The 121,896-nt window shown below is 38.9% G+C and overlaps 9 protein-coding genes and 1 long non-coding RNA gene across 19 annotated transcripts; 4 read left to right on the forward strand and 6 right to left on the reverse strand.

The window, feature by feature from the left end:
* Positions 1-16,638: 16,638 nt before the first annotated feature.
* Positions 16,639-18,586, reverse strand: LOC118809339. Its single transcript, XR_005007358.1, has 2 exons — positions 18,175-18,586; positions 16,639-17,267 (listed from the first exon to the last, which is right to left on the reverse strand). It is a non-coding gene; the product is annotated as an uncharacterized LOC118809339 (long non-coding RNA).
* armc7 (armadillo repeat containing 7) lies at positions 17,877-21,632 on the forward strand. Of its 3 annotated transcripts, none has more exons than XM_036572532.1 (4): positions 17,877-17,929; positions 20,591-20,671; positions 20,820-20,963; positions 21,127-21,632. In XM_036572532.1, exons 2-4 carry the CDS (start codon positions 20,593-20,595, stop codon positions 21,471-21,473), a joined length of 570 nt encoding a protein of 189 aa, XP_036428425.1. In that variant the 5' UTR covers positions 17,877-17,929; positions 20,591-20,592; the 3' UTR covers positions 21,474-21,632. The 3 variants fall into 3 exon arrangements, with proteins under 3 accessions (XP_036428425.1, XP_036428426.1, XP_036428424.1); XM_036572533.1 differs by lacking the exon at positions 17,877-17,929 and adding an exon at positions 18,737-18,992; XM_036572531.1 differs by lacking the exon at positions 17,877-17,929 and adding an exon at positions 18,738-18,979.
* Positions 21,633-23,769: 2,137 nt separating this feature from the next.
* Positions 23,770-44,677, reverse strand: acsf2 (acyl-CoA synthetase family member 2). 2 transcript variants are annotated; one of them, XM_036572538.1, is made up of 16 exons: positions 44,230-44,677; positions 42,005-42,118; positions 40,152-40,280; positions 40,006-40,059; positions 39,517-39,635; positions 38,679-38,841; positions 38,500-38,595; positions 37,981-38,132; positions 37,527-37,618; positions 37,235-37,311; positions 26,814-26,921; positions 26,568-26,719; positions 25,365-25,506; positions 25,060-25,170; positions 24,874-24,942; positions 23,770-24,416 (listed from the first exon to the last, which is right to left on the reverse strand). In XM_036572538.1, exons 1-16 carry the CDS (start codon positions 44,260-44,262, stop codon positions 24,366-24,368), a joined length of 1,662 nt encoding a protein of 553 aa, XP_036428431.1. In that variant the 5' UTR covers positions 44,263-44,677; the 3' UTR covers positions 23,770-24,365. The 2 variants fall into 2 exon arrangements, with proteins under 2 accessions (XP_036428431.1, XP_036428430.1); XM_036572537.1 differs by having other exon boundaries at positions 42,005-42,200.
* Positions 29,757-34,685, forward strand: chad (chondroadherin). Its single transcript, XM_036572540.1, has 4 exons — positions 29,757-30,554; positions 32,600-32,763; positions 33,197-33,342; positions 34,529-34,685. Exons 1-3 carry the CDS (start codon positions 29,772-29,774, stop codon positions 33,336-33,338), a joined length of 1,089 nt encoding a protein of 362 aa, XP_036428433.1. The 5' UTR covers positions 29,757-29,771; the 3' UTR covers positions 33,339-33,342; positions 34,529-34,685.
* Positions 44,678-46,378: 1,701 nt separating the features above from the next.
* On the forward strand, positions 46,379-55,562 carry faap100 (FA core complex associated protein 100). Its single transcript, XM_036572535.1, has 9 exons — positions 46,379-48,782; positions 48,860-48,975; positions 49,197-49,819; positions 50,370-50,630; positions 52,404-52,560; positions 53,365-54,247; positions 54,405-54,521; positions 54,619-54,705; positions 55,164-55,562. Exons 1-9 carry the CDS (start codon positions 48,636-48,638, stop codon positions 55,290-55,292), a joined length of 2,520 nt encoding a protein of 839 aa, XP_036428428.1. The 5' UTR covers positions 46,379-48,635; the 3' UTR covers positions 55,293-55,562.
* tap2t (transporter associated with antigen processing, subunit type t, teleost specific) lies at positions 55,176-66,137 on the reverse strand. The gene is made up of 12 exons (XM_036572536.1): positions 65,873-66,137; positions 64,265-64,822; positions 63,176-63,290; positions 62,960-63,090; positions 62,551-62,756; positions 60,092-60,289; positions 59,759-59,887; positions 58,710-58,895; positions 58,382-58,555; positions 57,502-57,661; positions 57,229-57,365; positions 55,176-56,312 (listed from the first exon to the last, which is right to left on the reverse strand). Exons 2-12 carry the CDS (start codon positions 64,788-64,790, stop codon positions 56,103-56,105), a joined length of 2,172 nt encoding a protein of 723 aa, XP_036428429.1. The 5' UTR covers positions 64,791-64,822; positions 65,873-66,137; the 3' UTR covers positions 55,176-56,102.
* A 140-nt stretch (positions 66,138-66,277) lies between these two features.
* On the reverse strand, positions 66,278-79,846 carry slc16a5a (solute carrier family 16 member 5a). The gene is made up of 5 exons (XM_036572539.1): positions 79,730-79,846; positions 77,063-77,481; positions 74,432-74,575; positions 72,857-73,687; positions 66,278-67,656 (listed from the first exon to the last, which is right to left on the reverse strand). Exons 2-5 carry the CDS (start codon positions 77,361-77,363, stop codon positions 67,412-67,414), a joined length of 1,521 nt encoding a protein of 506 aa, XP_036428432.1. The 5' UTR covers positions 77,364-77,481; positions 79,730-79,846; the 3' UTR covers positions 66,278-67,411.
* A 980-nt stretch (positions 79,847-80,826) lies between these two features.
* Positions 80,827-89,891, reverse strand: kctd2 (potassium channel tetramerization domain containing 2). Its single transcript, XM_036572549.1, has 6 exons — positions 88,850-89,891; positions 87,894-88,002; positions 87,154-87,245; positions 85,813-85,908; positions 85,166-85,291; positions 80,827-84,777 (listed from the first exon to the last, which is right to left on the reverse strand). Exons 1-6 carry the CDS (start codon positions 89,186-89,188, stop codon positions 84,748-84,750), a joined length of 792 nt encoding a protein of 263 aa, XP_036428442.1. The 5' UTR covers positions 89,189-89,891; the 3' UTR covers positions 80,827-84,747.
* hexdc (hexosaminidase (glycosyl hydrolase family 20, catalytic domain) containing) lies at positions 87,895-98,437 on the reverse strand. 4 transcript variants are annotated; one of them, XR_005007359.1, is made up of 14 exons: positions 98,321-98,437; positions 97,914-98,053; positions 97,710-97,825; positions 97,509-97,596; positions 97,208-97,372; positions 95,574-95,757; positions 94,835-94,906; positions 93,503-93,701; positions 93,318-93,400; positions 93,074-93,152; positions 91,068-91,178; positions 90,849-90,938; positions 90,296-90,553; positions 87,895-88,002 (listed from the first exon to the last, which is right to left on the reverse strand). XR_005007359.1 is itself a non-coding variant. In XM_036572546.1 (13 exons), the coding sequence occupies exons 2-13, from the start codon at positions 98,013-98,015 to the stop codon at positions 90,349-90,351; spliced, it is 1,494 nt and encodes a 497-aa protein (XP_036428439.1). In that variant the 5' UTR covers positions 98,016-98,053; positions 98,321-98,437; the 3' UTR covers positions 90,020-90,348. The 4 variants fall into 4 exon arrangements, 3 of the variants coding, with proteins under 3 accessions (XP_036428439.1, XP_036428441.1, XP_036428440.1); XM_036572546.1 differs by lacking the exon at positions 87,895-88,002 and having other exon boundaries at positions 90,020-90,553; XM_036572548.1 differs by lacking the exon at positions 87,895-88,002 and having other exon boundaries at positions 90,020-90,553; positions 98,317-98,402.
* Positions 98,438-98,571: 134 nt separating this feature from the next.
* On the forward strand, positions 98,572-119,020 carry sec24c (SEC24 homolog C, COPII coat complex component). 4 transcript variants are annotated; one of them, XM_036572541.1, is made up of 25 exons: positions 98,572-98,822; positions 101,366-101,556; positions 102,612-102,698; positions 103,460-103,577; positions 105,403-105,572; positions 105,695-106,405; positions 107,623-107,765; positions 108,304-108,372; positions 109,982-110,093; positions 110,355-110,482; positions 111,759-111,897; positions 112,130-112,245; positions 112,374-112,498; positions 112,646-112,837; positions 112,923-113,016; positions 113,172-113,288; positions 113,456-113,626; positions 113,803-113,899; positions 114,038-114,183; positions 114,276-114,414; positions 114,554-114,672; positions 114,819-114,998; positions 115,973-116,164; positions 116,961-117,050; positions 117,250-119,020. In XM_036572541.1, exons 2-25 carry the CDS (start codon positions 101,385-101,387, stop codon positions 117,388-117,390), a joined length of 3,768 nt encoding a protein of 1,255 aa, XP_036428434.1. In that variant the 5' UTR covers positions 98,572-98,822; positions 101,366-101,384; the 3' UTR covers positions 117,391-119,020. The 4 variants fall into 4 exon arrangements, with proteins under 4 accessions (XP_036428434.1, XP_036428436.1, XP_036428437.1 ...); XM_036572543.1 differs by lacking the exon at positions 108,304-108,372; XM_036572544.1 differs by lacking the exon at positions 102,612-102,698.
* The last annotated feature ends 2,876 nt before the right edge of the window (positions 119,021-121,896 follow it).

Here is a 121,896-nt window from a genome sequence, read left to right on the forward strand (position 1 = left end):
GTCAAATTGATATGACACTAACAGGACTGTTTATTGCAGACAGTGAAAGTTTATGCATGGTGCAGAAACACATGCTGCTTCTGCTGAAGCTCTGCATGGACAGCAACAATGGCCAACTTGGTTAGCTGATTAGGTTGGTTCTGATGGAGGTACAGCTGTCGGCCCAGAGAGGCAGACGCACTCTGACCATAATCTAGTAACGTGGCCAAGAACCACCTACTCTGACAGGAAAAGGTAATTTGACTGACATAAAACATAACCAGCCACAGACCGCTGTTTTAGCATGATGTGTATGGGCAGGTAACTGTCACAACAGGGCTATCAAAATAAACCTGTACACATCAAAACTTCAGAATTTTTTCAGAATACAATTTCTATCTGATTAAACAAGGTGGGTAATCCTGTAAATAATCTGTTTAATAGAATAATAGCCACACAAACACCTGTATCTGATTATATTCCCGATCAGAAAGTTTAAGTATGTTCTGCGCATGTGCGTTCATGTCATAATGAAAGCTTATAACGTTCAAGAAACTGGTCTGCAGAGGCGATGAAGTTTATGCTTTGAACTTTAAAAGACGGTGGTGAGACGGGGCGTCTAGCTTGTGTGTCTCAGAACATGATGTGTAACTCTTGCCCTTCTTTAATACGTTTGTATGAAGTAAATTTTCCTGAGTCTGCCATACTTTTGAAGTAATTAAAAACAAGCGCAGCAGCTGAAAACTCAGGTAACACACTGCTGCTCATCTCACTCTGACTGGACTCACGCAATGCTCATCGTCATGGTAACGTCTACACTAAGTTACTAAGTACCCAGTAGCATTTCACAAAAGTGTGCAAGCAGTCATTAAGTTTGCAAGACTGCAGATATATCATATCTTTGTGGGACAGGAGTTGCCGATGTTCTTGCAGCGTTAACATTCTTCCCTGATATTTCTGTGTTAAAGCGTCACCAACACACTGAACTGTGGGATACAAAGCATAGTCCAACACTGCTTCAATTAGGTGTTTGGGAAAAGGGTAAGTTTAGTGTGCATTCAGTGTGATTTTAGAACATTCAAGAAATTGTACACACTTAGAAACTTAATAGATAGCACATTAATGCATACACAAGTGCAGAAAACTGCAAGTATGAACACTGAGCAAGTGTAGGTGAATCTTTTAGGTGTCGAACTCCAGGACTTCTACCTTTCTGAAGGGTTTAGTTCTGGCCCTACCTTAAAATATCTGATACAGTTTGTCAAGGCCTTCAGGAATATGTAAAGATGTGTTAGAACTAAACTCCCAATGATGGCAGATATCTAGAACTGGAGATGGTCTGTACAAGTTTATTCAAACAATCTAACGTAAGAGGGATCAGAATTTACACTACTCCTCTCAGGCTTCGCTTAGAGCCCAAACAGCTCATCACTCATTAGCCAGATCCCTCTCGACCCACGTGGCAGGAGACCAGTACTTCCATCCTCAACCTATAAGAAGGCATACTGAAAGAATACTAGAAATAGGGAGATGACCTTATCCAGTCACAACTTTCAGAGATGAGTTTAAAAGGTTTAGTGAAGAAGACTGATATGTTTAATAAAAGAACATAAATTTGTTGAAAAAGTGTGAAGTGTAAAGTCTAGAAAGTGTAAAAGTCTAAAAGTGTAGCCAAAACAGTGAATCTTGGTTTTCATTTAAGGTCACATTTTTTGTGACTTCCAACATATATCAAGGCCACTATGTTTGCAACTTTAATTCTTTATTACTAGGGTTACTTCCTTGACAATGACTTCAAATCAGTCTTTTGTTAAAAGTGTGTTTGTTTTTCCTAATAAGACCTCAAATCTATTTTGGAAAATATTGGACTGTAGCAATATTTTCTTAGATATTATATGAACCAAGGTAAATTGCTAATCAACATAAAAGTCAAGTGTTCTTTTCATATTGCCCTCTTCCACTGAACCTTCCACACAAACATGCAATCTATTAATAGAAAAAGGAAACAAGAGCTCTTATTATATGTCTAAAAAGAGAAAAATGAAACTGACCTTTTATATGTCAAACTAGTCATGAAAAATAAATAAGGACTTGGCTGGTCCCTGTGTGTTTCACTCTATGAAGAAAGATTACATAATTATAGTCATAGTGAATATCAGTTCAGTCGAGAAAAATAATGTAAATGTGTTCAGATACAAAGATAAAAAAAAATCTCACATCTATCAACTGCAGAGGACAGGTCAAGGATTGAGTCATTAATGTGTCAAAGACAAAATAGAGTCAAAAACATATACTCATATAGGTATAATCTCATAAACTCCACAGAAAGTCAACACAGAGTGTGAGCTCAGGATTAGACAGGTGCTCTGCTGCAGTGGTAATTGCCCCCCAGATTACACAGAACTTTCCGTTGGCATCATTAATCAACAGAATACATTACAATCAAACCAGCGTAATTAAGAAACTAAATTAATTACAGGATAAATGGATATGTAAGTACACCATATTGGCTTTCCACTTTTCCCTCTGTCCCTGACTTTAAGCCTGTATCACCATTTGTGATGAAATTAAATTTGCCTCTCAGATATTAACAGAAAATTTACTGGGAGCTTATAGAACTAGGAAAGTCCTATGAGGTATACGCTATATGTCCAGAAGTCTGACACCTGCTCATCAAAGGTTTCTTCTGAAATGAAACGTATTAACAGGGAGGTCCCCCTTTTCTGCAGTAACAGGATTAATTCTTCAAAAAAGGCTTTACACAAAATGCTGCAACACTGCTGCAAGGATTTGATTGCATGCTTTTAATGCAAGAGTATCAGTGAGGTCAGGTACTGATGTTGGATGATTAGTTCTGGACCACAAATGCCACTCCAGCTCATCCCAAAGGTATCTGATGGTGCTCTATCACTCCAGAGAGCACAGTTCCACTGCTCAATGCTGGGGGACTATCTAACCCTCTAGTCGATGGTTGGGCCTGTTGACCTGCTCTTGAGCATCTCATTCTATTACCAATGCTTTTCTAAGGAGCTTACAGAAGCTATGTGTTCACAATTGAACACCTGTGTCAGCTGAAATCACCAATGAGATGTGTCTGGATCCTTTGACATACACTGTATCAATGTACTTTCGGAAGAACCCGATTTATTCATTTATGGCACAAAGTTTTTCAATTTTTGCATCCAAAAAGTCAATATACCATTCCGGTAAATAGATAAATTTCCTTGCTATAATAAACTGAAATGTCAAAACTGAGCCATTAACCTGACAGCCTATTGGAAAAGGCAGAAGGGAATGGAGACTGGTGATGTCAGAATGTGCAAGCCTTATCCTAAGCCTTTAAAAAGGTCCCATTATCTTCCATCTACAGTTCTTATCGCTTTCATTGATATCCACTGGATGGTGCTCAGGAGAAAAAGGTTGCACCTATCATTGAGGAACTGGTACTTGTCAGATCAAGTCAGTGTAATTGCTGGCAAAGGGGACAAAGACATGCCAGTGCTGTCATTATGCCTTGTCTTCAAGGTGCAGACAGACCTTCAGCCAAAGACCACTCAGCATCTCAGCCTGTGCTGGTGTCACATTTCCACCTTTCATATTTCTTTTGGTATTTTATCGCTTGTGGGGAAACAAAGTTCCAGTGAGTAGTTGTAAACACTGATGGTGTACACTGAGTAGAAAGAGCTACAGCAAAGTAACTTAATTTCCCAGCTCAAATTTTGCACTCTAAACACACCGATCTGGGAATATGTTTTATTTTTTTCTTGTTTCTTTTTCTTCTTTTGCTTTTCACATGTAAGTTTTGGGGGGGGTTTTTGCCCCATTTAGTTGCATTTCACACAAACCTTTTGCACTAAAGGAGGATCCCAAAACCAAGGCAGGACTCTCTTCTTTGGTGTGGCACCTGGCCAAACTGCAGCCTTATGAAGACTGGACAATTCATCCCAGGTGAAATCAATTTATTGGCTCCACCCTCCAGGCCAAAGAGAGCACCACTCATGACATTAGGCAGATTTCTACGACAAACCAACAGAAGAAAACAACCTCCTCCACTACACTCCACCAAAACTTCCTAGAACCTTCTTACAGTGTTCTTTCCACTGTCAAAAGTGGAACAGGTAAGATGTTTTGCATCTATGGCACATATTGTTTTTGTTCATCTGAAGTATTATTATGTTACTTTGCTTTGTTTGAATCAGTGTATTTATTCGGGTTCAATAAAACCAGTTAAACCATATGAAATATATATTTTTAGGCTGACCAAACATTTTTACAGTGCATAAAATTTGCATTGCATTAAAGGACAGTTTCTTGCAAGTGTTTCATTTCTGAACCCTTGTTTTTGGAGTATGTTGTCAATTGTGAACTCTGTCACTTAGCTGAGATGTATGAATTATATCAAACTGCCCAAAATTAATTAATTATCTATGAGTTGTATGTATACAATATATAACATTCTTGATATAAATGTGTGGAACACAAGCTTCTTAATTGCTTAAGCAAAATTAATGCAACAGCAGTTTTTGGAGAACCTTTCATTATTACATAAATGACATTTTATGAACAAACAAATGGCATAAACGCTACAAGTCAAGCTGCCGGATGCCAATGTGCATTTCAATGTGCATTCATTCTATGTGCTTTGAATATCTTATCTTGGTGTCAGAGGACATGCATAGAAACATTGAGTGTTTCTGCTCAGTGGTGGAGGTGGTGGGATTGTAGGGAATTGCGGGTGTATGTGAATTTTAAAAAGGTATCAAATCCAAAGTGTCTGCCTTCATGTAAAGAGTATTTTTGAAGTACATTGAGGGATTTTTATATTTTTCAGTTGTAGAATCAAACAATGTTACCTTCTAAAGTAGAATGCTGAACTGTGTTCAAAGATACAGTGTTTCTGTGAAGTGTTAACATACAGGTCTTTCAGCAAATGTCCAAAGCCAGTGTCCAGTTCAACTTCATCAGTCAATTTCAAGTGCCCAAGTCCTCTGCCTCAGAGAAACACACTTGATTTTATTTTTTTTTTCTTTTTGCATAAATATTTTAACAGCAATAACGATAACAAAAGTTGAACTTGGAGTTGTTAGAACTGCAGTTCGTAAATGAGGAAATCACAATTCTGTATTTGTTCATTTAATAAGCTTCGCCTCTGAATGTTCTTTTGTCCTTTTGCCTCGGGGCTCCTTCGTTTCCTGCTGCAATTTTATCTTTAATTACTTTGAGAAACTGGCATCTCAGAGGTCATAATCATAATTATCATTGATGTATCTCATTAAAGAGGTCTCATTTCCATAGAGTTTGGCTTTAGATAGGGACTAGACCTGTGTAGACTGTTGTAGGTGGTGAACTGTACATAACTTTCTAAGAAAAGGTTCAAAGAAATAAACGGGTTTAGTGATTTCCGGTTCATTGTTTCAGTGTCATCAAGAGTTATGTTTGGTCTGAGCTGAATGTATAAACAGAACATAATAATACGGCTGCAGCAGCTTCAAGAACTTGTGAATGTAAACTCGCTGACAGTTTCTGCCTCAAGTGACAGAGACAAGTTCTTCACATGAAATGCAATATTGTTCTCAGCATGAAGCCATTTCCATCAGCAGCTTTCTCCTCAACGTGCGAATCTACATTACTGCTAATTAGCTATGCATCTAGCGTGTCCTCCAAAAGACAATTTAGACGTCCTAAAGACAAACTCACTCTATCAATATTGGTATATAAGTCATGTATGCAGCAGCGTGATCTCAATGACCCCTCTGCTAAACATCCATCTGTCCTTTCCCTCCATGGTCACCCAAACACAGTCACCCAGTAAGCATGAGCTGTAAAATCAATGACTCGTCCTTGTGCTGTCAGCATAAGGTGAAGTCTTTGTATAACAAACAATGTATAGACTTTAAGGCTTTAAGCATTTAGAGTAAGGTCAAGTTGAAATGTGTGCACGTTTTTATAGATAAACTGTTTGCTTGCGTCTTGAAACTACTATAATGTACTGTACTGTCAGAACATGCACTAAGGCTTGTCTTAAAGGAACGGATTGGCGAAAAATCTAATTTCCACAATTTTCCACTTACCCCAGATGTAGTTGATCAGCCTAGACATATTTGGTGTCCAAATTTGCTGCTTAAATTTAACACTGGAGCTATGAGGCTAATGTTGCTAACAAACCCTAGAAGTCAATAGTCACCCAAATCTTTTCCATTAATACATCCCCAAAGCTTCTCTCGACCCACATCCAGGTTGTGCACACTTGTCACTGTCATTTAGGACACAGTATGACTTACTGTGAACTATAAAAATGAACAAAACTTTACAGTGTACAGGAATACAGTCATTTTAGACAACAGGTGTTGTGCCAATCGACTTCCCTTCAAGTTCATGTTATGGGTTACACAACTTCAGATTTTTTAAAATCAAAAATTATGTGATGAAAGTCGAGTTGACTTCGACTAATCACTGATGACATCATGAATACAACCACAGGAGAAGGGAATGCTTTGCAACAAGTGACTTTGAAAATCCAACTTCAAAAATCCATAATGATTTAGTACAGCATGATGTGCCCTTTCCAACAAAGAAATTGCATTGCTAGCCCTCAGGGTATCCAACTTAGGGACAGCCTTGACAAAATGCTCATCCAAGGTGGAGGTCTGGGGGGGGGGCCTGAAAAATTTAAGGCGCTGTAACTGAAAATAAGCTTACTTCAAACTTTACAGAATTATTCATTTATTATTAATAATTATTAATTTTCATTTTAGTCTTCAGGAAACTGGATATAACAACATTCAATATCTGATCTTTGAAGCACTGTAGATTAGCTGAGAAATTATAGAAAGAAGCCACAGGTCATCAAAGCATGACGTGTTCTTTTCAGTGAGCCCAGGAAACTGGTGATATGGACCCTGAATTCACCAGGCTCCTCACTTCTTGCCTTGTCTGAGATGTCCATGTTGTTAGTATCATAATCACATGGTCAGCAGCTAGTGAACATCAAGCTTAAAGCGTCATCATGGAGCAATAAAGTGGACAAGTTGACTAGTCCATGCAACCCCTAGTTTACGTGCGTCATGTGTACATATGGTCGGTAGATTACGTTTGCAATTTCTGTTGTTTCTAATTAGAAATATCTTCATTTTGAAAAACCTAAGATTAACAGTTATTTATAAATAGCAACAATAGAAATTGCAAATAGCACATTTACATTTACATTTTAATACACTGAGGAGAAACAAGTATTCAGACACTTTTTTGCTAATTAATATACTTGCAGTGCACAGATGCTTTTGAAATTTAAACAACTTTTGACTTTTTACCTATAAATATGAACAAAACATTCTGTATTCATAAGCATAAACAGATGTGTTTAAAAAGCAAAATGAATATGAACAAAGGCACCACAAATTAGTAATATTATACTAATGTAAGTCATTGTTGATTACAGCTTCAAGATGTTTACTATCAGAAGTAATTACATTTTGGCAATTTTGGCCAATTCCTCTTGGCAAACCATCTTCAGCTCCACAATATTATGAGGGTACATCTGTTAGATGATTCGCAATTTCAAATTTTCAATGGGATTCAAGTCAGGAAATTAGCTAGGCCATGCAAGCAACTTCGCCTTCTTTTTTAAAAAACAGCCTTGAGTTATTTTGGCTGTGTGTTTGGGGTCATTGTCTTGGCGAAAATACATCTTTTCAGTTTCTCTGCTAATGAGATTACATTTTCCTGTAAGATATTGTGGTACATTGCTCCATTCATGTTTCCTTCTATGATATGTAATGCCCCAGTACCATTTACAGAGAAGCAGCACCATATCATGATGCTCCCATCTCTGTACTTCACTGTGGGCAAGTTTTCTTGAGATCTTACATTCACAACCCTTCTTTGTCCAAACATGACTTGCTAAATTATTGTTTTCTATTTTTGTTTCATCTGACCAGCGTACCTTGTCCCAAAAGTGTTCTGATTTGTCTAAATGCTTGTGTGCAAATTTTGGATGTACATCTCTGCACTTAGAGTTTTGCATGGCATGTAGAAATGGAGATGATTGCAGTGCAGTTTGTTCCTGCTGCTTTCAGGTTGTCCTACACCTCTTTTTAGGGTGACTTCCTTTTTTATGATTAATCTGAAATCGTGTTGCGAAACCTTGCGTGGTGCACCTGTTCCAGGACAATTAGTTGTGGCTCCATGAACTTGCCTATGCATTCACTTGCATATTATCAAACCAATTATACTGACATATTTAAGGTCTTTGCTACGGTTCTAGCTTTTTCCATTATAGTGCTGTTTTTTTATAATAATGTCTCTGAGAACTTTCGGAAGTTCCTTGACCTTCACACCTTCACCATGATTGCAACTGCAAATCTTCACAACCAATGGCACTGTCTTTTAGTGACCCAAAGTGCATTTTGCATAGGAACACATTTTTCTTTGCAGTATTTATATCTAGAACTTGATTTATTTATGTAAACTTTATTATATTAAATAACCACAAGTGTCTGAAAATTGATTTCCCCGCAGTTCACAGTAAGTCATACAGTGAACTAACTGACACAGTTGACCATACTGACAAGCCTAAACAGTATTACTGTAGACCTAGATGTTGTTTGAGGGGGTTGAGATAAGTTTTGGTGCTGTATTTAGGGAAAAGATTTGGGTGACTATTGACTTTTAGTTAGGGGTCCAAGCACTGAAGGTGCTTGAACCCTATTGTAATCGTTAGGATTTTTCTTTTTCTTCTTCAATTTCTTCTTCATCTTTTTCTTTATTAAAATGAATTGTGCAGATCAGACCATAAATTATACAGACCAGAAACTTAGTCTGTTGGTTTTAATCCCCGCCCCTACTCAGTGTCCAGACACCTTCAAAAAACAGGAAAAACAGGGGTGGAGCTCTAACTTTGAAATGCTCCATTAACTAAAACAGCTGACCAACACTTGCAGTAAAACATGAGCAACAGATTTTAATTTTAATGAATAGCAACCATTTTGTTCTAAAACAACAACGTAAGAAGAAACGTAGTAAAAAAGGCACCTGTACCTGTTCAACTAGGAGTCAGCTAATGGCTGCTATGCTTCAGGGTGGAGGTTGAGTTGTGAAAAGATGAGATGTCGGCAGGATTTGGAAAGCATATTAGGCAGCTGACAATAACACAGTTTCTTTACTTTATTTAAAAATGAACAAATAAAGATGGTCCTGGTGTGCTGTTAACATCTTCTTCGCTCTTTCTCCTTCAAACCTGAGTCTTTAAACTCAACAAGGCTGAAGTATTTTTGGGAGCTGCTCTGTTTTGATTGGCTTTCAGGACTTAATCTTTAACATTTTTACCACTTCCACCTAACATACCACTTTTACATACCACTTAAAATAGGTCCATGAGCTGAAATTTTTTTTTTTTTACTTTATTAGAACTTAAGTAAATGTACTATGAATTAATTCTACTAAAAAGTGCTCAAGTACTGCAATAAGAGTAAATGTAATTCGTTACCAACTGACAAACACAACTACAGTAAGGAAAGTAAACTGTCCAAAAACAGACAATGACATTAATTGGTCAATACAAAACAAGGTGAAATAGAAAGTAACCCCACCCATAACATCCAAATTATAACTTACTTTCAGATGAGAAAGCACACCCCACCCCTGCTATATTTTGCTCATAAATATATAAAAAGGTTTGCCTTTTTCATAGCAGAATGAGAAAATGATATCAGTCAATGGCGTCCACAGACACTGTGCTTGTGAATGACGAGTCACTTGGACACAATCCTATGTGATTAGTGTGTGTGTGTGTGTGTGTGTGTGTGTGTGTGTGTGTGTGTGTGTGTGTTTGTGTGTGTGTTGCACCTGGCTGTGAGAGTGTCACTGTCCCTCTCTAATTCAATCTCTCCAGCTGAGATTAACTCTAATAAACCATCTGCCCTGTCATCTTTCAGCATGCCTGCCACACCACCACAATGGCTCAATACCTCAAAAACAATTTTAGCCAGGCTGATTCAAGTGCCTCATCAAAGACAGCTTAAATAAAAGGAGAAATAAAGTGAAAGGAGCTCAAAGAATGCATGTAATGGCCAGTCTTGTGCTTAGACAGACTCAAAAAGAGATCAGAGCAGTATGTGTCAGAAGTGCAGACCTATACTACCATATTGTTTCAGTCTAGTACTGCTTTTCTCTGCAGCATTACCTCAAGGTCAAATCTCTTAGCTGTTTTGGCCTGGCTGCTGAAATCAGCTACATCACAGATGGCACATTTGTAATATGAAGTTGTGTTCGTTTCTTGTATTCGTGTGGGAGGGGGTAACACTTTAATGAAGAATGTGATGTTTAATGAATTACTTACATTACAGCTTCAAGCAGCTTCTCTGTAATTACCTCGATCAGATTTAGTCTGTGATGATTTGCCTTAGCCAGTGTTGGAAGGCCACAGGAACTTGGTGTACCTTGTTTAAATCAGTGAGTTGTTTAATGATAATTATGCTGGACCCTAAGCTCTAAGAACGACACCTATTAGAACAATACACTTCTGTATCCGTTGTGTTTTTTTATGCAGTAATGGCAAATTTTCATGCCTCCACAATTATGTTAATAACTGCATCAGACATGCAATAATAAAACAGAAGTTTAATTATGTTCTGTTGTTCCCTGAATGCTGAGAACAGTTAGACGATTAAACTTTAATGGATTCATTTACATTTTTGTTAACAGAACCAAAAACTATAAGTGTTTCATTTGGCTTTTAAATGAATGTTTTAGTATTATGCCTTTTCTGACCCAACATAATAAGGATACGCTCTCTCAGTGTACTTCATAACAGAAGGGCAAGGTCACTTACTGAGGATCATACTGTGACAACAGAAATGTAGCTTTGATATTGAACAATTATGTTCTATCAAACACATGAACACAAGCATTCATTTTAGTTTCGGGAAAGAAACAACTCAGAACAACATTTGTTGTTGTGATTAAAAGGTTTCTATGGAGTCCCACTTGTGACATCCCATATTAATAAACCATAACGCGTCTCATTTCTCTGTCTAATTATCATGTTTCCTCACCTTACTAAGCTGTGGCCACACCTTAATGATTTCATTTATTCACCTCAGTCATGGTCACAATTCAGTTATCATTACTAATTGTCTCATTCCTATGCCCCACTAAGTGGTAGTCATGACAATTATCATTACTTACTTACATTACTTTGTGGCCATGACTTAATTATCTCCTACATATGCCTTACTAAGTTGTGGTCACAATTTATTTATTATTATTTAATTATCTAAATCCCATGTTTCAGTCTTGGCCATGAATTATTTACCTAATTATCTTGTTCCCTTGCCCTATTGTGTCCTGGCCATGACTTAATTATCATTACTTAAATTATCTCGTTCATTATCTCGTTGCATTATAAAGTCGTGGCCAACACTTTATTGTCTCGTTCCCTTGCCTTACTAAGTCATTGTCATGATAATTATCATCATTATCATGTCTTACTAAGTTGTGGTCATGACTTATCATTTCTAATTATCTCGTTCTCTTGATTTGTTATATCTTGGCTATGACTTATCATTATTTAATTATCTCCTCCCTCGTCTTGCTAAGTTGTGGCCATAAGTTAATTATCTTGTTTCTTTACCTTCCTAAGTTGCCATGACTTTATCATTATTTAATTATCTTGTTCCCTTGCCTTCCAATGTTGTGGCCATGACTTAATTGGCATTACTTAATTATCACATTCCCTCACCTTACCAAGTTGTGGCCACAACTTAATTATCATTAGCTAATCATTTTATTCCCCTGCCTTACTAAGTGGCCACAAATTGATTATCTCGTTACTAAGTCATGGCAAGAACCTAATTATCTAGTTCCTCGCCTTACTAAGTCATGGCAATTGCTTCATTATCAAAACACAATTTTCTTGTTTTTGTGGCCACACATTTCTTGTCAAGAGGGGATGTCACCAGATCTACAAAGGTTTATATGGAACAAAACACACAAAAGATTTTGAGGGTTACAGTTCAAGGGCATCTTGTTCAGTCTGTGCTAACCTGACATTGTCAATATTACAAAGGAAACTGGGGTTGGTTGGTATCCACATTTAAATGATTAAACCTTTTTCTTTATTTGGTTAATAAATTATGTTCCTTTCAAGACGATTATATGTTCCTCTTCCGAGAATGGGCTGGTGCCCTCTGCAGGACCGAAAGTGATAATGAATCTTATATACTATCCAGAAACTTCTACAGACACAACACACTCTCATTTGTTTTTTTTGTTTTTTTGGGTTTTTTTTTTTAGGACAGTGTTGTGTGTGCTTTGAATTTGTTCACTAGAGTGTAAAAATAATTGAAGATCTGCTCTTCATGTTTTGTACTCTTGCTCCTCTTGTGTTTAGACAGAGCTTATAAGGTCACAAATATTATGAAGCAATAAAGAGCTAATTAAACATTGGCAGATGAAAGGTTTACTGTAGCATATCACTAAAACTTGCTATACTGAATAGAAGAAATTATTTCTGTTTAAATTTGATTATGGGAGATAATCTACATTCCTCTATAACATTGTAGGATATATACAGCCTGTAACATGAAACATATACTTTAAATAAAAAAACATAAAAAATTACTACATAAAAAGTTCTTCCAGTGTTTTTTTAATGTCCTGAGCATTTCCTATTATAAATCCAATATTAAATATCACAAAGCATATCAGAGAGGATCTTTCTATTATGCTGAAGAATAACAGCTCTAACTGAAAAGAAATTAACCACCTTATGCTAGACTTATTATGTGAGCCTATGAAACTAATCTTTTTCTCATCTTCCCCACCCTAACTCCCCTGACTGCTGACTTGTTTTGCTCTGTGTGCTTGTGTCTATTGGCTCATCAAACGGATGGAAAGCTGTGAGGAGAAGACAGATCATGCTGTCCACTCAAGTGTCTGTCATACAGGGGGTTCTCAGAGGATCCTCCACACTTAAGTCTCCTCCCTGTCACTCAATCCATTACCACAGAGTGAGACAGGCCTGGGGGACTCCATTAGACTTGCATAAAAAGGAAGAATGTTAGGCTTTTGCTGAGTAACTGGACTGATAGAGTTTCTATCTTTACAGAATAAATGGTGGCTGGTCAGTCTGACTGCTGGGCTTGGTCAGTAACAAACTGCACTGGCTCACAGAAAGGCAGTACATCAGAATAGTGAACAGGTCTGAACAGTCTCCATGTTATATTTTTTTGTCAGAAGTATGCAATGCACAACAAAGTAAGGCTCTTTGAAATATGTTTTTTTTTTTTTTCATTAAATAAAAGCAAGTATTTTTGTATTGTTTGTTTTTCACAGAAACTTAGGTTTCTTCCACCTAAAGTTTGATGATTGTTAAATTCCAGTGATTTTTCAAAAATTCTGTATAATTACACTGTTGAGATGTTAAAGTCATTCAGAGAGGTTTGATGTGTAATGTTCAATTATAGAGAAACTTACCGTCTGGCTTTTCTTTTCAGCGATGGTGATACGAATCAGGGGTCATAATGTCTACAGCACAACTACAGCCATTTTACTTTACTTTTACATTTACTCTCCAAATGAGCCAAAAACCCTACACATGTTCTATGAGTTCCTATATGTAATGTTGATAAGGTAGCTTTTAGAGACAATAAATACTTCAGACGCCTGGTTTTTATCACCACCGATATGAGCAATTCGGTCGGTAAGTTTCTCTAGAATGGACTATTTCACATAAACCCACATCTTAGCAATGTAATTATACAGGATTTTGAAAAATTGGTAGAATTCCCTTTCAAACTGTGTTTAAATTCCAGCAGGTAAAGCCTAGCATGTCTTTAAAGCTATTCATGTAGTAATTCATTGTTCATTAGCAGCCTTGAAAAATAACTGGTTAAAATCGATGACTTATACTTATATTAGACAATATGGTCATCATATTGTCCTTTTTTGTGCATTTATACACTATTTATACATTCCATAGTGCTCTTAAAGTTATTGCTAAATAACAGATTTGAGAAATATGCAAAGCACAATAAAATAATCTTTGTGTATTCTATATTTTTGTTTACAAAACACATTATAAAGACTACTAAATTTGAAAATAGCTCCTATACAAAACTAAGTATACAATTTGTCATTCTTTAAATACGAAAAATATTTTAAATAAGGAACAATTCTATTTCATGTCACTTACACTGAGACCATGTTACCATCATGCAGTATAGGTAAGTAAGTAATAAATAATGTTTTGCTTTCTTGCACACCAATAAATCATTTAAATCACAAATGACAGTTAACACAAAGCTAAAATATGACAATACATTAAAGCTAATCTGACTTGTTCTTTTTTCTGTACTGTATACTGACCGCTACATGACAGAAAAGCTGAGCTTTTAGAAGTATTTTTTCTCTGCAGAAGTGCAGAGACCAGAGCTGTGAAACAGTCTATGTTTATGATGCTTGTACTCTACTCTGTCTTGTAGAAAAAGTAATATCAATCCCTGCTGCATTGGCTCAGATATGTGAATTACAGGAATTAACTGTAAGGGTGAAACTGTTAAGGACATTTTTCTTGCACCACCCCAGTAAAGCCCTGCAAACCCAATTTATGTGTGGATTTGTCACCATGATCGAGAAACTGTAATGCTGTCTCTGTGTTATCAACATTGATTATGGCGGCCTCAGACTACGGCACAAACATTTATTTCATTTCACATGAGGAGTGTGTTTGCTTTGTCTTGTCTTGGCTTTTGTAGAGCTCTGCTATTAATACCATATTTGTATCCTACAAAAAGTGTTTCGCTAGCTTTCAGCAGAGGGCACTGTAGACACTGTAGACAAGAAGTGTCACATCTGCATCTGCAGTTTTGTTCATAAGTAAATACTTCAACTTTTTCCAGTAACACATTTTATAATAACTGTAAAACACCTAGAATTCTGCCTGCATTGCTCATGTTACACATAACCAAACACTAAATGTAATATTCCTTTAAAGCAAAACACACTTGCAAGGCTTTATGTTTATTTTAAAAACATTAATTTATGCATGTTGTTTCAGTGAAAACCTTTGCAACTCTTGTCCAGATGCTGGTATGACTTCTGTTGCTCTTTGTGTATTAACATATTTTATGTATTTGCAGATATTTCCTCTGCTTGGAAATCTTAAGCTCAATGCTTCATTCACATAATTTGGTCAGAGGAATCTAGATTTACTTCATATTTCATTCAGCCACACACCTAAACTGTCTTCACTGAAACAATGCATTGCCACAAAATACTAGTATATTTAGACCTAGTATTACAGTTAGCTTTTCATACAGCAGACTGAGGCAAACATCTTACACTGCTGTGCTGTTTGAGCTGAACTCTATCTCCCACATTTGTGTTGCCACAATGGAAAGTCCATCACATTGGCTGATAACTCCACAGTCATGTGCCCTGTGCACTGACAACAATGTAACACAGAAGGAGGAGATAAAATGCCTTACAAGAGAAGATTGAATGATGTGTGCCTCAGTAGCTATGTTTTCATCAGCTATGCAACCTGAAATGAATAAATGCATTAAAAAATGTAAAAGATAAAATTAAAATGCAGGAAAAAAGTTTGTAACTTGCTGCCCAGAGGCTTGTTTCCACCCAACTGACTTTTAGCAATAAAAAATCCTTTACGTAATGATGTCACTTCCGGCAAAAAGTTTTGGATTATCAATTTTAAAAAATAAAATTGTTTTTATGTTTTCCAGCTCTAGAAACTTGTGTAACTTAGACTTGTTTGCTTGTTTTTTTCCATCAGCACTGTTATACACTTTTTGTTTATAAGAACTGTAGCCTTTCCTGAACGCCTATGCCGTAGGTGCTAAAAATGTTTTTCATAAGAGGAATGTGAGAGAAATCTGTCCCTGACACCTAAAACAAATGGTTTCCCATTAAGTTTTCACAACATTTTAGGTACCATCAAACAACTTATCACTTATTTATAAGTTAAACAAACAAATAAATTTGTCAATATTCATAAGATATTATCAAGAAATTTTATTTTTATAGCCTACATTGACAAACCTTTTGAAGAGTTAAAAATATATAAAAATCCTTTGGATGGAAACTAATAACTAATGTCAACAAAACAAAACTGACTTCTGCATTGAGCAGGAAGAAAGTTCCCAGTTCCAAAGCCTGACAGGACTGAACTGAAAATGCAATGGGTAAACCAGAGATAGGTGGGATACACTGTAGGCATGTTTACAGGTTTACAGGTGATGCGTTGACTACTCATAAGGCTCAACAGCATCTGCATGTTTGCTTATTATTAAATACTTTAACTTTTAATACTTACATTTTCACTTCTTATTACAGCAGGAAAAAGCCCAAAACCCTGTACTAAATGTAACACTACTAATCTTTATAATGAAACATATTTCAAAAGGAAGGCATATGTTTATTTTAAGAACATAATATTTACCTGCTTACAAATGTAAACATTTGCCAGACATTTGTATGACTTCTGCTGCTTCTAGAGTATTCGCATATTCTACATTCTTGCAGATTTTGCAAAAGAAATTAATAATATGTAGAAATTTGAATTTGCACAGCATAATCACATCACTTGGCAGATACCAGGCTGAGGCATTACACTTGAAAGGAAGTCAAACCCACCTACTGGAATACACTCCAAAACACCTTTATTGTGACTTAATGCTTCACTGCGACAGAAGAAATGGAGGGCCTACGTGGGCTTACAATCTTAACAATCTGACATTCAAAAACCAGTATTTGTGAGGAACAGGCACAATCAACACTGTTACAGCGCAGTCTTTGTTAGCTTCCCTTTGGCATCTTTAGATCTTCAGTCCACAGGTGACATACAGTTTTGTGGCAGTCAAGTAATGAGGGATGCCCACAGACGAAAATCAACTGGGATTCTTCTCGTCCACAAAAATGCAAAGGTCCTTTTTTGACTTCTTCAGTTGCAAGTGCATTTCTCTTGTGAATTTTCTTTCACTACGTATAACTCAGATTTAGCATATCAAATCAATTTAAAATGCGTCACAAAACATGTCAGATGCTCAGATGCTCAATCTGTCATCTGGGATAGCATTTCTGCCTTCAGCAGAGGTGAGTTGATATGTACTTGGATTGAGGGTGTATTACAGTCTCACCTGTCCCCTCCACTTTTCTTCTCTGCCAGCTCTTCCATTTGTTTCTGCCGCCGCTCTAACACCTCTAACAGTTTGACTTCATTGCGAGCTCGTTCCTGAGCCCGAATCTCTGCCACGTCTTCAAAGAGCAAGTGTCTTCAGGAGAAAGATCAAAAACAGGTTCAGTCAAAAGGCTGCAGCAGGGATAGGGCACGACCCCCTGTGTGATACAAACTGGCAAGTCGTTAAACAGGTCTAGTCTAATTTAATAACTCATTAAAACAACCAAGCATAACAGGAACATTTCACATCTCATTTAAAAGCAGCAAGCATAAATTTCAGTATAGAATTTAAGAAAAACACTGACAGGATTTCTTAAAGGGGCATTCTGGTCTAAAACAAGCATTTAATGCTATTCGTCATGTTATGTAATGTTTTGTAGTATAGCATTGCATCCGACAGCCTCATCGGTTTGACAGATCTCATGATTTTGTGTCCTCTTTATGTTATAGCCATCACTGTTTTCTCACTACAATACCCAGCATGCATTACGCAATTAGGTCATAGCTGCTGGGATTGCCCCCACAGGCTGCTACCAGTTACGTACAGACTTCAAAAACTACAAATGTGGTATTTTGCTTCTTAGCAGTACTAGCTTCTTTCTGTATTAGCCAGCTAGCAGAAAAGTATCAGCACAGAAGTGTCTGTAGTTTTTCAAAAGCTCCTCCCACCTTCAAGATACATCGTCACAGAGGGGGTTCTGGGTTTTTAAACTGTAAAATCTCCCTTGAGATACGACTGCAGCACTTTTGTACGAGGCGAATGGACATGTTTTCAAAGATGTAGCGAGGGTTAAATTTTTCTTTTGGTCGGAGTTTCCCTTTAAAAGTGGGAACTTTAAAACTCCAAAATTGCCGTGGATGATTAGAAGATTTAAATCATTTAAATCTAACGATTTAAATTCAAAATGAAAATATCTAAGCATTTACTGAATGAGATGTATTAAAACAACAGTGCTGATACCAACAGTTTGAGTCTACAAGAAAACACGCGTTAACGCTACCTGTTTAAGAACGCTGTGGCGAGTCCTGCGATCAGCGTACCAAACAGAATCGGCTTTGTGAGACGCTTTTTCACAGATAACTTGTGTTGCTTCATGCTGGAAGGTTAAGCTCACACGTCCCTAAAGAGAAAAGCCGAGGGTAAACGTTCCCACTGTTATTAATATATTCGCTTTTCTGCACAGACTCTGCGCTTTGACCTCCAGTCATGCACCAAAACACGTACGCACTACTTCCTCCAGATAGTATTTTACCGAACGTGTCCCTGATTTATATCCGTAAATGCTTTCATAGGTTTGCAAGGTACGTTGAAAAATACCAGTAACAGGTGAAATTTCACATCGAGCATAGCGTTACGGTTTACAACATTTTAGAAAATATTACTTTTGGATAGGAACTGTTTGTGTCTGGATAATCCGGGGGAGGGAAACCGGATCTGCACTTTCACACATGTGCACATTAACTCGATCTCAAATGGCTCTATGCTCCCTACGTAGTGCACTATATAGGCCATAGGAAAGAGAGGTTTCTCATTCTCCTACTGTCTCCAGTAGTGCACTGCACTACCAAAACAGAGGCATTTGGGTTTCGGTCACTGAAACATGGCGCCTCTGGTGAATTATCTGCGATTGCTTGTTACATAGTTCGCAAACGAGTTCATAGATTTACAAAACTGTGGAAAAATAACTAACAGCAGAAATTTAAACAGGAAGTAGTTTGTTCGGTAGCTTTAGTAGCCGGACAGGAGTTTTCTTGGGTGTTAATTTTCTGCGTGCTTATTTGTGTGAACTCTGCCGTCTTTTCCAGGTTAGTTAACTAGGTTAGTCATCGATAGGTTAAATGTTCTATGTTTACATTTGCCTGGCTTTCTATAGACGATGTGATTACTGCGGCTTGATTAGTTATTTAGCGAAACCAACATGCTATTCTCATTAGTTATGTGTCTAGAAATAATGCGGTATAACGCTTCAAAAATGCACATATAAGCTTAAAGGGAAATGTTCTTTTTGCATAATAAAGTCGTTAAGACATAAGCAAAGTCATTAAGAGGCATTAGGGGGCATTAAGAAAGTCAAAATTGTTCACAGCGCTGGTGAAAAGAACCAGACGGTTTAATGCATCTACACTTCAAAAGACTGTTGCATTGTTTGGTGCCCAAGTTTTTTTTTTTTGGTTCATTAATGGCAGAGAGGCACATGCACTATGCACAGGAACATACACTATATGGACAAAAGTATTGGGACACCTACACATTACACATACAGGAGCTTTTGTGAAATCCCATTCCAAATCCATGGGCATTAACATGGAGTTGATCCCCCTTTTGCAGCTAAAACAGCCTCCACTCTTCTGGGAAGCTTTCTACAGGAGTACTTTAGAGTATGTCTGTGGGAATTTTTGCCCATTTATCCAGAAGAGCATTTGTGAGGTGGACGAGAGGGCCTGTCTCTTTTCTAGTTCATCCCAAAGGTGTTTGACAGGGTTCAGGTCAGGGCTCTGTGCGGGCTTGTGAAGTTTGTGAAGTTCCTGACGCATAGTTGTTTTGCTGATGTTGCTTCCAGAGGCAATTTGCAAGTCTTTTTTTGAGTGATTCAACAGCGGATAGGCACTGTGCGGCCACACACTGTCAGTTTGCGTGATCTACTGCTTTGTGTCTAAGCTGTTGTTGCTCCTAAGTGCTTCCATTTCACAATAATAGCACTTACAGTTGACAGGGGCAGATCTAGCAGGACAGAATTTCACAAACTGACCTGTGGCATAGGTGGCATCCTATGACAGTGCCACATTTAAAGTCACTGAGCTCATCAGTATGACCCATTGTGCTGCCAGTGTTTGCCTACTGAGATTGCAAGTTTATGTGCTTAATATTATTCTCCTGTTAGCAATGAGTTTGGTAATACCTGAATTCAGTAATTAGGAGGGGTGTCCCAATACTTTTGTCTGTATAGTGTAGTCCAGAAAGAAAAACAAAGGAAGGCAACATAATCCCCAAAGAAAATGTTTTTTTTTTTCTTCTGATTTACCACTGTTTTACCTTTATCAATATTACATATAAAAACTCAGAAAACACGTGTAGGTTCACTGATTGTATTGGATAGTAAGTATGACTATATTTGCATTGTAGACATTAAGACTTCAGTTTCCAATCACCACCATTGTAAATCATTTGGGTCAGTATGTATCTGTACGTCACACCATTTTACTTCAAACCATTTTGAGTGGCATGTTTGCATCTCAACAATTATACAGAAAAAAAATATTTAAAACCTATTAAAGTATAAACAAGCAAGTATAAACCTGATGCACATTCTGCAAATAACACAGTGCCAGTATGAAAATTGCAGAAACCATTATTGGTGAAAGATGTTGACTTGACTGACATCATCATTATGGTAATTTTTTTCCATATGTTGTCAGGAATGGATCGTTTCTGTGCATCAGAAAGGTCTGAATACCTGCAGGGGTTGGTCACAGAGTTTCAGGACACCGATAGTGAAGGTATCTCTGACCGGCCTCATGAAAAGCCTACTTTGGAAATGCAGTGAATATGTAAAATTGTTTAGGTTCGTTGGTGATAAACTAAGCTCCAAGAGAATATGCTTATGTATATATGAATTAATCAAGCTCTTTCATTCAATCTGTTTAGAAGCTAAAGAGCAAATTTTGGCCAACCTGGCAAACTTTGCATATGATCCTCGAAACATGGAAGCCTTGCGGATGCTGCAGGTGACTGATCTCTTCCTGGACATGCTGACAGAGGAAAATGAGAACTTTGTGGAGTTTGGAATTGGTTAGTGTCACTAAGGGAACTGCAAATGTTTTAAGATAAGGCCAGTATGGTAAGATGGGTACAGGCACAAGTATCAGCTTTATGTGATTTCACTTGCAACACCATTGAATGTCATTACATTCCCTGTTTGACTTGACTTTAAGATGTGTTTCTGTCACTTCAGGTGGCCTGTGTAACCTCAGCATGGACAGGGAATGTCGTGATCAGATTTTGGAGAGCGGAGGGATTCCGTTAGTGACAGGCTGCCTGTCAAGCCACAGAGACGAGACTGTTCTCTCTGCCATCACTACCCTAATGAACCTTACCACAGGGGCATCACGGTCCGAAACCACAGACAGTGCTGTGGTGCAGTGCATGCTGCGCTTCTCACTTACACAGAATCCCCGCCTCAGCAACCTGGCTACAGTCTTCCTGCAGGACTACTGCTCACAGGAACAGGTGGACAGAGCCAGAGAACTAATGCAAGGACACAGTCAATCAGTACTCGGAATTCCACTGCCAAAAGACTAGGAGACCACCAATTCATGCATGTCAGATCAGAGCTGTCCTGCTTTGTGCTGAATGCTGGGTGGATTTATAGAAATGGAAGAGCGTGAATGGCACTGGTGATAATTTGTTCAGCATTACAGTGACAAGTGAGTTTGCCCATAAAAATTGTATTTGTCCTTGTAGACACTGTATCTTCAGTGTATTCTAGGCACCTCTTAAACATTCCTCAACTTATTTATTAAAAAAGAAAAAGGGAATATATATATATATATATATATATATATATATATATATATATATTCCCTTTTTTTTTTTAGAAAAACTATTTTGGTTAATTTACTGAAATGCCTTTATTCTATTTTGTGTTTTTACGTTAAACCCAGTCGAATGAATGGTGTAGTCATGCAGGCTGATAAGTTGAGGAATGCTAAAGAGGTGCCTGGAACACACTGAAGATACAGTGTCTACAAGGACAAATACAATTTTTATGGGCAAACTCACTTGTCACTGTAATGCTGAACAAATTATCAAATTATATATATATATTGAAGAACTACTGAAGAAACCTGCTCTGCTGGACTGGAGTTTGAAAACATTGCTCTTTATCACTGCATGGACACATGGACACCTTATCCAGTATGACCGGTATTATAAGAGCAGGGTGTTTATTTATATCTTCAACCTTTAATCTGTACACAGGCCTTTGGATGGGAAAATTGTGAAAAGTCATGTTATTGACCAAAGTAACAGCGACTTCCCTTATAGTGTTAAAAGGGAACGATCAAGCAAGTTGTGTGCTTTGAAACATACATTACATATGGAGTAGCATATGCAGTCATCTAAGCGTAGGCCCTATCATCAGGAAATCGCAAGTTCAGTCCCTGGTGATGGCCATCCATAGCTGGGAGTCCAAGAGAGCACAGTTGGCCTCATTCTCTTTGAGTGTGTAGGATGGCCCACTGCTCCCATCACTTAGCTGATGTAACAGAATTGGGAGTTAGCATTCTCCTCCAGGTGCGTTCAGCAGTTCAATGATGTTGCATTAGCGGCAAGATTTCCACATAAAGAGAGCCAATAGTATACTAAAATTATAAGATTATATTAATAAATCAAAGGCATTTAAATGTGGACCTCAAATCCAAACTAGGTCTTGGATTTTATAATAAATGGTAATTTACTGAACATTAAGGGCTGGTTTCCCAGTCCCTATTGAGCTTAATCTTATACAGAAAGCCTTTTCAATGGTAAATCAACATTGATGTAAAACATACATCCAGATTAGGCTTAATCTGTGTCCAGGAAGCTGATTTATAACATAACTGGTTGGCCACAGTCATGACATTTGATGCCTAGATAAAAGGGAGAGTGGAACATCTATTTAGACTTCAAGGGCTATTGTTACCATCTTATTAAACCGTATGTGTTAGTGAAGACTGAATCTAGATAACTGAATTTGCATATGTTCTAAACCAATGCTGCCCAAAATGTAACCAAATTTGGCCTGCCAGAAAGTTAGCCTAACCCCAGAGCAAATATATTTTTATGATAGAAGTCATTTATTACATTTTTTTCTTTTAAAATTGTATTTGCAAAGTATTTGATTAATAAAATATAGTGTAATTATTGTTATTAAATATTGTTAATGTTAAATGCATTTTTAAAAACTGAATTTAAAGCGTACCTGTCTTCTTTATGTGTATCTTTTGTATTTTTGGCCCTTTGCCCCCCACACACTTTGGCCCACCAAGACAAAAAGGGCACACTGTTCTAAACCTTTAAAAATCACCTGAAATTAAATCATGGTGTTTTCATTTTAGATCTGGGGGACAGGCAAGTGATCATGGGTATCTTCAATGCTTAGAAACCAGATCAAAACGAAAAAGAAAACATCTGAATCTCTGGGATTCCTAATACTCTGTCTTAAAGATTCTGACAAAACTAGTGTAAACCTGAATTTAGTGTAAACTAGAATTGTCCTCTCCTTCCAGCAGGCATGTTCGAATGCTGAAAGGGAACTTCTTATCATATGGTTTCAAGTTCAGCATAATACCAACAAATCAAGAAATCCCATATTCCCTTTTATCACAGACCAAACAGAAAAATGCTATTTAGCAACCTCACAGACATAGAAATAGTATACCTGGTGTTAGAACAACTGCCTTGCACTTGAAATTCCTTATACTTTGTCTCAGGATTCGAGCTCAAGTACCTCAGATGGAGAATGACTCTGATGTGATCCATATGTGTGAATGAGTGATAGATAGCAGTTTGACATTTTTGTGTCATACATAATAGGGGAAAAAATCCAGTCTTGATCTTCCCATTAAAAGAAAATATATTTGATCAAATAGCTAAAACACACCAAATGTCACTGTAAAAAAAGCATGGCTTGCACATAACAAAGTAAAAGGAATACAAAACAATTATGGGGAACAAGGCAATCTATAAAAGTACACTCCTTGCCACTGATAAAGGCTATATTGATTATGTGCAAAATTCTAAGTAGTAAAGCCACAAAGTGATTTTAGATGTGTTTTACATCAACATGGTATACAGCATTCACATTTAGTTTCTTAAACATTGCATTTTAGAAGGTCCAAGAGATCACCTAATCAGGACATATGAGGGGATTTCATTGCCTACTACAGTCCTTTGAACATAATTCTTCTACTGATTGTTACCTCTTGTATCTAGAACAGTATTTCTCCTAGTTCATCTGTCTAAAATCAAATCAGCGTTACCACTTTGGTGTCTTAATCACTGAACATGCTTTGAATGTGAATAAAGATATAACAACTGTAACATATAGGGAAATTAAGAGAGAAGTGAAGGTTATGAAGTGGCACATCAATAGCTCAGGCTCACTTTCTGGCATTTCATCTGTTTAAAAACACGGCACGCCTTTCCTTCCATTCACAGTCCCAGCTGTTTCTCAATCTGCTCCCGCAGTTTATTCTTCTGGATCTGAGGAAGGTGAAGAAAAGAAACAGCCTTAGTGCTATTTGAGGATTCAATCCTTCAACAGTAAACCACAAAGCTGAAGTGCTGTAGAGACTGGTGCCCCTTGACTACTGAAACCACTTCAGCGGATTTTGTGCAGACAGGGAAATTGTTTAAATTTCTCCTGTCTAGAGATCGATGTGATTAGGTTCAAATAAACGCCACTCTTACATTTTTAACATTTTTTCCAAAGTGTGTCCACAGAAACAAATAAAAAAGGTGGTGACCACAAGGAATTTCTGATGGTCGTTAAACAGACTGCAGGTCTAAGCAAATGATACGTATGAACCAACATGAGTCTTTCTGGACCTTCTGAACTAGCTGTAGAATTTTAAATAAACCTTAGTTACACTGTAAATGGCAGCATAAGCCATTTGTCTTCGTGCATATGTGAAACTGAATGCCAAAATTTCACACTTACCTTGCCTGAGACAGTAAGAGGATAGCTCTGAACAAAAGTCACATAGCGTGGGATCTTGAAATGGGCAATCTATAAATAAACAGACACATATACTGACAGATTAGCATGAAATTAGCTTCATGTGTCATTTCTTCTCTGAGGTGAAATGTTTCATTAATGTGCTAGAGTCTTTCAAATGGATCTAACCTGGCCTTTGCAGTAGGCCCGAATCTCCTCCGCAGTGCATTCTTGCCCAGCCTTCAATTTGATACAGGCACAAACGTCTTCGCCCATTCTCTCATCTTTCACCCCAATCACCTGCAAACAAGTGGACTCTATGTCTACCAGAACATTCCTTTATTCCCTTACTGCTGAACAAAATAAAACAGCAAAGATTCAGCTTCAGGCTCATCGTTTCTGCTACTTTCTGTATGAAATCTTGTTTAGTGCTGAAGGAGGCATGGAACTGTCAACAGATGAAAACTGCAGCCTCCTCTATGTTGGTTTGTCACCTGTGCTTCCAAGACTTTAGGATGTTTGTGCAGGAACTGTTCAATTTCAGCAGGGTAGATATTTTCTCCTCCACGGATAATCATGTCTTTGATTCGTCCCTCTATTTTGCAGTAGCCAAACTTGTCCAAACTGGCAATATCACTGCAAAACAAATAAATGGTTGAATGTTTGAACGTTCAGAACGTTTCAGAATGGTTGAATGTTCAGAACATTTTTGTATGCCGTGCAACATTGTTGTGGACCACAAACAAAAGTGGACAACTGGCTCCTACGTTTCCACCATAAAATTTTCTTTTTTTTTTTAGATACTTTTATAGAGTTATTTTTACTGCATCTTGCACAGAACATTAGCTGCTGAGTTCAGTCTGCTGGGCTGGATGCTCTACCAAAAATAACAGCACTTCATTTTATTACTTTTCCCTCATCTTTCCTAAACATTTGATTGTAAAAATATGGTGCTTCTTTTGTATACATTTTTAAGAACATTATTTCAATATAAAATGTAATAAAAACCCTTTTCTTAACATTATTTAATCTTTAGTCTTGAGTTGTGTATGTTCTCGTTTTTCTATGTTCTCGTTTTTCAGTTTGTTTCCTTTTTGTTTTTAATTGGGAACTAACAAGACTACATTCATTACAAGTCAAAGAAAGATATTACACTGACAATCACACATTTCTACAGTTCTACTGCAACTTCTCATCCCCTTAAGAAAAGGGCAAATATTGCCCCCAATACTGAATAGAGCCACTGCAAAATAAAGCATTTTAGTCTGCAACAATCATAAAAAATGGACACAAGATGCTGGTCAGACATAAAATAAATAAACATAAATATATAAAGACACGTGTCAGGATCCAGTTCAAGGCCAAAACATGCAGACTTCAGCACACTGCCTCTTTAAACACACTTGATTCAGCACATCGGGTAATTAGCAAGGCCTTCATGAACTGAATTCAGAGTGTTAAATGAGGGTAAATGCTAATCTAAGGTCCCCAGTTTGACATGCCTGATATAAAAGACATAAAAAATGCTTAAGACAGCTTTTACTCTTTAAACCAGTAAGAAAATAAGACAATAAAAGTAGTCCCACATGGACAGATCACAGTTAAAAAGTCCAGGAGTCCATGTAGGAAGTCCTGATAGTTTATCCTAAATAACACTCATGCTGATAATTAACAGTAAATATGTCAAGCACACATACCCAGTCTTGTACCAGCGCTCTTTAGTGATGCATTCTTGGGTTTTGGCCTCCTCTTGCCAGTATTCTAGCATGACACAGTATCCTCTGATCATTAGCTCTCCTTGAGCTCCAAGAGGAACAATGATTCCTGTTGTAGGGTCGACAACCTTCGCCTAACGAACAAATTACCAGTCATTACATTGAACTGTTCCACTCGTAAGCAGATCTAGAGGATGTAAAGCAAGAATACATTAGAGATGTGTCTACCTCAGTGTGAGGGAAGATACATCCCACAGTTTCTGCCTTTCTCTCCATGTTGTCAACAGGGAAGCCGCTGAAAGTCACAGGGCTGTTCTCAGTGGTGCCATATGCAATCTGCGCCAATTGAAAAGAGAAAATCAGAGCATGACTTTTTTCTGTTTGACACTGTCCTAATAAGAAAAACATTTTTTTTTTTAAGATTGCAGCTGCCTTTTTCATTGTGTGGGTGAGATCAGAGAAAAGTTGCTTTCAAGCCATTGAACTGTGTTGCTGAAAATTCAGACAAATCTATGCCTGGATCTGAATGTTTACACCTTTTCATACCATAGGGCATGGTAAAGGTGCTATGTCCACCCACAGTCTGCTATCTTTCTGAAACTGGCTGAAAGGCAGGAAACCTGCAGTCTCAGCATGGAAAGGACTCAAGGCTGGAAGGCAAGTGAGGTATGTGGTGCACATCTGAGAACTGGCTCACCTGCTGCACTGTACCCCACCTCCATCCCACCCTGGCCTCTCCATTAGAGAAACATGGTGTTAGCTTAGCTGGTCATTAAAAAGTAATGCATCTGAGACCCATTAAAGGAGGGATGTCACTACTACTTATATTAGTAAATGAGTAAAATGAACAATAAGAAACCTAGCCTTTCTTAGCCAGCATAGCCTTTCTAAGATTCCGCAATTATTTATTAGAAAACATTAAAAAGAAAGTATTTAAAAGACTTCACTTTGTAAAAAATTCACTGTTTTAGTAATGTCATGACCACTAACTGATTTACATATATGTCAATTTAGCCAAGAACATTTTAGCTCCACCCATCCATTGTTGAAGTTATAAGGAGTGTTTCAGCACACATGGCTTCTTGAAGAAAGTGCAATACAGGGCAGCTAATCAGAATACAGGTCATTTGCATACAGTTGTTGACCGCCTGCGATCAAATTATGTTTAGTTGATTTTCTAAGAGGGAAAAAAACACATCCCTTATACAAAACTTACCTCTGCAGAATTGAGTAATTGAGTTCTTTTAGAATTGAGTAATCGACACAGCCCTAATTAAAAGCAGTGGCCTCATAATGGCCAAGGACATTTATCATTGGCATTAACTACACGTTGATTGAGCACACTTGTCCTTCCTAAAGCAAAGTCAGCTGTGCAGGCTGGCCACTGCAGGGGCGGGTCGAGATTGGGCCTGGTGTGAATGCGTACCTGAAATGCCAGGAGATACACTTTCCCAATAAAACGTTACATTTGTTGAGCAAACACTAGATTCCACCTATCCTGAGAGCTACAGTATTCAAAAACAGACACACTGAGGCCAAGCCCTAAAGATGTGTGCACTTGAACTCATGGTCAACGTTTCCCATAGTTCTGTTTTTCTTGTGTGACCCAAGTGGTTTAACTTCACACTGATCTGAGACCAAACAACAGCCATAAGATTTTTTTTTAATTATTCACCTGAGCAGATACAGCATTGATGTATTGTTCACAGGCACAAAAGTAGTGTTAAATGGAAGGGCAAGATTGCCAGTATCTTGTTTAAATCTATCAGTGCCTTGACAGAGATTTAAGCTATCAACACCATACTTATTAGTGAGCAGCCAATAATCTCTAATCAAGTAAAGAACAACTTTAAAAAATGGGATAACGCCCAGTCCTGTGCATTTCTTCTTAAGTCTATGAAATACTGTACATATTTGAAATAGGAGACTTTTGTGCAGAGGAATGCACTGCTGATTTTTCTCTTTTTTTTTTCTCATTTCCATTGTTGTGACTTGATTCAAGCCAAACATCTGGCAATGATTACGTGTTATAAAACAGCCAGCCACATAGTATGGGCTCCCTTTTCTCTTACCACTAACTGAAAAACAATGGAAGGTCTGGCACGACAACCACTGTAGTCCTATTTTAACCTCTTAGAAGCTGGCAAAGCATATATATGAGTCCACATTTGAAGAGCCCTCAAAGTAGTTTTGAAACGCTAATTTTTGAAACAGAAAGCAGCTTTTATATATATTCCACAAGCCAAATGCTCTCAGATCAAACAGATAACACCAGAACCAAAAGGAAATTATTTTGTTTTAAAGGGTTCATTTCATGGAAATCAAAATTTTCCTCTTTTTTTTTTGACGTAAGAGCCCACCATGAATTCACTGTTTTTGTGATGTCATGAAAACCAAGTAATTTACATATTCTCCTGTTCAGCCTATAGCAGTTTAGGCCCGTCATTCACACTGAAGTTATAAGGGGCATTTCAGCCCGAACTGCTTTTTGAATGAGGCACAACACAGGCCAACCAAGTCACAGAGGTTATTTACATATATAATTCTTAAAGGCACCGCTACAAAAACACTCTTTCTATTTGTAATGGATAAATAGAGGTTGGCAAAAGGTTATGGAAAAACATAAATCCATGCAAATATCATATGTGAATCTCAGGAAAAAAATAAAACACAAGACAAAAATTAATTATAGGAACTAACAGTACTAATAGTGATATAATAGTGATAAATCTTAATGATGAGGTTGGAAGACTTCAGTAAAACTCTCATACCTGTAGAGAGTTAAATTTTCAATGATACCTCACTTCCTCCAGCAGGCTACAGCGCATAAAAAAATCTCTGGTCAGACCTGAGCCCAGGGAAAAACACTTTTTTTCCTAGCATGAGTAAATATTATAAATACTGCTCCACTCAGATGACTGCCATTTCTCTCTACAGGTCTAAAGTGAATCTTTTTGCACTGCCCTCCTTTTCTCAGTCACACACCCTCTCTTTTTCGTCAGTACACCTCTTGCTCTCTCTTTCAGCACTCTGACATTCTCTCTCTCTCTCTCTCTCTCTGTCTACTCTTTGAGCTTTGAGTGGATCCCTGCTGCTGTCTGACTGAAAGTTTCTGCTGCAAGACGCTCCAAGAAGACAAGAGAAGAAGACACAGAAAAGTACCAGACTGTCAGAGACAGAGCCATCATGAAGACTGTAAGGTTCCAGCTAGTGTTCTGTATACAGGTTTTTGCCTCATTTGTAGTAGGTATACAAAGCCAGTGCCCCAGCCTGTGTCACTGTCACGGTGACCTTCAGCATGTTATTTGTGACAATGTTGGCTTAAAGAAGATTCCTCGCACCTCTGAGGCAACTCGTCTCCTCAACCTTCAGCGCAACAACCTGGGCATGCTACCCACCGGGGGCTTCAGTGACATGAAGGAGCTCATCTCCCTGCATCTGCAACACTGCCAAATCCGGGAGGTCGCCAGTCAGGCCTTCAAAGGCCTCAAGAAGCTCATTTATCTGTACCTGTCTGACAATGAGATCAGCACCATCAAATCTGGAGCTTTTGAGGACTTATCCGAGCTCACCTATCTTTACCTGGATGGTAATCGCATCTCAGGTCTTTCCAAGGGCATCTTTTCCCCCATGATCAACCTATTTATTCTGCAGCTCGATAACAACAAAATCCGTGACCTGCAACCGGGCACTTTCACAGGTGCAAAGGACCTCCGCTGGCTGCACATGAGCCGAAATGAGCTAAGCAGCATGCAGCCTGGCTCTCTTGATGAAGTGGAGAACCTGGCCATTCTTACCTTGGACCAAAACAAGCTCTCTACCTATCCCATCCTGGCCATGAGCAAGCTACGTGTTGTTGAGGAACTTAATTTATCAAAGAACTCACTCAGCTTCATCCCTGATCATGCGTTCCGGAGCTTTGGTCGCTATATGGAGAAACTGCATCTCAATGACATGGGCCTGGAGAAGGTGAGTTTCTCTAGCATCATCACAGGCTAGCTGTACTGGAAGTAATGACAGTAATGGGAGCACAAAACCATTGGCTATGCATGGCATCCAAAAATCACATGAATTTTGTGCGCTGGAACATTTGCGGAGAAATAAATTATGTAGGGTTTTTCATTCCATCACTGAGGAGCCTCTATAAAATTCTGGCTGTATGATGGTTTGTTTATGTTTGGTTTCCTTGTGGTCTGGCATTTGGAAACACAAAGTGTACATACCATATTTCTCAGTTAATAAGGTTATTAGTATGAAGCTGAATCAATATGTAAACTGCTAAAATCCTTCTCAAAACAAGAGAAAAACATATTTAAAACATAATAATAATATTAATAGTAATAGTAATTAATAATAATATTACTGACCAAATATTCTTGCGCACAAGGTGGCAGGTCTGCTAGGTTCACTGCTGTGCATTCTAGACATCATTGGACAGTTTGTTTACATTAAATCTGGATTTTAATTTTTAATTTTAATTTAGTATTTTAGATTCTGAAGCACATGTCCAGTAACTGCATAGTTGAAACAGATAGACCTGTTTCTGGGAGGTAGTACAATTTGTTCTCCTCCTATCTTCCTCACATAATAAAATCCTCCTGGTCTTGCCCAGAGGACTTTAAAGAGGTCACATGTGCTTTGTGTGAAGATGCACATGTGCTGACACCAGCAGGATTCTCTATTCCTGCCTCAGTAAAGGACCTTTGGAAGTACATGGAACATGAACTCTTTGATCCTGACCTCCATGCTTGCACCAGACTTTGCCTCTGCAAAAGTACCAGGCAGAGACCTTATTTTAGCTCTGAATTAAACCTCAGACAATACTCTGGTGGCACTACCAATGAACCATTATATGGTCATTAAATGGTTGTCATCAGAATTACATATCTGGTAGCCAAAACTTAATTACCAGACTCTAACTAGTGCCAGTGAAGTTATGATGAAAATGTGGTCGTCAGAAAGGCAAAAATACTTAAATTATTCAAACTCTGACGTGTGGCATTCCACTAGGCCTGGGATCTACCATACTCTGGGACAAAGTGCATGAAGCTGCAATAGAGGTCTTCTTCTCAGAGGTGTTCTTTATTTAAGTTCCATACGTGCATCAGTGTCATGGCATGAGGAGTTAATGAAAGAAAGTAACAGGGCTCACAAGGGTATTTTTAGCATGTTTGTTTGCTGGCCCCCATCCAAATCTGTCTCAGTCTAATAATTACAGAAGTGTTATTTTGAGAGCTGTGTTTTTTTCCCCCTCACACGAGGCACCCTGTAAACAGGTCAGTAAGGGTTAGGAGACAGGTAAATAGTGACAGGGTGTTCCAAAGCCCATGAAGAGAGGTATTTTTAGGCTGTAGTTGCCCTAACTGAATGCACAATTGGCCTCTTTGCAGGCATTTTTGGCAAAAGAGTCGGCTGATGCAGGAGAGAAAGAGGATGCAAAAACAGCCCGTCTATGCTGGAAGTCATCCATCTTCCATAGCCTCAACTTACCAACCTCTCACTGTCCACTCTCTTCCATCCTGAGTGGAAATTTCCAAAGCGTACCCTCAATAAGCGCATCTCTTTTGGACTTATATAACACACCCAAACACACTCCCACTCACACGCCCTGTCTGCAATGTCTCAGGCCAAGAACCACCCTCTTCCTTTAAGGAGAACCACCTTCACACCATGCAGGCAGAACGGTTCACCTAGCACCTCAGTGAAGTTTTTAACAGGCTAGCAGTTGCTTATGAAGTAAAGGTTGCAGAAAGGTTTACATAAGCCCTGGCACAGGTGAAGGCATGTGAGGGCTCTTTCATGTGAAAGAACCTTTCCATCCGAAAAACAAAGTGAAGGCTTACTGCAAGTAGTAGAGACATTTCAATAAAAAAGGCACTAGAGATTGAAACCAGAGTTCAACACTATTTACAGCAATGAACACTGCCAAAGCCACATTATGTTTTTAGTGTCATCAGACTAACATGTTTCATTCAAGAGAAATAAAGTATGTTCCATTGTTTTTATCCATCTAGTTCTCCACTGCTGCTTTTGAAGGGGTGACTGCTCTGAAATCTCTGCATCTTGAGAACAACAAGCTGAAGACCCTACCAAGTAGTTTGGTTTTCACCACCATCCAGAATGTCACTCTGTTCAACAACCCATGGAGCTGCACCTGCCAGTTAGCAAACCTTAGAAAGTAAGGTCCAACAACAAAAACACAATAGCAACAATACCACCTGCAGCTATTCTACCAGGGAATGGCTGTTTGTCACACTACACCTATTCCCTTGTTTCTGATTTAACCTTGTTTGATGTTCGTGTGATCAGCTGATGATCAAGTTTAAATGTAACAGGGTGCTAGCTGTGCATAACGCACACCGTGGTTGGTATAATGTAGTGGATAACACCTCTGCCTTCTGTGCTGGAGACTGTTGTTCAATCCCCCACCTGGGCAAGCACCCTACACTACACCAATAACTCGTAACACTACTTTCACCTACCTCTGTTAAAAAAAAAAACAAAAAAAGATCAAATTGTAAGTCGCTCTGGATAAGAGTGTCTGCCAAATGCCATAAATACAACTCAAATCTCATATTTAAACTAAAAATTCCATATTTTTGCATCTCTAGGTGGATGGACTCCAGTCGTCATCAACCTGATGCAGTTTGTGCATCTCCTCCAAATCAGAAGGGCAAACAGATAAGAGACAGTACTGCTTTTAGTCGATGCAAAGTGAAGCAAAAGAGAGCCAAGAAGGGAGCACGCCTTTGAAAAGGTAACCAAGTACCTTAAAACCATCTGGAGTTAGACATGATTGGTTACATCTTAAATAGATGATATTATTCAAAACAAACATCTGAATCTGGGGCTTCAAAAAGTCAGTTATGAGGGCGTGCCTCTCTCCACGTGCATTCTGAATGTAAACAAATCATGATAAAAAATGAAGTGGTGATTCATAATGTCCAGTCTCAGGGGTTCCCTGTCAGGAGGGCAGTTGTGGTTTCTAGCAAAAGACCACTGCTCTCCCAAAGGCTACACAAGAGACTCTTTCATAGGATGCATTTATGAGGGACATACTCATAAATACATTCTAAAGTGCTACTTGCTGTTCCACAACAATATTTTGAAGACACTTTGTAAATACTTAAAAATGAAATCACATTATATATCGGTTTCCACATTTCATTGCAATCATTCAAGTTACATATGAAAAAATCCATAACTGTAAAAATTAAGTTTTAAAGTTTAAGTTTCAGAGATAAAGATACATTCAGTCAAAGTTTTGGACTATGTTCAGTATTAGTTCAGTCAAAGTCTTGGGCTTTTATTTTAATAATGTTTAATCACAGTGCAGTGAAGCATTAGGAATGTATACAATATTTAATCGTGTGAAGAAGCAGTCTTTTCCGAGAACTAAACAACAGCAATGTGCCATCACCACTATCAGTAGACTATAGCTGCCAACAGGTTGCGGCCAACAAGTGTTGTAATCCCCATTATTTGTGAATGAAAGATTGTTTTTAGCTGACCTATTATAGCGTTCAGCTGCATTAAAACTTCAGCTGACCTACTACAGCGTTAGTTTCACATCACCGTTCTGTGCTGAAGGAATCTGCAGAATTATAAGCTTTCAGCATGAGATCTCATAAATAGTCAAGGAAACAAAGGTCAGAATATTTGTATGCCTGCCACATGTCTTCTCCAATCATTCTGAAAAGATGAATACTGCTGCTATAATTGTGGTCAGGATATGGTTTTGGGCTACTGTCTTGTTTTGCAGTAAACTATTGTCCTCTACTCCTTGTCTGACCTCTGTCTTCTTACTTATCTCTGCATTACACTTTGTGTTCTGGGCCTGTCTGTGCTTTCCCACTTTGGCCAGCACAGTGTAGCACAGTTACGGATGTCCAGTACAGGGCCTAGCGGTTTGACTTGGCTCTGTCCTTTGTGTTTTTCCACAGGAGACTCACACAGACGCTTGTCCAGGTGACGGCTACGTGTGCAGAGAAGCAATGGGAAGCAACGCTACTTCAGGAATGTCCATATTTTTTATTTCTTCTAAATTCTTTGAAGTGTCACACATTAAATGTATGCTCAATAAAATAAAAAGCAAAGAGATGCATTTGTAGACACCACCACCAGCAAACATCTATGTAATTCACAAATTTAAAGCTTACAATATAAAGATCACTCACAAAGAGCCTGATGCTCTCTCTGTGCCACATCTTGTGGATTTTGTTAAGCTTCCTGTAGCTTCCAGATAAGCAGATAGCCTGCTATATTCCCTCTCCTGCTCAGTTCAAAGTCAGCATTACCATTCCAGGTCTAGAATCTCTTGTCATATTAACAAACATAATCATTCCTAACTTTGACTACAGTTCAAGGTAAGAGACTTTATCCAAGGTGGTAAAATGTATAGTAACACAAAGTTCTCCTCCATGTCATGTGAAACAGATACCAACACACCTTAACCATGGTAACAAAAACATCAGGGCCTTCTGCTTTGGTTACCATCAACATCTAACTACCGTGTCAATAGAATACTGCATGAGGCATTTCAGGCCCTTTCTCAATATGCAATTCTCACAGAAACTTTCAACTTCAAGTTTAAATGTAGTTTGGAAGTCTGAAATATTGGAGAAACATAAAAGAGCAGGACTGTGTGAACGCCTTTAAACACTGTGGCAAGCTGTGCAGTACAAAAAGAAATCACAAGCAAAGAAATATGCAGCTCCAGTAGTTTCAAAGCAGGTTATTTGCCTACTGTTTCTTCAGTTTTTTTTTTGCTTTTAGCTGCCCAACAACTTATGAAACAAAGATATGAATGACACACGTCTTTCCATCTTGGACACAAGAACCAAGGACCAGGACCATCGAAGCAGCTGCAAATCAAAATGGAACACCAACACTTTTCCAAAAAATGGAAAAAACAGAAATGGGTATTGGTTTGTAATCAGTAAAAACGGTGAAGAAGCATACCTAAATGACAGTTAAAGCACAGACAAATGAGGCTATCAATAATGCAGTCTCATGATGTATACATGTTAAATAAAATATCCATTAAAGCAAACTAACAATATGCTTTATTATGGTGCATGCACAAAATTAAAGCATTCTCGACAAGAAAAGGGAAAGGAACATGTACACTGAGCATGCTGTATGGGTAAGAGTGTAAATAAAACTGGAATCATCATTTTCACTCAAAAAAAGACATGCTTTAACATTAACTTTTCCACATTGTCTTGCTTCGCAGCGCTTTTCAAATCAAGTAAACAAAGACAATATCTTAATCTATCAATAAGCAGTTGAAATAGTTTCTGTAGAATGAATATCAGGGAGATTTTTGATATGGGTTTTGCCAAACAACTGCATGGCACACTGTTTTTGTAATACTTTTAAACTTTGTGTAATAGGTGGTCTGTATCACCTTTCCAATAAACATCCAGTACCTAAAGAAAACGTATTCTTGTCTGTGTTCAATTTTTTTTTTTTTTTGTAGAAATAGCCATTATGTATTTAGATCATCACTGCACCAGACAAAACCTTGAATCTCCATTTTTATAATTTTTTTTAGAGAATTTGAATGTGCTAGCTGCTGTTTACATTGTGTTAAAATGTCATGATGAATAGAAACGGTCTAAAATTATTTGGTGGAAAAAAGTTTGTTAACTTCCATTTCAGTTAGGAATGATTTTTTTCCTTTTTACCCTAGTAAGTAATCTTGGATACAAGGTTTAGTCCCAACAGCAACAATATACAGTTCTATACATGCGTGAATGATGTGATGTGCATCATACCTGACCTGCATGCCACTGTGTTTATTTACATTTGATCCTGTTTTTGCAGAAATGCTTTTACATAATACAAGTTCTTAGTGAAGGTTCTGGGTGAAGAGGAACAGTAACAGTTTGAGAAAGAATAACAGGGTATGTCCAGTATACAAGTATTAAACAATAAATCAGTATTAGACAATTTATTAATTTGGAGCAAAGGGTACGGTCAAACAGTGTGTTCTGTCATCGCAAAAATAAGGGGAAAAATAGCTCTGATTTTTATTTAATTATCAACTCATTTCGATCTAATAACTAGGTGATTATTTTCTTGTTATTGAGTGCTTTGTTATATAGGGCACTATCATGCTATGATTATATATCATCTCAAAACTAGTGTGCTAAAGTAAACAAGAGTAAATTCCTATTTCACATTTTTACATTGTAAAATAGGACCATCAGAGCAGCTCCAAACCAAAATGGAACACCATCACTTTTCCAAAAATCAAAAAAAATAGAAATGTGTATTGGCTGGTAACCAGTAAAAAGTTAAAAAGTAAAAAATGCCCTGTTTTCACATTCAGTTGCTGAATCTCAGCTTAAAATGCACTTACAGCAAAAAAATAGTTCTCTAATGAAATAATCAAAGGTCACTTTTATTCCCTTTTTTTACCATCTATACACACCTATTTGTCTCCCTCTAGTGATCTGCTGTAGAGTGCAACTTCTCTCTCATAAAATTTTAACTTAGATTAGCCTATGCAAAAATTCTCAAATTCAAATGGTAAAAATCAATAAAGAAATGCAGTACAATAACAAGTTATTTAGAACACTTTCGATACATAGCAAATATACAGATGATATTCATCTATTTCTAGAGCTGGAATCTGTACTCACCGTCATTTCCTTTATGCCCATGACTTTGACAGCTTTTTTTACTACTTCAGGAGGGCAGGGGGAGCCAGCCACAATTCCTGTCATACAAAAAGTACAGTTAAGAACTGATATGGAGCCTGCTGCAACACGCAGCACGATATCCTATGTCCCATTATACTACAGACATGCATGCACACTTGCTGTAAATATAACGGTCAGTCAAAAAACTACAATGATACAGATATAGCAACTAAGCCTTACTGCATGAAAACTGATCAACTGGTCAATGCCCGATCCTTGGCATTTAACTCACCAGTTTGAACAGATGACAGGTCAAACTTGGGCAAGTCAGGCTGACCTAGCATATCTATGTACATAGTAGGAGTACCATAGATAAATGTGCACCTGCACAGGTAGAAGCAATATGATAAGCAAAACAATAACAACTATCAGTACAATAACGGAAGGCATTACAGTTTAAGCAAGTACACAAAATAGCCGCAATTGTCATGGGAAACATTTCATCATTTACAGAGCAAGAGAATTTTTCCCTGCCAAATCATTTTAATGCCTCTTTTTGAAGAACATTAGAACTAGATATTACATTCTCAAAATGTAATAAAAGTTTAAATGCAAATACAACACTATACAATACTAGTCATGCTCATATCTGAAAGGATTAGTTCTAAGAAAACTGGCTGGCATACATACAAGTAGTTCACATGCTGTAAATAAAAACACTAAGAAAGACAAGCATGTATTCATACTTCTCTTTCTCTATGGCTGCCAGGTTAGCACGTCCATCATATCCAGTGGAGGGAAAGACCAGCGTGATTCCATGCACTGCCATCACCATCCCCCCACCCACTGAGCCAAAACAGTGATACAGTGGCACTGGCAAACACACCCGAACATTTTTCTGAGGGGAACAGGGTCAAATAATAAAGCTAAATAAATTATGCAAATACAGTAGAACTGCCTTCTGTGTTAAAAAACAGTAATGGTTGCACTTTTACAGACCTAATAAGAGAACTTGAGGACTTAAAATGTAGTTTCAATGGTTTTTAAGGTATAAATAAGAGATCATTCTACATACGATACAATGTACATACCAATTAATTGTGTACCTCCTGTTTAATGCATTCATGTTCTATGATTGTAAAGCATACTTGAGCATGGGAAAGGAGCTATATAGATAAAGTGATGATGATGGTAATTTGTTAAACTATAACGTATCTACAGTTTACTTATCTAGAGTCCAACACAGGCCAAAAGCACCTACTCACCCTCCACTCATATCCCACACGCAGGCCAATGAAGTAGGCATTGTTGACGATATTGTGATGAGACAGGGCAGCTCCTTTTGGACTTCCAGTAGTTCCCTGGAATCAGACAAGGTCAACACTTTTGATATTGCATTTTACTTTCAAGTTATATATAATGGTTAGCCTGTACTTCTCAGTACCAATGTGAACTGGATGTTAATAGGATCGTCAAAGGACAGCTTCTTCTGGATGTCCTGCAGCTGCTGGTAGTGTTCGCTATTCCCAGCCTGCATTAGATCATTCCAGTGAAATGTCCCAGGCTGCTGACTGTCCAGCACAATAACCGTACTCAGGTCTGACAATCTAAACACATCAAAGGTGATAGAAAAGTATGACCCATAAATCACACTTATGTGCCTCAAACATGCACCACAAATACACAGCAAAAAGAGAGTTTGACGTATCTTCTTGGTCAAAAGAAAGTTTAATGTTTCTGAAACCCTAAATCTAATCCTAAAATTACATATATATCTAACCCTGAACTTAACTCTAACCCTGAGGTTATAGAAAAGAGTTTCAACAGATAGTCTGTTAACAATTTAAGCATCTGTAGATAATCAAAACAGGACTTTTCAGATTTGTGCTCAGGTAAGCTCAGAGAACACTGACAGAAAATAAAGTAAATGTAACATTGCAAATATCAATGTTAATGTACTAATGTAACATTTTTATTGGTCCATTCCTCATGAAATGTAAAGGACAGAGAAAAAAAGTTGGGGTTTTTATGACAATAACAATATGTTAATGGCCCAGTGAACTTTAATATGTCTCAGTTCAAAGCTGTTTTTGTCTCCATCTTGATGCAACAATGCAATCTTGCTGGGCTTTAAAACTAAACTAAACTAAAAACTAATGAAACTAAAAGTAAACTATACAGTTATTGTCTACATGTTTATCTTGCACTGAGGCCCAAATATGTTGTGTACTGTGAATGCGTCATGAGTGAACAGTCTACTGTTATGTTGGTGGTTTTTGCACCTGGAACTCTTTATCCCTCCGGGAGGGGAAGTATCCATCTCAGGGCAGAGCTGCCTCAACATGTCACAGTATCTCTGTGTCTTAAACTGTGTGGGACATACAATTGCTTTGCACTGGACCTAACCAAAGGGAGAAGATATGTGTCTTAGAGTAGGCTGATCACAAAAACAAACTAAACGGATTAATAAGTACGTTTTATTTATAGTTTCCATTTCCATTTCCATGTCCAGTGACACTGGCCAAAGTGTTGTACTAAAAGAGCAGATAAACTAAAAACATAAAAAACAACGAAAAACAGAAAACAAAAAGACACTAGGACATGTGAAACAGTATGAGAAAGAAATCAACATCGAAAGGACAACACTTTACTGAAACAAAACATCAACAGAAACTGGCCACATCCACAAAAACACATTCAAATGCTAAAGAGTAGAGGTTTAACGAAGAGTTTCAATACTGTTAACAGGGCCAAATGATCAAAAGTGGTACCTTTTTCAATGCCACTTCCAGCTCTTGCAGTTGATAGGCTGGATTCACTGACACCTATTAGAGAACAAAAAAAGCAATAGAGATACTTTGCTGCGCACAAACAGTGAACAAAGCTTTTACAGGGGAACACAGTGAACATGCCCTACCATAATGATGCCAGCCTTGGCTGTGGCAAACTGAATCAGAAGCCATTCATAGGTGTTGGGTCCCCACATCCCTAAACGATCTCCTTTCTTCAGGCCCAGAGCCAAAAGACCTGCTGCTGCCTGATCCACCTGCATTAACAGGACTAAGGATTAAAACTTTTACTTTCAAGGATCGAGAAAAAAAAAAGATTATGAGGATCTTAGAAGAGCTGTCATATGTTAATATCCCAGTGAATTTTAGCACTAGTTAGTATTACATTAGTCATTGTGTAAATTGCCTTTTATTCTGACAGCCGGTCAAGATGTCTTAAAAGGGCAAAACAATAAAAACTTGTACACAGCCTTTCAAAGAATCCAAAATATCTTACTAGAAAAAAAGAAAGTTTGTAAAAGCAAATCATTTATACATATAAATGTATATAAATGAGTGTCCATAAGTCTTTGTTTCTGGTTGTGTTTGGTTGGATCAGTCAGAGAATGTAAAATCAATTTTTATCACACAGTGTGCCTTTAGGAAATGAAAAGCAAAAGCATCAGTCCATCAAACATTCGCACAGTACTTAAAACTTAATCGCCAAATAGTGCAATGTTAAAAGATTTGTGTGGAAAAAATTTAAAAGAGAAGGGAAGATTAATAACTGAATTAATTAAAAATGTGCTTGAATGTACAGGACACATCAAAGAAACAAGACACAATCAATGCATAACAGAGAAGCCTTTAAAAAAGGGCAATCACTCCAAATTGAATACAAATCTTTGTCTTTCAAGTCCTTGCGTAACCGGGACCAAACGTTCAAACAAAGCACCATTATGTGGCGCCAAGAATCAGCTGGCATTCTGGATAGCAGAATAAACTGGGTTTATTGAGTAATTGTATGAACCAGACATAATTTAGAAATGTGTGTAGGGCTGGTTGCATTTCAGAACATTGCATTTTTACAGTAATAGTTTAAAACCGCTTCTAGTTAAAAGACAATCTGCGTCTTTTCCAACATCTATTAATGAGTGAATAATAAGCAGGAGCATGGTGAGCACAACTGTACTGGACAAGATTGCTGAATGAATGAAAGCTGAACCAGAAGAGTGAAAGCAGTCAAATGTGAAATATCAGTCTGTGCCAAATTGCCTTGATGTCCAGTGCACTTACCGTTTAACAAGGTACAATCTGTTCACATGTCACACATGACCTTTGAACTATGAGTTAAATTGAAAGAATAGCCATATTACTGTAGTACCAATGATAAAACACAAAACTAAGCAAAGGTCACACTGTAAAACAATGTGTCTCAACACAGAAATCACAAGAGAATCTTATTAGGAGCTGTGACATCACAGGTGGCATGAAAAAATCATCCACAGGTCATGATCCAGCAGGAAGATAACAGTACATGCTGAATGATCCTCAGGTTACAGGGCTGCATTTTTAACATTTTTGTTGCAGTGAAGTTCCACTCACTTTGGCCCAGGGGTGGGGGGCAGGGGAATGTAGGAGGTCAGCAGTGTTATGTTTTGTTTTTTGTTTTTTTTTTTTCCAGACAGTATTTATTGGTATTACTTTGTTTTACTACTGTATAGCTTTAAAGAATAAAATGAAATCGTTCCTATTTCACATGCTCACAATTATACGTACCAGGACTCAATTGGCCCTATTTTTTATGCTCACTATTGTAGGTTTACTTTTGAATTTAAGCACACGGGCCTGGTCTTGTTTGACTGGAAACACCTGGCCAGGCAGAGGGGCTGCCACAATGGCTGCAGAGTGGACAATTTTGCATATAACTAATTTGACTGTATTCAGAAAACTGTAAAGAGTAAGTAGTTCTGATGAACTCAAACAGAAGCAAGACACTCACGTCATGTTGGAACTGAGCAAAGGTCTTCCTAATGCCACTCTGCAGGAACACCACAGCCTCACGGTCAGGCCACCGCTCCACTGTGACCTGCAGGGCCTTACCCATAGTTAAAGACTGCAAGGAGAAGGAAGAGACACCGTGGGCATAGCTGGTGGTTAGGGTTGGTACATTGGGTGGACTGTCTACATGGATGGCACTAGATGAAGAAGAAAATAAGTAAGATGAATTTTAACTCATAGATCACGACTTGACATTGTTAAAATGTGTAACATGAACTGGTTAAATGACAAGAACTCAACATAGCCAACTTTACAGAAATGGGATAAAAGGAGTTTCTGGTGAGAGCAGCCATGTTAATGATGGGTTTAAGTCTCAGTTTACGAGTCTCTAAAAACCTTATCTGCAAATAGCATCTTCAGGAAAACAGGATCTACAGAAAACATTAAATCTAGAGATTCAAATCCTAACTTATGATCAATTTAAACCCATTTATGGTGATGTACAGTACCTTTGAGCACCTTTGGGCACCTAATCAGATTATTTAAACACTTTTTTGTGATTGTGCTTGCAAAAACAGCATATATCATTAGAATAAATGCAAATAAACAAACACAATTTTCTTTTTTTTAAAAAAGTCACTGCTATCTCATGGTCTGGTTTTAAGAACACAGGTTTGGTTCCAGATGTCTCCTCGATGCCTCCAGCCATCATCTGGATTTGTTAAATTTCATTGACAGCATTTCTGATTTTATTTGATTAAGCATTAATTAGTCTGACCAGGTGTGGGATGATGACTACAAGTAATGCTGGGCTGCCATGAGGAGAGATTTGGAAATGGTTAAACATAAACTTTGACATATGAAAAATCACTACTTATTAGTGTTAACATCATTTGCATTTATCAAAGAGTTTTGAGCAAGCACACGCTTTCTGGCCAGATAAACAGCTTTTTAAATCTAATTTTCTAAGGTGCCTAAAACTAAATACTGTAGATTGGAAATGAATTTGACAGAAATGTAAAGAAATTCACAGGACTAAACGTATGAAGTGTTAAAGCTATTCAACTTGATATAATTGATACTGGAAAATACATTATATGATGTAATATTTTATCAAAGTTCCTGATAAAATATTTGTTTGAAATCATTTTTATCTTAAAGGTTTTTTATCTTTTTTTAATCCATCAGTTTTCCTAAACTCCTGTGTAATTCAGTGGTTGAAACATAAATAGAAACTTGCCAACTTAGATTTCTTTATAATGGTGGTGACAGGAACTACCATCTGCCATGGCCAGATGTTGATAAGTACATTTTATTCCAGAGCCTCATCGCACAGCTATCGTAAAACAATGTCTCAAGCATCAAGCAGCACATTTCTAACTATTTCTTGCAGGGCTAATACTTTCTGTGAGGTCGCTTTCAGTGGCATGAAACGCTCCGGGCGCCTTATTCCCTTCACTTAGTTTCCCTAGAACGGAGAATTTCACATGAAACCACACTGAATGACTGTTTATATCTAACCAGTTTAGCCATGCAGACATGTTGAAAAACCGGTGGAATACCCCTTTAAGCGTTTCTGTTTTTTACATGACTATAAACGCTAAAATGCGTGAGAACATAAAGCCTAAATAACACATAAAAACAGCATTGACAGGCTTTGAGCCATTTTAATCCCACTTTTTCCTCCTATCTAATGCCAATAAAGGGTTGTTTAACGGCACTGAATTCAGTCATGAAATCTGATCTTCGTTGTATGTACTAGTTCCCTGAACTACTGCCTTCTTCCATTACATTACATAGCTTCTCCAGAATGTCCTGGTCCACCCACTAAAGCTCCTGAATGAAATGTACACTCTCGGTTTCCCACCAGCAGAGAGGAACTCATGAACTAAACTGTCTCAGCGTAAACGAGCAGATCCTAAAACTCCCTTTTAGTCATGCAGAAACATCTATCCAAAAACTTGCAATAAACAGGAAGTGCTACCGAGGCTGGTGGTTGGGGTCCGTGGGTTGAAAGTTCGCCAAAAATCCCTCAGTTGTCAGTCAAATAAGGCAATGTTTATATATAATACCATGAAACCTCATTTCCGTTTTGAGAAGTCGGACGTCTTTTTCACAAGCGTTGTCACCACTACAGTGCTTTCTGTCAGTGCAGTACTAGGGGTCATTATTTTGTCTTACTTGTGCACAACTACAGCCAGCTGTTTCAGCTGTTTCAGCACTTACCAGTTGGGCTGAACTGCTAAAAACGGTGTCCATGCTCTCTGCACCCCCAGTCTCCCAGTCTTGGACAGCAGAGCAGCGGCGCGGAGAGCTGCCAAAATCTTCGGGGACATCTTCTGTTTGTGAAGCTGCAAAGCCTGTAACTGCAGGCAAAGCTGATAAAGCTGATCCCTGAGAGTGGAAGAAGAATCCGAGCTGTGAAGCTGTCGCGGGTTGCAACAAATTCGTTAGAAGTCGAAGGCGTGACTCGCTCCAGCGCTGAATTTATCCTAAGGAAAATAAAGTGACGGCCGACAAAATGCCCTGATCTGAAAAAAGCAAGATCCTCTGTTAAGAGTGACTCTTATTCATCTGTCCTGATGTGTGCAGTTAAACTTTGAACTAAGGTTAGAGTCAAAAGTCCTGAAGCTGTAGCGGTATCTGAACGGTAGATGGCGCGCGAGGCGCAATTTCCTTTGTTGTTTGGTTTTGGTTTTTTTTTGTTTTTTTTTGCGGGGGTGGGGGGGGGGTTGTTTTTTTTTCGCAATGGGGTGAAAACCTACAAAACAATGGGAAATCGTCTAATAGATAGGAAATGCGTGGTTCCCAAGGTCAGTCCTGACCCTATGTTTTGTGTTTTCTCCACTATAACTCACCTGACCCAGCACACAAAGAGCTAGTTAATGAGTTGAATCATGTGTGCCAGATGAAGGAAAGCCCACGAATGTGCGTAGATTGAGTAGAGCACAGACTGAGAGGTGGGAATGTGCAGAAGGCATCTATTGTCAGTCAGTTACTGTCCGGCCCGGGTCTGTGCTGGATGGCTCAGGTCTGCAGATGCCAAGGTAGTCGGAGCTGACGCAGAGAAAATTGAATAGTGTGCCTCCCGATTGCGTTTCAGACCAGTCAGTGAATATCATGTTTGTTTTTGGCTTCGGGCGTGATCAAAGTTAGTAGTGTAAGGTCACTCAGCGACTCGGTCTGAATGGATCACCCTAACAGCCAATGAAAACTGAGAGCGCAGCAAATAAATAAAGAAAAATGCAGAACAGAAATTCTTCGCGAAGCTTTTTAATGAACTGATTTTAAGGCGCGAGCACAGTGGAGTGCATGTACATCAAAAACTCTAAAACAATGATCCCATATTTACGTCCACGACCTCACCTTTCTGTCTTTTACCTGCTTCTTCTTTACAGTGTCAGCGCAAACGGCGGCGAAAACAACAGCAGCAGCTGCTGCTTCACGTTTGTTCATCTGTGTCTCCTAGTGACGGGCGCGTGCGCGTGTTCGCGCCAGTTCGTTTCAGCATCAACTTCGAGTTTTGAAAGAATTTTATTGAAGTTTCAACAATCACACACAATAAAATGCATCATGAATAGCACATCTGTCCGAACCGTGTTAAACGCTGCCTACTCAGACAGTGTTCTGAGGCAGGAAGGCACCCAGTCTTACATGTGTTCAAAACGCGGTCTGTTGAGGGTCCTCCGTTCGGCCGTGTTTTGAAGACAGTAGATGTAACCTTCGCTGCCTACATTTCCCATAATCCTCTGGGTCAGAGCATCAGTACTGATACAGTGGAGGACAGAGGCTGTGCACAGATCTAATATTATTTACTGTAAAACTATAAACACCCTGGAAAATCTAGATCTAGTCGTGATAATGATAACTTGAGATCTCGAGAAAACAGCATTCGTTTAGCCGGGATAATAAATATTACGAGATCTCAAGAGGACAAATGAAAACTTATGATAAAAGACAGAGTAAAAAAAATTACAAATCCTAGGGCTTCTGTAAACATCTGTTGGGACTTTAAATGCTGTGTTGTTTCCAGTTGTTCCATAATTTTAGTAGATTTTTATCCTCCATGTTAAGATGTTAAGTGAAAAAACAAAACGACCAGTGAATCTATATGTGTCTCCTAAATGTTTATATGTATTGTATGTACAGTAAAATAATGGAAAATCTGAAAAATTTTCCTTTTGGGCACTAATTTTGCCTTACAGCACTGCATGTACGCCAAGAAAGGATAAAATATAATGCACGTCACCAAATATTTTGTGTTTTGAATGATAGTATGCTGGTCAACCAGTATAACCATGCTGGGTGCCCAGCTAAACCAGCTGCAGACCAGTATAAACCAGCTTCAGCAGGGCAGACAGTGTATTCTTATATATTTCTTATAATAACTTTCTTCAAGGTTGCTTTCAAGGCATTAAATGCTTCAGACTTCTGGTTCCTATCACTGCTGTGAACAACTTGGTTAGTTTCTCTTGAACATCAAACCACTTGAATTCACTTCATTTACATCTTATTTATATAACCATGCTGAAATTTAGAAAAATTGGTGTAATTCCCTTTTAAGGGGATGGGATGTTAAATGCAGTATGGAACTAAACTCTGCATGATAGTCCATTATACTTGACTCAGCTAAAGATAATCAACTGATCAACAATCAAGGTGCAGCAAAACACAAAAGGGTTTTAGGGGCGTGGTATGCAAAGTGGTGCCACATGTGCTTCCTCTCCTCTGTTGAAAAGCACATTTGTGTGAATGTTGTTGTTAATTAGTGTGAGATGTGTTGTGTCTTTGCCTATGTTTTCTCATTTTTTTGTGTCTTTTTTTGTATGTGGAAGTGTTCACTGGCATTATGTGTGTGGCTGCTGATGATACCCTACTATTTTACCCTGCATAAAGTCATGCATGTATCAAGCTTGCATACATAGACCAGCAGAGATTGTCAGAAGACTAATGAGATTTTTGAGGGTCTGTTTTGACAAAGGCTGTCATGAGCAGTTAATACTGCGATTTTATTTGAGAAATGCAAGAAAGTCATAAGAAGTGTTCCAGGAAAGGGGAGCAAAAAGGTCAGCGTTAGAAACCACATGCATTGAATTAACAATGTCAAAACTTGATTATTGTGCATGGATCAGCATTGAGGCTCTGGTAGAAAAGTTAGATAGCCGTGATGCAAAAAGAGATCTTCACTTTAGAAGACACCAGCTGACAGAATATTACTGGGCCGTTCCGAAAAGAATGATCACGTCCTGATTCAAGTTCAGAATTAGCTACGGCAAACATAGGTGGGGTATTTCAAACAAAGTTGTGCACTTATATACACAGATACGGGAACTATGGGTTAAAGTTCATCTGGGTTACAACACATCAGGGAGCAGAGGGAAGAGTGCTGATAAACTAGCTAAGCAAGCAGTACAGCATGCAAGAGCACTGAGAACGAGGCCCCTGTGAGGAAGGCAGAAGCAAAAATGTTATCTGTATGTATAAAAGCCTCTCAGAGTAGGAACTGATCTAGGATCAGATTCATCATTTATTTATGATAATCTTACTGACAGGAGCAGATCCTAGACCAGCATTCCTGCCCAAAGAGGCTTTTCGCTGTCCTATGCTCATGAGAGGCTGCTCCAGAGCGCCCCCGTCCAGCAGTGCTTTTTGATGGAGATTATAAAGCTATGTGCGCACAACTGAATTGTGTGTCAGTAATGGGAGCACCATCAATTAGCTGAATTCACTCATTAGAAGGTGTGTCTAGATACGTTTGGACAAGTATTAGAGTAGCTCTTTGACAGCTTTGTCCACACTATAGTCCAGTAGGTGGAGGCAATGCAAGCCGCCTCAGGAAGAATAAGAAAAATGGTCCGATCCTATTTCACCCTTTGACCCCACCACTTAGCCCTTAGCACTCCGTTTTGCACATTCATGCCGAGGGGGGGGGGGCGATATTTGTTGAGATGGAGGGGTTAGGCGAAAGGTTAGGGCAACATGACCCTCCAAATGGAGTTTTTTCAAAGGCACACTCAAACGGAGTGTTATGAGAAAAAAAAAGAAAAACCGGTAAGATGGCTGCGCAAGCGACCAAAGAAAACTCACAAATGTAAGTATTTTCTGTTAGAAAATTACGATAAACATTGTATTGTCTTAGTTTAATGCCCTGACTTCAACTAAAAACCAGCAGCAAGGTTGCTGAACTTTACCGCTCCTCTGCTATCACTGCAGACTGGCAGTGCCGCCTACAGAGCACCGCTAGTAGGCTGTTAATGAAGTAATGTTTTTTATTTGAATGTTGTCCCATTTCGTAGGGAGGATTTCAACCACTACCCGTTGTAACTCAGTTCCAAGGGGCAAGGCGACACTCGAAGGGGTAGGGGGAAAAATAAGAAATGGGATTGGGCCTAAAATAGACCAGCAGGTGGCAGAAGTCACTTGCTGAGCTCAATGTTTCAATAGAAGAAGAAAATGATTCTGATTGGCCGGATAAAACTAGCGCGCTTTGCTAATATGGGCTAGGATGGGAAGAGACAGCAAAATGTCTAAAAACATCGGGTGTGTAGGATTCGAGACTGTAGCTGATGTTTTTGAGTTACATAAGCAAGAAGAGAATGGATGTAGCGTTTGACGCTGAGTGATAGGAGGTTATGGAAACGGTCAGGTGCTCCGTGAACTGCTGGGCAGATTTTGGTGACATACTCTCCGGAGGAGTCGCTCATACTGGGACCGAAGTACTGTTAACTACAGGTAGCAGCGACCTGCTGGTCTTCAGTTTTCAAGAGAAAAGAGTTAAGGCAAGTATAGCTACTATATTTGCACTTGCTTCATTGTTGATTAAGGCGACTGACAGGAAAATGTTACACTGTTATAGAGCGTCTTGCAGTTTGACTCTCCAGTGTCATCCCTGGCTGTAAGTGAAAAGAGCCGCCTCTATGTTCTCTGCCGGAATAATGGCCTTTATTGCACGAGTTTCCCACAGGAATCCAGGTAATGTAGTTACATTTTTGGAAAATTATGTCTTCATATCTGGAGAGTTTTATCATTCTATACACCATTTTTTAGTCTCTTGATTTGTAAAAGTGACGTAAGCTCCATTACCTTTTGACTACCAGTGACATCTGGCAGTCCACTATTAAAGCATTAAAGATCACCATTTTCCTTTAAAATCTCATCTTTTCCTATCTGCGTTGATTTCATTTCCTTCACAGTTCTCAGTCAGCACAAAAGTGTGATGCCTCCGTGTCCACAATATCCAGGGACTCTATTATTATTGAGGATGGGAACATGCAAGCGTTCATCCTAGTAGAGGGCATCTTAGTCATTGTCAGTCTTCAAGAGTCTTTCTGGAGTTTTGACCTCTATAAAGTACCAAATTGTTCAACAGGAGCCACAGTCTATCACAAACATGCACGTATCCAGATCCCTGAGAATACAGTGGGAGCAAGAATTGTCTCAGCTCCAGTGCTGGCCTCTGTCTACCCCAGCAAGGACTCTTCATGTAAGGGACGTACATGTCAAGGACATTACCTTCTTGAGCCTCTCCTTTTCAGGCTCTTATTTGGAGTTGATGCAGCTCTTGTTCATTCTCCAGTAATTCTCTGTGGTTTACCAGATGGGCGACTTTTCTTTTTCCCGCTTCTTCTCCCTTCATGGAGAGAGCAAAAGCCACGAATTAGGATGCTCCACAGCCTGGAACAGCCTGTAACATTCATTGGAACTTCCGTCGTAGGAGAACAGGGGCCACAGTGTCTGGTTGCAGTTGGTCAGATGGGTCGAATTCTGCTGATCAGGGCCAATCAAGCAAGCTCTGATGGAAAGGCAGCAGATTGTGGTGAGTTTTGTAATAATGTAAATAAAGTATGAAGTCGAGGCAGTTGAATCTCCACCTTCAGATCAATACATCAGAAAGTATCAACTTGTTTTTGCACTGCTAGTAATGTAACTACAATTAAGGTTTTGTTTGTCATTAACTACTCAGTGCCACTGTACCAAAAATTTGGAATCAGTTTTTTAACAATATAAAACCAATTCAGTTGCAGAAAAATGTATAAATGTGTTCATTACTATGTTAGACAATTAACAGGACACTAGAGAGAAATTAAGAAACTTTAGATTTGTCTAGAATGATCTACAGTCCTAGAATATTCTAAAATGAATGAGAAAGTTATATAGCAATGGGTATTAAAATGAAAAGAAAGAATTATTAAAATATTAAATAAAACACCTAAAAAATATCCATTGGTGAATAGTGTGTGACATTTATTTACCTACATTGTACAAGTTATTATTGAATGTAAAATAGAAAATGTATTGGTATGACAAGTGATTCCAAACTTTTGAATTTTAATGTAAGTATATGTGATATTTCTCTCTTTTTAAAGGTTTCATTGAGCAGACTGTGCGGGGACCTGTGGTGTGTGCCTGTGTTGATGGTGAACATCTATTCTACAGTACCTCCACAAACCTGCTAGCTCTGCCTCTGAGCAAGACTGCAGCCTCGTCAGCATTCTCATCCCTCAGAGCAGCAGAGGGAGAGAGAGAGGGCATTAGGCAAGAGAGGCCTGCTCTGCTCTCTCAGAGTGCTGTTTGTCTAAGTGTTTCCCGAGTGATTGCACTAGCTGAGCCTTCTGTCACTCCTACAGGTACTAAACTTGTTTCCTCCCTCAGAGAATATCTTATTACTTGAGCTTAATCAGTAACATTGACGTTATGATTTAAAAAAAGATAATTTTAGGCATGCTCTAAATTGAAAAAAAATCTTTTCTTTAAATCTTTGAGTCAGGTGCTCTTTGGTGTCAAGTGAAAAAAGCCAAGACACTTCTTAAATTAAAATGTCTTTATTGTATTGACGTGTCCTAGCTGGATTGTTAAAAAAATGCCCATGCTTAGCAGCTCATGCCTTCTTCAGGGCATAATAAAAATTAGCTTAAGGAAGGCCAAGTTAATTAGTCAGGCACAAACACAGGTGCCTATGGTCAGTCAGGTGAAAGGTGCACCAACTAGACCCCATCTCTAAAGCAATTCAGTTGGCTAGGCATATACTAAGATGTCTCTTACACACATACCCACTTGAAAGCAACAGAGAAGGAAAAAAATATATATAAAAAACAGAATGCAACCTCCAAGTGACGAATGCATAAATCATAAAAGTTTTCAGTATTGAAAAATAGCGTTTAACAAATTTACATACACACAAAAACATAATTGAAGTAAACCTCGCTGAAATGGTCTATAATCTATTTTCTCATTAAGACCATTTCCAGATCCAAGATGTTTCACGTTGAAGTAATAGCTTCAGTCTGTCACCCCCATGAATACTTTTTATGATTTCAGTACCCTGAATTTATAAAGACAAAAGGTTACTGTGGTGTACTTCCTTTTAGTGCTTGGTCATGGGATAGTCTTATTATTATTATTATTATTATTAACATGGATTGTATATTTATATTCAGCAAAATGTTCTTTTAGCTTTCTTTTTGTTCTGCCCTCATAGAAGCACCCACAAGGACACTGTAGACAATACGCCACAAACCCAGAATTACAATTTATAAAACAATTAGTCCTGTGCTATCTATTTGTTCTTACATCACAAAGTGTTCTGCTCTGAATGACCCCTTCACAGTGGTTGCATCTGCCACATTTAAAAGTCCCCAAAAGGTCTGTGTAGAGCCATGTCCTTGTTTTAAAATCTGGTAGATAGCTCCTTACCAGTCTATTTTTCATGGATGGTATCTTTCTAAAAGGTGAATCAGGGAAAATATTTTAAAGTCAGATCACTTTGCATTATGTTCCAGTTAGACTTTTGTTTAATTCTTTGGGCATGGCAACTATATTGTGTCATTAAAGACTGGCCTGGAACAGTTTTTTGTGAGACAGTTTTTTCTTTAGAAAACCGCTATGTGTTAATGAACATGCCTTGGTTATTGCACCCTCGATAATGCTGGTGGATAGCCCCGTTTACAAAATCAGGATTTAATTTCTTGAAACTGCTCTTCAAAAATGGACTCCTCATCACAAATAAGTAACGCTGGAACTGTCAAAAAGGAATAATGTTTTTAAGTCCCCTTGGATGAAAACTGTCAGTGCTCAGTACTGTACTCTTGTCCTGGTCTTTATGATATATTGAATTATGAAAAAGACTGTTCTCATCTATACTGATTGCCAAATCCAGAAAATTAATAGGTTATGTGGAGTTTCTTTTAACAGTCCAATTAAGACATGTCAATACAATAAAGACATTTTAATTTAAGGAGTGCATTGGTTTGGACAGTTTTCTCTCTTTTTCTCAATGATGTTATGCCTATTTTTTTGATGTCTTCATTATTCTGTTACTTGTGTCTCAGTTACTGATTATATCCTGATGTCTATACTGAGAGAGTTATTCTAATATTAGTGTCTGTGTGTATGAATTGTAGGTCGTGTGCAGCTACTAGTGTTGTCTCTCAGTGGGAGGCTTCTTCAGGTGACAGTTCCTCAGGAGTCAGATAAAGATTCTGTGTCTCGACTTGCTTCATCAAAAGTGGGCCAGACAGTGAAAGACCTCCTGGCTGGTATTGGAAATGTTTGGGAGAGGTTAGATCAGTTAATTTCTATATAGATTGGCAGTATAGCAAAATTTTATTCTTAACGTGTGATGCGTATCACAAAAACATTTAATTAAATAATGGAACAAATACAATGCACCGGCTTAACCTTTTATTATTTAGCGTTTCACATACTAGTTTTCGCTTAATCAAATTAAGCAAGGCTGGTTATGCCCTCTTGGACTCCTGGCATTTTCAGGATTTTAACTCTTGATTTCCTGACAATGTGGTAAACTTAGACAGCTACACCACTTGGTTTTTAATGAAACATGCAGTTGGGCAGTGTTCTTTAAAAGGGAGTTTCACTGATTTTTCAGAAATTGAATACATAATTCAATCACTGAGACGTAAACAAAGTTATTCAGAGTGGTTTGATACAAACTCGTATGTCTTTACAGTGGTGGTGATAGGAACCAGGAGTCATGATGTCTACTACGTAAAAATAGCTGTTTTATTTACTATCAAAAACAAGCAGTGAATCCTGCACAACCTCAGTTTTCATATGTAATATAAATAAGGGTAAAATTTTGGTAAATCTGAAAAATGTTTTCTAGGGGTCTTTGCCTTACAACATGCATTTCCACCATGAAAATATTTAAAAACAATACATTTTAGGCCAAAACATTCTCTTGAAATTATAGTAAATGTCTCTGGCATCATGCAGTGTATTTGTAACTGTTTGATGTAATACATTTCTATGAGGTAGCTTAGATAGATATCATCCATCTATGTCTTTCAAATGCTTTAATATTGGAAAATATTTTTGCTAACATTTTGGCTCTTTCCTCTCCAGAGCAACATCAGTGAAACTCCAACTACAGTTGAAGAACAACATCCTGAAGCGTTTGAACCAAGTCATCAACATCTGCAGCCTGTTTTTGACCTATCAGAAGAGCAGTCAAGAGGGCAAGGATTGCAAGCCACCAATCAGCTGTCATGGTGTAGCAAAGTGGAGTACACTGCTACAAAAGGAAGCTTTGGTTCTCACTTGTACTTTGGAAAACTTAAGTGCTTGTGTGCTGGACCAAGGATGGACTCTCTTCATTGAAGTCCAGTCACCCCATTCTCTCACTGCTGAGGGTATTTCCAAGACTTACTCATTTGCTTTGAAGAAATTAGACTGTGGTCAGAAAATGGAAGTGAGTTTACCTCTTGAGAGCAGAGATGAGGCATTTGTCCCAGTCAAGATCCAGTGTTTCCTGGTCTACTCCCTACAGTCTTTACTTCACCCTGAGGAATGCAGAAACCTCTCGGCCAGTGACATCCCAGTGTCTCATTTTCTTGAAGACAAAAGCTGCATCAGTTTGACTCTGAACACTCTAACACTGGACTGGCTAGATTGCTTAAGGATTGGAGAGCTAGCCTCACATAGTGGGATTCCCAAACATAATAGCGTTTGGGAAGCCACCCGCATTTTCCTGAGCTCCAGACGGATTCACACAGAGGAGCAGCCTATGCCAAAGGCTGATCACCATGTAGTAGCAATCCGGATATCTTTTGATCTCCTAAAAACAGGGCTTGGTTTCCGTGACTGCAGCAGTGCAGCACTGTGCGTTTCTGTGCTTAATTGGCTGTTGTTTGGAATGTTTCTGACAGAGGGACAAAAGCTTGTAGAGAGCGCAGTGGTGTGTGCCCATGGTCCAGATAGACAACCAGTTACACTGCTGACCAAAGAGGTAAGCTTGTGTTTGATGTAATGGATTATCAGTTAGAGATTGTGGTGTCTACATTGTCTGCATTTTTAGAATGATTTACATTTACAAAATGAGCAAACAGTGGAAGCCTAATTGATATACAGGCTGCTAAGTATTGTTCTCAATATCTTGCCTCCAGGTTATATTGAGTGATGTTAACGCTGAAGGGCTCCTGTCTGTGGTGGAGGTTCAGGTGCAGAGTTCCTCCATGGCAGCAGTATGCGGGCTACATCATGCTGTGCTGCAGCGTTTGCAGGTGCAGAGATGCACAAAACAAAAATTGTTAGGTTTTTTTTTTTTGTAAAGTAAGCCATCTGATTCAAGCGATTTCATGAATTATTTTTTTTCATTAGGGCCTTCTCAAAGATGCTCCCATGAAATGTGCAAACCCTGGGCAGCTGAAAGGACAGCGCTTGTGTGAGGCTGTTCGGCATGCTGAGGTAAAACCCACATCTTCATAGCCCACTAACAATGCTAAGACTAACGCCTATATAAACTTAAAGCAACAGTGTAGTGAAAATCAGATTCATTCAAATGTTCCCATTGTCCCAGATTTGATCAGTCAGCTAAGCCATGTTTGGTTGTTTGGTTTTTTAGTTTTATACTGGAGCTACAGGACTAAAATAACTAACTAATAATTATATATAGCTTATAGCCCACTAGTTAGTGTGGGTTATATGTTTATATCATCACACATTTTCCTCAAAATGTACCGAGTTAAGTGATCTTAAATATTGGCTTGTGTGGTTTTTGAGGTGTAAGATTTTGGCTATAAAAACTGACAAAATTTTGTAAAACTGATTTTATTTTTATTTACTAGAGAATTCTTGTGTAAGTGTTAACAAGGCAAGTAAGAAATGTATACCTTCACACATTAACAACATGTTTCCTTGATCAGTCTCTTTATAAGGACCTCCAGGACTCTCAGTCTTCAGCTGCTTTTGGTGGAGTGATGAAGACAAGGACTTCTGAGTCACTGTTTGATCTCTACTTGCAGCTCAGGGAGAACCCACTGGTCATTCTCTGACTTATAGATGGCAAGGGGAGGTTCACAGTCCAGTAACCAGTTTCTGTCTTTTATGGCATATACTTGAAGGGTTAATTTGAGCCACTATTGGCAGGAAAAACAGTCATTTGGATTTTAGAATGCCTTTTTTTAATACAGTTCATGATTCTACTGTATGTGTGGTTCTATAAAGGTCTGTTAACATTGCATATTTAATAGAATAAACTGACAACTCATGCAACATGATTACTGCTCATGATCAGTAATAATCATGTTATTTAGATCATTTAACCATTCTTTGCCCTTCATTTTTTCACCTAGTGTGCAAAATCACCATCATTAACACATTTAGGTAGTAAGAATATTAGTGAAACCAAAATCTCTGATGACCTACCCTGAATTTTTCAGTGAAAATGCACTAAATACAACCAAAAACACCAAAAAGTTAAACCCACATGGTATTTATACAACACTGTTACAAATGATGCTTTAGTTTAGATTTTAGTTTTTTTCAGATGCTGTAACAAAGTAAGAGTTTACCTCTTACCCAATGATGAGCTGAAACACTGTGTTTTTTGCTTCTGATAATAAAGATAATAATACAGCATACAGATAATAAAGATAAAGCAATAAGTGATTTAAAATGTTCCTCCATGTTGCATCAAAAGCATCTATGAACCTAAGGGAGACAATATGCTTTCCAGCCACTTTGTTTAGTCATCTTCCTTCAACACAATAAGTGAATCGCTCATTGCTATTCTGTAATTACAGAGTGTATCATAGAGGCCAGAGCAGTACAGTATAAACATGTCTAGTAAAAATAAAGTATTTTCAGTTTTGTTGCTCAGAATCTAGTTTAAATAATTTCTCCCTAAGATGGTAATAGCACCCTCTTTTGGCCATTAGCTGCTCATGTGTCCCTTGCTCCATGACCATTCCGTCCTCCATGTAGATGATATGGTCTGCTCTCTCTATAGTCTGCAGACGATGGGCGACCACCAGCACTGTCTGACCCGCTGAGCCAGAGAGGGCTTCTTGAACCTGGCAAGAAGTGTGAGCGAAGTATTAGATAACCCTGTTAGTGTTTAATTTTTTGTTACTTGGTGTGTTTATCTTCCTCCAACACTCTCTTCTGTCAGGGTGCACTGGGCTGTCTCTGACTTGCACAAGAAGTATGACTTCATGAATTCTTATTTCATGCATTTGGCTAGACTTTCAATAACCCTAAAATATCTACAAATCATGTCAAGATTGTAGTTTGTAATTCATATTGTAAACCAGGGATGCCCAATGCTGGTCCTGGAGATCTACCACCCTGTAGGGGTTAGCTTCACCCCTAATCTAACACACCTCATTCAGGTGATGAAGGCTTTTAGGTACATCTGAATATTAGAGCCAGGTGTGTTGGATCTGAATTCTCCAGGGTCGTAGATCTCTAGAACCAGAATTGAGCGCCCCTGTTGTAAACAGTATGTTCTGTTACTTTACATTTTTTCTCAGCAGGTTATGTTAGGAAAACTCATTGATTCTGTGAAAATGTAATTCAGCTAGCAAAACTAGCTCGTCACCTAAGCCAATGTATAGACTCTGCTCAGTAAGAAAAATTCTGTTAGGTCTGCTAGGCAGGGAGCTTTTGAAACTTCAAGCATCCACAGGGACCACAAAAATCAATGTCATATGAATCCTAGCTAAATGTATTCATGACATGAATACTGTGCTTTACTTGGGGGGGAACAGGTTTGTCCCCCCATACATCCTGCTTGCTATGCCCTCGGCAGCCCTAACCTTGCTCTCAGGTCAGACCACCTGGGCCAGGTCTAACAGCTAACAGATTTTCACTTCTCATTAGGATTAGATTAAAAGAAGAATCATTGATTAAGATTGGCATATTTGCAAACTGTCACCATGAGAGCAACCATGATAAGAGTAAGGTTTTATGGAGTATTCATACACATACCGCAACCTGGGTGTTGATGTCCAGTTTGCTGGTGCCTTCATCCAGGATAAGTATTTTAGGGTTCCTAATAAAGGCTCTGGCTATGGCAATACACTGCTTTTGTCCTGCAGACAGCTGCCCTCCATGCTCTCCAACATCTGAAGCACAGGGAAAGACCATGGAATAGGCGAACTAACGTTACTATATTAGTATTATAACCATTTAATAACCATTTCATTTTAGAAATATGTTTTCTAAGACATCTGTCTGGTAAATAACAAATTAGTACCTCACCTGTATCGTAGCCTTGATCCAGTTTGCAAATAAAGTCATGGATGCTAGCCTTCTTCGCTGCCTCCTTCACCCTCTCTATGGTGCAGCCATGTAGGCCATACTCAATGTTGTGTTTTATGGAGCCAGAGAAGAGCACAGGATCCTGGGACACAGTTGCCATCTGAGCCAATGGAGATATATTTTAGTTAGAGCTAAGGATTGATGGTCAAAATTATTAGGAACCCGGTGACAGGAACGTCGCATCCAAAGTGTTTAATGATTTAAAAGCTACCTCACAGACATTTATGAAATGTATTAAACGTCCATGATTACACTGTCTGAGATATTGTTTTACAGTAGCTTTGAGATAAGCTTTTGGCCTTTTTAAAAAAAACAAAACAAAACACATTAATAATTGAGAAGTACACGCAGGGCATTATTAGGCAAAATAGTACCCAACAAAAACATTTTTTTTGGACTGTTATAAAATTTACCTTAAAACTGAGAAGTTGTGTAGGTTCACTGATCATTTTGATTAGTAAATAAAATGGCTATATTTGCTTTGTAGACATCATTACCCTGGTTCCTATCATCACTCATCTACAACGCACAATTTCATATTAAAACGCTTAGAATTAAATAAATTATGCATATAATTTGAAAAATTGGTGTTTAAAATTTAGATTATGGTTTAATATCTAGTATAGTATTGCTCTACACATTTTAATACATTATGCTGGTTTACTGGTTTATTTGGATCCCCATTAGCTGTGTGTAAAATAATATCGACTCTGAAAAAACAAATGCATTCCACACAATGACAGGCAGAATGTTACACAACGTTATATATTACAGCATAGAGATGTTACACATTACATTGGTAGCGTGTAACAGTGCTTACCTGGCTGCACAGGTACTGGTGTTGGTAGTGATGAAGTGGAACACCATCCAAAAGCACCTCGCCCTCCTGAGGCTCATAGAACCTCTGCAGCAGACTGACACAGGAACTCTTCCCACCACCAGAGGGGCCCACCAGTGCCGTCATCTTTCCTGGACTGAGCTCCAGGCTCACAGACTGGCATAACAGTTTAACAGTATTTAGGTATCCTCATATGACAGAATTAGAATTAACATAGACTAATTGTCGGCTCAGTGGTCAGTGGAACATGGAAAGATACAGCATCCATTTTTGAGGTTAGGGTTAGACTTGTAAACACAAAAAATATTACCTTGAGAGCTTTCCCATCGCGTGAAGGATAGGAGAAGCTAACTTTATCAAAAGTGATTCTTCCCTCTAGCTTCTGGGGCACCAAATCACCTGCTTCTGTCATTTGCGGCCTTCTGTCTAGCAGCTGAAACACCTTCTCAGCTGACCACACTGTGTTCAGGATGTCTCCATAAACATACACTAGATGCTGAGAACACCAAATCAACGTATAATACCATGTAAATGTTAGAAGAACATGAAAAGAGAAACTTAACATCTTAGCATCTAAGGCTACATTCACACAGCAGGTAAAAGTGGCCTAAATCTGATTGTCTCAATAAATCTGATTTTTTTGTTTGGCTGTTCACATTATCCTTTAAATGCAACCTGTATGCGACATTAGTCTGAACAGATCATGCTCCTAAACTGACCCACATACGCAAAAGAACAATGCGTCTTTATTGACTGACAGCTGAGCTCATCACCCAGAATGTGTTCGAGCTTGATTGCCGCAGATCAGATACATATTTCAGTACCACATATGATTTCAGTACTACATATGAAAGTGTCTCAAATCGGAATTGAAAATATCAGATTTAATGTGTTTTTTTCTGTTCACACTGCCACAAAGATGACACATCTGTGTCACATATGAAGAAAAAGATCGGATTTAGGCCACTGAAATCCAATAGGTATCAGACCTGCGGCAATGCACTCAGTCTGAACACCCAGATCGGAATTCATGCGGCTTTTACGTCAATCCAACTCGACATTCGTCATAATTTCGTGCTGTCAAGACGTCATAAATATTTGGGGTGATATTTCTGTAAAAAAATTAGAAGAGACTTATCCAAACCCATGTTTAAAAAGGTTTTGAAAGAAATGGCCGAACGCGGCCGTAGGAGAACAAGGCTGAAGTGTCAAAGAACAGATAAGTTTAAAGAATCCGAGGAGAGAAAATCAGATTTGGGCCACTTTTACCTGCTGTGTGAACATAGCCTAGAACATCTACAATAGAGTTTAGTATGTCAGTTACATGCATGGTTAAACTGTTCAGGCCATTAAGCTCACCCTCATATTAGTCACCATGTCTTTCTGGAAGAGCACAAAAGCCAGGAGACTTCCACTGCTTAGCTGGCCTGATGAGATGAGACTGCGGCCCTGAAGCAGCATTGCCACCTTCAAGCTCACTGATACAACCTACACCCGGAAACACACATACAAACACAGTCCGTTACACGGGAAATCAGAGGTAGGTAAGTAATCAACAATAGCAGCATTTTAAATGTGTGCTGTGGGCTGGAATAACTGGGACAATTCAGCAGGGAAGTTTATTTAAATGAAGTGAATGGGACTGGAGCATCCATGTAGTGAATACACAGCTGTTTGTGTGGGATGCCTCACCCTGCGCAGAAGGAGGTAGACTGCACTGTTAATGCCTTTGCGTGTCTGAACCTTGAGCTTCTTGTCCAGGGCCTCCTCATACCTCCTCTGCTCCTGGGCCTCAGCCCTGAAGCTCCGCACAGTCTTCATAGCATTAATTGCAGAAGATGCCGCCTGCTCAATCTCAGCCTTGCAGTCCTGCAGCTCTCTGGATGTTTTCTGCTCATTGTAACATTGAGTAAGATTACATACACAAAATTTTGGAAGATTTGAAAATACTTCACCCAACACCTTTACATACATTTAAGTAATCCGATAAAAACTTGTGGTCTGAATGAGCTAGTTTATAATTTTTTTCTAAAAATAAATTACACTGTATAGTGATCTCCAGAAATACAGGCATCCCTAGTAATCATGAGCAAAATGAGCTGTAAAAATATTCTTAATTACTTACCCTTTTGATCTTTCATTTAAAATATTACCAAAAATCTATCCTTTATTTAATGTATAATCCAAAGAAAAACTACATCTAGTGATGAAACAAATATTTTCTTAAATCTGTGTGCGCCACAATTGTTGGTACCCCTAGAAATTCTTAAGAGTGAAATCAAACTGAAGTATATTCTCATTCATATTTTATGTTTTCAGTTTTCACCTGAGCAATTACGAACACTTAAATGGTCAGACATGACTTCCTGTTTCACTGGGAAAGAAGAGGAAGGTTTAGATCCAGCAGGGGTGAAAAAATGGTTCTCGGACCACAGAATTAAGGTTTTGCCATGGCCACCCCAGTCCCCTGGCCTAAACCCCACAAAAAACCTGTAGGATGAGCTGAAGAGTCTACAGTGTGGCTCTTAGAATCTGAAGGATCTAAAGAGATTCTCTATGAAATAGTCCCAATTCCTTTGCCATGTGTTATCCAGTCCTATTAAGCATTATAAGAGTAGACTCAGAGCTGTTATCTTTGCAAAGGGAGGCTGCACAAAGTGTTAAATAAAGGGGTGCCAACAATTGTGGCACAAACAGATTTGAGAAAGGTATTTATTTCCTAAGAACATTTTTTTTCAATCATTGTACTTGAATGAAAGACAAAAAGGATAAGCAATAAAGAATGTTTTTTTACAGCCTGTTTGCTCATATTTACAAGGGGCACTGTATGTTTTAAAGTGTGTAGACATCCAATGTTTCTTCTTAAATGAAGGGTATTAATAAGGCAGGGATGCTCAATCCTGGTCCTGGAGATCTACCACCCTGCAGACGTTAGCTCTAACCAAAACCTAGCGCTTCTGTTCCATGCAATGGAGGCCTTTAGGGGCATCTGAAAATTAGAACCAGGTGGGCTGGATCGGAACTCTTCAGGGTGGTAGATCTCCAGGACCAAGATTGGGCACCTCTGTAAAAAGGGACTTTGTCCCTCCTTTGCTGCAGTACCAGCCTCTACTCTTCTGGGAAGCCTTTAGACTAGATATTGGAACATTACATTCTTGTGACTGCATTCAGCCACAAGAGCATTAGTGAGGTCAGGTACTGATGTTGGATGATTAGTTATGGATCAAAAATGCCACTCCAACTCATCCCAAAGGCACTGAACAAAACTCCAATCACTCCAAAGAACACAGTTTCACTGCTCCACATCAAAATGCAGGTGTGCTTTATACCCACCTAGCCAACTCTGGCATTGGGCATGGTGGCCTTGCGCTCATGTGAGGATCCAGAGAAACCCATTTTATTGCTAACGCTTTTCTATTGAAATTGCTTCCAGGGCAGCTCATAGTTTATACTGTGCAAAAGTCTTAGGCAGCCATGAAAATTATTTACCTTGGCACTAAGTGTGTTTTTTGTGAAAACAATATATAAATCTAAAATAAATAAGCAGACTTTTGCACAGTACTGTATGTGGTGTATAACCAATTACTGGACTAAAATTCAGGTGTTTACATCAAATATCTTGAAACCCAATAATGGGTAAAATCTTGACATATCATATTATGCTGTTTGCATTTCTGCCTACTCAAACACACCCAATTACATTTATCTGTTAAGTTAGTGGGTGAGTAGGGAAACTCTATCCTTGTACTACTATTTGTGATTTTTTGGACCAATAATGCGACTGCAATTTAAATTGCAATTATTTTTTAAAATTAGGCCTGTTTTTTTCTGGGCAGGAAGAGTAAAATATCCACTTTTTTCTGGCTTTAGGCTTGATCCCTGAATGTAGTGTGCCAGACTGCCAGTACGTTGTGGTTGTGATGTCACAACAGCTGGCGGTTTGGTTGCCTCTGATTGGTCTAACTTATTTACAGGAAGTTCACAAGTTCTGTGTTATTAGGTTCAATTTCCCTACTTAAAACCTAAGACAATGTTATTGATAATATAGGCTATAATTTATTAAAAAATTGCTCTTGAGAAATTTCAATGCAACAACATTTATGTTATGATTAGTTGATCTTACAGCCCTAGACCTGGTGGAAGCACATTACCTGGTAGTAGGTGTTGTATTGGTTCTGCAGCACAGCAAGGAGAGGCATCTCTATACACGTAAGGATCGTGAGCTGCCAGGACAGACTCAGCATGGAGACGAGCATGCTACACGTCTTCACCAGGCTCCGCAGGAGCACGTTCACATTCATGGCTATAGAGCGGCCCATCTTATCAGTGTCAGAGACCAGCCGTGAGGTCAGACTTCCTGAGAGGGAAAGAAAAAGATGCTGAAGGATAAGATTTTGAATATTGACACCATTATGAAATAAAGTAAAGTGCTTCTGTTACATTCATTGCGATGACTCTTACATGATTATACAGAGACATGTTTTACACAATCAACATAGCTAAGAAAAGTCGCCTGCCCCTATAAGAGTCTTAAGCGCTGATTTATGTTTGCATTATCACCTGGCTTATTTTCTTCAAAGAAGTTGATTTCCTGTTTCATCAAGTTCTGGAACAGCATGTGTCGAATTCTCCTGTTGAGTCTGCTTAGGCTACACATGAACATGCCCCCTCGCAAGCCAGTGAACAAGGAGCTGGAAGAAAGAACACACATTAGTTTACAGAGAACATTTATACAAATTCAGAAAAACAACAACTACAGCATCTAAATACACCTACCTTCCCAAAGAGTACAATGACATGAGTCCAATGGCCCACATAAAGTTTCCATGCTGGTATTCTCCACTCAGCACATCAATGATTTTCCCCACATAGTATGGAATACAGGACTCAACTGTAAGCAGAAATGCATAATTGAAAAATATTATATCCAAGACATTACTGCATACTAGTGATGGCTGACAAAATAAAGGAAAAAAAAGAACAAATCACAGGGGTGCACATTCTTCCAGACAGGTTTACTGGATCAAGATGGCAAGAGGAAAAGATCTAAATGACTTTGAAAGAGGGTTCATTATTGGGCTTGGATGTCACAAGCTTCAGTCACAAAGGCTGCTGAACCGGCTGGAGCATCAACAAAAACAGTGACTAAAGTAACATCTGCATTTAGATCTGTAGGAAAGACATCAGTAAATAGGGCTAGAAATTGTGGTCAAAAGCACGCGTTCGTTCACCGTGATGATATACAGAGAAGGATATTACAGTAGGTCTATAATAAGTGCATAAACCCCTCATTACAAAGAAGACTTTGTGAGTTCAATTGTGCAAAAACCACAAGAAATGGTGAAATGGTCAGATAAGTTGACCTTAACTATATTCTTCCTCCATAAGTGGCATGCACGTGTGTGGCCTACACCAAGAGTACTGTACAGGTCTGAATGCTTGACCAAAATCATTCAGTTCCAAAATCTATGTCAAGGGGCACTAAAGCTGTTCTGGTAGCTTGTGGTGGCTCATCAACTTGTTAAGAAACTTGTCTTATGTATGCTGTACACCACTGGCTTCTGACTGCGGTCCTGGAGTCCTGTAACACACCCACTTAAACTCAGTAGGGACTTGTTAATTAGCTGATGTTTTAGACCAGGGAAAACACAAAAATATGTAGGGCATGTGTCTAGAACAACAGAATGGGAAAACACTGCTGTATAAATTTTTTAAACGATGCATGTGAAAAAGGCTTAAAACCATGTGACCATTTCTGACCTGTGATCGATTATTTAAGATTATATAAAGCATAGGTTTATGTTAAAGTCAAAAGTTAAATTCTAGGTCAGTCAAACCACAGAGATGACTAATTGGAAAACTTACACAAAGCAGCCAGGATGAGAAAAAGAAAGGCAGCCCCCAGGTGAAGGTAGTCTGGTCTAGAGTACCGAATCACTCTAATCAAGAGTGCTTTGGCTTCTTGCTCTTTCTTCTCCTTTTTTGCATCCCTTTTAGATCCATTACAAGGGAATGCCATCTCCCACACCATATATACCAGAGTGGCAGACACTGCATTCAGGACCACCATGGCTGGCTCAGGGACAGGACTGAAGCCACACACACCTCCTGAAACAAGTGTTCTCAGAGTATCGAACACAGTAGGCAAAAAACACAATAAAGTCACCCAGCGCTTCAGTAGAGGTTGTAGACTCTGTTCCACCAGCACAGAGCTAACTTCATTCAGCAGGGTCCAGCTGAGAGCCCTGAAAGCCCATAACCAGCTCAAACTAAGAATAAAGGTGCCTTCACACCACAGAAGTCCTGTCACTAAGGTCACCCAGAGGATCAGGTCACAGCACAGGAGAAGTCCATATGCACACACTGCAGCACGGTCTGTTGGATGAGCCATCGTGAAGGAACTATTCAGATATCTTCACCCTTCTGTAAGACAAAGACAAATAAGACAACTAAGATCAGCCATACTGGACGTTGGATTATCTAGGACACAGCTGACTGTGTGTGTGTGTGTGTGTGTGTGTGCAATGTTATGGCTCTGTGTTAAGCTGCTAGCGAGCGATGAGGGGTTAAGTGGAATGGGTGAGAGCCTCAAACTATGAAAACAGTTCACACCTGTCCATGAAGACAGCCATACCGAGAAAAAATGGATGTCCAATCCTGGTCCTAGAGATCTACCACCCTGGGGAGTTCAGATCCAACACACCTGGCTCAGATGCTCCTGAAGGCCTTTATCACCTGGATCAGTTGTGTCCGATAGGGATGGAGCTGAACTTTGCAGGGTGGTAGATCTCCAGGACCAGGATTGAGCATGCTTGCCCCAGACGTAGTGCTTTGAGCTTTAGATAGAAAAATTCTTTCACACACACATCTCATTTACAAAAACTGTTCACTGAGGATCCATCCACTGAAATGATCCTTGGGAAAACAAAAGTGGTGCTATCACTCCAAACAACGACGGTAGGATACTTTTTGAAGTACAGGGCCACAGGGGTGCTCAGCTTGCCTCAATAACCCCCTGACCAATGACTGACCAAAGTCCATCCTACCTAATGTGAATGACGTGATGACTACATCTACTGTTTCCACAACTCCTTTCATGGTTAATGAATTGTCACTATAATCACACCTAAAGTAGTACAGTTCAGTCTAACCAGACAGAACTCGACCGACGATAAATGCAGTTTAACATGATTTAGTCTTTTGTCTGCTCTTCGTTAAACGTTTTTATTCTTAAGTGCACCAAAACAGCAATTAAAACATTGGGAATCCACGGCGCTGCTGCTACCTGCTAACATTGCTAACGTTAACATTGCTAATCAGAATGAGCTTCAGCCTCTTCTGTCCACTGAAGTGTAGCGCTCTTCAGACAGCGTTTTCGCGTTTTGTCGCGTAAACTTATGCAGTCTGAATTTATAATGAATTCTAAATAACATTTAAAATATCTCAATAACACATAAAGCCAAATGGCCTTACCGTTGTCCGTTGTTTCCTTTCGTGGACAGCTCTCAGTTTTACTTTCACTTTCATATTTCATATGTCATGAAATGACATCCGTTTACACTAAGACTCATTGACATCGACAGACATAAACGAGCAAAATAAAGTTCCTCAATGCTAAAAACTACCATTCAGTCCTGTCACTCTCATAATAAGAGCTAACAGAAGACATTTCTAACGCACTATACGCACTATAAGACAGAGCACTATAGAAGTGTTGTTTTATAGTGCTCATGTCTGTCATATAAATTGGACCACCAGATGGCGGTCGTCTGCAGGAATGAACGGACTTCCGCCTGCCCATCCCCCAGATCTGACCCAAACTGCAAGAGAAAAATGCTTTCATAGTGCAAAGAGAATTTATTTTCGACTGCACAATTGTTTGCGGTGAAACAAAATAGTATTTATTTAGCTTGGATTGTTTCTTCAGGAAAAATAGTAGATCTACTAATTAACTACATTATAAAATGATATACTCTACAGAAATACACATAGCCCTTTCTTCCTTCAGATGTTCTTCCAACTTTGGCAAATGCACACAGCAAACGGCAAAATAAGCATGACAGAGAAAATGACAGTATTTAAGACAAGAATTAAAAATCATTAATAACAATGTTAACACTTCCAGTTGTTTATATGAGTCGCACAGTATTGCAACAAAACCAGCTGGAACTTTGGCCTTTTCTCCCAAAAATTTGGGACTACATAAATACTCTGTTATACAACATTGATTTGTGTACAATCCCTTGACACCATTAGACATTACCAGTGAAGCAGACAGACCTATAACAGTGCAAAGATGATTTTGAGAAATACCCTTAACTTCAAGTTAGTGTTGTGTTTTAATACAATGATTAATAGCTGTGTACAGATATGTACGATAATGCTGAAATGTATAACATTGATAGTAAGTGCTTTTATTTTGTCAGAGGTTTGATGATCTCCCTGTGCAATGGTTCTGTATCAGTTTGGCTGACTGATCTAGGACCTGGTACTGATGATGTTACTGTGATGTTTGTTGGTTTCCTGCAGTCAGGAATTGTACGCAGGCAAAAATGTCGTATCAAAAACTAAATTTGTTTTTCAGGTGGGTAGACATATGAAATTAATAAATGACAGACTAGTTTCCAGAAAGGTGAACCACACAGTGTAAAATCATAAATGTAAACGGTAGTATACCTGATACATGACAGCTGAAGGAGGAGCTGTTTTGTGCCTTTTTAATGCTGTTATCCTAGAATTTGACAGTGAAACTGGTAACTGATTGCAGCATACATAAACGAGAGAGTGTACAGATATAAAACAGTTTTTCCTTAATCATAGCAATATAAACTTCTCTGAATGCTCAAAATCTTACAAATCCTACATGGTACATTAAAGAATATTATAAGCTAAATGACTAAACTATAACAAACAAAATCTTGAAGATAATTCAGCAGCGCTGAAATAATATGCATATTCTTCCATTTGATAAGGGCCACACTATCTCTGATCTTCAGCCCTGATGGATACAGTTCATACACTAGTAACACGCTCGGTTTTAATGTGCTTGTCCGCTGCACCTGCGGAGACTCTGATGTACTGGCAGTCTGAAGACTGAAAAGCTGCTGACCCTGGGGAAGGTGATGGCTCCTTCTGGGCTGCATCATGGCGGTCCAGGCAATAAAAGGACACTAAAAGAAACAAAGCCGAAGAGGCCACTGTGATACTGGAGGCCACGAACACGTATGTGTACTCTCCAGTTTTGTCCACCAGATAACCTAAAATTTCAGAAAGACATATATATCAGACACAGGTATATCAGTCAAATAGACTACACCACACACCTGCTTCACTACTGGCTGTACACTTTCTGCCTGCTCTCTGCTAGCTTTTAGTTTTTAGTACTTTTTTCCTGCAATATTGTTCTTGTTTTCTTAGTTACAGAGATCAAACAGCACACATTAAGGTCCTTTAAATAACATCCTCTAGGGAGGCATAGAACTATGACACTTTTTTCAAATATGTCTACCAACCATCAGAACAGCATGGTTATTTTGACAAATTTCCATCAGGCTTCCAACCTTACCACAGTACTGAAATTGCTCTTTTAAAGGTATTAAATTAAATACGGCTGAGTAAAATAATAAAACATCATTGTATTACAAGATCTCTGCATTTGACATTGTAGATAATAAAATAATTCTGGGCAGGGTGAGGACTTTCAAAAAGTCCTCAATTTGTTCAGGTCTTATTTAGCAGAGGTGAATCTGAAAGGGTGGCTATGACACACAGAGTCCCCCAATGATCAGTTCTAGGACCACTTTTGTTCAGTCTTTATACGCCTCCTCTGGGCAAAATCCTACAGAACAACATTCATTATCATACTTCTGCAGATGAAATATAGATGATTACATAAGATGATTACAGCCTAACAGACACAGTGTGTCAGTGTGTGGATCACGTAAATAAATAGTAACAAAGTTTTGTTTTTCAATAAAACAGAGATTATTGTGTTTGGCAACAAAGAGAAGAGACTTAATACTAGTTCACAGCTTCATTCTATGGCTCTGAAAACCAAAGACCAAGTCAGAAATCTTGGTGTTCTATAGACTTGGATCTCACCTTCACTGGTCATATCAAAGCAATCTTCTTCAGCAAGCTTCTATCATCTTAAACACATGGCCAGAATCAAAGGTTTGTTGTCCCAACAACATCTAGAGAAACTCGTCCATGCTTTTATCTCCAGCAGGATAGACTACTGCGATGGTCTCTTAACTGGACTTCCCAAAATGATCATTAAATAGCTCATTCAAAATGCTGCTGCCATTGTTTTAACCAGGACCAGCAGAACAGAGCACATTACTCCAGTTCTAAAATCTTTACACTGGTTTAATTGTTTAGGCCCAGAATACATCTCTGATGTATTTAAAGAACATAAACCGCATAGGCCTCTTAGATCCATGGACACATCTAGTAGAGCCTAGAGTCCAAACTAAACACAGTGAAGCAGCATTTAGCTATTATGCTGCACTTCCAGAAGATCGTAGATGTGTTCTAAACATAGTGATTTTTAAATCCAGGTTAAAAATATGTCTCTTTTTGTGTGCCTGCAATTGAGATCTAACACCTGCACTTTTGTCTTACTGCGCTTTGTATGTTTAATTAGCTCATTTTAATTATACTTCCCCTTTGTCTCTAATTTCCTTTTTATGTTTTTGTATTTTGCTTTTATGTACTTCATTTTAAATGCTGACTGAATCCCCTCTGTTGCCTTCCACAGTTATTTAGCCTGAACCCTAATCATCAATGGACTGGAACTCACACAAGACCACAACTGACTAGATATTTGAGCTGTGGACCATTCTCGGGACAGTTTATTAAACACTGTGTACACTTACTGGCCACTTTAATAGACAAACACACCTCACTGGCACAAATTGTAGGTGCACACACTTTAGAGCTGCGTCATGCTTAACTTAGCAGATCTAGATAGACAGATCTTTCTTTACATATCGTATGCAGAGATGTAGAAATATCTCTACACTCTCACAGAAAAGTTACTGAAGTGGTAGCCTCAAGAGTACATCTTCAGTACCTTTAGTTAGGAAACATAATTGTACCAAATTATATTTTTAAAATTGACTTCAGGCTCTTTTCTTGTTCTGTTTTAAAACAAGGTTGTAAAAAGGTACAAATATGTTCCTTTCCCCTGCCAAAAACTTATTTAACATACACAGTTGTACCTTAAAACCATTGCTGTACCATTGAGGGTACATTTACATTGTCTGTACCATAATAAACAAATAATGTACCTGTACAGTACCTTTTTCTCTGAAAGTGTACCTATGTAGACATGCTGTGTGTAGACATGTATGCAGACATGGACAGATCAATGGAAAATGCACACAGGTGTGTACATAATGACAGAGGATATACACTATATGACCTCCTAATTCCAAAGCTCTGATGTTTCAGCGACACCCAATACTAACAGGTGTATAAAATCAAGCCATAGTCATGCAATCACCTCAGACAAACACTGGCAGTAGAATGGGTCATACCAAAGAGCTCAGTGACTTTAAATGTGGCACTGTCATAAGACGCTACCTTTGCCACAAGCCAGTTTGTGAAATTTCTGCTAGATCTGCCGTGCACTGTACTTGACATTATTGAAAAATGGAAGTGTCTAGGAGTAAGAACAGCTCAGCCACAACATGGTAGACCATGCAAACTCACAGAGCAAGGCTATCAAGTACTAAAGTGTGAGGAAGTTAAAAGTCCTATCCTCTGCTGCATCACTCACTAAAGAGTTCCAAACTGTGAAAGCAATATCAGCACAGTAACTGAGAGCTTAATAAAATGGGTTTCCTTGACCGAGTAGCTGCACACAAGCCTGAGATCACTATGCACAATGCCAAGCATCGTCAAGTGGTGTAAAGCGCGCCACCACTGGACTCTGGAGCAGTGGAAACGTGTTCTCTGGCAGTCTGATGGATAAATCTAGTTTCAGTGGATGCCAGGACAATGGCCCCTTAGTTACACTGAAAGGTAATGTTAAAGCATACAAAGACATTTTATACAATTATATGCTTCCAACTTTGTGGTAAAAGTTTGGGGAAGGCCCTTTCCTGTTATGGCATGACTGTGTCCCTGTGCACAAAGTAAGGTCAAATGTCAGCCTGCACAGATTCCAGACCTCATCAGTATCCAGCCTCACAAATGCTCTTTTGACTGAATGGGCACAAAATCCCACAGACACACTCCATTATTTTTATGGAAAGCCTTTCCAGAAGACAGGAGGCTGTTACAGTCATAAAGCAGGGGACCAACTCCATTTGTCCATATGCTTTTGACCATGTAGTGTACATACTAAGCTATTCATCCTTGAATTCTCATAACATATTGAACTAAAACTGTTTTTAAGGGTATTACAGAGAGCACCTTTCATGGGAACTGAGAGTTCACTTGTTCACTGAAGTGGCCAGACTTTATAATACAGGCACTGGACAGTGTTGGGTTGCATGGTTGACATTTCGAGTTGGCATGGTGCTCACATGAGGGAGCCAGCTGCCTGGTCAATCTCACCCACCCCACGGAGAGAGCCTGAAGCCCTGGTACCACCCCCACCCTTGCCCTCCAGGTTCTCTTTCACAATACAAGGAACATTCCATTCCCCTTTATTTCTTCCGTGCACACTTCAGAGTGAAGCACACAACTGAATAGGTGGGTGTAAAGAAACGTCTCTCTTGTTGTAAAAATTAATACCAGTTCTGCCGTGTCAAAGAACATTTGTCATTTGTTTAGCATTTCGGTGTAAAAACTGCCTGAGCAGGTTTCTGAGACATGCGGCTGATCATAGAAGGCTCAGAAAGAGACAATTCATGGATTTTTTTGGTTTGGCCTCAGGTCTCTCACCCTATTAGACATGTCCATGGTGTGTACAGACTGGATACAATAGAGTGAAATAATGATGAGCACCCTCATGGTCAATGCAATTCAATCTACAAAGCATCTTAAAGGAGACATATTATGCTCATTTTAAATGTTCATAACCTTATTTTTGGGGTCTACTCAAATAGATTTACACGCTTCAATGTTCCAAAACACACTATTTTTCATATACTGTACTGTAGTTGTTCTGGGTATTCTCTATTCACTGTCTGAAATGCTGTTAGAGTTCCTGGGTCTTTAAGCCCCCTTCTCAATGAGCACAGTGTGCTCTGATTGGTCAACTTGCCCACTATGTTCTGACTGGTCCACTGCCAGAGCGGTTGCTCCCTTTCACGTTCTGCCCCTGTCTTGCAGTCTGCAGACAGACATTTCTCTCCTGAGCAGGCGTAAACACTGGTGTTACTTTTTTTCCAGTGGCGTCAGTTCTGCCATATCAGTTTGAGCCAGAGTCCAATTATGAAGGTCATGTAAGTGTCTTCTTGACACAGCTACAACCCTCAATCCCACCCTCATAAAATCGCACAGTTGCTGTGTGATTTTGTGTGGGCATTCCAAGCTTGCGAGTAGGTGGGCAATAAGGATCGTATTACAAGATTGCATCATCTTGTAACAAAGGAAAAGGGCTAGAATTCCAACAAGGCATTTCAGGCAGCTGAGAAAAGAGGTTTCTATGGGAAAGTTACTCCTTCTGGTGTGTAAGTCTGCAGACCATTTACATGCTCAAAAAGCTATATAATGCGCAAAAGGAAAGAGAACAATTGGAAAAGCATAATAGGTCCCCTTTAACCTTAATTACATGAAGGTTCCTATGTTAACTTGCTTTCTTCCTCTACACAACACACCTCTTATGCCTATTAGGATCACTAGCTGACAATTAATTGCCATACAAATAATTGTGATTAACAATTCAGTTGTTCATTGTATGCATCTATTAAAGTACAACTCTGAAGTGGCCAAACTGGCTGATTAGCAATATTGCTTTCTGACTGTCTATACACAATAGATCGCAACTGAAGACAGCTCGAGCTTAAATAAATAAACATCACTCACCATTGCCCTAGGGAATCAACTAATCTAATTCTGTTTTGTTCCTTCTCAAATTTCCATGCATTTGCCTCAGCCTAATGGATGAAATTCACATTCTGTTTGTTGCGCTATTTACATGATATGAAAGCTAATAACTGTATTAAATAATTATGGTCAACTTAAATAATTGTGAGCAGTTCAAATAATGGCAATCATTAAATTATGTATTAATTGTGACAGATCTAGTATCTGCCTACATGTAATAAGAATTTTTTAGCCTAAACATAAACATTAACCTTAGTCTCACAAGAGAAATGTTTTCCCCTGTTAGTTTTTATTTTAATGATATACGTATTTTTTGTGCAAAGCACTTTACAACGTCAGGACCATTTTGTTGGTTACCTGTTCTTTCTCTGGTTTTCTCTGGTTTCTGTCTTTAAAACATCTGAAAACCACTACAAACACACACACACTTTGACACACTTTGGGTTCTTGTGCTACCTGCAAGGGGCGGCCCAATCAGCAGTGTGACGCTCTCCATGATAGCCAGCAGGCCAAGGGCAGAGGGGAAGCGGCTCATATCCACTATGCCCATCAGCACAGTGAACAGCAGTGTGCCCACCACACTCATCGTCAGGCCATAACTCAGCATATAAAGCAAGAGCACTGAAAAACTGGGTGCGATGCAGCAGATGCTGTTACTCAGTCCGTTCAGCAGAAGAGCTGTGGAGAACACGTAGACGTGGCGGCCCTTGAACCAGGAGAGGTTGAAAAGCAGTCCTATGGGTGGCCGCACAATGACATTGACGAAGCCCAAGATGTTGAGCAGCAGGGCAGCCTCTTTCTGATCCATGCCGTTATCTGTGGCGTAAGGAATGAGGAAAATCAGTGGCACTACAAATCCCAGCATCATCCAGGTAATGCCCAGTGAGAAGACACGAAAACGCCGGTTATTGCAGAACTGATCAAAGGCCATGTGGCGATGGAAAGAAGACGCTAAACTTTTCCATACCACCAACATATGTCCTTTCAGGCCCTCTTCACTTGCTACAGCAGTGCCATTGCTCAACCGTTTGGATGCTCTGGGCTTTCGCGGGCCCAGTGGCCTCATAACAGCTCCACAGACACAGCAGTTGAGTAGGATACCACCCAGCACAAGGAAACTGCCCCTCCAGCCCAGTTCAATGTGCAGATAGTGACTCAGCATGGGCAGCGTTGACAGGCCCAGAGCTGTGCCTGTGGAGGACATAGCATTGGCAAAGACTCGACGACGCACAAAGTAGTGGCCCAGGATAGTGACCGCAGGCTGGAAGCTGAAACAAAACCCTAGGCCTATGAGGAAAAAATAGTTGGTATAAAGACATGGGTATAAATGTTTTATTCTTTACTATTCTTCATAAAAAAAGAGCAATCTACAGTATATCATAGCTGTCATAAGAAAATCTCATATCTCTCAAATAGAAACTTTATTGGAAGAGGTTTCCAGCTTTAATGTATCTCAGTATTTTTATTTATTTAATTGGGTATCCAAATAAAGCATGTATGCTTTGGAATGTAAAAGAAGGAAGAAATTGTGTATTGTCTTGTAATTTTGTAATGTAAGTTATTTACTGATCATACAGCATTGAACTATAAAGAGGGAATTATGACTTTTACTGTAATCATTGTTATCATGACAAACAGTACACTTTTCTGAGCATATCGAGGATTTTGTCTGTACTTAAAGAAAACTGACCAATCACTTTTTACTGACTTTTTGGCAGTTTTTAAATGTGGCACTGTTGGTGCATTGTGTGTGTGTCCAAATATTGTGATACGTATCACGTGTAATGAAAATGTCTTTAAGTAACATAATATAACACTGCCCGCTCCTATACTAAACCAAAACAATAGCCAAATCAACAGCAAAAACTGGATAATATTCAATAATAATAAAAAATATTAAACTTGGAAATTGTTAAAATGGGACAAATTATATTGAGGTCGCTGTCAATTTACTTGGAGGCCGAGATAATAAGTCGTTTCATTTAATGTTGCAAATACCATGGCTGTAGGTGTGACTGGGTATGTACTGACCTGTAATTAACCCTGCAGTGATATAAAGCTCAATGATGGAATTTGTAAAGGCACTGGCCGCCATCCCCAACCCACTCAAGACTCCTCCCAGCATCACTGTTGCTCGACAACCAAATCGTTCCACTAACACACTGCACAGTGGACCTGAGAAGGAAAATTAGGGGGAAAAAACACACCAAACAAACCATTGAATCCACAGGGGCTTAGCATGAGGATTAAATACTATAATCCAACAGACTTTTTTGCACAAGGGTCTCCTCTAAATACCACTTTGGAACAATGAGGTGGTTTGTTCATCACAGTGTGAAATATGCATCATTGTATGTCTCATACTGAAATTCAAGTGCTTTCATTACTTCACTCCTGCATAGCTGCTATTGGGTAAAGTTTTATTTTTCTCACAACCACTCTACTTCATCATACTCTACTTCATAACTGCTTAAAATATCAAGGAGATCTTACCATACACATACATTTTATGACAACAGAAACAGTTACAATGCAACTGTAATGTTCACCCAGAATGCTTATTAAGCTCTGAAACAACAAATGGTCAGTGGTAGCTAAAACAGCATTATTCAGGAATTTGCAAATTCTGGAGGTCAAAATGTAGTTTAAGAACACGCATCAAATGCTGTGGAGCTATTTCAGCCAGAACGGTCAATTTTAACTACAGTGGTTTCCAAAAATTCTAAGACCACTAATGAAAATGCTTCTGCATTCTTTTCTAATTTAACACAATTTTATTCATTACAAATTGTATTATCAGCATAAAAGTAGAATACTTAAAATGTTTACATGCATTTCAGAATTTCTTAGTATCTGGTAGGTCCCCATCCTGCTTTCACGACTAGGTACACTCCACATTTGTTCAAAGATTTGTTCAAAAGTCTCTAAAGAGCAGATCAAATCCATTTGAGAGTCTTCTGAATAAGTGTCTCAATGAAAGAGACAAGACTAAAAAAATCAGACCTTCTTGTTTAAAGCCTTAACAACAATATCAGTATCACAACTGTGTTTAAATTTGAATTAGAAATAGAACTGAATTTTGACTATTTCTGTGAAATTAAGTTCTTTGTTTAAACTTTAAAACCTTTCAAACATCACATTTTAAAAATGTTCCAAATTCTAAAATGTTCTGTTGTTTTTTTCCTGGTTTAAATGAAAAAACAAACCCCAGATTTTTCTATGTAGTCTCAGACTTTTGAACCCCACTGTATCTAGCAATGAAAACAACAGAACTACTGCACTCACTGCATATTTTGGAGTTTTCTCTGCTGTAATACAACTGATCCAACTAATCCTCTGGTTGAAGTTGGTGTGTTAGAGCAGGGAAACACTGAAATGTGCAGGGCAGTAGTACTCCAGGGCCAAAATTAACAGACTGGCATAATCTTGTAAATTTATTGCTTAGATTAGTCTCAATTTTCAAGACAGCAAACAGCAGAGAAAATACATCGGATTTACCACATCACATCCTTATTACATAGAAGAATTCTTTTTGGCTTTGAAGAATGACTTTTTGACTAGTAGATGTTCAAAGGAACTTTTACAAGGTCTGTGAACAAGATAAGTAAGTAGTTAAACAATCACGTTGGTCATAAATTAAGACATTTGACCTTAGCTACCAGTGAGTAAATACTTAGAAATGCCCTTTATTAACTGATCAAACAAAAACACTCGCTGACTTTTACAAAGCACTTTTAAAAGGCTTTCTGTGTATACAAAGAGCTCTACATGGTCACCGTGAGCAAGCAAATATTGGTGGTCAATATAGTCTCTCTCTCTCTCTCTCTCTCTCTCTCTTTATCTCGCACTCTATCTCTTGCTCTCTGTCTCGCTACTGACAATAAAGACTAATGTGATCTGGCATTAAATGGGCCTTGGTGGGAAATTGGAATGAAACAAACACACACTGGCTGCAGACTAATGTAAGTGTGTCTTTGAGTGATAAAGCATCAGTCTTAACACGCAGAGCAGATGTGAAGTAACGACCACAGCTTCCTGTTCACAAAGGGAAGTCAGACAAAGCCCAGGGTTTTGCCCACTCTTAAGAGATACCATCACTTTCCTGACAACTGCAGAGATCTAAACAACTCCTAATGCTTCAGGTTTTTGTGTTTTAATGATAAAACAATCTGCCTTCAGATTATGGTAAATGAAAGTTCTGAAATATTTCTAAACAGGCTGCTTAAACTGCATATCTGTATGTGGATCCATACTTCAATTTCTCACTCCATAACTACATAACTTACATATTATTTTCATAGTACTATAAAAAATGATTTGATATTTTAAGTTAAAAACCTAATATCTTGCAAAAACAATTTTTGCCTCGTTTTTTTAAAAAAAAGAGTTTGATGTAATGTATAAACACTGTTAAAATTTCAAAACATACTGGTCACTCCCCACTCCATACAGTTTATACATAAAACTAAGCTGTTTTGGATTTACTGTTTCTGTGATGTCATGAAAAACAGCCTATCTCTACCTCCTTTTTAGTAACTCCTGAATAAGCCTGCTGCTGTTTAAGGGGCATAAGCTCACACTCCAAAGACCAACCACTGCATTTCATTCAGTAAAGATGTTATTATTAACAGTAGGCTAAAATGTGCTTTCTTGAATCTCTACCTCCAGCATGTAGGACTGCAGTCATTATAGACGGCACCCAGGATGTTATGCTGTTGCTGGCACTGAACTGTTTCTGAAGATCCGTGTAGAAGATGCCCATACAGGATGGAAAAGCCAGTGTCAGGGCCAGAACCACTATGGAGGCCATCAGGACCACCCAGCCCCAGCCCCCATCTGGTGCAGTAATGGCTACTGGACGGGCTTCAGCCAAGGGTGCATCTGCCCCTTCTTTATCCCCATCCTCAGCCTCGCACTCTGCCATGGGGGCCATGTCTGCTTCTTGAGAGTGATTGTCTGCCATGCTGTCTTTATCTGTCTTAGTGGCCCAAGACCCTCTTCGGTGGTCTCAGCAATGTTTTGAAGGCAGGTCTACACCTTTCCGTGCATTCCATGTCACCTCCCCACAACACAAGGGGCCTCTGTAGGAAAAAATAAAACATGATTGATTCATTTGTGCTCCACTGTAACCAACCACAAGCACCAACTGCCAAATTTTATTAAATTAATGTAAAAAAACAACTAACAACTAATTTACAAAAGTACCTTCCTGATAGGTATTAAAAACAACTTGGCATAATTTGCACAAAGTAATTTATATATTTAACCTTAATTTTTCTAAAAAGTCCCTATTAAAAGTCCATATTAAGTCCCTAATAAATAAAGTAATTTATTTTAGTTATTAATAATTTAACTTTAATTTTACTAAAAAGTTCCTATTAAGAATATAAGGCCTTAAACGATAACAGATCAAGCATGACAATACTATTCTACAAATGACAAACCGAACAGAGACAAAACAAACAGAAAAAAAACACAAAGAGAAAAACAATTCATACTCACAAAGCATTTTAACATGATGCAAATCTAATTATCCAATGTAATAACATCAGCAAATATATTTATATTACACAATCGGTGCTGTTAGATACATTTTTTGTTAAGTATCGAAAAAAAGAACACTAAAATCTTACATGTCCATATAGTTAAGGACAACAAACAGTGCAAGGCTGTGTTCTTGGTTCAAAGAGGAAAATGTCTTATGTGAGTTCATATATACTGCTTATTACTGCATTTATAAGCAGCCTGACTGCTTTATGTACTTATCGGTGTTTTAGTGTGTTGGGTGACAGACCGTAGGGGTGAAGTCTGTAAGCAGTTTGAAATATGAGAGATCTGTAATCTGTAATAGATCGCAAAATATTTGCCAAGGCCGACAACTTGGAAATGGGTTTTTAATGTGTCGGTAGGGACAGGCCATCGCCCTTGATTTTGAAAGCTGAAGGTACAACAGCCCATCCATTAAAGTTTAAAAATGTGGGCAGAAAAGTCAATGATATGAGCACCACGTCTCAACAAGCTTTACTAACAGCCCTATAAGCATCAGTGAGTGACTTTGGTGACCGGCATGATTTCATTTTAAAAATCAAAAGAGTATATTTTTATTTTTATCTCCTCATAAAAGTGTACAGATGCATCAATAATTTGGCCAGGGCGTTTAGCTATTCCCAGAAGTTAAAATCTAAGTGCGTAGCTTTGTACCTTTGATGTTACGTTTCCAAACTCTGGATCTCTCTTCCCCTGGACAATACTTTAAAAGCATGTTCATCAGTAATGTCTTAATACTCGTTTTTACTTTTTCCTTTGCTGTTTTTTAATATGGTTAAATTTTACATTTGCTTTTTTTGATTTTTGTTTTATTTTAAATGTTTTAATTTTCTTCTTTTTGTGTTCATTGTTTTATTTCAATGTCTTATATGGATGTTTAGTGGCTTACATTTATTATTATTATTATTATTATTATTATAATGTTTTTTTCTTCAATTTTCTGAAAATTGTATTGTGTTGGGAAGCACTTTGTGACCTCAGCCTGGAAAGGTGCTGTGTAAATAAACACTTACTCTTATACTTCATGTAGCTGAGGCTTTTTTTTGCAAAACTAGAGGTCAGAAAAGAAATTGTGGAAAACTTTAGAGTATTCTTTTAAAGAATTATTATTTTAAAGTGTTATCAGAATAGCTCATATATATGTTCACAGAGACCTAGAGCGTCATACAAACTAAAATGAAATCTCTAACATAATTTTTCAGTCCACACTAGCCTGTCAGTTTCACCCTGTCAGCCAAGCACTCCCTCTAGCCTACACAGGAAACAGCGGCTTGTTTACATATGGTTCTGGACTGGTCAAGTTATCCGGGCATTAGAAATTCAGAAATGTGTGTCCAGCAGTCATTTAGACTCGGAGCTTCCCAGACTTATAATCACATTTACAGCGGGTCATACATTTAGCAGTTCGGTTCCGGGAGACTGGTGTTTTAGCAAGAGAGGGACAAAAAACAGGCTACTTGTTGCCGTTGTGTGTCCTCTACTTACTAGCAATGCTATATGGTCAGCATAGAGCACAGAACTTAAGTCACTTAAGCTTGATGTAAGTTACAAAAAACATGAGAGAAGAAAGAAATAACAAAGCAAACGGGCTTTAGAAAAGGTAATACGTAGCTATACATATGTGTGCTGAACTAAAATCCGTTCGGCACAGACCTCACACTTCAATAACTCAATATCAAACAACGCGCTGCTGATAGTCTGGCGGTACGGCCGGGGTTTTCCCCGAAGTCTGCTCCCCCTGTCCTTATACTCATGGCCGAGCCACTCAAATGAACCACCTACCTTCAGCCAGTCGGTATATGAGCTTGCTTGGTCATCTTGTGCTGTCTTTGCGCTGCTGCTGCTGCTGCTGGGGCCGCGTTGGCGAGCAGAGAAGGGGATCATGTTCGCTGTGTGGAGGGCGGGGCGACGCCACGATATGCAGAAAGGAGTAGGCAAATATTAACCAATTAAATCTGCCCTCAGCCTCTCCACTGTTTACCCTTGTGTTTTGTATTACGATACAGACCATTGAGCTCAGTGATGGTTCGTTTGATGATGAAATGTGAGAACTCCAGCTGCGGCATGACAGCCTCACACACCAGCAGAGAGATAACAGATAAGGAAGTGCATCTTAGAGTGTGATTGGACGGCTTCTGTTCATGTTCTCAACTAGTGGTTCCAAAACCTGCCGTGTATATTTTAGTACACTCTTTAAAAAAGATGGTTCTTTAAGGGTTCTTTAATTAAAAAGAACAATTTGCATGCTTCAAGGGTTCTTTGCATGGTAAAATGGTTCTTCAACTTGATGGAGAATGTGTTGTATGTGGTTCTACATGGAACCTTTTTGAAAATGATTCTACGAACATACCCTTGAAGAACCATCTATTTTAAGAGTGTACCAGCTACAATTCACTCAGTTACATTTACTCAAGTATCATTTTGTTGGATTTATACTTTCTTGAGTATTTTCAAATGGTTTTATTTCTGCTCTAGTTTATTTGAGGAGATTAATCTTACTGCAGTCATTACAATTTAATTACTAATTCCCTTTTAACTTCATTACATTAGATTGCTGACAACATCCGGTCACACCTCTGATGTCGGAAATTTACCTTAACTTTAAATTTAGACCAAAAGTGCATCAAAAGTAGAACAGTTCAGACCCCAAACTTCAGTTCCTATACTGACAGAGGATTTACTAAAGGTCCACCACAGTTCTGTAAGTTATCCAGTACTTAAGTAGTTTTTTGACTTGTACTTTTGTATTTCTGCTCAGGCTGTGTTTTGGAAAGGTACTTAAGTCAGCATTTCACCAAAATAACAATACTTTTCTTTGATTTAAGATGCATGGTGATCTTAGAATTTACTAATCTTTTACAAATATACAGTAGGTAAGATTTCTGCTTCTGTAAAACATTTTTTTATTCAGATACGGTGTACATACATGCTCAGTTCTCTGGTAAACAATTGCAACAAAGTTCTGTGATAAAATGAGAACTACAACATTTTGAACACAAATACATTTTATGATAAAAATCAGACATTTTTTCCTCTTTGCAATCTGTACATTGAAAGAAACTGCATCAGAAGACAAACTTAAAAAATAAAAAAAAGAAAAATTAAAGGACAGTCTTACCGAGACTATTCATTTCCAACACTTAGCTCCACGATCTCCATTTAGACAAAGGTCACACTTGACATCGATACAGTTGATAACTTAATACACTCAAAACATCTGGTGTAAGTAGCAGGTTTTCAATACATGTTTAAATGTCTTTCTTTGTATGTGTGCGCACATGCACACATGTGTGTACTGTATATCAAAGCATGCAGGTGTTGCAGACTAACTATTATGGCAGTCTTGAAAACTAACCCCGTCACGAACCCTTTTTTAACGTGAATAAACATAACAGAGGTCTGCGTTCCTGCATTCCAGTTAGGTTAGCTTCCAAATGGCCATTCAGCGCTAAACATTTTATCAGAATATCCTGTGGTGAAGATTACTTAGTGTTTGGACAAGACGAAATTAAACAAACCATAAAAACCACAGAGTTCTGTGGCCACGTTTAAGCCCAGAGCTGCAGACCAACTGTCTGAAAGTTCCACCTTGCACACATTTCCAAGGCTCTAGTCACTGTCCATGCACCACTTTACCCCTACACTAACACAAGGCCAGACAAAGTCCCAGTATATAATATTATATACTTTAACACACTGCATGCGTTCAAGTCCACGTACCAAAAAACAAGGGCCCCCTCTTTCCCCTTCAGATTCTACAGAAAACAGTATATCATTTAGCTTAGTTTTTTCCCCCCACAAAAACATCTTTTTGCCTCATATCTCTTACTGTTTGACCACAAACAAATGGGAGGACCATGAAGAGGGAAAAGAAATGTTTAATATAATAATATAATAATATTAAAAAAGAACTATATTACCTATGTACGCCAGTGGTCTAAGTGCGTCTTAAAACTACTAAAAGTAACGGTCACTCTGACGTCACTGTTTTTACACGGCCCAAAGCAAACTGCAGCGGGTCTGCAGCGGCTTGACATTTTTATGTGACCTTGATACGAGCACACCTCTATGGAGGTCAGAAAACTGTAAGACATGGACATACTTAAAGTGCAAGTAAATACAAGATTAAGGGCACAAATGAAACTTTTTCTTATGACACAAGGGAAAAAAATGAAATGGCACAAGGGCAATCTGAAAAGCTAAGATATGATAAACGCATACAGTATTTGAAACAACTGACCAACAAGCAAGTATAGTCAGACACTTGCCTTTACATTAAGGGCCAGTTTGTTAGACCCACATTAAACCTAATAAGGATTTTCAATGATGAAACACCATTGGCATTGCAATTTAGTCCAAGATTAGGCTTAATCCATGTCCAGGAATCCAGCCCAAGACGGATTCCAAGGAGAACAGTGGGACAAAGGACGTTAGACGGCTGGATTTGCTACAAGAATGATGAACGTAACTCATCAAATCAGATTGCCCCCTACCTTACAAGATTAATAAAAGAAACACAACGGCACAGATCAAATCTTAGTTTGCCACGGGGAGTCTGTAGTTCAGAAGCCCATTATGAGAACTTCAAAAACAAACAACTGGGGTTGAACAAAGAAACTCTCCAGGGGATGAATTTCAGTAAGTGAGATTTCTTTGTGAGCCACACAACTCAAGCCAAACTCTTAGTGTCCAAATACGAGAAGAGGTAAGTGACATACTGGACAAGTTTTACTTAAAATGATCCTGCCAACTGAGAAAACCTGCTTTGTTAAATAAAAACATTAAAGGCAAGCAAATGGAGCACATTTAAGCCCCCCTTCTCTTGCTGCTCATTTTGAAGAGTGAAAAAGCACAATGTAAAGGTGAGGGAAAGGGGAGGGACGATTCCCAACATATAAGCACACAACATTTGAAAACACTGAAGACAAAAAAAAGTTCACATTGACATAATGTACATAATGCTGCCTGTGGCTGACAGATAGAGATGCTTTTCAATGGACATGAACATCACAACCTACACCAAGTCATGCCATTATCCATACAATGATACTGAACAAGAGATATGTCAAAATACTGTCAACACATAATGAAGCAAACTGTATGTTAGCTGATGAGCAGATTCTTGGATTTCACAACTTTACAAGTGAAATATTTAGATCATAATCTAGTCTTGATTGGCTAAATATCAAACATCGAGGGCAATTTATTCAGTGTAAAAGAGGACCAAATACTGTCCCTGATGTCAAAGCATTAATGAATTTAGCAGTTTAACTGAAGTAATATAATACATTTTGACAAGAGGGTAAGCATCTCAGTCCATGTAAAATAGTGCCCTTAACATTCAATGCTACTCCACTGAAACTCACATAACTTCTTTAAATAGCCAAAATATTATGACATTATAGGAAATACTGGGGCTGAACTCTCAAATAAACAATCATATTAGAGAACTATAGTTCTGTCCCAACTCCAAACACTTTTTCAATCAACAGTCTCATGGAGCTCCTATATGATATGCTGAAGAATTTATGTATTTCTATAACGTAAAACAAAAATATTATTGAGAAATAGTGTGAAATAAGACCATGATTCCCATTTTCCAGTCATAGATTAATAGCTGGAAGGAGAACACAATACAAAAATTTACATATCAGTGACCAGGCACTAGACAAATAATCTAGGAGCGTGGGTCAATTCATAATCTTCCCAGAAATGGAGTAATTCATCTTGCTAAACAAAAACGACTGCTGTGGTACAGATATTAACAATTACATGACTTGCATTCAACCTTTTTGTAACAGATGTATTTGTAATATAATTCTGACATGCCCCAAAATTGCACACTTATTTTTATGTTGTTTAATGCTGTCTGAATGTGTGAAATGTCCATAGCAACAGAAAAAACCTATTCCAGGATGACATGAATCATCCTGAATTAATGAGTTATGGGAGAAATTTTCCGATTCATGGCGGCGAACTTGGGTGGGATGCCCAACCGGGAAACTGTCTGTGTACTCCCTTCCCTTCTAGTCATTCCTGGGCCATATCCAAGAAGGCAGACAGACTTAAAGAGATTAACACACTATAAACTAGAGACAAAATGCTGCATGTTCAGAGGCCATCTCCTATGTCCCAGCGATCTTGCTCCACGCTGTGTGTTATGCCAGGCGGGGTAGATGAGTGTTGCTGCAGATGTTCACTCACTCAGTCACTCATGTGCTAACAAGTTAATGTGCTTGTTATGAGAAGTGGAGTAGGGAGTGGGGGACAAACAGTTCTGTTTTGTCTACTTTCGTGCCCCTGGAAGTCCTGAGGAGTTTTCAGTGATGTAGACACAGCCTAGCTGAGCAGCACATTCCTTGAAACTAGCATGCCAGCAACAATGTATATTATGATTATGAGCAGGATATGAAGGTGCTAATGTTCCGAGGCAACGTGGATGTCTAAGGTTATAGTGACAGATAAACCTCGTAAACCTTACTTGGACTCCTCCCTAGCCGCCACTGGCAGTCTTGCAACCATCACAGATTATCTGAATTATAACCTGTTTAGCATTTCCGATTAGTTGATAACAGCAGTGATCACTTGTGGTGGTGCTGGATGGGTGATGTTGCAGCACTGCAGGGAGGGGGGTCAGGACACCCCCACTGCGGAAAGGCACAAGGGAGGAGGGTGAGAAAAGGAAGGGCGGGTGTGTGAGCTGATGGACCTGGAGTGTGCTGTATGGTGAAGAAGGGAAAGAAGTAGTGAGGAGAAGAAGGGACTGAGAGATTTGTGTCAGCACAGCTAAGAAGGTCTCCTCACATCCGGGAACCTCTCTCCTGAAGGATCTATAAAACAGGGAAAACCAACAGATTCATGAAATCTTGCCAGACACTACTGCATCAAACATAATGCAATATTTTAATGGAGTACTGAATAAGGATAGCTGGATAAGCCTGAGGATGAAAGAATGCGACTATTTTTGGCTCAGAAAGTAGTGTGTCTAGAGCGTCTAGATATGTATAAAGGTCAGCAAAACATGTAAAAGAGAGTTATCTACTTGATAGCCTTATCAAAGATGGAAAAAAGTCCCATTTCTGATCTTGTGTTCAAATCTGGATCTGGAGAAATGTAGGTATTTAACATTTCTTGTCTGTGCTCAATTAACACCTGATAAGATCAAAGTTGGACTGCAAAAGCTTTAAACATTGTATAGTGCATCTCTGTTTGACTCACCTTAGCCTTCTCAGTTGGCTCAATAACAATTCCATTAGTGGAATTGTTGAGCTCCCTAGAAACCACACACAGGAACTCAGCCTGGTCCTCGTTGCCATAGTTGTAAGAGGATCCAATGCTTATGAGCTGAAAAAGCAAGCAAGTTGAATCAGGTTCATACCATCACAAAAGTTACTCTAAACCAAAACAAGGGGGTCAACTGACGCAAATAGGTGCTGGAACACAAAATATTCCCTTGACTCACGTCTTAAATTCTTCTACCTGAACAACATCGTCTGGGACATGCATGGGCTTGCACTCCATAAAAAACGAACAAAAAAAAAACAGTAAAATAACTAAGTAGAGATAACTACAGATCCATGACTGTTCTGTGTGAATGAATAGTTGACAAGATCACCCACTGAGGTGTTTATCTAATCAAGCGCAATTCACTTATGCTGAAATTACAGCTGGGTATTTTCAATGACCAAATACTAGCTCTAAAGAAATGAAGCAGAAAGCTCTATACAAAGAATGCTAACTGATCCACCCCACTGAATAGGGATCATCATTCAGAACGGCAACGTGCTCTAACAAATGACGTCCACCAATGATAAACACAACCACACACACTCATGAAAGGGTAAAGCACAAAGAAAAAGGCTCACCTGCTCAAACTTCCATCCGTCAGACATTGTGGAGACCATTTGGGTGAGCTCCTCTTCCTGACACTGGAGTACACGGTATACATGCTTTACAGGGCCCTGAAAAGACAAAAATCTTATAATGTCATGTGTCTAAGTTTTTCAGTTACAAAAAACCTTGTAAATACCAGATGATAAAATACAGATAAAAAGAGAACGTTACTATACACTTATTATAGCATAATTTTTTAGGCAATCCAAAATCCATATGAGAAAAAAAAAAAATCACGTGATTCCACAGTTCTAAATTTGTTCCAAAATAATTTTGATTTGTCTAAAAGTCTTGTGTTGGATATAGGAGAATGGAAATGACTGCCATGTAGGTCTTTGCTCATTGTTCTCTGTGTAACCGTTCCTGCTACTTTTAGGTCATCCTACAGCTTCTCTCATTCACATTAATCTGAGAGAAGTCTTGCATGGTGCACCTGTCCAGGAACGATTAGTTGTGGCTCCATGAACTTTCCAATTTCATATTATGTTGACAGGAATATTTAAGGTCTTTGCAGGGTTCTGCAGCTTCTTCTATTCAAGTGTTGTTTAATAATGTTGTCCCTGAAAAATTTAGGAAGCTCCTTCATCTTTACCATGATTGCTACATGTTACATAAAATCTTCCCAACCAATGGCATCTTGGTGAATTTTAGACTAGAACCATTTTTGCACCATTAATATGCAGAATTTGGCCTTAAACTTTACATGTATGTATATTTTAATATAGTGTCTAAATACCTGTCTCCTTATCAATTTCTTTTGTATGCTTATAAATACATACTTTTTCTGTTCACATACAAAGCTACAAAGTTAAAAGACATATTAAGTTTAAATTAAATTATATTTAACAACAAAAACAATATGTATATGAAAAAACAAACATGCTGAAGTAATGAGTTTGAGTTTCTCAGTGTCTTAAATATGTCCCAATAAAAGTCACACAGCAAGACATGACGTATAAGAACTAAAGAAAGCAATTAAATAATAGGTAAAGTTCAGCTGTACGCTCATTAAATACAGATAGTTTTAACTTCAGTAAACTGTTGGTTGCAGCACTATTAGTATCAGTTCATTGTGATTATACCACAGTCTAGGAAAATGAGTGGCCAAAAACCTTTTCCTATTTCCATTTATAGCCTTTCTATTTGCACACTGCAATTTCATAACAAGAAGCAGCACTTTGTCTAATTATTTTTTTATGAACCTGAAAAAAGTCAAAGGAGCAATTTATATCACTAATTACTTATGCGACTCAATCCATCTGCATAGCTAAATCAAGCTCACAATCAAGCACCCCCTCCCCATCTATTCCCACCTGGGACGTCCTGTTCTCGTTGTCTCGTATTCTCTCCTTCACCAGCCTCACCAGTGATGCAATGTTGTAAAATTCAGCTTCCTCAAGAACACCTGCAAACAAGACAAGACATTATTGTAACAAATTTCAAACAAAGCAAAGCTGTTAATTATTAAAATTTACTGGGAACAAAAACATTTTCATCCTGTTAAATGCATACAGTTTTTCCAAAGGGTTAAAATGTGCATTCATGACTAATAAACATTGCTTTTTTACTGCAATTTTAGGAATCATATTTTACTGTACACAAGTTAATGGAGCATGAAACACTGAATTAAGATGCAAATGTGAAATACTGTAAAGCCTCCATCAGCAAAATTTTACTTTTAATTTGTGAGAACAACTTAAAATTAATATTTTGGGAAAAAAAATCTTAAGACATTTAGCTTAAATGAGTTTATATATCACCCAAAGCTCAGATTCTGTATCAAAAAATAAGTTTTAAAAAGAGAGAGCTGGGGTAAAGAGACCGCAAGATAGTTTAACTATTACACGGTTAAGACTGTGATTATGTCTGATACAACGCTTTGGACACATACTGTCCCTAAGAGAAAAATGTACCATTCCTGTAGCTTTTACCTACGCTGTGGGGACGTTGTGTTCCAGTAGTAACGTAGCTACAGAAAAAGGTGCTTCTAAAAGCAACCATGCTATTACTGTTATTATGATGGATCAAAGACAGAACATCCAGAGCATCTCACCCTCTTCTGCAAGGTTCTTGTTGATGATCAGTTTTCCATGCCTCAGGTAATTCAAAATGGGTCCAAAGTATGTGGGGTCCCTATCAATCAAATAAGCTCCTGTCTCATCCTGTGCAGGAAACAGTGGTAGGTTATGATCAGTTCCAAAGGAAGGCCAAAGATCCAGCAAAAATCGCACTTAAATATCAAATTTTCCACTGCAGGACTAGAGGACTGACCACTGTTTCTTTATGGTTTCTTTATGGTGAACTATGAAACAACTGTCTCAAAGAACATGCATTAGCTGATTCTGGTAATTTAGCCCATTCCAGTTCTGTGCACCTTCAATAGACATACTCACAGAACAATGAGAGAGAAGTTCTGAATGAGGGATAAAAATAAGAAGGAAACATGATGTTTTAGCTTGATAGGCTGAACCCTACTAATCACAGATCAATAACCTGTGTGTGTAATTATATCTACATAGTAGAAGTATTCTCTTCTCAGGCTGGTCCTGCTTATAACTGCCTGGTTTTCAATCAAGCACAGGCAAGTATCTGCTTCTCAGACTCTCATCGTCTTCTGGAATTTATACCATGTGTGTGAAAAAAGGGAATCCTCAGTGCAACTCCTGTAGGCTAGGTCTAGTAATATGATAGATGTGAAAAATCTCCTGACTCTTATATTACAGACACATACATTTTTGACCATTTGGACGCATAGATTCACTGATAGATCTGTGCACTTTGTTACACTAACACTGCACATGCTTTTCAACAAAACTTTTCTGGTTGAAGTATTAACTAATTAACAAACTCCTCATGTGCTAGGACAGGTGTATTATAGAAAAAGAAACACAAAAATGTGCAGAGCATCACATTGGGAACCACTGCTTTAAACTCTAAGTGCAGCAGAAGCACTGCAGTTACTGCAGGTGCTGTGTGCTGTAAATGTTAAGCAAATACTTTGAAACCCACCTTATCTGAGTCAAGGTCTGGATCTTCCTGACATAACCGATACAGAAAAGATTTGGGTTCCCTGCACAAGGTCTGTTTCGTGGTGACGAAGTAAGTTCCCCCGACGTTCAGCCGGACCCACCGGGAGCCCGGTTTTTCCGCAGGTTCTGATGGGGAACTCGGGCTGCTCTTCATAGGGAAGCCGAAGACGGCTCTGGAGCCGGACACTCCGGGACTGGACAAGCCGCTGCGAGGCGGGAGCACCAGGGTGGGCGAGGGCAGTCTCACGCTAACCGAGCCGCGGTGCTCGCTCTGCTCCAAGATGCCAGTCGCGTTCGCCTCAATGTGTAACTCAGCCATATTTTCCAAACTCCAAACAGTCCGTCCCAATCAGCAGGATTTTTATTACAAATTCCAACAGCCAGCTAGCGAACTTCCCTCAGCTAGCTAATTATGTAAACAACAGCTAGCCGGCTAGGCAACTAGCGAGCTAGCCACAGACAGCCTTCTGTCTAAAGAGGTGGCTGTCCGGAGAGCGCCGTACAAACGAAACGAGTTCGGTCTAAACGCATTGATAACGGGGACGAAGACCATGCATTCTGTGAGTAACGCTGGCCTGAGTCGACATATTTTATCCTTGGATATAACGCGACATTTATCCGCCTTGTTTATTCAAACGACTCATGTAGGCTACAATTATTATGGGAACTACAGGCGAGTACTACCGGGTCGGTATCACCCCTACCTGACACAATAAGAGCACCACTTTAAGAGTCCACTTTACAAAATATACCGAGGCAGTTTTAAGGTTGTTTAAACGGTTTAAAAAGAGTAATGAAGTGTAATTTATGATACCACAACCAGGAACTAAGTCTCCTTATTTTTCTTTCACTTTAGTTTTTCACCCTTTTTATTACTTGTGTTTATGCTTGCACATTTATGATTTTTTTGTTAAGCACATTCTTCTTCTTCTTCTTCTTCTTATTATTATTATTAGTAGTAGTAGTAGTAGTAGTAGTAGTAATAATAATAATAATAATAATAATAATAATAATAATCGTACTATGATATATTCTAGCATTGGGGTTGTGACCATGCTTGGAGGCCCTTAGTTTACAAGACATCCCAGCATATATTTTATCAAGCTCTTATCTGTGGATTCAATGAAGCTACAATAGAATATCTACACACTTGATGTTCATGTTGCTTTATTAAAAAAATTACACATATTCAGACAATCAAATCACTGTTGACTCCTGTGTAATGCAGTCAGTAGAAATCATCTGGAACTTGGTCCACTAACTTTACAGCTTAACCCAGAACTTAAACCAACAGCCCTCCTTATAATTAGCATCCAGCCCTTATAGCTGTATCATTTCAATTTTAATGTGTTCAACATTTCAACAATTCTACATACAACTTTATTGTAATATTTTACAGCAGATACTGAGCAGAAAGCTGTTTTACCAAATTTTCCTTCTGTTTACTCTCCGTTCAACAGTACATCCAAGTTTTGTTCTTTAGTTCCCACTCTGAGATGCAGAATCGCTAATGAACAGTCCCATGTCCTCCAGGGCAGTGTGGATGTCCTTCAGTAAATCCTGTAGTGGTTTCAACACTGGAGTGACATGCTGTGCAATCCATTCTTCCACTGTTGATTCTGGGTAAAGCAGGCACATCTCCTGCCGCACCTCATGCACCTTGAACTCTACAGCTTCCAGGAACCTGGGGGAAGGGAAGATTTAGAAATGGGCTATATTCTCGGCTTAAAGACTTGTCATAAAGCAGATATCACAGCATGATAAACAGGGTGTGTGAGCCGATTCTGCTTTGTCTATTGACATTGTCACAATCTATAAGAAACTATAAGATGTTGTGAGTTGATGGCATGATTTGTGCCATGGAAGCCTTATAAAATCCTAGTGCTTTGTAACTAGTCACATGTAAAGCAATTCTGCATACTTGTATTAAATCAGAACTATGTTAAAGTGCAGTTTTACAAAAATGTATAGAAGCACACATTTTCGCCTGTTTCTGAATTTGTTCAGCAAAAAGAGGGTTGATGATCTTTCTCTGCCTGTGATAGGGTGAGAACCAGCCTCTTACACACCTGTGTACAAGAATACAAAAGAACAGTTTGATTAGATGCATGACCTGGTATAACAAATTCATTTTCTCCCATAAGTATCTAATTCACACCAATACAACCATATTTTACCAGTATTCTCACCCAACTTACAGACTGCTCTCAAAGTATCGGAGTTCTTCAGACTCTAGCATTGCTGTGAGCTGTACAATGATTTCAGCTAGTTTCATCCCAGGATATGCACGGGAGTTAGCCTGAGACAATCTGAACCACAGAGAAAACAACAATGCAATCAGAAAGCCTACATTTAAAGTAACATCAAGTAATTCTCTTTTGTATGCTAAAAGGTTAAAAGAACACTCTCGAAAACCTTATATAAGTCAATATTACCATGACATCAGTTTGCAAGGTTTAGCCTACATTGCCCAGTCACTTTGTAACTGAACAAAACAAGCAAGCAGTAAATTAGTGATCATAAATGATTGACCATATGAGTAGATGGAAGTTGTGACAAAAAAGTACATATACTATAACTTGAAATAGTACAAACTTCAAATAAGGAAAAGTGCTAATAAAAACAGAAAGTAGTGATTTGTAAATCCACTTTTTCACTGCATTTAAACAAAACAGTGAAAAGACAAGTTATGTAATGTTGTACCTTCAACATCAACTTTATTGTTTTGTTTTTTTTTGTCTAATCTGAAATGGATGCCTGCAACACGTTCCAAAGAAGTTGGAACAGGAGCAGTTTAAGACGAGAATTGTTGTGAAATGTCTAAAAAACATCTTAAACAGATGATGCAATCATGCTTGGGTATTAAAGGAGCATCCAGAAAAGGCTCAGTCCCTTATGAATAAAGATGGTTTGAGGCTTGCCATTTTGCCAAAAAGTGCATCAGCAAATGATCCAACCATTTAAAACAACATTCTTTAACAAGCGGTTGCAAGAATTAAAGGTATTTCACTCTCTACAGGGCAGAATGTAATCAAAAGATTCAGGCTATCAGGAGAAATCTCTGTGTGTAAAGGTCAAGGCCTAAAACCATATATATATGCCCATGAAGTTTGATCCCTCAGACAGCATAGCATTAAAAACTGGTGTGCTACTGTGATGGATATCACCACATGGACTTAGGAATACTACAACAAACCGTTGTCACTAAACACAGTTTGTCACTGCATCCGCAAATGCAAGTCGACTGTAATATGCACAACAGAGGCCATAGTCAACAACCTCCAGAACTTCTCTGGGCTTCAGCTCAACCAAAAAAGACGGATGCACAGTAGAATCATGAATTGTGGTCTGACAACACAACCTTTCAGACTGTTTATGGAAGTAATGGAGTCGTGTCCTCTGGGCCAAAGAAGAAAAAGACTATCTAGATTGTTACTGGCTGTCTTGGTATGTCTTGTCTTAGTATGGGGGTGTATTAGTCTGTTTGTCTCGGTATGGGGGTCTGTCTTGGTATGAGGATGTTTTAGTGTTGATGGCATGGGGAACTTCTGTGAAGGCACCACAAACACTGAAAGATATATAGACATTTTGGAACAACACATGCTGCCTTTTAGATGCCATCTTTTTCTGTTTCAGCATGACAATACTAAGCCACATTCGGCCCATGTTACAACAGCATGGCTGCTTAATCAGAGAGTGTAAGGGCTGGATCGGCCTACCTGCAGTCGAGAACTGTCTCCTGAAAACAGAAAACGTGCCGCATTATGAAGCACAAAATATGACAGCGAAAGCCCCGGGTGGTTGTGCAGCTAAAGACTTGTACAACGGAAAAATGGCAAAAATTCAAATATTTTTTTTGTATGCAATCTAATATAGGTCAAATATAATTTCCTAACCATTGCTTGTTGTTTTTATTAGCACTTCACATACTGACCCAAGCTTTGTTACTTCCTCATTAAACGCACTCATTAAACAAAACAAGGCCATTACAAGTTGAAACCAGAGTGTTAGAAGAGGGAAAACACTAATCTCTAAGAAGCTGTGGCCTGGAAGGAACCCAGTTTGAGACCTCGTGATCTACAGCTGTAGGATAAATTCCCCCAAAATGCTTTTGATGACAAATATTCAATAACATATAATAATACATAAAACAAGATTTTCCACTTAATTCTCCTTCTCTCCAATTTGTATAAATGTGTAATACCTTTCTATGTCTCCTACTTCAGTTGTTTCAGTGCCCAGTGCCTCCATCACTTTTTTCTGAGCCTCTTCAGTAAAGCTTCCTAACACAGTCATTGAAAACAGAATGAAGAGCCATGACAGTTGTTATCTTTGTCTGTGGATCTATTAAGCATACTATTATATGATTATAACACTGTTTGCTATAATTGTTCAGTGTAATGTTTTTTTTTTTTTACAGAAATAGAAAGAGGAGCAAAGAGACTAACCATGTAGAAGACACTGTAGACATGAGGCAAGAGAGTGCAAGCCGAGGGGCATCAATTCACACAAAACAGACAGGTGATCGTATCTTCAGCAAAAGATGTACAGCAAACGTTACACAGAACATTTAGAACCCGTTCTCCTGAAAAACTTCTGCTTTCCTGAAATCCAGACTTAACTATCTAAATACCTTTGCCACCCAGTCAGTGCAATGCCCTGTAGTTCAACTCCAGATGAAAGGCCAGATGCCACTTTTAACCACTGGAGATGGTTATCCACATGCCTTTGGGTACTGGTCACACAGGTGTGTACAGTGGTCGAGCCTTTAAAAGAGCTCGCAACCCACTGCTGTAATAAACCAGCAGACTTGTATTTCTCCATTAGCATAACTGTGTGGGGAGAACAGAACAATTCCACTGTCTTATTAAAATCAGCCTTCACCTAACTTTATGTAGCTGGTCTAATGTGGTTTAAAGTGGTGGTTAATAAGTTGATTAATTGCTTAAGTTTAAATCATGTCAATGGGTATAAATCAGTTTTTTGTAAATCATTAACAACGAGTAATGAATTAAAATAATGATTTCAGGGATATGATTCAGATATTATTCCAATATAGTTGATTGAGAGTGATTATTTGAATATGGTATATAGTCATATGAAACATTCAGACACCCTATTACTTAGTTCTTTGTTAAGAAATATGTAAAAATCAATATTAAACGTCCATATGTTTAAATATGGTAGCAACAACAAAGCTTTTCATGGGGTGTACTAATTTTTTTACATGGCTGTATGTATCATTAATGTTTTATGAATTAACTTCACTCACTTCTAATTTGGGGTTAACTAGAATGATATCTTGGTAATATGCATATCTAATTATAATTATCTTATTATAATTTGTATATTATTATTTATAATATTAATTACATCTGGTTGAATGTTTGAAGTGTATTTTATCTTTTCACAAGGTGTTTCAAAGTTCACTTAGAAGTCTTGCAAATGGTTCAGACGTCTAACTCATCTGATCAAAATAAAGCCTTGAGTTTCCTGAACTGTCTGGGATGGTTTCCACTTGATATTTAAATTCTGCTGTAAATGTCGTGTGTAAGCATAAACTCAAACCTTTCAGACCGAATATGTAACTCCTTCCAATCACATTTGTAGCCAACTATTAGTTTGACCAGTGATTTTTGTACCATCCTTCTGTGTGATGTTACAATACCATTAAAATGCCCTGTACACTTCTCTAAATTTCAGATATTATTGCCTGCTCTGAGATTTTATTTTATGCTTGTGATTTTGTTAGTCTGATTCCTGGCGTAGTGAAAATACTAAATCCTTTATCCACTTCATAACTCTGGTCGGCTCTCCTTGGAAACCTCTCAAGTAAACCCCTGCACCAAAAACTATATTACAAAGCCTGAACATAACAAAATACTGAAATGTACTTTTGAGTAAATAACAGTTTCACTTAATTTATCTGTTTTGCTGACTGCAGTCAGTACAAAGGAACACTTACTATTGTTGGCAACATCCAGAACAGGGCTGTAGTCCCATAGCATGGGTTGGACCAGTCCAACAAGTCCACTATCTAAAATAGCAAAAAGGAAAACTTTCTTTAAGTGTACTGAATGTGCTGACTCTCAGAAAAGCATTGGCATTTATATGCAATTTAACAGCACTTTGCACTGTTTTGACTTTTTAATGTTTTAATAAGTACCGTTGTTCTCATAAAGACAGCCTAGGAGCCTAGGCCTCTACAGATATCCTTAAGTTAAATTTAAGACTAAGAAGACTAAGAATGCCACTTCAAACATAGTCAAGACCAAAACTGCTGCCGTGATGATCTATCAAATATACAAAGTAACTCACACCTCAAAGTAAATACTACAAAGTAACTCACACCTGTTTTGCTGCATCTCTGCGTGTGCCAGCTCAACAGCAGGTAACATTAGTTTTAATGTGAACTACTGAGTCACAACCCCATTTTATTCAATGTGTGCTTAATGTGATTCAAATGTTTTCTAAAAAAAACTCAAATGACATCTGTCTGTATCCTAAAGTAAATTCCTAATAAAGGCCTTATTTGTAAGATGCAATTTCAGACAAATTAAGACTTTTCAAGGATCTGCAGACTGTTATGTATTTTTATTGTCTTATGAAGTTATCAGGTCTAATTAGATAAGAGAATAAAACTATTTTTCAGTAATACTCTTTCTAAGCACTAATAAGGAAAACAATGAAACAGGAGTGTTCACCTTTAATGGTGTCAGAGGTCATGCTCCTCAGCATGTCATCCCACATTATCACACTGAGGCTGGGGTAATTCTCTCGAATGCCTTTTGCCACTGTAGTGATATGTCTGAGGAACAGTTTGTTAATACTGTGACCTGGAATGCTTAACCACTCTTTAGACTCCTCTCCTTCACCCAGCATGTACACCTGGGAAAATGAACAATTCACATCACTACATTAATCATATATACACTCATATTAGCAGATGCTTCAGTGCAGAACATTTACCGGTGGTAATTTCTGAAAATGCTCACTATCAGGACAAAACCTTGTATCTCCAAAAAGGTAACTTTACAGGAGAATGAAAAACAGTCTGAATTTTGAATGGAAGATAATAAAAATTAATTCCAAGTAATTTTAGAAAACTTCTATTAGCCTATACATTAAGAAATTATGTCTATAAAGGGACCATGGAATCTTCATATTATGTACAAACATGAAAAAAATAATAAAACTGGACATAAAAGGTTTTGTTCCAACAGTGATTAAATATTAAATAAACCACATCACCACTTATTGAATAAGTGGTCCACTTATTACATAGTTACAATGAAAGAGCAAACACTTGGCTTTAAGCATGAACATGCGTTCAAAATAGTGCACTGCACCAGTATATACTGTATGCTACATGCTACTCCTCATGGTTGTATACAGTATAGTATCCAGTGTGCAACAGGTCATGTTGCTTTATGCAGTGCAGTACATCACAAACATAGCACTCGCTACATACTGCAATGTTAGGTTGGAATTTTACATAAGCTGGATATCTTTGGTGTACTAAAGAAATTCATGTGGGCCAGGTACTGCATACTGCTTACTACAAGGCACAATCAGTACATGAGCAGTTTGTACTAGGCTATATCTCACCCAGCCACAGGTTTCAGCAGTCACTGTACTATTGACAGAATAAAATGAAAATTTCTAACATAATAATCAAACATGGTGATTAAAGAGAACATCATTAATAAGATGTATATACATAGGACATTGAAAAGTATACATAAGACAGCAAAGCCCCTGAGACTTTTTTTGGAAAATATCAGAACTTTTCTAAGCAGCAGAGGCCTGTGAACCCTTTGAACCATAAGCCACAAAGAGGCCAGTGTATAAACAGGTATTTGATAAGCACCTAGGGAGGTGCTGGGTACCAGAGATGCAGCTTGCCCTTTTTAATGAGCAGATAAGAAAAAGACAAATAGACCTTTTTTAATGGGTCAAATTTAATTGGGTCCAAAAAAGTGATAAATCTTTGGTTTAATGCTGGGCAAAACAGGCTATGACACAGCAAAAGAGAGAGAGGGGATTACCTCATCTCTGAAAGGTGTATAAAAACATGGAACCATGTACATTGTATTCACATTTGGGTTCAAAACCTAATGCCCAGGCTGAATGCACTTTGCCTGTAATAATAATTTAAGCCTTTTTACTCCAGCTGAACTCAGCATCGGAAGTCTTCTTTGAAAACTTGAGATAGAATACTTGCTAGACGTAAGTGATATATATGTAAGACTTATAGGTAAAGTAATTTGTTGAACACACATAGTCTGGTGTGAGTGATTGGTGTCACTTTACGACACAACACTATCTTGGGCGGTACCTCATCTGCTCCAATATGCAAGGTAGTGCTTTTAGGGTGGAGCTCCATGACTTGGTGCAACATCTCCAGGACTAGAGCGACCCCTTGCTTGCTGTGTGGATTCAAAGTCCCCAAACAGTGGTTGACCTCTCGCAGCTTCCTAAAGGTGCTGTGTTTCAGGACAAACTGGAAGAAAAATTAAAAGACAGTCTTCATTCTTCAAACGACAGTCTCACCAAACTGCACATCACATGCGCAATGAATGCAATCAGGAATGTGACATATTATACCTCCAGTATGTAATGTTAATTATCTTACTCACTTCAAAGTGTCCAAATGTCTGCACGAGAGGAATGATCTCCAACCCTCTGGAATGGGCAATTTCTTGAATGGAAATGATGTCTTCACGGCTGTATGAAGAACCATTACAAGAACTTCAGACAAACTTTCATTATTATTTTATGACATTATTTTACTCAATGTTCATGATAGCAATTTTGTGACACATGGCTCATCTATTCACCTGTAAGGCGGATGAGCTTTTGACTGCAGAATCTTCAGCTCTCCCTCATAGGGAAACATGTCCTCATACTCAACGAGTATGCCAGTGGCACCAAGATCAGCAAAAAGATGTATCAACTGAGGAGAGATGGTCATGGTAAAACCCACAGTGCTTTACTAGGACGAAAAAGGAGGAGGAATAACAGGAAATTAAAAGTGGTTGTACCTCATGTAAATAGCTGATTTTGGGAGGAGCCCCCTTTAAATCCAAATGGACCAATTTCTTGCCTCTTGACAATGGACAAAGGTCCATAGCAGATCCTGGCATGCTGTCTGCAACAAACCGGCTGAAGTTGTCCCTAAAAGCTGGAAATAATAAAAAATAATGTTCTGCATTAATTCAGATCCATCCAGGGTATCTTAAACATGTCATTAGCTACTTGTAAGAATTCGAGGCTCGTCTTGCAACTCATTTACTCTCATGCACACTAGTCCTTTTACCGTTTTGGGGGGTGGTCGCTGCTGGTCCGTATAGATTATCCGTATGTGGCTCCAACAAAATCACCAACAAAATGCCTTACCTTGTCATTCTCACACAAATAGATAGATATATTTGTACATACACTAACCTACCGGTTTTGCGGCGTTGTGTCTGTGTGACAGATGACGTACAACACGGAACCTTCGCAGAACCGAGGCTGTCGTCTAATATGTGCGCTCGTCTACTAACTAGAGCGCTTGTTTAGTGCGTATAAGAAACCTTTGACTAGCATAGCAATTCTGCGCACTAGTCAAGCGTTCTTATTAGAGCACAAGTGCGCTTCTGGGTCGGAGAGATGTCTGCATTCCGATAAGCAAGATTACTAGTTAGGGAACAAGTGGGCAAATCATTCGCAGCCCGGATGTGGACGTGGCACAAAGTTACTGTGGATCCGGTGCGAATGTCACTGCTGTAGCGGAGACACCGAGGAGGTGGAAGAGGGATTAACGACGGCTAACGGCGAGACCGCTTCGGGAAGACGACGTTTGTGCCCTTCTCTTTGTAGAAGAACCGCTGCCGCCTTTGTCAATCGACTGGAAAACAGGAACAGTTGTCCTGCTGGCGTTTTCATTTATGTATCTGTCTGTTTTGGAGGTAGGTGTTCAGTTAATTTGGAGCTAACAGACTCGCTATGCTGTGTTAGCTTTGGTGCTGTGTTATGTTGGGATTGGTTGCTATTCTGATTGCTAACGGGCGAACGTTGATGATCGCCGGGTAGTTTCGTCATTAACTGGCATAATTTGGTTCCTGTTCTGTGGCATGTCAAATGTTAGTTAGCAGGACAGCTAATTTTCTAAGATTTGTTGGACTTGGTAGCTAACTCAGCCTGATTAGCGCGAGAATTTATCTTGTTAGTTAACGTTAGCTAGATAGCAACACAGTGAGTTGTGAGTTAAGCTAGCTGTATACATTTGGTGTTACGGCCCAATAATATTCGTGCCCGGCTTCGATCATTTAACTTGTCGTTGTAGTTAATGGTTTAGTTTACGTTATAGTCCGTGTTTACTTGTATGTCAGTGTTGGTTCGCCATCTAGTTTTAGGAAACTGTGTTAGTTAGCTAGCTTGCCAAGTTGTTGTAGAAGACACGGCGTTAGCGTCGCTAGCTAGCTAGCTAGCTAGCTGGCTAAGTTCCTACATTGGAAGCGTAATTGGCTAACAGCACCCTGCAGTGACCCAGCTAGAGATGGGTAGGTTGGCTACAAGCTAACGCATCTACTCTTGTTGGATAAGATAGCTAACTAAGTTATACGTCTGCTATTAACCTCAACGTGTATTTGGTAACATGTATTGAGTGTAAACGGTGTGTATTGTACAATAAACTTTAACCTGTCGTTACTGCTGAACAAGAAAGGCGGCTAGCTGTTCTGCTCTACGGCCTTTCCGCGATACTTGTTCTTATTAGCCGCAGACAAGCGAAATTCATTAAACTGTTGGGACATTTGTCCGGCCTGCGTAAGTCTGTTAACCCGCTGATACTGTCACCAAAGCGTTACACACGCGGGTAGCTGTAAGTTATACCGTTGCGGTGTCGGTTTCATTCAATTATTCAAAAGTCTATGTTGTGCTAGTGCTGATATTACATGCTATGAAACTCCCCAATATTAGCGAGGACGGTACTGCGCTTGTTCATTTTGTTGGTACTTCCCAGTTCACAAAGCATTTAAGATTTCTGACGCAAGAGATTTAATCTTTTTATAACCTCCACAAAATCCACCTATGCACTTTGTAGCAATTGTCGCACTGAACCTACAAGGCCTCTGTGTACGGGGCTGATGTCAGTCCCTTATACGGTCATTTTCTTTCCAAAACTATATGCTGATTAATAGGATCATTAAGAGTTCTCATTTAGTGTGAAAATATCGGAACTGTGTGGGAAATGCTTAAGACCAAATGGCATTGCATTTTATTCTAGCACACGAGTTGGTTCGTCGGCTGGAGCTAGTAGTCTACAGGTTTTATCTCAGATTGCCTGTGGAGCGTAGTCTGAAGCTTTAAGAGTCAAATTATACTAACTGTACACAACTACATTTAGCTTCCCTGTCTGTGTACATTTAGGCCCAATGTGTAGTCTTCAACTTCTGTTTCATACTTTCATTCACTATTTGGTTGGTTGAAGTGTTTTTACACCTACAGTTACATACCAATCTTTTATTTTAGCGACATGTGAATCATTTTGTCTTGGGAATGTATGATGATAATAATCAGGTATATAATAATCAGACTTCTAAAAAAAAATATTGGCATCAGAGAAATGTTTAGATTTGACCAGTACTTAAAATTGGTATTTGCTGTATTTATTGTACTGGACTTTTACACCAAGATCTGAGCTTTTTGTTAATTTTACTGCATTTGTAACTCTGTAGAAATAAATATTATATTTCTCTGTAATGCTAATACTGGTAGAGCTAATACCAATTTCTCTATCTTATAAATGTTTATGTATCGAATTTGGCATCGGCGGATGTATGCATGAAGAAGATCAGATATACGCATCGGTCCATAAGTGCTTCCCTACTTTAGTCTATGTCCAAACGAAATGAGGGTATTGCACCTGTATATCCTGCATACAGGGTTTCTTTCTGGTTTGGTCTTGAGATTCAAGATTCAAGAGTTTTATTGTCATATGCACAGCAGAAACAAGCAGTTACACTGTACAATGAAATTCTTACTTTGCTGTTCCTCCATTTACCAATATAGTCTTAGAAAAAAATTAAGAAAAGTAAAAGAATATATTAAATACACTGAATAAGTATAAATACACTAAAAACAAAAAAGTAAAAAAAAGTACAGTTATGTGCAAAGTTGAAAGAAAAATTAAAGTTACATGTGCATATGTGCAAGTTCAGAGTGTGGTAGGCTGTGTCATTATTGCTTAAAAATCCATGTGGTGTTCCTCGAATAGTAATTAATATCTTTGAACCAGAATAACTTGCCTTAGTGCCACCTGCTTGGGCTATGTTAAGATATGCTGAAGCTGTCATTGATTAAATAGTTTGCATGTTCACATGTCTGAAGTTCCGCTCCGAGTGCTGATCTATTAGTCATGAGTTGAAAGATGAAAGTCAAATATAATAGGTTTACAATGTTCACACAGTAGTGCTTAACTAGTTGCGTGACCTACTTTTTTTCTTCTCAGATTTAGGGATGAACTGAAAATGAATGTTAACCAGCAACCTCACATGGCCTCTCCTTATGGGCAGCCGCAGCCTGGCTACCAGGGCCACCCCCAGTCTGTTTATGGGGGCCAGCAAGTGCCAGGGGGTTATCCAGCGCCATACGCACCATACAACGGCCCTGCATCTGCCTATCAACCAGGCCCACCTCAAGGTGATTATATGTAACTGTCAAGATCTATGCGTCTTGCCTATGGCTGAGTACCATTCAGTACAGAAATGATTACATCAGATTTCACCAGTCCTGCTCTCAGAAATGTACTTTCCTGCACAATATGTCACAATAAGATCGGTATCATCCGTACTTCTAGAACACTGAACGACTGAATGTGTCATAAAGATGGATTTAAGGCCAGAATACACTGACAGGACTAATGCAAATTCTTATGTTTGCACTTGTTTTTAGAATATTCAGAAAAAGAACTTACAAGTAAAGTGAATGTGAAAAGAACATTCTAGAGTCTTACAACAATTAAACAACAGTATGGCACATCAACCACGCGTTTGTGTTTGTTCATGTGTGCCCCATCGGTGTACTCTGGCCTTAAACAATGTATGGAGAGCCTGTGAACAACAAGAAGCGCTAACATAGATTAAAACACTGTAGTCATGCTCCTTCATAGCCTTTCAAAATATGACAGTATTTTAAAATGCTAACAAAATATCGCAGTATATAAACTTGTGTCATGATGGGTTCCAACCCCCCATGTTGGCCATCCAACTCTAATTTAGTACTCGCTGCGTATCAGTAGAAGTTAGTAGCCTTTCAAAATATGGCCTTTCAAAATATGACAGTATTTTAAAATGCTAACAAAATATCGCAGTATATAAACTTTTGTCATGATGGGTTCCCACCCCCCATGTTGGCCATCCAACTCTAATTTAGTACTCGCTGCGTATCAGTAGAAGTGGATTAGCTGGTCATGTGTGTTAGAGTTGCCTTGGAACTGAAGTCTGCAGGAAGATGAATGTGGTGACCTCTGTGAGATCAAACATAATTTTCAATTATGAGTCCCAAAAAAAGTCCTGCCGAACTCATTATTAATTATTCATAAATAATCACAGTGCCTCAGGTCTGGACTGGTTCTATGCAGTTAAATGGAGAACGCCAGTCAAGTGTGAATCATCCCCACCCATGCCCCCTGGCTCCTGTGTCCTGTTTTCTCGCATTTCCCATTTTTTCACTGCTTTCTCTCTCTTGTATTTCAGGATATTCTCCTTATGCAAGCTTTCCCTCTAAGGCTCTTGCAGCAAACTTAGTCTCTGACCTGTCCTCTTCCTCTCCTCTTGACTTAGGTAACTGGTTTAATTCTGCTTGGCAGCCTGTCCTCCTCCCTGTTCCCTGTGGTTCATAGTGACTGTAGAGTGCAGGACAGCTGGGCTATGCCTCACCTGCAGGCTCCCAGAGACAGCAGGATCCTGTCATAGCCCAGTGTCCTTGTACTGTGGCAGACACCGTCACTCAGTCATACACAGTGTCACTCACATCTTCAGATGAATGGCATTTTCTTTTCTTCTTCCAAAACAATGCCTGGCAAAGTCAGGGACAATGGGCCTCAGTGTCTTCCTAAGTTTTTGTTACATTTGTTCTCAAGAAAAGTCCCAAGAAAAGGTCTATGTCAGATTCATGATGTGTTCTTAAACTGCAGAATTGTTCACACTTTTGTGCTCTTGCATATGTTTAGATTTTTTTTTTCTTACTTAAGAATCCCAAATAAGAAAGCATTGGTAAATGTAAAAATCTTCATGAAAACTGTGTGAGTTTTAAGAAGAAATTTCCTCTTAAGAATGGTTGGTGAATGAGGCCCATTGTCTTGAGGTCTTGTAATCAGGTTTTTCTTGTGCAGATTTGAGTTGAAAAATGTTTAGATTTTTTATATTTGTTTTTTAGTTATATCGCTTGATTATAGTGCCAGCGTGGAATATTTAGCTCTATGCTGAGAATGAAGCGTGTGCCATTTGCTGTGATAAGATGTGTGTATAATGACTAGGCAGTCAGCATGTTGTCAGAAGATTTAATGTTTAAGTTCTAAATCATAACCACTCTTAATCTGCAGGTATGAGAGGACCCCCCACCTCTGGGGCACCCCCAGTGCCTGCTGCTCAGGCATATTCACAGTTTGGACAGGGTGACATACAAAACGGACCACCACCTATGGGTGCCCCACCACAGAGGTCAGTGTTTAGTGCAGTTCTACTGACAGCTTACTTTTTCAAACTTGGTCTCCCTGGTAAGGCACATTCATACAGAGGTGTAATGTCTTTATTCAGCAGAAATCTATCCTTCCTAAATCAGGGATATAAAATTCTAGCATTTTTATGAGCACATTGGCTGCTAGATATTATTCTATGCTAGAATAATCAGCTCTATTCACTGTTAGCTTGAAATTGTAGATGTGCAAAAAAGGTGCCACAATATTAAATTATAGTTTATGGATTGTGGTAAAAAATGACTTTTTTTATTTGAAATTTTCTGAAATTTCTGCTCTTGGATGCATTTTGGACAATACTTCCTTTTGCACAATATAGCACAGTATGTATCAGTTATGAGCACTGAAAAAAGCCACATTTACACTGCATCAAAGTAAGACTTTTACAGAGTTGTTACTGTTGTCATGGTTGCAGCTCTTAATATGCATGAGCAAAATCTGCTTCATCTGTTATCTATTATCTTTGTGTCATCTTTTCTTAGAAACGATAAACAATGAGAACGAAAACAGTTTTTTGTGCTACAATATAAGACGGTCAGGACTTTTTAGTGTTTTTAAAGCACCTGAGAGACACACACACACAGAAAATTGCCTTTATTATCTGCTCTTTACCCGAAACTTGCACTTTGTGGGCTAAATGAATGCAGTAGGATATGAAACACATGTGCTGGTAGGTAGGCTGGACAGACCAGCAGATGCATTCACACGCAGCACATGTACTTGACTGGCTCACATTGTTTGTCGTAAAATCATCACACCAATCAACCAAAATAAAAGTAAATTGGTCTTTTGCCGTTTGCTTGTTAGGAGTGAATATCAGTTATGATCTTCAGTTCCAGTCATGCACCTCGACAATGCAAAAAGACGTGCTTTTATTAATTTACTACTTAGGCAGTAAAGTTTGTTACATTTGTTTGATGTTAAGTTTTTTTATTAAAGTTGATTAAAACTGAGCTGGTTGTAAATCTTTGCTGTGAGATGTTTTCTTTTGGTATCATGCAAGTTTTGACTACATGTTAAATACAACTTATGCTAGGTACCTTTAGATAACTTTTTGTTGTTCTATTTAGGTTGTACATAAAAACCTCTATTATAAATTCTCTATTAATCAGTATAAGATAAATATGCATGTGTAATGAGATCCGAACAGATCTAAAATGTGCTTTGAGAATATTGAAATGTCATGCAAATTGTAATTCTTTTGTGTCAAGCCTATAGAGCGAGTCGGAAAGTTTGTCGCCCAGCTTTGAGATGAGCTGCAGCCAAAACCTCAGTAGAAAAGTTTATAATTTCCCAACACTTACTTTTAGCTGCACATTAAAGTCTAATGCATTTGTGCTGGTTAAAGTGTGGTGTCAAGTTTTTTTCACATTTACAAGATCAGTTTTTTCCCCTTCTTTTTTGTGCAATTTGAGTCTGTTGAATTAATTTATTTGTTATTTTTTTTTGCTTAAATTTAAGTGTTTTTGTCCTTATAATACATACCTGTTGTAGATTCTATGTGGAGACATTTTATTTCTAAGTTTCTAACCATTATTAGAAATCTGTTGCGGATTTGCGTTGGTCTACATTTGTCAATGTTGTCTGTTAATGTACATCATTTTCAAATTGAAGACAAATAGAAATTTGATCTCAGTGGCAGCATGAATAGAAATTTGATTCCAGTTCGAGAGGCATCATAACAAACACTAGATATCCATGCAGATTCATTCTTGTAGCGCGTTAAGGCTCATGTTGCATGCTATACAGTTTCTAAACCATGATGTGTCGCCCCCGCTTCCACTGTGTAGACCTCCAGTGTCTCAGCCATACAGTCAAGGAGCGATGAACCTCTCTGGTCCTCAACCTCCATACAACCAGCAATTTGGAGCAGCACTAAACAGTATGCAGCAGATGACTAATCAAATGGCTAGCATGCAGGTTGGGTCTACTGTACCTTCTCCTGCTGGCCCAGGCTATGGTAAATAATTTTCGTCTGACTAGTAAGATATAGAGGATTGTTCGAGCAAAGCGACATTTTCTCTCATCCTATAAAGAACCATCATTCATTGTTTGTTTTGTTTGTTTGTTTTTGTTTTTAAGCTCCTCCCACAGTCTCCCAGCCTTCTGCCTCTGCTGCTTATACACCTTCAGCCCCTTCTTCTTTTGCCCCCACATCTACTGTTCCCACACAGCCCCCGTCAACTGAGGGAGTACCTCATACACTCTCTCAGCCCTACTATGGGGCTCCTCCTCAGCAGCCTTTCCCAACTGCAGCCCCACCTTTCTCTGCACCTGGTCCCACCCAGCCTCCTGGTCCGCCTCTTGCCTCTCAACAGTCTTTCCCTCAAGCTCCTCCTACTTCGCAGCCTCCGTTTTCTTCGGCTCCGCCGCAAGTTCCTACTGCGTCATATGGAGGCCCACCTCCCCCTGTGCAGGCGTCTCATCCTAGGGCAGCACCTCCCACTTCCCAGCCTTCTGGATTCCCTGGAGGACCCCCACCCACCTCTACCCCAACTCAGTATACAGGACCACCCATGCAACAGCCTCCAGTGTCCCAGCCCTCCTCTTTCCATTCAGGACCTCCTCCTCCACCGACTAGTGCTGCTGGATTTCCACCCCAAGGAGGCGCTCCTCCCAGGCCTCCACACCCAGGTATGCAGGGTCCCCCTCTGGCCTCTCAGGGGCCTCCGATGTCCCAAGCAAACCATGTAGCTCCCCCACAGCCTGGTATGCTGCCTGGGCCCCCTGCTCCAGGTATGGCAGGACCACCACCACAGCCAGGGATGCAGGGCTATCCACCTCAGCAGAATGGTGAGTATTGTAGACATTCATGTTGTCTATCTGGAAGCCAAGGTTGAGTTTTTAAATGCTTAACATTTGCTGCTGGTCTTAGGAGTAGAAAAATGCTAAAGTGTATATTTCTTTTGTCTCCTCTTTCTGACTGGCTAACTGTCAAACACCATATGTGTCTTTTTGTTGTGTTAATGAATTATCTGTTCACACCAGCAGCCACCAGTCCAAACACATTGCTTAATTACACCTGTTTCTGTCAAATTTAAGGAAAGTTATGTAACTACACTAGTGATAGTCAAAAAAGGGGTTCTAAAATGCTCAGACAAAAGGTCAAAACTGGTAGCCGAAAGAGAAAAATGGCAAAAAACTTAAATAGACTTACAATGATATGTCAAAATCTAAGATTTTACAAATAGTTTCAATGGTACTGTAAATGAGAAACAGTAGCTAGAAATGCTCTTTGTTCCCTTTGCTTTCGTGACCCATCAGCGCACATACGTTCAAACAGTTTGAGCACAGCACAGTGAAAATGTCGGCCGTGTGGAACTGTTTGACGGTTGCTATGAGGGACCTTACATGATTGGTGATTTGTAATCACTGTTCATGCCGAATATCAAGAGAAAGTACCCTACCTAGGAACTTCTCTACTGCAAGTTTGACACCTCTTGAAAACATGACTTTGTGGATGATATGCAGAATACAGCAAAACAACAGAAGTGAAAAGTAAAGTCCCTACTAGCTCGTCAATGCCATCTGTAGCCGCAGTTTATGAAATCATGAAAAAATTCAAACATTACCAAAGTGCAAAGTATAACTGAAAAATAACTGCGGTCAATGCCTTGGCTGACCATCTGTTCACTTTTGTGGAGGATGTTTATGTGGCACATACTGTAACAGTTTATTTTACAGAAACTAATTTATTGTCAGCTTTTTTTGGTTTGTTTTCATGTTACAGCCCAGTATATCCTGAATTGTGATTTTGGTGCTTTACTAGTTTTTCTTTAACATCCAAAGAAATGCATCTCACGACATCAGATTTGTTTGGAAGTTGCATGAAAAGCATCATTATAATGATACACATACATGCTTTAAGGTTTTTATGGTTTCAAATGCTTAAAAATAATTTACGATGCCATAATAAACCATAATCATAAGCCTGACCTGTTTAGAGTTTGTTGTAAATATTTCTCTCCTCTTTGTGGTAGTGAAGTATGTGTATGTTTTTTGTGGGACAGGTGCTTTTGGGCAGGTGAGGGGTCCACAGCCTGGCTATGCTGGACCATATCCTGGGCAGCAGAGCTATGGAGCTGCACCTCCTGCACAAGCTCCTGCTCCTCCTGCACCGAAGAGACTTGACCCCGACTCCATCCCTAGCCCGGTACATACAGATTACATCTTCTGATTACAGTTTTTTTACGCATCTTTTTTAACACTTTTGCACATCCATTGTCTTTTTAGACTTTGATTTACTTTTACTTCACTTTTCTATTCTCTTCTTATTTATACATATATAGTCCAAATCAGTTATATAAATACCTGTGTTAATGAGTGTAATCAGTTAAAATATGCAGTGGTTTGTGTAAGCTAGGCTATTCTCTGGAGTCTCCTGTGTCTGATATGCATGCACCATGGCGGGTTAACATAGATAGCATATGAAGATTCGGTGTCTGTCAAGGCTACAAAAAGCTATGCTTGAATATTGCATGTGTTGCTGGCAATATCTGCATCCATGTTCACTGGTATTGCTAAACAATGTTATTAATCATCGTAATTCTAAACTTGAAAGCAGAGGTACTGTAACTGTGGTTACACTTCTGTTTATCGTCTTTTTTTCTCTGCTCTTTTTCTGTTTTTGTTTTGTTTTGGCTTTTCTTTTCTCTCTTTAATTTGCTGGACTAAATTGTTAAAATATAAAGCAAGCCTCTGACATACCGCCTGTGCAGAAAACAAGACATAGAATAGACCCAGACGCTATTCCCAGCCCAGTAAGTGCCCTGTGTCTCTCTGCATTTCTCTCTTGTTGCACTAACTCTAATCACTTTCCTCAGTACTCATTCCTGTCCCAGCTCAACTGTCTATAATACCAATGACTCTGATTAGATCTCTTGGATTGTGTTTTCTCACATGATGTTTAAATAGATAGTTAAATCATTGTAGATATTGTCCTATATTATGATTTGAGCTCAAAGATGAGCATAGAATTTCGAATTACTCCATGATTGGCAGCCACTTTTGAGCTAGCTCAGTTTTTATCCAGACAGTGCAAGCAAGTGTGTAGATGCCACTTTAGGGCAAGCACATTCATCTAACTGCCTACAGGATTGTTGAGACCAGTTGAATTTCAAGCATGAGGGGCGTTTTTCCACTGCACAAAGTACCTGAACCTTTGGCACCCAGAAAACAGGAACTGTGCATTGGCTGTTGGTCCAGTACCAAAGGTTCCAGTTTTATGTTTTTTTTTTTTGATACCTTTTTAAGATTGGCACCAATCTAATGGCACTAGAGGGTGTTCTCCTTTATCCTTGCGTACACTTGCATTTGAGAGCAATGACAATTTAGCAAATTCTTTACTCTTCCAGGTGAAGATAAAGTCTCCAAGCACTATTACATCAGCACTAAGTGCATCAAAATGAAAACTAGAATGGTGTGGTGATGTATCAAATGCTATTTTAAGAATTGTTGCTTTGTTAAAAGTTTGCTAAGCAGGTAGTGATTATGCTAACACTATTAGCATTTATGCTCCTCCACAGAATGTTTTTGTTAATCTTTTCTAACATGACAGACAAATAAGCTTTGTTTAATTCTACCCATGATTTTGTATTATAGACACTCATGTGAGTAGAAAATTGCTCTATTATTTCAGCAATAAGCATTCAACTAAGGGTGTTAGGTAGTAAACTAGCTAACTAGTTCACAGGGTATCTAATGCATCAGTTCCTGCTCTCAAGAGAGAAAAAATTAGAAGTTTGCTTGACTTTGTTCTTGACTTGTTCAAGTATGTAAATGTAGACATTTGAGTGTGTCCATGTAGAACAGTGCAGTATAACATTTTCGTGTCAGCCAAGTTAAGCTGACTAGCTGATCAGCCAAATTAGATTGTTTAGAGTGGCATAAAATGAACAAAAACCAGTAATTAATTGCGGTTATTATAACAGGTCCAGTTGTCTCTCATGCAGGTGGAAAAAGAACTAGAACTAGAAACATTGGTCTCATTCATTCCTGCCAGGGTCACTCCTAGTATTTCATGTGTAGTGGGAAAACACCCTATGAATACTGTATATCGTCTTAATGGTATCTGTCACATGTAGCAGGTCATTGGTACCCTCTCAGTCTTGCCCTTTCCTCTCTCCTTGCATGCTAGCTAGTTTCAGCCTTTACATGACTTACCCTCTAGCAAAGTGAATGAAAGACGTGGTGGTTTACATTTCTTTTTTGGCATGGTCCCACATCTAAACACTGATTTAATCCTTCAGTGTAATGTAGATGTGATTCTGTTATGTTCTTTGGGAAGGTGTGTGGGTGTGTGTGGGTGTGTGTGTGTTAATGTGAATTTTGGATTAGAGACTTACTGTTTCATTGCATTTGTTCTCTCAGATTCAGGTGATTGAGGATGACAAAGCAAACAAGGGCAGTGAGCCTTTTGTTACAGGGGTCAGAGGTCAAGCCCCACCCCTTGTCACAACTAACTTTCATGTTAAAGATCAAGGTAAGAGATCTAATTAGACCTCTTATACCTTCATCAGTTTTTCATAGAGCAGGTCATTGCACCGTGATCCTTTGTATTACTCCCTGAAAAGGCACCACAGTAGAACAGTGAGACCATGTGTCTGTAGGGTGGTATTCAACCCAGCTGTCACCTTTTGAATTAAATAAAGATAAATTAAGCTTGATTTAACATGTAATCAACATTTTTTGTAAGCTCTGTCTCGTTTACATGTTAAGGGGTGTATTTTCTTTATGTTCACAGGGAATGCCAGTCCACGTTTTATCCGCTGTACAGCCTATAACATGCCCTGCACCTCGGACATGGCCAAACAGTCCCAGGTGCCCTTGGCTGCAGTGATCAAACCATTGGCTACTCTGCCTCCAGATGAAGTAAGACACTACATTATTGCACACAGTCTGAAATACGATTGTATTCTCCCACATACTTTAAATTACTTTAAACAGGGTTCAGTAAGCGTGGTTCGGTAAGTATAGTAAGTTATAGAATATTTTACTACCAAATACAAGTTGAGCGCATTATTAAGAACTTGATTGAGAAGTAGCTAGGCTAACAAATGTTACCTAGAACTAAAAACAATAAAAAAAAAAATACATTTCTCTGTTTTTAACAAGTCACTTGACAAACTAACGTGTTGACATCATCCACTGAGGAGGAAAAACTAGTATGAAAACCCATAAGTTTTGATGAGTAACCTCCATCTACTTCTGCACCAGTTAGTTCTAGTGTTAGTGTCATCTGAACAGGCAACCTCCATTACTTAAGCATTATCAGACACAAATCTACCAGCTTAACCTACTGTCCAAACCACTGAGCAACGTTCAAAGCTGATTTAAAATACTTGATATACGAAAGCTTATGACCACCTCACAGCAACTGAATTTTGTATTACAGTGCCAAGGCACTAAAAATTGTTGTACTGTTAATAGAATAATCTAATCTGTATTATTCTGGTATTGCATAGACCATGAGCGTATTGATCAAATAAGAACTTGGTTATAGTTTAATTGAGGTGTTAAGTTATTTCTTAACTACGGCTGGGCTGATCAGCTAGCTGAACAGCAGCTCCGTTAATATCTGAGCCTTTACGTTAAAGGTTACTAATGTTGTATTATACAATGTGAAACTGCAGTATAAAGAAGTAAATATGTCACTCAAATGTCTAACATGCTTCAAATGTCCATGTTTTAGTTAGATCAGCTTTAAGCAGCATTAACACCAGGCTGAATCTCAAATGGCCCCATTGATCATATATAGTGAGCTAAGTTGTGAAATTCTGGCTTCTACATCCAAATAGGGCAGTATATGTCCAGTATGGGGCTCTGTTTGTCCAGTATGGAATTGCGCACATGTCTGAATTCCACATGGGACTTTGCGTTGGGCCTAACAACACCCATGATAACATCACTGTAAAGCACGGCCTGTCGGGGCTTATTGCTTTATTGACATGTACACTGACTAAAGCAGTACTGATGTCTTCTATGCAGTTGACAATAGCTAGTTTATTAACTCTTACCAATATCCAAACTCAAATTATTCACACATCTATTGTAATCAGATAAGGTGTTTTTGCTACTCGGTAATCCACTTCCAAAGCTTCGTGAACACTGAGAAAACGAATCCTCTCCCAATTTTTTTCCTTCCCAGAATCCCCCATATATAGTGGACCATGGGGAAAGTGGCCCTATTCGCTGTAATCGCTGTAAGGCCTACATGTGTCCCTACATGCAGTTCATTGAGGGCGGCCGGCGCTTCCAGTGTGGCTTCTGCAGCTGCGTCACAGAGGGTGAGTGTGCCAGTTTTTTGTGGCCTATTAGTCATCAGGTGTTGTAATAGTATGTTCATTTCCTGAGCATGAACTTTGTCCCACAGTGCTGTGTGAACGGAGCTTTGAAGGACTTTTTTGACTGAGATTTAGGTGTGACCCATCATGATTGCCCGAAAGGGGTAGATGAGGTGTGTGCTCTTTTTATTGTATATGATCTCGGTTGTAATTATTGAACTGTTTCTTGTCACAGTGCCTCCCCATTACTTCCAGCATCTGGACCACACAGGGAAGCGCGTAGACTGCTATGACCGGCCGGAACTCTCCCTGGGCAGCTATGAGTTCCTAGCCACAGTGGACTACTGTAAGGTGTGCATTTCCAATCATTTTTCAGGCCTCAAGAATTTGGGTATGATCACAAAACAGACCCAGTTGAGTAGGTGTGAAAGTCTTGTTTGTTTGTGTTAATTTGTTACTACCTTGTTATTTGTTCATAGAACAATAAGATTCCTCAGCCCCCTGCCTTCATCTTCTTGATTGATGTGTCCTACAATGCTGTGAAAAATGGCATGGTGAGAATTGTGTGCCAGGAGCTCAAGACCTTGTTGGACTATTTGCCCAGGTACAGCCTAATAGCAGTTAGTGTAAAATTCTGATGTTCTTTTTTAGATTGATAGCCAGTATTTTGAACAATTAGATTAGAAAGCAGAACCAGCACTTTTATTCACACGCTTCAGTATCAGATATATTGTGTGGTGTGTTTCTTTAGGGAGAACCCTGATGTGCAGTCCAATATACGAGTCGGGTTTGCAACCTACAACAAGGTACTGCACTTCTATAACGTGAAGGCCTCTTTGGCCCAGCCTCAGATGATGGTGGTCTCAGATGTGGCAGACATGTTTGTACCCCTACTGGATGGATTCCTTGTCAATGTCTCAGAGTCCAGGGTTGTGATTGAGAGGTAGGTTTGGCCTTATTTTTTGAGGGGGGTTATTGAAGTATAATTATTATTTTTCACTGATAAACATCTCTTTGTCTGTTCTCAGTTTGCTGGACCAGATACCCGACATGTTTGCAGACACACGAGAGACAGAGACAGTGTTTGGCCCTGTTATCCAAGCAGGACTGGAAGCTCTCAAGGTATTTACAGCTGTCTCTACATAGCTTTAAAACATCAGTTGTTTAGTCTGATAGGTTGTTCACATTAATCACATATTACAGGGCAGCAGAAAGGTTGCTGTGTTTTTTATAATATGAATGTGAATGGTATAAGATAGCTGGTCTGTTTATCTCAGGCTGCAGACTGTGCTGGGAAGCTGTTTGTCTTCCACTCCTCTCTGCCCATTGCTGAGGCTCCAGGCAAGCTGAAGAACAGAGAGGACAAAAAACTAGTGGGCACAGACAAAGAAAAAGTAAGATTCTCTTAGACTTGCTACAGTCTAAAATGAAATGGGCACACAATATGAACTTAGCATTATTGGATTCTTTTTAGTATATATATATATTTAATAATTGATGCCTTAAAAGTGTTTTAAATCAATTTAATTTAAATTTCACCCCTCACTGCTGTTTTCCTCAGTCATTATTCCAGCCCCAGGTGAGTTTCTACGCTAATTTGGCAAAGGAGTGTGTGGCGCAGGGCTGCTGTGTGGATCTCTTCTTGTTCCCTAATCAGTACGTGGACGTGGCAACGTTAGGGGTGGTCCCCACGTCAACAGGCGGCTCTGTCTACAAATACACCTATTTCCAGGTGAGTGTCCAACTCTAGATTCATGAATGGTTTCATTATGTAGGTCTAAAGCCCACAAGTACTATACCTTAGTCTTCATGTCTGGAGAGTTAAATATCCATGAAATAACTAATGAATGGGATAATAAAACGCTTAATATTTTCATTTGTCATTTGTGATACTTTGATGTGCATCAGGCCCAGTCTGACCAGGAGCGGTTCCTAAATGACTTGAGGAAAGACATACAGAAGCAGGTGGGCTTTGACGCAGTGATGAGAGTCCGCACCAGCACTGGTGAGTGTACATGCGCTTTTCAGTACGTTTGTGCTATAACTGAAATGCACAGTGCCTGGTGGCCACTCGCCAATGCACAGAAAGGGTTTTAAGTTTGGAGCAGACTTTGAGACCGGATTTTGGATTATGCTCTGTCAGGTATCCGGGCCACAGACTTTTTTGGTTCGTTCTACATGAGCAACACCACTGATGTGGAGCTGGCAGGCCTAGACTGTGACAAGACTATCACAGTGGAGTTCCGACATGATGACAAACTCAGTGAGGAGACAGGTGCACTCATGCAGGTTTGTATCGAAGGAAAGTGGTCTTAGCAGCTAACTTGAATCACTTTTTTTCCCCCTTTGCTGACCATTGTTTGTGCTATGTATGTCTGCAGTGTGCTGTACTATACACAAGCTGTAGTGGTCAGCGGCGGCTACGCATCCACAACATGGCAGTTAACTGTTGCGCCCAGCTGGCTGACCTTTACAGGAACTGCGAGACAGATACTATCATAAACTTCTTCGCCAAGTACGGTAAGTGAGACAATGTCATGTCATCCCAAATACCTTGTCTGGTCTACTCCTTAAAGAACTTTCTGCTACTCTGCTATTTATTGATATTTTAATTGCAGGAACATCCTACATTATTGATAAATTGTTTTTGTGTTTATAGCATATCGCAGTGTACTGAATAACCCTACCAAGAACGTGCGGGACAGTCTGGTGAACCAATGCGCCCAAATCCTGGCATGCTACCGCAAGAACTGTGCCAGCCCATCTTCTGCTGGACAGGTGAATTCAGCTGTACTCCATGCTGTTGCTACTAATAGTGCCATTTTTATTTTATTTCAACTGATTAATTGTGACTAGCACACGAGCAAAACGGACTTCAAATAAACATTTTATTTTCTAATCATCTCACGTCTGGGTGTGTGCAGCTGATCCTCCCGGAGTGTATGAAGCTGCTCCCTGTTTATCTGAACTGTGTGCTGAAGAGTGATGTTCTGCACCCTGGAGCTGACGTCTCCCTGGATGATCGTGCCTACCTGAGACAGCTGGTCAGCGCCATGGATGTGGCAGAGAGCCATGTGTTCTTTTACCCACGACTGCTTCCAGTGGTGAGACACGTGCACGCACAAAATGAGCTTCTGGTCAACAAGTGTTGATTTACTGTTCTCTGCCTATTGTCATTATACTATTTTGAACATGCTTACAGAAATGATAGCAACTTAGTTTAACTTGACCACATTATTGAGCGATTTATGATCTACACCATCATTTTTGACAGGCTTTTTGATTTAGAATGAATTTTTTGTGGATGCTGGCATATTAATGTTCCACACTTACATGCTCAAATACATAAATCGGTAATGCATTTATACTAGAGCTAACATTAAAATACTTAATTGTAATTAATCATTTGATTTTGTGTAGTTAAAGCATTTTAGAAAATAAAAGCTATTCAAATGTATCTATTTATCTGGTTAGTAAGCATTTAGTTGTTAAGACAAACACCAATATTACAATAAAAACAAGACACATTAATAGTAGTGATTTTACAGTTGTCAGTGGTTTCTTATGACCATTTCCAAACCTCCCCTCATGGCAGCTCAGTGTTTATTGTAGTTATCATCCAACACCTGCTATGGTTAAATAGTAAAACTGATCGCTTGGCTAACTGTGGCTAACAGTAGCTTTACACTGAGCTTTATTATTATTATTATTATTTTGCTACTAGTTGATTTATCCAAAGGTCTCCTGCAAGCCCTGTCCAGCATAGTCATCTGAAGGTGCTGAGAGTATTGATTTAAAACCCATTGAAAAGTTGTATTTGACTGAGAAATCTACAATTGCAGATTCTATCATAGTAACATAAAGCATGCAAGCAGCTGGGCTTCAGCCTGCACTACTGTGGATGGTTTGAAGGGTCAAGCCAGAGAAATGCCTTAAATTAGTCAGCTTGTAATGCATCGTGTTAAAAATGTAACGTTGACAGCACTAATATAAACATTTAAACATGATTCGTAAATCATTTAATGATGATTACAGATACATATATCAATGTGGGCATCCATCTTCTCTCTCTGTGTAGCACAAGCTGGATGTGGAGAGTGACACTCTTCCAGTGGCCATTCGGGACTCCGAGGAGAGACTGTCTAAAGGAGGAATATACCTGCTGGAGACAGGGCTCAACCTTTTCCTCTGGGTGGGGGCCAATGCACAGCAGGAGCTGCTCCAGAACATATTTGGCACTCCTGCCTTCAGCCAGATAGATTCCAACGTGGTACGACATATAGTAACCTAATATACACCAACCGACTACTTCATTACGTATACCTCCTTGTTTCTACACTCTTTATCCATTTTATCAGCTCCACTTACCAAACAGGAGCACTTTGTAGTTCTACAATTACAGACTGTAGTCCTTCTGTTTCTCTGCATTGTTAGCCCCTTTTCGCCCTGTACTTTAATGGTCAGGACCACCACAGGATAAGTTTTATTTGGGTGGTGGATCATTCTCAGCAATGCAGTGACACTGGCGTGATGGTGGCTTGTTGGTGTGTGTTGTGCTGTGGATCAGGCTCACCAAGCCAAAACTGTCCTGACCTGTGGGCAGCGTCCTTTGACCACTAAAGAGACTAGTGGATGACTAACACAAATGTACAGCAACAAGTGAGCTCTTGTCTCTGACTTTACATCTGCAAGGTGGACCAACAAGGTAGGTGTCTAATAGAGCTGTCCAGCGCAACACACACCAACACCACATCAGTATCACTGCAGAGCTAAGAATGAGCCACCACCTAAATAATACCTGCTCTGTGGTGGTGCTGTGCGAGTCTTTACCATTAAAGAACAAGGTTAATGGGGGCTAACAAAGTAGGCAGTGAAGCAAACTTTGTAGCTGTAGAACTACAAAGCGCACCTGTATTGTAAGTGGAACTGATAGAATGGACAAGAAATATAGAACCACGGAGGTGTACTTAATGAAGTGGCTGGTTGGTGTGAATAGCTTTATTTTTGTATTTTGTGTGTGGGTATATAGTCCATCTCATACTTGGATTCTCATGTTTTACTGTTAGACATCTTTGCCGATTTTGGATAATCCTTACTCGAAGAGGCTGAGGGAGATTATTGAGTCTTTCCGTGCACAGCGCTCACGCTACATGAAGGTAAAATTTGTCAACAGCTTCCTTCTGCTTCTTATGTGCTTACTGTTATTGTGCTCTGCTTTTCAGTCTGTCACATTCGATCACATTGCCTTTTGCTTTGTGCCCCCCTCCTTTTACTTACTTATTCATTCATTTATTTATTTATTTATGTCGTTCCCTGTTATCGTCTGTGCTTCACTGGATGTCCTCTTTGTTTCAGCTGATGGTGGTGAAGCAGGAAGATAAACTGGAGCTCATCTTTAAGCACTTCCTTGTGGAGGATAAAAACAACAGTGGTGGGGCGTCTTACGTGGACTTCTTGTGTCACATGCACAAGGAGATTCGCCAGCTCCTGAGCTAGGAGAGCTCCCCCCGACACTTTTACTCAGACGCGCTTTATCCTTTTTATTTGACATAATAATAAATTAAATTCCTCCTCCCGTCATCTCTCCTCCTCTTATGTAATCTTCTCCAGGGTGAGGGGGAAAAAAGCCACCTGTTAGGGTCAGGCAAGGATGCTCTACTAGACTCTGTTAGAGGTCTGGATGGTTTTTGGTTTTGGGTAGAGGTTGCAGGTTTCGGGAGACTGTCCGTGTGTGTGTGTGTGTGTGTGTGTCTGTGTATGTGTGCATGAATGTTTGTGTGTATGAGTTACGTATGAGATGTTTCACCCCTCCTCATAGCCGATATAGGGATCAGTTTATTCAGAACAAAAAAAATAAGTGCAAAATTAACAATCAAGAGGTTGGAGCTCAAATGAGGTTCAAAAATGTGTGCTTGTGCATGTTTGCGTGTTAGGACTGTGAACAGGTTGATATTTGGGGTTGCAGGACCCTGGCACTGTACTGTGGGTGGGGTAGGGTGGGCTGGGGGAGCAGAAACTGACAGCATTAATGATTGAACCAGACATTCTTAAAACAACATAATGAGATCCTTAAGAAACCTTCCAAATAACTTATTGTTATCACTGTTTTGTTCAGTTAGTCCTTGTGTTTGTTATTCTCTTTCAACCATGGCCTTACTGATCCCATTTCTCACCCATCCTCCTGCTGTTCTGTTTTGTTACGAGTCATTGTAATCGTTATTGTTTTTAAAGTGTGTGAAAAGAAACCTTTGACTAATAGATTATATGGGAAGCTGAGTATATTTTAAGTGTGCTCTTCACTGTCCATAATACAAACATCTTAACTCTTGAGATATTACTCACTATTAAAATTCTATGCATCAGCTTAGCTGCGGATGGAGGAACTGCGTTATCTAAATTAAACAGGAACAGAAGTGATCTGTCATGGGCCTCATGTTAAGTGGGCATGCATAGCGCTGTGATATGGTGCGCGCTCTGATAATGGATGAACGATTCTCCTATTGTGGAGAGGGTATGGACCCTTTTGGATACCTCTCTGACTGGGCCGCAAGTTGTAGTTCAGATAAGCCAGCTGGACGGGAATTTATCAGTTGAGCTTTTCTAAAAAAAAGAGGATGGGAATTGTAGTCCATATGGGTAGTCCATCTTCAATGGAGGCTTCACTACTCGGACATATATTACAAGAACAGGAACAAAAATATACATTACTGTTCCTGGTGTCTGGATTTTGTTTATTATTTCTTTCCTTTCTGTTTCGATTTCTGATCCACTGTTAACCATGAATGTCCTGATCATCCTGTTTCATTTTCGATCTAATATTGTTTTCTTAATCTGTTTTGAAAGGTTATAATCCTGGGGCAGGTGCAGTCTGGTGCAGGCTTCCTCAAAGCTAAACACGAGCACTCGCCTGCCCTGCTTTTGTCTTTCTTTCTAGTGAAATCTTTGTACAATGAAAGAATATGGCAAGAGTGGAGTGAGTGATTTAGAACTGGCGATTTCTTAACCGTTTTCAAAGTGAGCGCTGTTTTCAAGCACATGCAGGATTGTGACCTGAAAAGCAATCAACACTGAATACCTTGTCATCACATTTATTACATGTACAGAATTAAAAATCACATTTTAAAAATGATGCTCAATTAGTGTGCTTTGTTGGCTGCGTTTAGCGATTTAAAAAAAAAAAGTAAAAATAATAAAAAAAAAAACTGCCCATCATATCTATGAAGGCTAGGACAGGGAGTGTTGCACCATCTCAGACTTCCTCTTTCCTTCTGTCTTTTGATGTTCCCTTTTGTTTCTTTGTATTCGTTTTTAAGTTTTCCCTTGTCTTCCATAATACTTTAAGTGCTTCTGTGCCCCGGTGAAGTGAGATTTGGAGAGGGAACTTCTAAATGATATCTGTCCCACTGTAATCTTTCCTGTGTTTGTGTTGTTCAAAGGCACATCCCAGTGAAATTCTTTAAAGATGTGAAGAACTGAGGGATCTGCCTTTAAACAGTGACTTTTATTTGTCCTTTTGCATTTCTTTTGTATTTTTTTCCAAACCTTTCTATCTGTTCCTGGTTTTGTTCACTGGAGCCTCACAATCATTCAACTGTCTGAATTCACATCTACTGTTCCATTTTTGCCATCTGACTGCAAATAAACTGATTGCTTCGTTTGTCACATAATGGCTTCTGCAGGCGAATGAGTGTATGTACCACCTCATGAATCACTTTCTGAGTTTGCTTCTTTATATTTTTCTCACTTGTACGTGCTCTTCTGATCCTTTCACTCATGGCATTGCAAAAGGAGTGTGACCCAGGAATGACCTTAAAATTGGAATATCAAATGATTAAAGTAGTTGTTTTAGAATATTACACAAATGTGTGTGTGATTTACTTACTGAAGGTCTGTTTTGGATTCTGCTGGTGAGCCACAATCTGAACACTGCTTTATTGTGTTGATAAAAGTATTGCTATTTTGAAACCAGAAGGGCTGAGGATGCATTCTGGTGTGTTTTTAGAAGTTGCAGACTAGGCTCAGGCTTTTTTAAGGCCTCTGAAGTCCCTGCACTGTGGTAGAGTGCTTTTAGTGAAGCTTTCCCCAGTGAGTCTTAAAGGTAATGCCGTTTGGTGGCTGCAGTGGGATCATTTCTCGCTCATATATCTGCACATTACACACTGCCAACATATGTATTCTGAATTCTGAATTTTTAAATTACATCATGTAGGTTATGCTTTATTTTAAGTGGAGGCTTAACGCTTACAACAGAAGTGCTCCACCTGCAACAAATAGGCCAAAACAGATGGCTAACGTTGCAAAAACGTGATTAGCTTTTTTAAACTGAGCAGTATATTTCTTTAAAAAATAGATTGATTTGAAAAGGGTGGGGGGGGTGGGGGGGCTTGGATATTTGTTTTGCTGGCAATGAATTTTAATCTGTCTTTGCAAATCCCCAGATCCAGCTTTCTTTCCGGTTGCTGTGGCCTGTTTTGTAGGTTAGCTTCTATCTTTCCTGCTGGTCAGAGCAGATGTAGTCACTAAGTATTAAAATCTAGGTGCCAGCAGGCTACATGTGGTATGATCAACTAACACAGATGCTGGATTCTGTTAACATCAGGAGCTCCTCTCTCCCTCATAACAGTGATGGAGTTCATCTCTCTCTCTCTCTCTCTCTCTCTCTCGATGCTCGTAGGGAGTGTTTGAGTAAATGAAACACCTGCCCGACTGCTCATACTCTTATTTGTTTTCCCATCTGTAACATGCTCACTTTCACGCATGCAGACACAAACATGGCTCTTTCATTCTCTGCCACTAAAGGAATACCAGGGGCTATTTGGCACAGTGGCTACATCACCATGGCAACTTACACTGCACAACTAACCTGCTCCAGGGCCAGTTCAGTTTGGGATGTTGGATCATAAACAGCTCACGGGCCAAAACCCAAGCTTCTGGCGAAGGTGAACCCTTTCTGTCCTTTTCGCGTCGTTTTTTTCTTTGTCATGTTTGTGGAAAAATATTATAATAAGCAAAAACAATCATACTACATAGATATCAAGAATATAAAGCCATCACTCAATCAAGCACCAACATGTTAGAGGCAACAGAGTTTTTGCTGTTGCTTTACTTTCTTCATATTTACATAGTATGATTCCTTTTTTCTTTGGAAAATAAGCCACTGGACTGCTTATGTTTCCCATGCCAGCTGTTTGTTGTAAACGCTGTGCTTTCATGTGCATGCGCACAAGGATTAACCTTGGCTATCCCACAATACCTAGGGTCAGGAAATATCCAGTAGGGATTTGTGATTGGCTAGGGCGAGGTACATCATGGCAGGTGAAGATGTCGATATTGGTGATTGTAGACTTGGATTATCAGAGAAAGTTGTTAAACAAACTGACCACAGTTATGTTTGGTAGGTTTTGTGAAGCTGAAAATCAGGAACCCTGTCTAAGTTGAACATGCTTTGTGAGACAGACTCCTGGGCTACCCCTGCTGTGCATGGTTTAATGTTTAAATGCTCTAACACACCCACTTCACTGTGGACGGGGTTGTTAATTAACTCTTTAGTTGGATCCGTTTTTTGAGGCAGAAAACACTAATATGATAGGGGGATACTCCAGGACTGGTAACCGCTGCTGTAAACCGTCTTTCACCTATGCACTGCCATTTTTAACCAATATGATTCTGATATCACTGTGCATCAGCATTTTTTCTTTTCCACGGAAGTAAATTTTTATTTGTACTGAAGCCCTTGAGATACTACCTATCCCACTGTCCATGCATATGGTGTAGCCTGAAGCAAGATGCAATAGGATTGTCCTGGAGCTAATTATCGATGTGTATCTAAAATATGCATATCTTAAATGATTCCAAATTCTTCAAAATTGAAGTCTAATTAACACTGCTATTGGCTTTTTGACAGCAGAAGGCCTGCTGAGACTTTGCCTTTGTTTGTTTGAGGCCAATTAAGTCTTTGATACCTGCTGTGAGATCAATCCCATCCTTCATCAGACATTTAAC

This window comes from Colossoma macropomum, unplaced genomic scaffold (assembly GCF_904425465.1).
Source record: "Colossoma macropomum unplaced genomic scaffold, Colossoma_macropomum, whole genome shotgun sequence".
Taxonomy (NCBI): domain Eukaryota; kingdom Metazoa; phylum Chordata; class Actinopteri; order Characiformes; family Serrasalmidae; genus Colossoma; species Colossoma macropomum.

Coding starts and splice junctions, on each gene's coding strand:
- armc7 (XM_036572532.1), top strand. CDS start 20,593: ATGGATCGTTTCTGTGCATCAGAAAGGTCTGAATACCTGCAGGGGTTG. Junction 20,672..20,819: donor TCAGGACACCGATAGTGAAG/GTATCTCTGACC, acceptor CAATCTGTTTAG/AAGCTAAAGAGCAAATTTTG. Junction 20,964..21,126: donor CTTTGTGGAGTTTGGAATTG/GTTAGTGTCACT, acceptor CTGTCACTTCAG/GTGGCCTGTGTAACCTCAGC.
- chad (XM_036572540.1), top strand. CDS start 29,772: ATGAAGACTGTAAGGTTCCAGCTAGTGTTCTGTATACAGGTTTTTGCC. Junction 30,555..32,599: donor ATGACATGGGCCTGGAGAAG/GTGAGTTTCTCT, acceptor TTATCCATCTAG/TTCTCCACTGCTGCTTTTGA. Junction 32,764..33,196: donor CAGTTAGCAAACCTTAGAAA/GTAAGGTCCAAC, acceptor TTGCATCTCTAG/GTGGATGGACTCCAGTCGTC.
- acsf2 (XM_036572537.1), bottom strand. CDS start 44,339: ATGTCCCCGAAGATTTTGGCAGCTCTCCGCGCCGCTGCTCTGCTGTCC. Junction 38,133..38,499: donor GTGTGGGATATGAGTGGAGG/GTGAGTAGGTGC, acceptor TGTTCCCCTCAG/AAAAATGTTCGGGTGTGTTT. Junction 24,417..24,873: donor CTCTTACTGTCTCAGGCAAG/GTAAGTGTGAAA, acceptor CACCTTCCTCAG/ATCCAGAAGAATAAACTGCG.
- faap100 (XM_036572535.1), top strand. CDS start 48,636: ATGGAAACGGTCAGGTGCTCCGTGAACTGCTGGGCAGATTTTGGTGAC. Junction 48,976..49,196: donor AGTTTCCCACAGGAATCCAG/GTAATGTAGTTA, acceptor TTTCCTTCACAG/TTCTCAGTCAGCACAAAAGT. Junction 54,706..55,163: donor AGGCTGTTCGGCATGCTGAG/GTAAAACCCACA, acceptor TTCCTTGATCAG/TCTCTTTATAAGGACCTCCA.
- tap2t (XM_036572536.1), bottom strand. CDS start 64,790: ATGGCTCATCCAACAGACCGTGCTGCAGTGTGTGCATATGGACTTCTC. Junction 59,888..60,091: donor TCTACCTCCTTCTGCGCAGG/GTGAGGCATCCC, acceptor TTCCGGGTGTAG/GTTGTATCAGTGAGCTTGAA. Junction 56,313..57,228: donor ACATCAACACCCAGGTTGCG/GTATGTGTATGA, acceptor ACTTCTTGCCAG/GTTCAAGAAGCCCTCTCTGG.
- slc16a5a (XM_036572539.1), bottom strand. CDS start 77,363: ATGGCAGACAATCACTCTCAAGAAGCAGACATGGCCCCCATGGCAGAG. Junction 74,576..77,062: donor TGCAGTCCTACATGCTGGAG/GTAGAGATTCAA, acceptor TTTCCTTCTCAG/GTCCACTGTGCAGTGTGTTA. Junction 67,657..72,856: donor GATTGGGCCGCCCCTTGCAG/GTAGCACAAGAA, acceptor CTGAAATTTTAG/GTTATCTGGTGGACAAAACT.
- kctd2 (XM_036572549.1), bottom strand. CDS start 89,188: ATGGCTGAGTTACACATTGAGGCGAACGCGACTGGCATCTTGGAGCAG. Junction 87,246..87,893: donor CAAGAACCTTGCAGAAGAGG/GTGAGATGCTCT, acceptor TCTTGTTTGCAG/GTGTTCTTGAGGAAGCTGAA. Junction 85,292..85,812: donor ACGGATGGAAGTTTGAGCAG/GTGAGCCTTTTT, acceptor TTGCTTTTTCAG/CTCATAAGCATTGGATCCTC.
- hexdc (XM_036572546.1), bottom strand. CDS start 98,015: ATGCCAGGATCTGCTATGGACCTTTGTCCATTGTCAAGAGGCAAGAAA. Junction 97,826..97,913: donor AAATCAGCTATTTACATGAG/GTACAACCACTT, acceptor ATCTCTCCTCAG/TTGATACATCTTTTTGCTGA. Junction 95,758..97,207: donor TGCATATTGGAGCAGATGAG/GTACCGCCCAAG, acceptor TCATTTTCCCAG/GTGTACATGCTGGGTGAAGG.
- sec24c (XM_036572541.1), top strand. CDS start 101,385: ATGAATGTTAACCAGCAACCTCACATGGCCTCTCCTTATGGGCAGCCG. Junction 107,766..108,303: donor CCGACTCCATCCCTAGCCCG/GTACATACAGAT, acceptor TAAAATATAAAG/CAAGCCTCTGACATACCGCC. Junction 112,246..112,373: donor CCACAGTGGACTACTGTAAG/GTGTGCATTTCC, acceptor ATTTGTTCATAG/AACAATAAGATTCCTCAGCC.